Source organism: Somniosus microcephalus, unplaced genomic scaffold (assembly GCF_052327205.1).
Source record: "Somniosus microcephalus isolate GS21.2 unplaced genomic scaffold, FLI_Smic_1.0 unresolved_chr3, whole genome shotgun sequence".
NCBI lineage: Eukaryota > Metazoa > Chordata > Chondrichthyes > Squaliformes > Somniosidae > Somniosus > Somniosus microcephalus.
In genome coordinates this window covers 14,737,274-14,881,452 of record NW_028225181.1, presented here as the reverse complement: position 1 = coordinate 14,881,452, position 144,179 = coordinate 14,737,274, and the positions used below count along the sequence as shown (strand labels likewise).

The window sequence follows — 144,179 nt, the reverse complement described above, 5'->3', positions numbered from 1 at the left end:
ATCAGAGTGTTTCAGTGAGGGGTGTGGTGTTCATCAGAGTGTTTCAGTGAGGGGTGTGCTGTTCATCAGAGTATTACAGTGAGGGGTGTGGGGTTCAGAAAAGTGTTCCAGTGAGGGGTGTGGGGTTCATCAGAGTGTTACAGTGAGGAGTGTGGGGTTCATCAGAGTGTTACAGTGAGGGATGTGGGGTTCATCAGAGTGTTACAGTGAGGGGTATGGGGTTCATCTGAGTGTTACTGTGAGGGGTGTGGTGTTCATTAGAGTGTTGCAGTGAGGGATATGGGGTTCATCAGAGTATTACAGTGTGGGGTGTGGTGTTCATCAGTGTATTACAGTGAGGGGTGTGGGGTACATCAGAGTGTTACAGTGAGGGGTGTGGGGTTCATCAGAGTATTACAGTGAGGGGTGTGGGGTTCATCAGAGTGTTACAATGAGGGGTGTGGGTTCATCAGAGTGTTACCGTAAGGGGTGTGGGGTTCATCAGAGTGTTACAGTGAGGGGTGTGGGGTTCATCAGAATGTTACAGTGAGGGGTGTGGGGTTCATCAGAGTGTTACTGTGAGGGGTGTGCGGCTCATCAGAGTGTTACAGTGAGGGGTGTGGGGTTCATCAGAGTGATTCAGTGAGGGGTGTGGGGTTCATCAGAGTGTTACAGTGAGGGGTGTGGGGTTCATCTGAGTGTTACAGTGAGGGGTGTGGGGTTCATCAGACTGTTACAGTGAGGGGTGTGGGGTTCATCAGACTGTTACAGTGAGGGGTGTGGGGTTCATCAGAGTGTTACAGTGAGGGGTGTCGGGTATAACACAGTGTTACAGTGAGGTGTGTGGGATTCATCAGAGCGTTACTGTGAGGGGTGTGGGGTACATCAGAGTGTTACAGTGAGGGGTGTGGGGTTCATCAGAGTGTTACAGTGAGGGGCGAGGGGTCCATCAGGGTATTACAGTGGGGGGTGTGGGGTTCATCTGAGTGTTACAGTGAGGGATGTGGGGTTCATTAGACTGTTACAGTGAGGGGTGTGGGGTTCATCAGAGTGTTACAGTGAGGGATGTGGGGTATATCAGAGTGTTACAGTGAGGGTTGTGGTGTTCATCAGAGTGTTACAGTGAGGGGTGTGGGGTGTATCAGAGTTTTGCAGTAAGGGGTGTGGGGTTCATCAGAGTGTTACAGTGAGGGGTGTGGATTTCATCAGAGTGTTACAGTGAGGGGTGTGGGGTTCATCAGAGTGTTACAGTGAGGAGTGAGGGGTTCATCAGAGTATTACAGTGAGGGGTGTGGGGTTCATCAGAGTGTGACTGTGAGGGGTGTGGGGTTCATCAGAGTGTTATAGTAAGGGGTGTTGGGTTCATCAGAGTGTTACAGTGAGGGGAGTTGGGGCACATCTGAGTGTTACAGTGAGGGGTGTGAGGTCCATCAGAGTGTTACAGTGAGGGATGTGGGGTTCATCAGAGTGTTACAGTAAGTGGTGTGGGGTATATCAGAGTGTTACACAGAGGGGTGTGGTGTTCATCAGAGTATTACAGTGAGGGATGTGGGGTACATCAGAGTTTTACAGTGAGGGGTGTGGCGTATATCAGTGTGATACAGTGAGGGTTGTGGGGTACATCAGAGTGTTACAGTGAGGGGTGTGGGGTACATCAGAGTGTTACAGTGAGGGGTGTGGGGTTCATCAGATTGTTATAGTGAGGGTTGTGGGGTTCATCAGAGTGTTACAGTGAGGGGTGTGGGGTTCATCAGATTGTTACAGTGAGGGGTGTGGGGATCATCAGTGTGTTACAGTGAGGGTGTGGGGTTTATCAGTGTGTTACAGTGAGGGGTGTGGGGTTCATCAGTGTGTTACAGTGAGTGGTGTGGGGTTCATCAGAGTGTTACAGTGAGGGTGGTGGTGTTCATCAGAGTGTTACATTGAGGGGTGTGGGGTGTATCAGTGTGTTACAGTGAGGGGTGTGGGGTCTATCAGAGTGTTACAGTGAGGGGTGTGGTGTTCATCAGAGTGTTACAGTGAGGGGCGAGGGGTTCATTAGAGGATTACAGTGGGTGGTGTGGGGTTCATCTGAGTGTTACAGTGAGGGGTGTGGGGTTCATCAGACTGTTACAGTGAGGGGTGTGGGGTTCATCAGAGTATTTCCGTGATGGGTGTGGGGTTCATCAGAGTGTTACAGTGAGGGGTGTGGGGTATATTAGAGTGTTACAGTGAGAGGTGTGGGGTTCATCAGAGTGTTACAGTGAGGGGTGTGGGGTTCATCAGAGTGTTACAGTGAGGGGTGTGGGGTTCATCTGAATATTACAGTGAGTTGTGTGGGGTTCATCAGAGTGTTACAGTGAGGGGTGTGGGGTTCATCAGAGTGTTACAGTGAGGGGTGTGGGGTATATCAGAGTGTTACAGTGAGGGGTGTGGGGTTCATCAGAGTGTTACAGTGAGGGGTGTGGTGTTCATCAGAGTGTTACAGTGAGGGGTGTGGGGTTCATCAGAGTGTTACCGTGAGGGTGTGGAGTTTATCAGTGTGTTACAGTGAGGGGTGTGGGGTTCATCAGTGTGTTACAGTGAGGGGTGTGGGGTTCATCAGATTGTTACAGTGAGGGGTGTGGGGTTCATCAAAGTGTTACTGTGAGGGGTGTGGCGTATATTAGAGTGTTACAGTGAGGGGTGTGGGGTTCATCAGAGTACTGCAGTGAGGGGTGTGGGGTTCATCAGAGTATTACAGTGAGGGGTGTGGGGTTCCTCAAAGTGTGACAGTGAGGTGAGTGGGGTTCATCAGAGTGTTAAAGTGAGGGGTGTGGGGTTCATCAGAGTGTTACAGTGCGGGGTGTAAGGTTCATCAGAGTATTACAATGAGGGGTGTGGTGTTCATCAGAATATTACAGTGAGGGCTGTGGTATTACAGTGAGGGGTGTGGGGTTCATCAGAGTGTTACTGTGAGGGGTGTGCTGTTCATCAGAGTGTTTCAGTGAGGGGTGTGGTGTTCATCAGAGTGTTTCAGTGAGGGGTGTGCTGTTCATCAGAGTATTACAGTGAGGGGTGTGGGGTTCACAAAAGTGTTACAGTGAGGGGTGTGGGGTTCATCAGAGTGTTACAGTGAGGAGTGTGGGGTTCATCAGAGTGTTACAGTGAGGGATGTGGGGTTCATCAGAGTGTTACAGTGAGGGGTATGGGGTTCATCTGAGTGTTACTGTGAGGGGTGTGGTGTTCATTAGAGTGTTGCAGTGAGGGATATGGGGTTCATCAGAGTGTTACAGTGAGGGGTGTGGGGTTCATCAGAGTATTACAGTGAGGGGTGTGGGGTTCATCAGAGTGTTACAATGAGGTGTGTGGGTTCATCAGAGTGTTACCGTAAGGGGTGTGGGGTTCATCAGAGTGTTACAGTGAGGGGTGTGGGGTTCATCAGAGTGTTACAGTGAGGGGTGTGGGGTCCATCAGAGTGTTACTGTGAGGGGTGTGCGGCTCATCAGAGTGTTACAGTGAGGGGTGTGGGGTTCATCAGAGTGATTCAGTGAGGGGTGTGGGGTTCATCAGAGTGTTACAGTGAGGGGTGTGGGGTTCATCTGAGTGTTACAGTGAGGGGTGTGGGGTTCATCAGACTGTTACAGTGAGGGGTGTGGGGTTCATCAGAGTGTTACAGTGAGGGATGTGGGGTATATAAGAGTGTTACAGTGAGGGGTGTGGGGTATATCAGAGTTTTACAGTAAGGGGTGTGGGGTTCATCAGAGTGTTACAGTGAGGGGTGTGGATTTCATCAGAGTGTTACAGTGAGGGGTGTGGGGTTCATCAGAGTTTTACAGTGAGGAGTGAGGGGTTCATCAGAGTATTACAGTGAGGGGTGTGGGGTTCATCAGAGTGTTACTGTGAGGGGTGTGGGGTTCATCAGAGTGTTACAGTAAGGGGTGTTGGGTTCATCAGAGTGTTACAGTGAGGGGAGTTGGGGCACATCTGAGTGTTACAGTGAGGGGTGTGAGGTCCATCAGAGTGTTACAGTGAGGGATGTGGGGTTCATCAGAGTGTTACAGTAAGTGGTGTGGGGTATATCAGAGTGTTACACAGAGGGGTGTGGTGTTCATCAGAGTATTACAGTGAGGGATGTGGGGTACATCAGAGTTTTACAGTGAGGGGTGTGGTGTATATCAGTGTGATACAGTGAGGGTTGTGGGGTACATCAGAGTGTTACAGTGAGGGGTGTGGGGTACATCAGAGTGTTACAGTGAGGGGTGTGGGGTTCATCAGATTGTTACAGTGAGGGTTGTGGGGTTCATCAGAGTGTTACAGTGAGGGGTGTGGGGTTCATCAGATTGTTACAGTGAGGGTTGTGGGGTTCATCAGAGTGTTACAGTGAGGGGTGTGGGGTTCATCAGATTGTTACAGTGAGGGTTGTGGGGTTCATCAGAGTATTACAGTGAGGGGTGTGGGGAACATCAGTGTGTTACAGTGAGGGTGTGGGGTTTATCAGTGTGTTACAGTGAGGGGTGTGGGGTTCATCAGTGTGTTACAGTGAGGGGTGTGGGGTTCATCAGAGTGTTACAGTGAGGGTGGTGGTGTTCATCAGAGTGTTACATTGAGGGGTGTGGGATTTATCAGTGTGTTACAGTGAGGGGTGTGGGGTCTATCAGAGTGTTACAGTGAGGGGTGTGGTGTTCATCAGAGTGTTACAGTGAGGGGCGAGGGGTTCATTAGAGTATTACAGTGGGTGGTGTGGGGTTCATCTGAGTGTTACAGTGAGGGGTGTGGGGTTCATCAGACTGTTACAGTGAGGGGTGTGGGGTTCATCAGAGTGTTACAGTGAGGGGTGTGGGGTTCATCAGAGTATTTCCGTGATGGGTGTGGGGTTCATCAGAGTGTTACAGTGAGGGGTGTGGGGTATATCACAGTGTTACAGTGAGGTGTGTGGGATTCATCAGAGCGTTACTGTGAGGGGTGTGGGGTACATCAGAGTGTTACAGTGAGGCGTGTGGGGTCCATCAGAGTGTTACAGTGAGGGGTGTGGGGTTCATCTGAGTATTACAGTGAGTGGTGTGGGGTTCATCAGAGTGTTACAGTGAGGGGTGTGGGGTTCATCAGAGTGTTACAGTGAGGGGTGTGGGGTATATCAGAGTGTTACAGTGAGGGGTGTGGGGTTCATCAGAGTGTTACAGTGAGGGGTGTGGTGTTCATCAGAGTGTTACAGTGAGGGGTGTGGGGTTCATCAGAGTGTTACCGTGAGGGTGTGGAGTTTATCAGTGTGTTACAGTGAGGGGTGTGGGGTTCATCAGTGTGTTACAGTGAGGGGTGTGGGGTTCATCAGATTGTTACAGTGAGGGGTGTGGGGTTCATCAAAGTGTTACTGTGAGGGGTGTGGCGTATATTAGAGTGTTACAGTGAGGGGTGTGGGGTTCATCAGAGTACTGCAGTGAGCGGTGTGGGGTTCATCAGAGTATTACAGTGAGGGGTGTGGGGTTCCTCAAAGTGTGACAGTGAGGTGAGTGGGGTTCATCAGAGTGTTAAAGTGAGGGGTGTGGGGTTCATCAGAGTGTTACAGTGCGGGGTGTAAGGTTCATCAGAGTATTACAATGAGGGGTGTGGTGTTCATCAGAATATTACAGTGAGGGCTGTGGTATTACAGTGAGGGGTGTGGGGTTCATCAGAGTATTACAGTGAGGGGTGTGGGGTTCATCAGAGTGTTACTGTGAGGGGTGTGCTGTTCATCAGAGTGTTTCAGTGAGGGGTGTGCTGTTCATCAGAGTGTTTCAGTGAGGGGTGTGCTGTTCATCAGAGTGTTACAGTGAGGAGTGTGGGGTTCATCAGAGTGTTACAGTGAGGGATGTGGGGTTCATCAGAGTGTTACAGTGAGGGGTATGGGGTTCATCTGAGTGTTACTGTGAGGGGTGTGGTGTTCATTAGAGTGTTGCAGTGAGGGATATGGGGTTCATCAGAGTGTTACAGTGAGGGGTGTGGGGTTCATCAGAGTATTACAGTGAGGGGTGTGGGGTTCATCAGAGTGTTACAATGAGGTGTGTGGGTTCATCAGAGTGTTACCGTAAGGGGTGTGGGGTTCATCAGAGTGTTACAGTGAGGGGTGTGGGGTTCATCAGAGTGTTACAGTGAGGGGTGTGGGGTTCATCAGAGTGTTACTGTGAGGGGTGTGCGGCTCATCAGAGTGTTACAGTGAGGGGTGTGGGGTTCATCAGAGTGATTCAGTGAGGGGTGTGGGGTTCATCAGAGTGTTACAGTGAGGGGTGTGGGGTTCATCTGAGTGTTACAGTGAGGGGTGTGGGGTTCATCAGACTGTTACAGTGAGGGGTGTGGGGTTCATCAGAGTGTTACAGTGAGGGATGTGGGGTATATCAGAGTGTTACAGTGAGGGGTGTGGGGTATATCAGAGTTTTACAGTAAGGGGTGTGGGGTTCATCAGAGTGTTACAGTGAGGGGTGTGGATTTCATCAGAGTGTTACAGTGAGGGGTGTGGGGTTCATCAGAGTTTTACAGTGAGGAGTGAGGGGTTCATCAGAGTATTACAGTGAGGGGTGTGGGGTTCATCAGAGTGTTATAGTGAGGGGTGTGGGGTTCATCAGAGTGTTACAGTAAGGGGTGTTGGGTTCATCAGAGTGTTACAGTGAGGGGAGTTGGGGCACATCTGAGTGTTACAGTGAGGGGTGTGAGGTCCATCAGAGTGTTACAGTGAGGGATGTGGGGTTCATCAGAGTGTTACAGTAAGTGGTGTGGGGTATATCAGAGTGTTACACAGAGGGGTGTGGTGTTCATCAGAGTATTACAGTGAGGGATGTGGGGTACATCAGAGTTTTACAGTGAGGGGTGTGGCGTATATCAGTGTGATACAGTGAGGGTTGTGGGGTACATCAGAGTGTTACAGTGAGGGGTGTGGGGTACATCAGAGTGTTACAGTGAGGGGTGTGGGGTTCATCAGATTGTTACAGTGAGGGTTGTGGGGTTCATCAGAGTGTTACAGTGAGGGGTGTGGGGTTCATCAGATTGTTACAGTGAGGGTTGTGGGGTTCATCAGAGTGTTACAGTGAGGGGTGTGGGGTTCATCAGATTGTTACAGTGAGGGTTGTGGGGTTCATCAGAGTATTACAGTGAGCCGTGTGGGGATCATCAGTGTGTTACAGTGAGGGTGTGGGGTTTATCAGTGTGTTACAGTGAGGGGTGTGGGGTTCATCAGTGTGTTACAGTGAGGGTTGTGGGGTTCATCAGAGTGTTACAGTGAGGGTGGTGGTGTTCATCAGAGTGTTACATTGAGGGGTGTGTGGTTTATCAGTGTGTTACAGTGAGGGGTGTGGGGTCTATCAGAGTGTTACAGTGAGGGGTGTGGTGTTCATCAGAGTGTTACAGTGAGGGGCGAGGGGTTCATTAGAGTATTACAGTGGGTGGTGTGGGGTTCATCTGAGTGTTACAGGGAGGGGTGTGGGGTTCATCAGACTGTTACAGTGAGGGGTGTGGGGTTCATCAGAGTGTTACAGTGAGGGGTGTGGGGTTCATCAGAGTATTTCCGTGATGGGTGTGGGGTTCATCAGAGTGTTACAGTGAGGGGTGTGGGGTATATTAGAGTGTTACAGTGAGAGGTGTGGGGTTCATCAGAGTGTTACAGTGAGGGGTGTGGGGTTCATCAGAGTGTTACAGTGAGGGGTGTGGGGTTCATCTGAGTATTACAGTGAGTGGTGTGGGGTTCATCAGAGTGTTACAGTGAGGGGTGTGGGGTTCATCAGAGTGTTACAGTGAGGGGTGTGGGGTATATCAGAGTGTTACAGTGAGGGGTGTGGGGTTCATCAGAGTGTTACAGTGAGGGGTGTGGGGTTCATCAGAGTGTTACAGTGAGGGGTGTGGGGTTCATCAGAGTGTTACCGTGAGGGTGTGGAGTTTATCAGTGTGTTACAGTGAGGGGTGTGGGGTTCATCAGTGTGTTACAGTGAGGGGTGTGGGGTTCATCAGATTGTTACAGTGAGGGGTGTGGGGTTCATCAAAGTGTTACTGTGAGGGGTGTGGCGTATATTAGAGTGTTACAGTGAGGGGTGTGGGGTTCATCAGAGTATTACAGTGAGGGGTGTGGGGTTCCTCAAAGTGTGACAGTGAGGTGAGTGGGGTTCATCAGAGTGTTAAAGTGAGGGGTGTGGGGTTCATCAGAGTGTTACAGTGCGGGGTGTAAGGTTCATCAGAGTATTACAATGAGGGGTGTGGTGTTCATCAGAATATTACAGTGAGGGCTGTGGTATTACAGTGAGGGGTGTGGGGTTCATCAGAGTATTACAGTGAGGGGTGTGGGGTTCATCAGAGTGTTACTGTGAGGGGTGTGCTGTTCATCAGAGTGTTTCAGTGAGGGGTGTGGTGTTCATCAGAGTGTTTCAGTGAGGGGTGTGCTGTTCATCAGAGTATTACAGTGAGGGGTGTGGGGTTCATCAGAGTGTTACAGTGAGGGGTATGGGGTTCATCTGAGTGTTACTGTGAGGGGTGTGGTGTTCATTAGAGTGTTGCAGTGAGGGATATGGGGTTCATCAGAGTGTTACAGTGAGGGGTGTGGGGTTCATCAGAGTGTTACAGTGAGGGGTGTGGGGTTCATCAGAGTGTTACTGTGAGGGGTGTGCGGCTCATCAGAATGTTACAGTGAGGGGTGTGGGGTTCATCAGAGTGATTCAGTGAGGGGTGTGGGATTCATCAGAGTGTTACAGTGAGGGGTGTGGGATTCATCTGTGTGTTACAGTGAGGGGTGTGGGGTTCATCAGACTGTTACAGTGAGGGGTGTGGGGTTCATCAGACTGTTACAGTGAGGGGTGTGGGGTTCATCAGAATGTTACAGTGAGGGGTGTGGGGTATATCACAGTGTTACAGTGACGTGTGTGGGATTCATCAGAGCGTTACTTTGAGGGGTGTGGGGTACATCAGAGTGTTACAGTGATGGGTGTGGGGTTCATCAGAGTGTTACAGTGAGGGGTGTGGGGTTCATCAGAGTGTTACAGTGAGGGGCGAGGGGTCCATCAGGGTATTACAGTGGGGGGTGTGGGGTTCATCTGAGTGTTACAGTGAGGGGTGTGGGGTTCATTAGACTGTTACAGTGAGGGGTGTGGGGTTCATCAGAGTGCTACCGTAAGGGGTGTGGGGTTCATCAGAGTGTTACAGTGAGGGGTGTGGGGTTCATCAGAGTGTTACAGTGAGGGGTGTGGGGTTCATCAGAGTGTTACTGTGAGGGGTGTGCGGCTCATCAGAGTGTTACAGTGAGGGGTGTGGGGTTCATCAGAGTGATTCAGTGAGGGGTGTGGGGTTCATCAGAGTGTTACAGTGAGGGGTGTGGGGTTCATCTGAGTGTTACAGTGAGGGGTGTGGGGTTCATCAGACTGTTACAGTGAGGGGTGTGGGGTTCATCAGACTGTTACAGTGAGGGGTGTGGGGTTCATCAGAGTGTTACAGTGAGGGGTGTGGGGTATATCACAGTGTTACAGTGAGGTCTGTGGGATTCATCAGAGCGTTACTGTGAGGGGTGTGGGGTACATCAGAGTGTTACAGTGATGGGTGTGGGGTTCATCAGAGTGTTACAGTGAGGGGTGTGGGGTTCATCAGAGTGTTACAGTGAGGGGCGAGGGGTCCATCAGGGTATTACAGTGGGGGGTGTGAGGTTCATCTGAGTGTTACAGTGAGGGGTGTGGGGTTCATTCGACTGTTACAGTGGGGGGTGTGGGGTTCATCAGAGTGTTACAGTGAGGGATGTGGGGTATATCAGAGTGTTACAGTGAGGGTTGTGGGGTTCATCAGAGTGTTACAGTGAGGGGTGTGGGGTATATCAGAGTTTTACAGTAAGGGGTGTGGGGTTCATCAGAGTGTTACAGTGAGGGGTGTGGATTTCATCAGAGTGCGTATTAACTTTTGTAGACAACTGATGTGATCTTTTTTTTCCCACACTTAGACACGACAAACACGTACCACTCTTTAACCTATCATAGTAAAAGATCAAACTTAACATGAAATCCTTATATATTTCGACCTGGAATATCCAAGGTCTACGCTCTTCACTGCGAGAAGTGAAAAGTAGGACCCCAGAGTTCATAGATGAAACTAAAGACCTAGATATTATCATTTTACAGGAAACTTGGTATAAAGGAAAAGGACACACGGGCTGTCCCCAAGGGTACACTGAGCTGGTGGTCCCCTCCAATAAATTACCAAGTGTAACCCAAGGCAGAGACTCCGGAGGCATACTGATCTGGTTTAAAACAGAACTTAAGAATTACATCAAATTTATAAAAAAGGGCGAAAACCATATGTGGCTCAAACTTGAGAGGGAGATTATCTCAAACACCCAAGATGTTTACATTTGCGCACTTTATATCCCTCCAATCGATTCCCCGTACTTTAAAGAGGACACCTTCTCCAACATGGAGGGGGAAATTATCCAATACCAGGCCCAAGGGAACGTGTTGATCTGTGGGGACCTCAATTCAAGAACGGGCGAAGAACCAGACTTCACCAATAATCAGGGAAACAATTACGTTTTCGGGAATAACCACTTTGACATCCCTTCCCTTCCATACAGGCATAACTGCGACAAGCAGTCAAATACCAACGGAAAACAGATACTACAGCTCTGTCGAAACCTGGGTCTGTACATTGTCAATGGTAGGTTCATAGGAGACCTCCTAGGAAGATCGACCTATTGCTCACCTCTTGGCTGCAGCGCAGTAGACTATATGATTACAGACTTAGACCCATCCTCTTTCAGAGCATTCACAGTCAAACCACAAACAACACTGTCAGATCACAATCAAATTACTATGTTCCTCAAAAAGACAGAAACAAACAACATAGAAACACAACCCAGTAAACTGTACAACACCAAAAAATCGTACAGATGGGCCAAAAACGACACGGAAAAATACCAGAAAACAATTAGCAATGCATCAACTCAAGCTCTCTTAGACACCTTTCTGGATAACATATACACTCACAATAAAGAAGGCGTAAACCGGGCAGTTAGTAAACTAAACAATATTTTTGATAATTTGGCAACAAATGCAAACTTGAAAGCTCGCAAGAACAAACCCAAAACAAAAAACTATGAAAAATGGTTTGACCGAGATTGCCATAACATGAGGAAAAAACTTAGAAAAATATCAAACCAAAAACACAGACATCCAGAAAACGAGGAACTACGCCTTACTTATTGTCAGACACTAACACAATACAGAAACACACTCAGAACCAAAAAAGAGCAATATATTAAGAATACACTCAGCTCCATGGAGGAATCCATTGATTCCAATTGTTTCTGGGAAAACTTGAAAACACTACACAAAAAACAACACGACGATTTGGCCATTCAAAATGGGGACACATGGGTAAACCACTTTGAAAAATTATACCAGAAAAACACACTAAGACCAGAGCAACACCAAATATGCAAAAAACTGGAAAAGCTAGAAATGGCCATAAAAGATAACCAAAACCCGCTGGACGCCATAATAACAGAAAAAGAACTTCTTGAAAAACTCAAGGTCCTGCGACCAGGAAAAGCCTGCGGGACAGACGGCATACTAAATGAGATGATTAAACACACAGACAACAAAATGAAACTGGCTATCCTAAAACTCTTCAACTTGGTTCTGAGTGTCGGTTATTTCCCTGATATCTGGAACAAAGGACTCATAACGCCCATATACAAAAGTGGGGACAAAATTGACCCAAACAACTATCGAGGCATCTGTGTAAACAGTAACCTGGGGAAGGTATTCTGTAGCATCATAAACAAAAGACTTATAAACTTCCTTGAGGAGCACAATGTCTTGAGTAAAAGCCAAATTGGATTCCTGCCAAACTATAGAACATCCGATCATATCTTCACCCTACAGACCCTAATTGACAAACACGTTCACCATAACAAAAGCAAAATCTACGCATGCTTTGTAGATTTCCAGAAGGCTTTCGACTCCATCTGGCATGACGGTTTATTCCTGAAACTTATCGAAAGTGGGGTAGGAGGGAAAACATATGATGTAATTAAATCAATGTATACAAACAACAAATGTGCAGTTAAAATTGGAGACAAACAAACAAAATACTTCCCACAGGGGCGGGGGGTGACGCAGGGCTCGCCAATCTCACCGACACTCTTTAATATTTACATAAATGGATTGGCAAAACTACTTGAACAATCTACAGCACCCGGCCTCACCCTATATGAATCCAAGGTTAAATTCCTCCTCTATGCAGACGACCTGGTTCTGCTGTCACCTACTAAAGAGGGGCTACAGCAAAACCTGGAACTGCTGGAGTCGTACTGCCAGACTTGGGCCCTGACAATAAATCCCCAAAAAACCAAAGTCCTTGTGTTCCAGCAAAGATCCAAACATCAGGGACCCAAAATAAATTTCACAGTAGGAACAACCAAAATTGAACAAACCACTAACTACACATACTTGGGCTTAAAAATCAGTTCTACGGGAAACTTCAAACTGGCTGTGAATGAACTGAAAGAGAAAGCAAGAAGGGCTTTCTATGCCATCAAAAAATCAATCCAAATAGAAATCCCAATTAGCATTTGGCTCAAAATTTTCAAATCAGTAATTGAACCAATTGCACTCTATGGCAGTGAAGTATGGGGACCGCTAACTCAACAAGAATTTGCAAAATGGGACAAACACCCAATTGAGATCCTACATGCAGAATTCTGTAAAAGTATCCTCCGGACTCAAAGGAAAACAGTAAACAATGCATGCAGGGCGGAACTAGGCCAATATCCATTAATAATCACTATCCAAAAAAGAGCCACCAAATTTTGGAATCACCTACAAATGAGCAATCCCCAATGCTATCACTACGACGCCCTGAAATGCCAAGAGCTGACCATAAAGAAGAATACCCTCAGTCAACTAGTCCTGGGACTCAGTGAAGTAACTACTAACAATACTAACAATAACCAGCCCCAGGACAGTGACAGGGTAACACAAAGAATTCGACCCAACACAATCGTCGCTAAGCAAAAGGAAAAATATCTGACATTTTGGGCAGAAACAACAAAAACCCAAAGCAAACTCAATTGCTACTTGGCCCTAAACAGACAATACAACATAGCTGATTACCTGACCATGGTAAAGGATAACAAACTGAGAAGAACCTTGACAAGGTACAGACTTAGCGAACATAGCCTAGCGATCGAAAAAGGCAGACACAGGCAGACCAGGCTGCCAAGAGAGGACAGGATATGCTCTCACTGCAGTCAGGGAGTGGTGGAGACAGAGATGCACTTCCTCACAGCTTGTGGAAAATATCAGGGCATCAGGGAGAATTTCTACCAAAAATTCTCACAAATATGCCCTGATTTCAGAAATCTGAGTGACAACCAAAAACTCCCATTCCTACTGGGAGAGGAGAGAAACTGTATAACACTGGCGGCACACTATGTGACAGCTTGCCATGAACAGAGGGACAACCAGTAAACTAAGAAAAGAATATATATAAACAATGCGAATGTATATTTATACACTCAGGGATATACCTGTTTATACACTGTATGAATAGAACTGCGTTTATGTGCTAAACCATAAATGTATTTTGATGCTTTGGCAACATAAGATGTAACTTATCATGCCAATAAAGCGATTTGAATTGTGAATTGTGAATTGTGTTACAGTGAGGGGTGTGGGGTTCATCAGAGTGTTACAGTGAGGAGTGAGGGGTTAATCAGAGTATTACAGTGAGGGGTGTGGGGTTCATCAGAGTGTTACTGTGAGGGGTGTGGGGTTCATCAGAGTGTTATAGTAAGGGGTGTTGGGTTCATCAGAGTGTTACAGTGAGGGGAGTTGGGGCACATCTGAGTGTTACAGTGAGGGGTGTGAGGTCCATCAGAGTGTTACAGTGAGGGATGTGGGGTTCATCAGATTATTACAGTGAGGGATGTGGGGTACATCAGAGTTTTACAGTGAGGGGTGTGGCGTATATCAGTGTGATACAGTGAGGGTTGTGGGGTACATCAGAGTGTTACAGTGAGGGGTGTGGGGTACATCAGAGTGTTACAGTGAGGGGTGTGGGGTTCATCAGATTGTTACAGTGAGGGTTGTGGGGTTCATCAGAGTGTTACAGTGAGGGGTGTGGGGTTCATCAGATTGTACAGTGAGGGTTGTGGGGTTCATCAGAGTGTTACAGTGAGGGGTGGTGGTGTTCATCAGTGTGTTACAGTGAGGGGTGTGGGGTCTATCAGAGTGTTACAGTGAGGGGTGTGGGGTTCATCAGAGTTTTACAGTGAGGGGTGTGGGGTTCATCAGAGTGTTACAGTGAGGGGTGTGGGGTATATCAGAGTGTTACAGTGAGGGGTGTGGGGTTCATCTGAGTGTTACTGTGAGGGGTGTGGTGTTCATTAGAGTGTTGCAGTGAGGGATATGGGGTTCATCAGAGTGTTACAGTGAGGGGTGTGGGGATCATCAGAGTATTACAGTGAGGGGTGTGGGGTTCATCAGAGTGTTACAATGAGGTGTGTGGGTTCATCAGAGTGTTACCGTAAGGGGTGTGGGGTTCATCAGAGTGTTACAGTGAGGGGTGTGGGGTTCATCAGAGTGTTACAGTGAGGGGTGTGGGGTTCATCAGAGTGTTACTGTGAGGGGTGTGCGGCTCATCAGAGTGTTACAGTGAGGGGTGTGGGGTTCATCAGAGTGATTCAGTGAGGGGTGTGGGGCTCATCAGAGTGTTACAGTGAGGGGTGTGGGGTTCATCTGAGTGTTACAGTGAGGGATGTGGGGTTCATCAGACTGTTACAGTGAGGGGTGTGGGGTTCATCAGAGTGTTACAGTGAGGGATGTGGGGTATATCAGAGTGTTACAGTGAGGGTTGTGGGGTTCATCAGAGTGTTACAGTGAGGGGTGTGGGGTATATCAGAGTTTTACAGTAAGGGGTGTGGGGTTCATCAGAGTGTTACAGTGAGGGGTGTGGATTTCATCAGAGTGTTACAGTGAGGGGTGTGGGGTTAATCAGAGTTTTACAGTGAGGAGTGAGGGGTTCATCAGAGTATTACAGTGAGGGGTGTGGGGTTCATCAGAGTGTTACTGTGAGGGGTGTGGGGTTCATCAGAGTGTTACAGTAAGGGGTGTTGGGTTCATCAGAGTGTTACAGTGAGGGGAGTTGGGGCACATCTGAGTGTTACAGTGAGGGGTGTGAGGTCCATCAGAGTGTTACAGTGAGGGATGTGGGGTTCATCAGAGTGTTACAGTAAGTGGTGTGGGGTATATCAGAGTGTTACACAGAGGGGTGTGGTGTTCATCAGAGTATTACAGTGAGGGATGTGGGGTACATGAGAGTTTTACAGTGAGGGGTGTGGCGTATATCAGTGTGATACAGTGAGGGTTGTGGGGTACATCAGAGTGTTACAGTGAGGGGTGTGGGGTACATCAGAGTGTTACAGTGAGGGGTGTGGGGTTCATCAGATTGTTACAGTGAGGGTTGTGGGGTTCATCAGTGTTACAGTGAGGGGTGTGGGGTTCATCAGATTGTTACAGTGAGGGTTGTGGGGTTCATCAGAGTGTTACAGTGAGGGGTGTGGGGTTCATCAGATTGTTACAGTGAGGGTTGTGGGGTTCATCAGAGTATTACAGTGAGGGGTGTGGGGATCATCAGTGTGTTACAGTGAGGGTGTGGGGTTTATCAGTGTGTTACAGTGAGGGGTGTGGGGTTCATCAGTGTGTTACAGTGAGGGGTGTGGGGTTCATCAGAGTGTTACAGTGAGGGTGGTGGTGTTCATCAGAGTGTTACATTGAGGGGTGTGGGGTTTATCAGTGTGTTACAGTGAGGGGTGTGGGGTCTATCAGAGTGTTACAGTGAGGGGTGTGGTGTTCATCAGAGTGTTACAGTGAGGGGCGAGGGGTTCATTAGAGTATTACAGTGGGTGGTGTGGGGTTCATCTGAGTGTTACAGGGAGGGGTGTGGTGTTCATCAGACTGTTACAGTGAGGGGTGTGGGGTTCATCAGAGTGTTACAGTGAGGGGTGTGGGGTTCATCAGAGTATTTCCGTGATGGGTGTGGGGTTCATCAGAGTGTTACAGTGAGGGGTGTGGGGTATATTAGAGTGTTACAGTGAGAGGTGTGGGGTTCATCAGAGTGTTACAGTGAGGGGTGTGGGGTTCATCAGAGTGTTACAGTGAGTGGTGTGGGGTTCATCAGAGTGTTACAGTGAGGGGTGTGGGGTTCATCAGAGTGTTACAGTGAGGGGTGTGGGGTATATCAGAGTGTTACAGTGAGGGGTGTGGGGTTCATCAGAGTGTTACAGTGAGGGGTGTGGGGTTCATCAGAGTGTTACAGTGAGGGGTGTGGGGTTCATCAGAGTGTTACCGTGAGGGTGTGGAGTTTATCAGTGTGTTACAGTGAGGGGTGTGGGGTTCATCAGTGTGTTACAGTGAGGGGTGTGGGGTTCATCAGATTGTTACAGTGAGGGGTGTGGGGTTCATCAAAGTGTTACTGTGAGGGGTGTGGCGTATATTAGAGTGTTAAAGTGAGGGGTGTGGGGTTCATCAGAGTGTTACAGTGCGGGGTGTAAGGTTCATCAGAGTATTACAATGAGGGGTGTGGTGTTCATCAGAATATTACAGTGAGGGCTGTGGTATTACAGTGAGTGGTGTGGGGTTCATCAGAGTATTACAGTGAGGGGTGTGGGGTTCATCAGAGTGTTACTGTGAGGGGTGTGCTGTTCATCAGAGTGTTTCAGTGAGGGGTGTGGTGTTCATCAGAGTGTTTCAGTGAGGGGTGTGCTGTTCATCAGAGTATTACAGTGAGGGGTGTGGGGTTCATCAGAGTGTTACAGTGAGGGGTATGGGGTTCATCTGAGTGTTACTGTGAGGGGTGTGGTGTTCATTAGAGTGTTGCAGTGAGGGATATGGGGTTCATCAGAGTGTTACAGTGAGGGGTGTGGGGTTCATCAGAGTGTTACAGTGAGGGGTGTGGGGTTCATCAGAGTGTTACTGTGAGGGGTGTGCGGCTCATCAGAATGTTACAGTGAGGGGTGTGGGGTTCATCAGAGTGATTCAGTGAGGGGTGTGGGATTCATCAGAGTGTTACAGTGAGGGGTGTGGGATTCATCTGAGTGTTACAGTGAGGGGTGTGGGGTTCATCAGACTGTTACAGTGAGGGGTGTGGGGTTCATCAGACTGTTACAGTGAGGGGTGTGGGGTACATCAGAGTGTTACAGTGAGGGGTGTGGGGTATATCACAGTGTTACAGTGACGTGTGTGGGATTCATCAGAGCGTTACTGTGAGGGGTGTGGGGTACATCAGAGTGTTACAGTGATGGGTGTGGGGTTCATCAGAGTGTTACAGTGAGGGGTGTGGGGTTCATCAGAGTGTTACAGTGAGGGGCGAGGGGTCCATCAGGGTATTACAGTGGGGGGTGTGGGGTTCATCTGAGTGTTACAGTGAGGGGTGTGGGGTTCATTAGACTGTTACAGTGAGGGGTGTGGGGTTCATCAGAGTGCTACCGTAAGGGGTGTGGGGTTCATCAGAGTGTTACAGTGAGGGGTGTGGGGTTCATCAGAGTGTTACAGTGAGGGGTGTGGGGTTCATCAGAGTGTTACTGTGAGGGGTGTGCGGCTCATCAGAGTGTTACAGTGAGGGGTGTGGGGTTCATCAGAGTGATTCAGTGAGGGGTGTGGGGTTCATCAGAGTGTTACAGTGAGGGGTGTGGGGTTCATCTGAGTGTTACAGTGAGGGGTGTGGGGTTCATCAGACTGTTACAGTGAGGGGTGTGGGGTTCATCAGACTGTTACAGTGAGGGGTGTGGGGTACATCAGAGTGTTACAGTGATGGGTGTGGGGTTCATCAGAGTGTTACAGTGAGGGGTGTGGGTTTCATCAGAGTGTTACAGTGAGGGGCGAGGGGTCCATCAGGGTATTGCAGTGGGGGGTGTGAGGTTCATCTGAGTGTTACAGTGAGGGGTGTGGGGTTCATTCGACTGTTACAGTGGGGGGTGTGGGGTTCATCAGAGTGTTACAGTGAGGGATGTGGGGTATATCAGAGTGTTACAGTGAGGGTTGTGGGGTTCATCAGAGTGTTACAGTGAGGGGTGTGGGGTATATCAGAGTTTTACAGTAAGGGGTGTGGGGTTCATCAGAGTGTTACAGTGAGGGGTGTGGATTTCATCAGAGTGTTACAGTGAGGGGTGTGGGGTTCATCAGAGTGTTACAGTGAGGAGTGAGGGGTTAATCAGAGTATTACAGTGAGGGGTGTGGGGTTCATCAGAGTGTTACTGTGAGGGGTGTGGGGTTCATCAGAGTGTTATAGTAAGGGGTGTTGGGTTCATCAGAGTGTTACAGTGAGGGGAGTTGGGGCACATCTGAGTGTTACAGTGAGGGGTGTGGGATTCATCTGAGTGTTACAGTGAGGGGTGTGGGGTTCATCAGAGTGTTACAGTGAGGGATGTGGGGTTCATCAGATTATTACAGTGAGGGATGTGGGGTACATCAGAGTTTTACAGTGAGGGGTGTGGCGTATATCAGTGTGATACAGTGAGGGTTGTGGGGTACATCAGAGTGTTACAGTGAGGGGTGTGGGGTACATCAGAGTGTTACAGTGAGGGGTGTGGGGTTCATCAGATTGTTACAGTGAGGGTTGTGGGGTTCATCAGAGTGTTACAGTGAGGGGTGTGGGGTTCATCAGATTGTTACAGTGAGGGTTGTGGGGTTCATCAGAGTGTTACAGTGAGGGGTGGTGGTGTTCATCAGTGTGTTACAGTGAGGGGTGTGGGGTCTATCAGAGTGTTACAGTGAGGGGTGTGGGGTTCATCAGAGTGTTACAGTGAGGGGTGTGGGGTTCATCAGAGTGTTACAGTGAGGGGTGTGGGGTATATCAGAGTGTTACAGTGAGGGGTATGGGGTTCATCAGAGTGTTACAGTGAGGGGTGTGGGGTTCATCAGAGTGTTACAGTGAGGGGTGTGGGGTTCATCAGAGTGTTACCGTGAGGGTGTGGAGTTTATCAGTGTGTTACAGTGAGGGGTGTGGGGTTCATCAGTGTGTTACAGTGAGGGGTGTGGGCTTCATCTGAGTGTTACAGTGAGGGGTGTGGTGTTCATTAGAGTGTTACAGTGAGGGGTGTGGGGTTTATCAGTGCATTACAGTGAGGGGTGTGGGATCTATCAATGTGTTACAGTGAGGGGTGTGGGGTATATCAGTGTGTTACAGTGAGGGGTGTGGGATTCATCAGAGTATTACAGTGGGGGGTGTGGGGTTCATCAGAGTGTTACAGTGAGGGGTGTGGGGATTATCAGAGTGTTACAGTGAGGGGTGTGAGTTTCATCAGAGTGTTGCAGTCCGGGTTGTGGGGTTCATCAGAGTATTACAGTGAGGGGTGTGGGGTTCCTCAGAGTGTGACAGTGAGGGGTGTGGGGTATATCAGAGTGTTACAGTGAGGGATGTGGGGTTCATCAGATTGTTACAGTGAGGGGTGTGGGGTTCATCAGAGTGTTACTGTGAGGGGTGTGCTGTTCATCAGAGTGTTTCAGTGAGGGGTGTGGGGTTCATCAGAGTGTTTCAGTGAGGGGTGTGCTGTTCATCAGAGTATTACTGTGAGGGGTGAGGGGTTCAGCAAAGTGTTACATTGAGGGGTGTGGGGTTCATCAGAGTATTACACTGAGGGGTGTGGGGTTCATCAGAGTGTTACAGTGAGGGGTGTGGGGTTCATCAGAGTGTTACAGTGAGGGGTGTGGGGTTCATCAGACTGTTACAGTGAGGGGTGTGGGGTTCATCAGAGTGTTACAGTGAGGGATGTGGGGTATATCAGAGTGTTACAGTGAGGGTTGTGGGGTTCATCAGAGTGTTACAGTGAGGGGTGTGGGGTATATCAGAGTTTTACAGTAAGGGGTGTGGGGTTCATCAGAGTGTTACAGTGAGGGTTGTGGATTTCATCAGAGTGTTACAGTGAGGGGTGTGGGGTTCATCAGAGTTTTACAGTGAGGAGTGAGGGGTTCATCAGAGTATTACAGTGAGGGGTGTGGGGTTCATCAGAGTGTTACTGTGAGGGGTGTGGGGTTCATCAGAGTGTTACAGTAAGGGGTGTTGGGTTCATCAGAGTGTTAGAGTGAGGGGAGTTGGGGCACATCTGAGTGTTCCAGTGAGGGGAGTGAGGTCCATCAGAGTGTGACAGTGAGGGATGTGGGGTTCATCAGAGTGTTACAGTAAGTGGTGTGGGGTATATCAGAGTGTTACACAGAGGGGTGTGGTGTTCATCAGAGTATTACAGTGAGGGATGTGGGGTACATCAGAGTTTTACAGTGAGGGGTGTGGCGTATATCAGTGTGATACAGTGAGGGTTGTGGGGTACATCAGAGTGTTACAGTGAGGGGTGTGGGGTACATCAGATTGTTACAGTGAGGGTTGTGGGGTTCATCAGAGTGTTACAGTGAGGGGTGTGGGGTTCATCAGATTGTTACAGTGAGGGTTGTGGGGTTCATCAGAGTGTTACAGTGAGGGGTGTGGGGTTCATCAGATTGTTACAGTGAGGGTTGTGGGGTTCATCAGAGTATTACAGTGAGGGGTGTGGGGATCATCAGTGTGTTACAGTGAGGGTGTGGGGTTTATCAGTGTGTTACAGTGAGGGGTGTGGGGTTCATCAGTGTGTTACAGTGAGGGGTGTGGGGTTCATCAGAGTGTTACAGTGAGGGTGGTGGTGTTCATCAGAGTGTTACATTGAGGGGTGTGGGGTTTATCAGTGTGTTACAGTGAGGGGTGTGGTGTCTATCAGAGTGTTACAGTGAGGGGTGTGGTGTTCATCAGAGTGTTACAGTGAGGGGCGAGGGGTTCATTAGAGTATTACAGTGGGTGGTGTGGGGTTCATCTGAGTGTTACAGTGAGGGGTGTGGGGTTCATCAGACTGTTACAGTGAGGGGTGTGGGGTTCATCAGAGTGTTACAGTGAGGGGTGTGGGGTTCATCAGAGTATTTCCGTGATGGGTGTGGGGTTCATCAGAGTGTTACAGTGAGGGGTGTGGGGTTCATCAGAGTGTTACAGTGACCGGTGTGGGGTTCATCTGAGTATTACAGTGAGTGGTGTGGGGTTCATCAGAGTGTTACAATGAGGGGTGTGGGGTTCATCAGAGTGTTACAGTGAGGGGTGTGGGGTATATCAGAGTGTTACAGTGAGGGGTGTGGGGTTCATCAGAGTGTTACAGTGAGGGGTGTGGGGTTCATCAGAGTGTTACCGTGAGGGTGTGGAGTTTATCAGTGTGTTACAGTGAGGGATGTGGGGTTCATCAGTGTGTTACAGTGAGGGGTGTGGGGTTCATCAGATTGTTACAGTGAGGGGTGTGGGGTTCATCAGAGTACTGCAGTGAGGGGTGTGGGGTTCATCAGAGTATTACAGTGAGGGGTGTGGGGTTCCTCAAAGTGTGACAGTGAGGGGTGTGGGGTATATCACAGTGTTACGGTGACGTGTGTGGGATTCATCCGAGCGTTACTGTGAGGGGTGTGGGGTTCATCAGAGTGTTACAGTGAGGGGCGAGGGGTCCATCAGGGTATTACAGTGGGGGGTGTGGGGTTCATCTGAGTGTTACAGTGAGGGGTGTGGGGTTCATTAGACTGTTACAGTGAGGGTGTGGGGCTCATCAGAGTGTTACCGTAAGGGGTGTGGGGTTCATCAGAGTGTTACAGTGAGGGGTGTGGGGTTCATCAGAGTGTTACAGTGAGGGGTGTGGGGTTCATCAGAGTGTTACTGTGAGGGGTGTGCGGCTCATCAGAGTGTTACAGTGAGGGGTGTGGGGTTCATCAGAGTGATTCAGTGAGGGGTGTGGGGTTCATCAGAGTGTTACAGTGAGGGGTGTGGGGTTCATCTGAGTGTTACAGTGAGGGGTGTGGGGTTCATCAGACTGTTACAGTGAGGGGTGTGGGGTATATCACAGTGTTACAGTGAGGTGTGTGGGATTCATCAGAGCGTTACTGTGAGTGGTGTGGGGTACATCAGAGTGTTACAGTGATGGGTGTGGGGTTCATCAGAGTGTTACAGTGAGGGGTGTGGGGTTCATCAGAGTGTTACAGTGAGGGGCGAGGGGTCCATCAGGGTATTACAGTGGGGGGTGTGAGGTTCATCTGAGTGTTACAGTGAGGGTTGTGGGGTTCATTAGACTGTTACAGTGAGGGGTGTGGGGTTCATCAGAGTGTTACAGTGAGGGATGTGGGGTATATCAGAGTGTTACAGTGAGGGTTGTGGGGTTCATCAGAGTATTACAGTGAGGGGTGTGGGGTTCATCAGAGTGTTACTGTGAGGGGTGTGGGGTTCATCAGAGTGTTATAGTAAGGGGTGTTGGGTTCATCAGAGTGTTACAGTGAGGGGAGTTGGGGCACATCTGAGTGTTACAGTGAGGGGTGTGAGGTCCATCAGAGTGTTACAGTGAGGGATGTGGGGTTCATCAGATTATTACAGTGAGGGATGTGGGGTACATCAGAGTTTTACAGTGAGGGGTGTGGCGTATATCAGTGTGATACAGTGAGGGTTGTGGGGTACATCAGAGTGTTACAGTGAGGGGTGTGGGGTACATCAGAGTGTTACAGTGAGGGGTGTGGGGTTCATCAGATTGTTACAGTGAGGGTTGTGGGGTTCATCAGAGTGTTACAGTGAGGGGTGTGGGGTTCATCAGATTGTTACAGTGAGGGTTGTGGGGTTCATCAGAGTGTTACAGTCAGGGGTGGTGGTGTTCATCAGAGTGTTACATTGAGGGGTGTGGGGTTTATCAGTGTGTTACAGTGAGGGGTGTGGGGTCTATCAGAGTGTTACAGTGAGGGGTGTGGGGTTCATCAGAGTGTTACAGTGAGGGGTGTGGGGTTCATCAGAGTGTTACAGTGAGGGGTGTGGGGTATATCAGAGTGTTACAGTGAGGGGTGTGGGGTTCATCAGAGTGTTACAGTGAGGGGTGTGGGATTCATCAGAGTGTTACCGTGAGGGTGTGGAGTTTATCAGTGTGTTACAGTGAGGGGTGTGGGGTTCATCAGTGTGTTACAGTGAGGGGTGTGGACTGCATCTGAGTGTTACAGTGAGGGGTGTGGTGTTCATCAGAGTGTTACAGTGAGGGGTGTTGGGTTTATCAGTGCATTACAGTGAGGGGTGTGGGATCTATCAATGTGTTACAGTGAGGGGTGTGGGGTATATCAGTGTGTTACAGTGAGGGGTGTGGGGTTCATCAGAGTATTACAGTGGGGGGTGTGGGGTTCATCAGAGTGTTACAGTGAGGGGTGTGGGGTTCATCAGAGTATTACAGTGAGGGGTGTGGGGATTATCAGAGTGTTACAGTGAGGGTTGTGAGTTTCATCAGAGTGTTGCAGTCCGGGTTGTGGGGTTCATCAGAGTATTACTGTGAGGGGTGTGGGGTTCCTCAGAGTGTGACAGTGAGGGGTGTGGGGTATATCAGAGTGTTACAGTGAGGGATGTGGGGTTCATCAGATTGTTACAGTGAGGGGTGTGGGGTTCATCAGATTGTTACAGTGAGGGGTGTGGGGTTCATCAGAGTGTTACTGTGAGGGGTGTGCTGTTCATCAGAGTGTTTCAGTGAGGGGTGTGGGGTTCATCAGAGTGTTTCAGTGAGGGGTGTGCTGTTCATCAGAGTATTACTGTGAGGGGTGAGGGGTTCAGCAAAGTGTTACAGTGAGGGGTGTGGGGTTCATCAGAGTATTACACTGAGGGGTGTGGGGTTCATCAGAGTGTTACAGTGAGGGGTGTGGGGTTCATCAGAGTGTTACAGTGAGGGGTGTGGGGTTCATCAGAGTGTTACAGTGAGGGGTGTGGGGTTCATCAGACTGTTACAGTGAGAGGTGTGGTGTTCATTAGAGTGTTGCAGTGAGGGATATGGGGTTCATCAGAGTATTACAGTGTGGGGTGTGGTGTTCATCAGAGTATTACAGTGAGGGGTGTGGGCTACATCAGTGTGTTACAGTGAGGGGTGTGGGGTTCATCAGAGTATTACAGTGAGGGGTGTGGGTTCATCAGAGTGTTACAGTAAGGGGTGTGGGGTTCATCAGAGTGTTACAGTGAGGGGTGTGGGGTTCTACAGAGTGTTACAGTGAGGGGTGTGGGGTTCATCAGAGTGTTACTGTGAGGGGTGTGCGGCTCATCAGAGTGTTACAGTGAGGGGTGTGGGGTTCATCAGAGTGATTCAGTGAGGGGTGTGGGGTTCATCAGAGTGTTACAGTGAGGGGTGTGGGGTTCATCAGAGTGTTACAGAAAGGGGTGTGGGGTTCATCAGATTGTTGCAGTGAGAGGTGTGGGGTTCATCAGAGTGTTACAATGTGGGGATCATCAGATTGTTACTGTGATTGGTGTGCGGTTCAACAGAGTGCTACAGTGAGGGGTGTGGGGTTCATCAAAGTGTTACAGTGAGGGGTGTGGTGTTCATCAGAGTGTTACAGTAAGTCGTGGGGGGGTTCATCAGATTGTTACAGTGAGGGGTGTGTGGATCATCGGAGTATAACAGTGAGGGGTGTGGGTTCATCACAGTATTACAGTGAGGGGTGTGGAGTTCATCGGCGTGTTACAGTGAGGGGTGTGGGGTTCATCAGAGTGTTACTGTGAGGGGTGTGCCGTTCATCAGTGTGTTACTGTGAGGGGTGTGGAGTTCATCAGAGTGTTACAGTGAGGGGTGTGGGGTTCATCAGAGTGTTACAGTGAGGGGTGTGGGGTTCATCAGAATATTACAGTGAGGGGTGTGGGGTTCATCAGAGTATTGCAGTGAGGGGTGTGGGGTTCATCAGTGTGTTACAGTGGGTGGGTGGGGTTCATCAGAGTGTTACAGTGAGGGGTGTGGGATTCATCAGAGTGTTACAGTGAGGAGTGTGAGGTTCATCAGAGTATTACAGTGAGGGGTGTGGGGTTCATCAGAGTATTACAGTGAGGGGAGAGGGGTTCATCAGAGTGTTTCAGTGAGGGGTGTGGGGTTCATCAGAGTGTTACTGTGAGGGGTGTGCGGTTCATCAGAGTATTACAGTGAGGGGTGTGGTGTTCATTAGAGTGTTACAGTGAGGGGTGTGGGGTTCATCAGAATGTTACTGTGAGCGGTGTGCGGTTCATCGGAGTGTTACAGTGAGGGGTGTGGGTTTCATCAGAATGTTTCAGTGAGGGGTGTGGGGTTCATCAGAGTGTTACAGTGAGGGGTGTGGGGTTCATCAGAGTGTTACTGTGAGGGATGAGCGGTTCATCAGAGTGTTACAGTGAGGGGAGTGGGGTTCAGCAGAGTGTTTCAGTGAGGGGTGTGGGGTTCATTAGAGTGTTACAGTGAGGGGTGTGGGGTTCATCAGAGTGATACAGTAAGGGGTGTTGGGTTAATCAGATTGTCACAGTGAGGGGTGTGGGGATCATCAGACTATAACAGTGAGGGGGTGGGGTTCATCAGAGTGTTACAGTGAGTGGTGTGGGGTTCATCAGAGTGTTACTGTGAGGGGTGTGCGGTTCATCAGAGTGTTAATGTGAGCGGTGTGGGGTTCATCAGAGTGTTACAGTGAGCGGTGTAGGGTTCATCAGAGTGTTTCAGTGAGGGGTGTGGCGTTCATCAGAGTGTTACAGTGAGGGGTGTGGAGTTCATCAGAGTAGTACAGTGAGGGGTGCGGGGTTCATCAGAGTATTACAGTGAGGGGTGTGGGGTTCATCAGAGTGTTACAGTGGGGGGGTGGGGTTCATCAGAGTACTACAGTGAGGGTGTGGGGTTTATCAGACGGTTACAGTGAGGGGTGTGGGATTCATCACAGTGTTACAGTGACGGGTGTGGTATTCATCAGAGTGTTACAGTGAGGCGTGTGGAGTTCATCAGTGTATTACAGTGAGGGGTGTGGGGTTCATCAGAGTATTACAGTGAGGGGTGTGGGGTTCATCAGAGTATTACAGTGAGGGGTGTGGGCTTCATCAGAGTGTTTCAGTGAGGGGTGCAGGGTTCATCAGAGTGTTACTGTGAGGGGTGTGCGGTTCATCAGAGTGTTATAGTGAGGGGTGTGGTGTTCATCAGAGTGTTTCAGTGAGGGGTGAGGGCTATATCAGAGTGTTACAGTGAGCGGTGTGGGGTTCATCAGAGTATTACAGTGAGGGGTGTGGGTTTCATCAGAGTGTTACAGTGAGGGGTGTGGGGTTCATCAGAGTATTACAGTGAGGGGTGTGGGGTTCATCAGAGTGTTTCAGTGAGGGTTGTGCGGTTAATCAGTGTGTTACTGTGAGTGGTGTGGGGTTCATCAGAGTATTTCAGTGAAGGGTGTGAGGTTCATCAGAGTATTACAGTGAGGGGTGTGAGGTTCATCAGAGTGTTATAGTGAGGGGTGTGGGTTTCATCAGAGTGTTACAGTGAGGGGTGTGGTGTTCATCAGAGTGTTACAGTGAGGGGTGTGGGGCTCATCAGAGTGTTCCAGTGAGGGGTGTGGTGTTCATCAGAGTGTTCCAGTGAGGGGTGTGGTGTTCATCAGAGTATTACAGTGAGGGTTGTGGGGTTCATCAGAGTATTGCAGTGCGGGGTGTGGGGTTCATCAGAGTGTTACAGTGGGGGGGGTGGGGTTCATCAGAGTGTTACAGTGAGGGGTGTGCGGTTCATCAGACTGTTACAGTGAGGGGTGTGGGGTTCATCACAGTATTACAGTGACGGGTGTGGGATTCATCAGAGTGTTACAGTGAGGCGTGTGGGGTTCATCAGAGTGTTACAGTGAGGGGTGTGGGGTTCATCAGAGTGTTTCAGTGAGGGATGTGGGGGTCATCAGAGTGTTACTGTGATGGGTGTGGGGTTCAACAGAATATTACAGTGAGGATTGTGATGTTAATCAGAGTATTACAGTGAGGGGTTTGGGTTTCATCAGAGTGTTACAGTGAGGGGTATGGGGGTTAATCAGAGTGTTACAGGAAGTGGTGTGGGGTTCATCAGATTGTTACAGTGAGGGGTGTGGGGATCATCAGAGTATAACAGTGAGGGGTGTGGGGTTCATCAGAGTATTACAGTGAGGGGTGTGGGGTTCATCAGTGTGTTACTGAGATGGGTGTGGGGTTCATCAGAGTGTTACAGTGAGGGGTGTGGGGTTCATCAGAGTATTACAGTGAGGGGTGTGGGGTTCATCAGAGTGTTACTGTGAGTGGTGTGGGGTTCATCAGAGTATTACAGTGAGGGGTGTGGGGTTCATCAGAGTGTTACTGTGAGTGGTGTGGGGTTCATCAGAGTGTTACTGTGAGGGGTGTGGGGTTCATCAGAGTATAACATTGTGGGGTGTGAGGTTCATCACAGAGTTACAGTGATGGGTGTGCGGTTCATAAGAGTGATACTGTGAGGGCTGTGGTGTTCATCAGAGTGTTACAGTGAGGGGTGTGGGGTTCATCAGAGTGTTCCAGTGAGGGGTGTGGGGTTCATCAGATTATTACAGTGAGGGTTGTGGGGTTCATCAGAGTGTTACAGTTGGGGGGGGGGGTTCATCAGAGTGTTACAGTGAGGGGGTGTGGGGATCATCAGAGTGTTACAGTGAGGGGTGTGGCGTTCATCAGGCTATTACAGTGAGGGGTGTGGAGTTCAGCAGAGTGTTATAGTGAGGCGTGTGGAGTTCATCAGAGTATTACAGTGAGGGGTGTGGAGTTCATCAGAGTATTACATTGAGGGGTGTGGGGTTCATCAGAGTGTTACAGTGAGGGGTGTGGCCTATATCAGAGTGTTACAGTGAGGGGTGTGGGGTTCATCAGAGTATTACATTGAGGGGTGTGGGGTTCATCAGAGTGTTACAGTGAGGGGTGTGGGGTTCATCAGAGTATTACAGTGAGGGGTGTGGGGTTCATCAGAGTGTTTCAGTGAGGGGTGTGGGGTTCATCAGCGTGTTACTGTGAGTGGTGTGGGGTTCATCAGAGTATTACAGTGAGGGGTGTGAGGTTCATCAGAGTATTACAGTGAGGGGTGTGGGGTTCATCAGAGTGTTACAGTGAGGGGTGTGGGGTTTAATCAGAGTGTTACAGTGAGGGGTGTGGTGTTCATCAGACTATTACAGTGAGGGGTGTGGGTTCATCAGAGTGTTACAGTGAGGGGTGTGGGTTCATCAGAGTATTACAGTGAGGGGTGTGGGTTCATCAGAGTGTTACAGTGAGGGGTGTGGTGTTCATCAGAGTGTTACAGTGAGGGGTGTGGGTTCATCAGAGTGTTACAGTGAGGGGTGTGGTGTTCATCAGAGTGTTACAGTGAGGGGTGTGGGGTTCATCAGAGTGTTACAGTGAGGTGTGCGGGGTTCATCATAGTGTTACAGTGAGGGGTGTGGGGTTCATCAGAGTGTTCCATTGAGGGCTGTGGGGTTCAGCAGAGTGTTACAGTGAGGGGTGTGGGGTTCATCAGAGTATTACAGTGAGGGTTGTTGGGTTCATCAGAGTGTTACAGTGGGGGGGTGGGGTTCATCAGAGTGTTACAGTGAGGGGTGTGGGGTTCATCAGACTGTTACAGTGAGGGGTGTGGGTTCATCAGAGTGTTACAGTGAGGGGTGTGGGGTTCATCAGAGTGTTACAGTGAGGGGTGTGGGGTCCATCACAGTATTACAGTGACGGGTGTGGGATTCATCAGAGTGCTACAGTGAGGCGTGTGGGGTTCATCAGATTGTTACAGTGAGGGGTGTGGGGTTCATCAGAGTGTTTCAGTGAGGGGTGTGGTGCTCATCAGAGTGTTATTGTGAGGGGTTTGGGGTTCAACAGAGTATTCCAGTGAGGGGTGTGAGGTTAATCAGAGTATTACAGTGAGTGGTGTGGGGTATATCAGAGTGTTACAGTGAGGGGTGTGGGGTTCATCAGAGTGTTACAGTGAGGGATGTGGGGTATGTCAGTGTGTTAAAGTGAGGGGTGTGGGGTATATCAGAGTGTTACAGTGAGGGGTGTGGGGTTCATCAGGGTGTTACAGTGAGGGGTGTTGGGTTCATCAGAGTGTTACTGTGAGGGGTGTGGCGTATATCAGAGTGTTACAGTGAGGGTTGTGGGGTTCATCAGAGTATTACAGTGAGGGGTGTGAGGTTCATCAGATTGTGACAGTGAGGTGTGTGGGGTTCATCAGAGTGTTTCAGTGAGGGGTGTGGGGTTCATCAGAGTGTTTCAGTGAGGGGTGTGGGGTTCATCAGTGTAATACAGTGAGGGGTGTGGGGTTCATCAGAGTGTTACAGTGAGGGGTGTGGGGTTCATCAGAGTGTTACAGTGAGGGGTGGGGGTTCATCAGAGTGTTACAGTGAGGGGTGTGGTGTTCATCAGAGTGTTACAGTGAGGGGTGTGGATTCATCAGAGTGTTACAGTGAGGGGTGCGGGGTTCATCATAGTGTTACAGTGAGGTATGTGGGGTTCATCAGAGTGTTACTGTGAGGGGTGTGCGGTTCATCAGAGTGTTACAGTGGGGGGTGTGGGGTTCATCAGAGTGTTTCAGTGAGGGGTGTGGGGTTCATCAGAGTTTTACAGTGAGGGGTGTGGGGTTCATCAGAGTGTTACAGTAAGGGGTGTGGGGTTCATCAGATTGTTACAGTGAGGGGTGTGGGGTTCAACAGAGTGTTACAGTAAGTGATGTGGGGTTCATCAGATTGTTACAGTGAGGTGTCTTGGGATCATCAGAGTATAACAGTGAGGGGTGTGGGGTTCATCAGAGTATTGCAGTGAGGGGTGTGGTGTTCATCAGAGTGTTACAGTGAGGGGTGTGGGGTTCATCAGAGTGTTACTGTGAGGGGTGTGCGGTTCATCACTGTGTTACTGTGAGGGGTGTGGGGTTCATCAGAGTGTTACAGTGAGGGGTGTGGGGTTCATCAGAGTATTACAGTGAGGGGTGTGGGGTTCATCAGAGTATTACAGTGAGGGGTGTGGGGTTCATCAGAGTGTTACAGTGGGAGGGTGGGGTTCATCAGAGTGTTAAAGTGAGGGGTGTGGGATTCATCAGAGTGTTACAATGAGGGGTGTGAGGTTCATCAGAGTATTACAGTGAGGGGTGTGGGGTTCATCAGAGTATTCCAGTGAGGGCTGTGGGGTTCATCAGAGTGTTACTGTGAGGGGTGTGCGGTTCAACAGTGTGTTACAGTGAGGGGTGTCGGGTTCATCAGAATGATACTGTGAGGGGTGTGCGGTTCATCATTGTGTTACTGTGAGGGCTGTGGGGTTCATCAGACTGTTACAGTGAGGGGTGTGGGGTTCATCAGAGTGTTTCAGTGAGGGGTGTGGGGTTCATCAGAGTGTTACAGTGAGGGGTTCATCAGAGTATTACAGCGAGGGGTGTGGGGTTCATCAGAGTATTACAGTGAGTGGTGTGGGGTTCATCAGAGTGTTACAGTGGAGGGGTAGGGTTCATCAGAGTATTACAGTGAGGGGTGCGGCGTTCATCAGGCTATTACAGTGAGAGGTGTGGAGTTCAGCACAGTATTACAGTGGCGGGTGTGGGATTCATCAGAGTGTTATAGTGAGGCGTGTGGAGTTCATCAGAGTATTACAGTGAGGGGTGTGGAGTTCATCAGAGTATTACAGTGAGGGGTGTGAGGTTCATCAGAGTGTTACAGTGAGGGGTGTGGGGTTCATCAGAGTATTACATTGAGGGGTGTGGGGTTCATCAGAGTGTTACAGTGAGGGGTGTGGGGTTCATCAGAGTATTACAGTGAGGGGTGTGGTGTTCATCAGAGTGTTACTGTGAGGGGTGTGCGGTTCATCACTGTGTTACTGTGAGGGGTGTGGGGTTCATCAGAGTGTTACAGTGAGGGGTGTGGGGTTCATCAGAGTGTTACAGTGAGGGGTGTGGGGTTCATCAGAGTGTTACTGTGAGGGGTGTGCGTTTCATCACTGTGTTACTGTGAGGGGTGTGGGGTTCATCAGAGTGTTACAGTGAGGGGTGTGGGGTTCATCAGAGTATTACAGTGAGGGGTGTGGGGTTCATCAGAGTATTACAGTGAGGGGTGTGGGGTTCATCAGTGTGTTACAGTGGGGGGGTGGGGTTCATCAGAGTATTAAAGTGAGGGGTGTGGGGTTCATCAGAGTATTACAGTGAGGGGTGTTGGGTTCATCAGAGTATTACAGTGATGGGTGTGGGGTCCATCAGAGTGTTTCAGTGAGGGGTGTGGGGTTCATCAGAGTGTTACTGTGAGGGGTGTGCGGTTCATCAGAGTACTACAGTGAGGGGTGTGGATTTCATCAGAGTGTTCCAGTGAGGGGTGTGGGGTTCATCAGAATTTTACTGTGAGGGGTGTGCGGTTCATCAGAGTGTTACAGTGAGGGGTGTGGGGTTCATCAGAGTGTTTCAGTGAGGGGTGTGGCGTTCATCAGGCTGTTACTGTGAGTGGTGTGGGGTTCATCAGAGTATTACAATGAGGGGAGTGATGTTCATCAGTGTATTACAGTGAGGGGTGTGGGGTTCATCAGAGTGTTACAGTGAGGGGTGTGGGTTTCATCAGAGTGTTAAAGTGAGGGGTGTGGGGTTCATCAGAATGTTACATTGAGGGGTGTGAGGTTCATTACAGAGTTACAGTGATGGGTGAGCGGTTCACCAGAGTGTTACTGTGAGGGGTGTGGTGTTCATCAGAGTGTTACAGTGAGGGGTGTGGGGTTCATCAGAGTGTTCCAGTGAGGGCTGTGGGGTTCATCAGAGTATTACAGTGAGGGTTGTGGGGTTCATCAGAGTGTTACAGTGGGGGGGTGGGGTGGGGTTCATCAGAGTGTTACAGTGAGGGGTGTGGGGTTCATCAGCCTGTTACAGTGAGGGGTGTGGGGATCATCACAGTATTACAGTGACGGGTGTGGGATTCATCAGAGTGTTACAGTGAGTTGTGTGGGGTTCATCAGAGTGTTTCAGTGAGGGGTGTGGGGCTCATCAGAGTGTTACTGTGAGGGGTGTGGGGTTCAACAGAGTATTACAGTGAGGGGTGTGAAGTTAATCAGAGTATTACAGTGAGGGGTGTGGGGTTCATCAGAGTATTACAGTGAGGGGTGTGGGGTTCATCAGAGTATTACAGTGAGTGGTGTGGGGTATATCAGAGTGTTACAGTGAGGGTTGTCGGGTTCATCAGAGTATTACAGTGAGGGGTGTGGGGTTCATCAGAGTGTTTCAGTGAGGGGTGTGGGGTTCATCAGAGTGTTTCAGTGAGGGGTGTGGGGTTCATCAGAGTATTACAGTGAGGGGTGTGGGGTTCATCAGAGTGTTACAATGAGGGGTGTGGGGTTCATCAGAGTGTTACAGTGAGGGTTGTGGGGTTCATCAGAGTGTTACAGTGAGGGGTGTGGGTTCATCAGAGTGTTACAGTGAGGGGTGTGGTGTTCATCAGAGTGTTACAGTGAGGGGTGTGGGTTCATCAGAGTGTTACAGTAAGGGGTGTGGGGTTCATCAGAGTGTTACAGTGAGGGGTGTGGGGTTCATCAGAGTGTTACAGTGAGGGGTGTGGGGTTCATCAGAGTATTACAGTGAGGGGTGTGCGGTTCATCAGAGTATTACAGTGAGGGGTGTGGGGTTCATCAGTGTGTTACAGTGGGGGGGTGGGGTTCATCAGAGTGTTAAAGTGAGGGGTGTGGGATTCATCAGAGTGTTACAGTGAGGGGTGTGAGGATCATCAGAGTATTACAGTGAGGGGTGTGGGGTTCATCAGAGTATTACAGTGAGGGGTGTGGGGTCCAGCAGAGTGTTTCAGTGAGGGGTGTGGGGTTCATCAGAGTGTTACTGTGAGGGGTGTGCGGTTCATCAGAGTACTACAGCGATTGGTGTGGATTTCATCAGAGTGTTCCAGTGAGGGGTGTGGGGTTCATCAGAATGTCACTGTGAGGGGTGTGCGGTTCATCAGAGTGTTACAGTGAGGGGTGTGGGGTTCATCAGAGTGTTTCCGTGAGGGGTGTGGGGTTCATCAGAGTGTTACAGTGAGGGGTGTGGGGTTCATCAGAGTGTTACGGTGAGGGGAGTGGGGTTCATCAGGGTGTTTCAGTGAGGTGTGTGGGGTTCATCAGAGTGTTACAGTGAGGGGTGTGGGGTTCATCAGAGTGATACAGTAAGGGCTGTGGGGTTCATCAGATTGTTACATTGAGGGGTGTGGGGTTCATCAGAGTATTACAGTGAGGGGTGTGTGGTTCATCAGAATGTTACAGTGAGGGGTGTGGGGTTCATCAGAGTGTTACTGTGAGGGGTGTGCGGTTCAACAGAGTGTTACTGTGAGGGGTGTGGGGTTCATCAGAGTGTTACAGTGAGGGGTGTGGGGTTCATCAGAGTGTTTCAGTGAGGGGTGTGGGGTTCATCAGAGTATTACAGTGAGGGGTGTGGGGTTCATCAAAGTGTTACATTGGGGGGGGTAGGGTTCATCAGAGTGTTACAGTGAGGGGTGTGGCGTTCATCAGGCTGTTACAGTGAGGGGTGTAGGGTTCATCAGAGTATTACAGTGAGGGGTGTAGGGTTCATCAGAGTATTACAGTGAGGGGTGTGGGGTTCATCAAAGTGTTACATTGGGGGGGGTAGGGTTCATCAGAGTGTTACAGTGAGGGGTGTGGCGTTCATCAGGCTGTTACAGTGAGGTCTGTGGAGTTCAGCACAGTATTACAGTGACGGGTGTGGGATTCATCAGAGTGTTACAGTGAGGCGTGTGGAGTTCATCAGAGTATTACAGTGAGCGGTGTGGGGTTCATCAGAGTGTTACAGTTAGTGTTGTGGGGTTCATCAGAGTGTTACAGTGAGGGCTGTGGGGTTCATCAGAGTATTACAGTGAGGGGTGTGAGGTTCATCAGAGTATTACAGTGAGGGGTGTGGGGTTCATCAGAGTGTTACAGTGAGGGGTGTGGGTTTCATCAGAGTATTACAGTGAGGGGTGTTGGGTTCATCAGAGTGTTACAGTGAGGGGTGTGGGTTTCATCAGAGTATTACAGTGAGGGGTGTTGGGTTCATCAGACTGTTACAGTGAGGGTTGTGGGGTTCATCAGAATATTACAGTGAGGGGAGTGGGGTTCATCAGAGTGTTACAGTGAGGGGTGTGTGGTTCATCAGCGTGTTACAGTGAGGGATGTGGGGTATATCAGAGTGTTACAGTGAGGGGTGTGGGGTTCATCAGTGTGTTACAGTGAGGGGTGTGGGGTTCATCAGAGTGTTACAGTGAGGGGTGTGGGGTTCATCTGGGTGTTACAGTGAGGGGTGTTGTGGTGTATGTAACCATTCCACCTTTAAGAGAACTATTTTAAGAGATGCACTACTTTATCTTGGCTGCTGTATACGGTAATACCGGTGGTGACCACACCGGTATATAAGTGCTGTGTAATGATTTATTGGGCAGTTCAGCCCTGACCTTCGACTAGTAAAGACCTGTTAAAGTTATTCTTGTAGTCTGTGTCCAGTGATTCATATTAACCATAACTGGAACACACAGACTTAACAGTGGCGACGAGTACGATCTTACCCTGCGGCAGAGACATATCCACGCCAGTTTAACGGGCGTCGAGAAGAGGCATCCGCCCTCATCATCCTGCTGAGAAAAGACTCGGGCCTGAAGAGCAAGGAAGAACCCTGACACGAAGCCTTCCATCAGCAACAGGCAGTGATCATCCCTTCTAACACGGTGGTGGGTAAGCAGATCAGTGACGAGCAGCAAGTCGGCCACCTTGGCTGTGAAGTAGGGGAGGGAATAACGGAGGATATAAGGGCGGAGAACTCGACCACGGCCGGGGGAAAAGAGCCGGACAGAAGTCGGGGCCAGAGGTGCTGAGACTGGGGCAGCGTAAGGCACGGAGCCGCGGTGAATGCAAACGCAGCCGGTGTAAAAGACGGGGCTGCAAGCGGGCTGGGAGACGCAACAGCGTCGAGAGAGAGCTCGACCGCGACCGGTGAAAAAGGCCGGTAAGCTACTGAGGCCGCGAGGCGCAGCGACCGGGACAGTGTAAGGCGCGGGAGAAAGTAAAATTTAAAAAAAAATGCGGAGAACTCAGCCGCAGCCGGGGGAAAGGACCGGACTGCAAGAGGGGCTGGGAGGCACGATTTGAGAACCGCTGGGGAGGGCGAATGCAGAAATACGGCAATCGCCATTACAGCCAGCGGGAGAGAAAGGCAAACGCGGGAAGCCGCCATTTTCGTAGGCGGGGGGAAGAAGACAAGCGCGGGAAACCGCCATTTTGAAAAAAAAAGAAAAGAAAAGTTTATTTTTGTTTCTCAAGAAGATTGCGAGGATGCCTAAGCGTGGTAACATCAACGATTTCGATCCCGATGTTGAAGATTGGGCCACGTATGTAGAACGCATAGAGATTCATTGTAAGGCAAATAAAATATCAGATGAAGATAAAGCACTCACCTTACTAAACTCAATGGGTGCGAAGACATACGGGCTTTTGAAGCATCTTCTATCACCAGCTAAACCGGCGGATCAGGCTTTCGCTAATATTGTTGCTGTCCTGAGAAATCATTTGAACCCCACACCGCTGATTTTAGCGCAACAATTTAAATTATATGCGAGAACGCAACTGAAAGAGGAAAGCAACGCGGAGTATTTAATTGAACTGCGTAAGCTAGCGAAATACTGTCAGTTTGGGGAAAGACTGACAGAGGCACTGAGAGACAAATTCGTGTGTGGATTGTCGAAAGAAGGAACACAAAAGCGGCTGCTTGAAGATAATGATCTTACACTTGATAAGGCTGTCACTATTGCAGCATCGCACGAAGCCGCAGCGAGAGGCACTGCGGAAATGCAGCTGAAGGCAGCGGTACTCAGTGTAGATCAAATGGCTTTGGGTACAGCGAAATGTTATCGTTGTGGAAAGACAACACACGATCAGAACCAATGCTGGTTTAAAAATCAGGAATGTTGAAAATGTGTCAAGCTTGGTCACATAGCTAAAGTATGCCGGTCAGGAAAGAAGACCAGCAACAAAAAGTCACCGCAGGAAAAGTGCAGAAAGGTACATAAGGTGGCTGAGAAGAGTTCGGATGAACAGAATTCGGATTCAGACTCCAACAGCAAGGAACTGGGTAGTCTGAGAATTCACAATGTGAGTAAGGAAGCTGACCTACAAACTATCTGGGTCACACTTCAGGTAGCAGGAGTCCAAGTGAAGATGGAATTGGACACCGGATCGGCGTTGATGGTCATGAATAAGCAAGATTACAAAAGGTTATTCACACATATTCCCCTACGGGATACGGAGATAGTATTGCAGACATACACGGGGCAAAGCGTATACCCCATCGGAAAGATAAAAGTCAAGGTGGTACACAAGGGCAAAGAACACCAAGGAATGAACTTATATGTACTACCTGAGGGAGGTCCACAACTTCTGGGACGGGAGTGGATCAGGAAAATAAATATGGACTGGCACTCCCTAAAAGCAATAACGGTAGATTCCGGAAAAAAAGATGTCAAACCTGAACGATTGTCCAGAATATTGGATGAGGCTAAAGAGGTGTTCCAGCAGGGACTGGGAACACCGAGAGGAATTACGGCAAAAATCAAGATTGCAGAACATGCAAACCCAAAATTTTTCAAAGCCAGACCGATACATTATGCGATACGACCTGCTGTGGAAGCTGAGCTGGAAGGGCTAGAACGTTCAGGAGTACTGTCTAAGGTGGACTGGAGTGAGTGGGCCACGCCCATTGTTCCCGTCATGAAGCGTTCATCGAGTAACAAGCCAGGGGAACCGGGGAAGGTCCGCATCTGTGGAGACTTCAAGATCACGGTTAATCCGGTGCTTCACACGGTGCAATATCCGCTTCCACGGATTGAGGATATCTTTTCTTCATTGTCTGGCGGGAAACACTTCACCAAGATAGACCTGGCACAAGCGTACTTACAAATGGAAGTTGAGGAAAAGTCGCGCCAGTGTCTCACAATCAACATGCACAGAGGCTTGTATCGATACAATAGACTGGTTTTTGGAGTGGCTTCGGCTCCAGCAATTTGGCAGAGGGCCATGGAGCAGGTATTACAGGGAATTCCAAGCACTCAATGTTACTTGGATGATATCCTGATTACAGGAGATGACGATGAGGAACACCTTGCAAATTTGAAACTGGTGCTCGCCAGATTGAAGGAATATGGACTTCGAGTTAATCGCCAGAAATGTGAGTTCTTTCAGAAACGGATCTCATACTGTGGTCATGTCATTGACCAGGAGGGGCTGCACAAGTCACCTGACAAGATCGAAGCTGTTGTGAAGGCTCCCGCTCCAGAAAATGTATCCCAGTTGAGGTCGTTCCTAGGGTTGATTAACTATTACCATAAGTTTCTGCCAAATCTATCCATGGTGCTGCACCCGCTGAACGCTCTTTTGCAGAATGAAGTACCATGGAAGTGGAGCGAGGACTGTAAGAAGGCCTTTCGCAAAAGCAAGGCATTGATCACCTCAGAGGAAGTGTTGGCTCACTTCAACCCAATGCTACCTATTTGTTTAGCTTGTGATGCTTCTCCTTATGGTATTGGAGCAGTACTCTCACACAAGTTGCCAAATGGCTTGGAAAGGCCAGTCGCATTTGCATCCAGATCATTGACCTCCGCTGAGCGCAACTATGCTCAGATAGATAGGGAGGCTCTCAGCCTTGTGTGGGGAGTAAAGAAGTTTAATCATTACCTGCAGGGCTAGAAGTTTACACTGCTGACAGACCACCAGCCGTTGGTATCCATTTTTAACCCTAAGAAGGGTGTTTCGGTGATGACAGCACAGAGGCTCCAGAGATGGTCCCTTTTCCTAGGGGCACATCAATATCAGATAGAATTCAAAGGTACAAAGCAGCATGGTAATGCTGATGGGCTGTCGCACCTGCCACTACCTACTGAGGAGGAGGCACCGACGGTTGACCCGGTGGAGTTATTTCACTCGACCATCAACGAATGTTTACCTGTCACCAATGCAAATATTGAAAGGGAGACTAGGAATGACCCGATACTGTCCCGGGTCAACGAATTGACAGTAAAGGGATGGCCAGCCCATGGTGATCCACTGTTACCGGCATTCTCAGCAAGACAAGAACAGCTGTCCATCTGTCAGGGAACATTGATGTATGGAACAAGGGTGATTATCCCTCCTAAGTTAAGAGAGATTTCTAAAAGAACCACATGAAGGTCATCTGTGGGGAGTCAAGATGAAAAGCCTTGCTAGGGCTTATGTGTGGTGGCCGGGTATCGATCAACAGATAGAGGATCTGACGAAAAGCTGCTCAGGGTGCCAGAAAGTCCAAAATGCACTGCCAATTGCACCGCTGCATCCATGGGAATGGCATTCAACCCCATGGCAACGTGTACATATTGACTTTGCTGGTCCATTCATGGATTCCATGTTTTTAATTGCGGTGGACGCACATTCTAAATGGCCAGAAGTGATTAAAATGACTACCACTACCTCGGAGAAGACGATCGCGGTGCTAAGAACGATATTTGCAAGAAATGGATTGCCAGAGCAAATATGTTCAGACAATGGACCACAGTTCGTGTCAGAGGAATTCCAGAAATTCCTGAAGAAGAATGGGGTGAAACATTATACCTCTGCCCCATATCATCCAGCTACGAATGGGCTTGCCAAGAGGTTTGTACAGACGTTCAAAAAGGCAATAAAGGCCATGAGCGAAGATCAGATTCCACTGCAACACAAGGTGGACAATTTCCTACTGGCATATCGAAACGCCACCCATGCAACAACAAACCAAAGTCCTGCCATGATGTTCTATAACAGGAGGTTGCGGTCCAGGTTGGACTTGTTAAAACCAAATGTGCGGAGGGAAGTCGAAAACAAACAGTTCCAGCATATCAATAACAAGCCCACTCGGAGTTTTGAAATAGGACAACCGGTGTTAGCCAGGGACTATAAAAACGAGAAATGGCAATCTGGAACAATTCGGGCCAGACAAGGACCCCTGATGTACACGGTAGATGTTGGTGAAAATGTAATGCGACGTCATGCTGACCAACTGGTGGGATCGAGAACAAGCGTCGAGCCCATGGTTACGACAGAGACAACCGTGGAGGAAGTTGGTGAACCTGAAGCATCTACCTCAGAAGTTAATATACCTGATGATGATGTCCTGTCCATAGGGGATCAACTAGATGAGTCACCCCAGCAACGAAAACCAGAGACCCCTGAAAGGCGTTATCCATCTCGGATCAGGAGGCCTCCTCAGAGACTGAATCTGTGAACTGTTTTTACATGAAGTTGTGTATATATGTTATTATGTTATGTTTAATGGGGAATATATACTGTTAAGCTAAAAAGGGAGGATTGTGGTGTATGTAACCGTACCACCATTAAGAGAACTATTTTAAGAGATGCACTACTTTATCTTGGCTGCTGTATACTGTAATACCGGTGGTGACCACACCGGTATATAAGTGCTGTGTAATGATTTATTGGGCAGTTCAGCCTGACCTCCGACTAAGTAAAGACCTTTTGAATTTACTCTTCTGGTCTGTGTGCAGTGATTCTTATTAACAATAACTAGAACACACAGACTTAACAGAGCCCATTCCAACACCAGCCCCTCACCCTCTTCAATTTAAACCCTGTCTCCTCTTTAAGGATTTTGTATTTGACAATCCATCATTACACCATTTCTGGAGTTTTATGATTCCTTTTGACAACAACCTGCATGGGACAGTGTAGAGGGAGCTTAACTCTGAATCTAACCTGTGATGTACCTGCCCTGGGAGTGTTTGATGGGACAGTGTAGAGGGAGCTTTATTCTGGATCTAACCCGTGCTGTACCTGCCCTGGGCGTATTTGATGGGACAGTGTAGAGGGAGCTTTACTCTGTATCTAAATCATGGTATACCTGCCATGGGAGTGTTTGATGGGACAGTGTCGAGGGAGCTTTACTCTGTATCTAACCCGTGCTTTACCTGCCCTGGGAGTGTTTGATGGGACAGTGTCGAGGGAGCTTTACTCTGTATCTAACACATGCTGTACCTCTCTCTGTACCTCCTTCTCTCTCTGTGCCACCCTCATTCTGTCCAGCAGTCTCTCTCTGCTTTTCTCCCTCTCTCTCTGCCTCTGTTAGGGCAGGTACAGCACGGATTAGATACAGTGTAAATCTCTCTCCATACTGTTCCATCAAGCATTCCCTGGGCAGGTGCAGCAAATGTTAGATGCAGTGACAGCTACCTCTACGTTGCTCCATCAAACACGTCCAGGGCAGGTACAACACGGGCTAGATACAGAGTAAACCTCCCTCCACATTCTCCAATCTAACACTCAATGAAAAAAAAAAAAAATTTCAATTCAAATCGCTTTATTGGCATGACAAGGTACATCTTATGTTGCCAAAGCATCGAAAAACATTCATGGTTGAACACAAAAATACAGATCTATCCATACAGTGTATAAACAGATATATCACTGAGTGTATAAATATAAATTCATATATTTTCTATATACTCTTTTCTTATATTTATTGGTTGTCCCTCTGTTTATGGCAAGCTGTAACATAGTCTGCCGCTAAGGTTACACAATTTCTCTCTTCCCCTAGTAGGTATGGGACTTTTTGGTCATCTTTCAGATTTCTGAATTCCGGGCATATTTTTGTGAGTTTTGGGTAGAAATTCTCCCTTATGCCCTGATATTTTCTACAAGCTGTGAGGAAGTGCATCTCTGTCTCCACCACTCCCTGACTGCAGTGAGAGCCATATCCTGTCCTCTCTTGGTAGCCGGGCCTGCCTGTGTCTACCTTTTTCGATCGCCAGGCTATGTTCACTAAGTCTGTACATTGTCAAGGTTTTTCTCAGTTTGCTATCCTTTACCATGGTCAGGTAATCAGCCATGTTGTATTGTCTGTTTAGGGCCAAGTAGCAATTGAGTTTGATTTCGGTTTTTGTTGTTTCTGCCCTATATGACAGATAATTTTCCTTTTGCTTAGTGACGATTGTGTTGGGTTGAATTATTTGTGTTACGCTGTCACTGTCCTGGGGCTGGTTATTGTTAGTAGTGTTAGTAGTTACTTCACTGAGTCCCAGGACTAGTTGATTGAGGGTATTCTTCTTTATGGTCCTCTCTTGGCATTTCAGGGCTTCGTAATGATAGCAGTGGGGGTTGCTCATTTTTAGGTGTTTCCAAAATTTGGTGGCTCTTTATTGAATAGTGATTATTAATGGCTTTGGCCTAGTTCTGCCCTGCATGCATTGTTTACAGTTTTCCACTGAGTCCAGAGGATACTTTTACAGAATTCTGCATGTAGGATCTCAATTGGGTGCTTGTCCCATTTTGCAAATTCTTGTTGTGTTAGCGGTCCCCACACCTCACTGCCATAGAGTGCAATTAGTTCAATTACTGATTTAAAAATTTTGAGCCAAATGCTAATTGGGATTTCTATTTGGATTGATTTTCTAATGGCATAGAAAGCCCTTCTTGCTTTCTCTTTCAGTTCATTCACAGCCAGATGAAAATTTCCTGTAGAACTGATTTTAAATCCCAAGTATGTGTAGTTAGTGGTACGGAACGGGCTAAATACAGGTAACCCGTGCTGTATCTGCCCCGGGAATGTTTGATGGGACAGTGTAGAGGGAGCTTTACAACAATAGGTTAATTGAGTGTTAATAGAAACAAGAGTTTTGTAATGATGTATAAAAATTGCAGGAAGCTACTTTAGAAGAAACCACTCTTTGTTTATTGAGAAAGACACAGAAAATACTCTGATTAAACTGATAATGTACAATTCGATTTGGTTTGAGTGTTTGAAATAGGAGATTAAAAATTGTGAGTGCCTGTACAATGAAGTTTGCTTCCTGCTATTAATTGCAAAGTACCTAAAATAATTCAACACTCCTCGTGATAAGAGCAGGGATTAATATTGTGGAGAATGTTTGAGAGAAAAACATCAGAAGCGAAATTGGTAAATTATAAATCTTTACATCAACACATGAGTGAACATTTCCAAGTCAGTCTGACTGGTTTTGCTGTCCAGGAAGAAAGACAAATGTTTATTTCTGTTAAGTCATAGATTTTCCTGCTTTTCGTTTATAATTCAGTGACACAAATTGTGTGTATATTTGTAAATTGTAAAATAACAACAAGAAATCACATTTCTGTGACTTTTTCATGTATTAAACGATTTAATTTGTGGCTCGGAATCTGGCCGGTAAATTTAGTTTCTTCACCTGAAAGATTAGAGTGTTTAAAGTTAATCTAGGATATGGGATCAAATGCTGTTTGTGACATTCCTGCATTGTTGAACTGTATGATATCTTTGCAGAGGCAGAAATGGCGTTGTTGAATGGAGGTGCAGTTTTTGCCCAGGGCAGCTCCCTGATCTGTTGCATCCTGTGTAGATCAGGAGCAGGTTAAGATGTTCATCGTAAACAGCCCAAGACAATGGAATGGGTAAACAATGTCTGGCCAACGCCAGAGACTTGAAACACACGAGATGGTGGAATATACAAAACCAGACCAGACCAGACTTTGGGCTCATATTTGTTTTCCACATTTTTTAGCTTCTTCTGAAAACATTTCCATTTATATCCTGTTATATTACATTAAGGGATAGGTGAATAGAGATGCAGTGGCAGACATTTAAGAGGATATTTCAGAATACACAGAATATATACGTTCCAACGAGAAAGAAAAATTACAAGGGGGGGGACCCACCATCCGTGGTTAAGTAAGAAAGTTAAAGATAGTATCAAACTTAAAGAAAAGGCATATAATTGCCCAAAGATGGGTGGCAGGTCAGTAGATTGGACAGAATATAAAAAACAGCAGAGAATGACTGAAAGATTAATAAGGAGAGAAAAATTAGCGTAAGAGAAAGCTAGCTAGAAATATAGAAACAGATACAGAAGTAAGAGTTTCTATAAATATTTCAAAAAGAAAAGAGTCAACAGAGTGAGCATTGGTCCTATAAAAACTGAGTCTGAGGAATTTATAATGGCAAATAAGGAGATGGCAGTTGAATTGAACAGGTAATTTGCATCGGTCTTCGGCATAGAGGATACAAGTAACATCCCAGTAACATCCCTCACTGTCGCTCAGTAACCCTCTCCCCCCAGCACACTGTGTTACTGACTGTATCTCTACTGATGTTAATCCAGCTCCCTCACACTGTCACTCAGTAACCCCTCTCCCCCAGCGTCCTGTGTTACTGACTGTATCTCTACTGATGTTAATCCAGCTCCCTCACACTGTCACTCAGTAACCCTCTCCCACAGTGCCCTGTGTTACTGACTGTATCTCTACTGATGTTAATCCAACTCCCTCACACTGCCACTCAGTAACCCTCTCCCCCCAACGCCCTGTGATACTGACTCTATCTTTACTGATGTTAATCCACCTCCCTCACACTGTCACTCAGTAACCCTCTCCCCGCAACGCCCTGTGATACTGACTGTATCTTTACTGATGTTAATCCAGCTCCCTCACACTGTCACTCTGTAACCCATCTTCCCCCACAGTGCTCTGTGTTACTGATTGTATCTTTACTGATGTTAATCCAGCTCCCCAATCTGTAACTCAGTAAACCCTCTCCCCAGCACCCTGTGTTACTGACTGTATCTCTACTGATGTTAATCCAGCTACCTCACACTGTCACTCAGTAACCCCTCTCCCCCAGCGCCCTGTGTTACTGACTGTATCTCTACTGAACTTAACCCAGCTCCCCCACACTGTAATTCAGTATCCCCACTCCCCCAGCGCCCTGTCTTACTAACTGTGCTTCTACGATAACCCAGCTCCCTCACAGTCACTCAGTAACCTCACTCCCCCAGTGCCCTGCATTACTTTATGTATCTCTATTGATGTTGTTCCCCTCTCATTCTTCTAAACTCCAATGGGTATAGTCTCCACAGGTTAATTGAATGTTAATCGAAACAAGAGTTACGTAACGATGTATAAAAATTGCAGGAAGCTACTTTAGAAGAAACCACTCTTTGTTTATAGAGAAAGACACAGAAAATACTCTGATAATACACAATTCGATTTGGGTTGAATGTTTGTAATAGAAGATTAAAAATTGTGAGTACAATGAAGTTTGCTTCCCGCTATTAATTGCAAAGTACCTAAAATAATTCAACACTCCTCGTGATAAGAGCAGGGATTAATATTGTGGGGAATGTTTGAGAGAAAAGCATCAAAAGCGAAATTGGTAAATTATAAATCATTACGTCAACATATGAGTGAACATTTCCAAGTCAGTCTGACTTGTCTTTCTTCCTGGACAGCAAAACCAATGTTTATTTCTGTTAAGTCATAGCTTTTCCTGCTTTTTGTTTATAATTCAGTGACACAAATTGTGTGTATATTTGTAAATTGTAAAATAACAACATGAAATCACATTTCTGTGACATTTTTTATGCCTTAAACAATGCAAGTTGTGGTTTGGAATCTAGCTGGTAAATTTAGTGTCTTCACCTGAAAGATTTGAGTGTTTAAAGTTAATCGAGGATATGGGATCAAATGCTGTTTGCGACATTCCTGCATTGTTGAACTGTATGATATCGTTGCACTGCCATTGTTGAATGGAGGTGCCGGTTTTGCCCAGGCCAGCACTCTGATCTGTTGCATCCTGTGTAGATCAGAAACTGGTTAAGGTGTTCATAGTAAACAGGCAAAGGCCATGGAATGGGTAAACAATGTCTGGCCAACGCCAGAGACTTGAAACACACGAGATGGTGGAATATACAAAACCAGACCAGATGAGGCAGAAGGTGTTACCACACATTCTAGTTCTGCATCTCCTGTGACTTTGGAGCAGGTTCTGTTTAACTTTAAAATGTCTCTCTCAAATAATAGGCCTGAGAGAAATTGAGAACAGGCATTCTGAGAGTTTCAAAGAGAGAAGGTGTAGAGATTTCAAGAAATACAAAATTATAAATTAATAATGGAAAGGTAGAGAGAGATACAGAACTATACGGAGAGATCAATATACAGAGAGGCACATAGAGAGAGCGGTAGAGATATAATGAAAGTATTAGAGATACAGGACATGAGTCTTTGTACAGCCTGCGTGTGTACCCCACTGGCCCCAGAATGTAACCCAGGGACCTTCACCGCCTGTCTCTCCAAATTTAAATAAAACATCTTTCATTCTCCTATTTCATCACTCCCAAATTCCTAGAGAAGCAGTGAGAGAAACTGAGGACTAATTCCCAGAGAACCATAGAGTCATAACGGCACAGAAGGAGGCCATTCGGCCCATCGAGACCATGCCGGCTCTCTGTACAGCTATCCAGTCAGTCCCATTCCCCCGCTCTATCCCCGTAGCCCAGCATGTTTATTTCCCTCAAGTGCCTATCCAGTCTCCCCTTGAAAAGATTGCGTGTCTCCGCTTCCACCACTTCCGTCAGCAGCGAGTTCCAGGTCCTCACCACTCGCTGGGTAAAAAAGGTTTCCCCTCACATCCCCAACAACAACAACTTTATTTATATAGCGCCTTTAACATAGTTAAACGTCCCAAGCTGCTGCACAGGATTATTTTACGACAACAAATTTGACACCGGTCCACATAAAGATACATTAGGGCAGGTGACCAAAAGCTTGGTCAAAGAGGTAGGCTTTAAGGAGCGTCTTAAAGGAGAGAGAGGTAGAGAGGCAGAGAGGTTTAGGGAGGGAATTCCAGAGTTTAGGGCCTAGGCAACAGAAGGCACGGCCATCAAAAGTTGAGCGATTATAATCAGGGATGCTCCAGCGGGCAGAATTAGAGGAGCGCGCATACCTTGGGGGGGTGGGGTGGTTGTGGGGGAGGCGGGAGTTGTCATAGAGTCATAGAGTTTTACAGCACAGAAAGAGGCCCTTCGGCCCATCGTGTCTTCGCCGTCCATCAAGCCCTGGCCAGTCTAATCCCATTTTCCAGCATTTGGTCCATAGCCTTGTATGCAATGGCATTTCAAGTGTTTATCCAAATGCTTCTTGAATGTTGTGAGGGTTCCTGCCTCTGCCACCCTTTCAGGCAGTGAGTTCCAGACTCCAACCACCCTCTGGGTGAAAAAGTTCCTCCTCAAATCCCCTCTAAATCTCCTGCCCCTTACCCTGAATCTATGTCCCCTTGTTATTGACCCCCCACTAAGGGGTAAAGTTCCTCTTTGTCTACCCTATCTATGCCCCTCATCATTTTGTACACCTCAATCAGGTCCCCCCTCAGCCTTCTTTGCTCCAAGGAAAACAACCCCAGCCTGTTTAGTCTTTCTTCATAGCTGAGGCGCTCCATCCCAGGTAACATCCTGGTGAATCTTCTCTGCACCCTCTCCAAAGCAATCACATCCTTCCTATAGTGAGGCGACCAGAACTGCACACAGTACTCCAGCTGTGGCCTCACCAGCGTTTTGTACAGCTCCATCATAACCTCCCTGCTCTTATATTCTATGCCTCGGCTAATGAAGGCAAGTATCCCATATGACTTTTTAACCACCTTATCTACCTGTTCCGCTGCCTTCAGGGATCTATGTACATGTACACCAAGGTCCCTCTGACCCTCTGTACTTCCTAGTGTCCTACCACTCATTGTGTATTCCCTTGCCTTAATTGTCCGTCCAAAATGCATCACCTCGCACTTTTGAGGGTTAAATTCCATTTGCCACTTTTCCGCCCATCTGACCAACCCGTTTATATCGTCCTGTAGCCTGAGGCTTTCCTCCTCGCAATTTACCACCCCACCAATTTGCGTGTCATCTGCGAACTTACTGATCATACCTTTTACAATCTCATCCAAATCATTTATGCAGATCACAAACAACAAGGGACCCAGCACCGATCCCTGAGGTACCCCACTGGACACAGGCTTCCAGTCACAAAAGCAACCTTCGACCATCACCCTCTGCCTCCTGCCACTCAGCCAGTTTAGGATCCAACGCGCCAAGGCACCCTGGATCCCATGGGCACTTACCTTCTTGACCAGTCTCCTATGCGGGACTTTGTCAAAAGCTTTACTGAAGTCCATGTAAACCACATCCACAGCATTTCCCTCATCCACCACCCTAGTCACCCCCTCGAAAAATTCAATCAGATTTGTCAGACATGATTTACCCTTGACAAAGCCATGCTGACTATCCCCGATTAATCCGTGCCTCTCCAAGTGGAGACTAATTTTGTCCCTCAGAATTTTTTCCAATAATTTCCCTACCACAGATGTTAGGCTCACTGGCCTGTCATTCCCTGCTTTATCCCTGCTACCCTTCTTGTATAATGGTACTACATTAGCTGTTCTCCAGTCCTCTGGTACATCCCCTGTGGACAGAGAGGTTCTGAAAATTTGTGTCAGAGCCCCTGCAATCTCCTCCTTTGCCTCCCACAGCAGCCTGGGATACATCTCGTCCGGGCCTGGGGATTTATCCACTTTTTGGCCTGCTAAAACCGCTAGCACCTCCTCCCTCTCGATGCTAATATGTTCAAGTATGTCACAGTCCCCTTGCCCGATTTCTATGTCTGCATTGTCTTTCTCCATAGAGAACACAGATGCAAAAAATTCATTAAAAACCCCGCCTACATCATCTGGCTCTACACACAGATTGCCACTTTGGTCCCTAATGGGCCCTACCCTTTCCCTGGTTATCCTCTTGCCCTTAATATACTTATAAAACATCTTAGGATTTTCCTTTATTTTGCTCGCCAGTGTTATTTCATTGCCCCTCCTCGCCCTCCTAATTTCTTTTTTAAGTATGCCCCTGCACTTTTTATACTCCTCTAGGGCTTCTTCCGTCTTTAGTCTTTTGTAACTGCCAAAAGCCCCCCTTTTATTTCTAATGCATTTTTGTATATCCCTTGTCATCCAAGGTTCCCTTTGCTTGTTGGTCCCACCCTTGACATTTACAGGAACATGTTGGCATTGTACTCTCTCTATTTTCCTTCTGAAAGTCTCCCACTGTTTTGATGTGGATTTTCCTATAAGTAGCTGCTCCCAGTCCACTTTGGCCAGATCCTGCCTTATCATATTAAAATCGGCCTTCCCCCAATTTAGAACCCTTATTTCTGGGCCGTCTTTGTCTTTTTCCATGACCACCTTAAATCTCACCGAATTATGGTCACTGTCGCCAAAATGCTCTCCTACTGATACTTCCACCACTTGCCCGGCTACATTCCCCAGAATTAGGTCCAGTACCGCCCCCTCTCTTGTAGGACTTTCTACATGTTGGCTCAAAAAGCTCTCCTGGATGCACTTTAAGAATTCTGCACCCTCTAAGCCTTTCACACTCTGACTATCCCAATTTATATTGGGGAAGTTGAAATCCCCCACTATTATTACCCTATTATTTTCGCACTTCTCTGAGATTTGCCTACATTTCTGTTCCTCTATCTCCCCCTGACTGTTTGGGGGCCCATAGTACACTCCCAGCAAAGTGCTTGCCCCCTTTTTGTTTTTAAGTTCTACCCATATGGCCTCATTAGAGGAACCCGCTAATATATCATCCCTCCTTACAGCAGTAATTGACTCCTTAATTAATATTGCAACACCCCCTCCCCTTTTACACCCCCCTCTGTCCAGCCTGAAGATTCTATACCCCGGAATATTGAGCTGCCAGTCCTGACCCTCCCTCTACCATGTCTCCGTGATAGCAACAATATCGTACTCCCATGTGTTCAACAACAACTTCAGTTCATCCACCTTATTTGCAAGACTCCTTGCATTAAAATAAATGCCTTCCAGCCCTGCCATATTCCCTTTTGCCTTCACATATTTGCTCTGCCTTCCCAGCTGACTTGTTTTTTCCACTGTATTTGGCTGTAAATCACCCCCTACTATAGCTCCACTCTGTACCCCATCCCCCTGCCAAGTTAGTTTAAACCCCCCCCAGCAGTGCTAGCAAACCTCCCCGCAAGGATATTGGTTCCCCTCTGGTTCAGGTGTAAACCGTTCGACTTGTACAAGTCCCACTTTCCCAGAAGCAGACACAGTGATCCAGGAAACTAAAGCCCTCCCCCCTGCACCATCCCATTAGCCACGCATTCATCTGTTCTATCTTCCTATTCCTATATTCACTAGCACGTGGCACCGGGAGTAATCCAGAGATTACAACCTTTGAGGTCCTGCTCTTTAATTCTTCACCTAGCTCCCTAAATTCATGCTGCAGGACCTCATCCCTCTTTTTACCTATGTCGTTGGTACCAATGTGGACCACGACCTCTGGCTGTTCACCCTCCCCCTCCAGAATGCCCTGCAGCCGCTCAGTGATATCCTTGACCCTGGCACCAGGGAGGCAACAAACCATCCTGGATTCACGTCTATGGCCACAGAAACGCTTATCTGTTCCCCTTACTATAGAATCCCCTACCACTATTGCTCTCCATTTCTTTTCCCCCCTTCCTGGGCAGCAGGAGCACCCCCAGTGCCAGGAAGTTGGCTGCTGCTGCCTTCCCCTGGTGAGTCATCCCCCTCAACAGTATCCAAAGCAGTATACTTGTTTGAGAGGGGAATGGTCACAGGGGTCTCCTGCACTACCTGCCTGCTTCTATTGCTCCGCCTGGTGGTCACCCATTTCCTATCTTCCTGTGCAGCCCTTCCCTGCGGTGTGACCAACTCACTAAACGTGCTATCCACGACCCTCTCAGCATCGTGAATGCTCAACAACCCATCCACCCGCAGCTCCAGCGCCTCAATGCGGTCTGCTAGTAGCTGCAGATGGATGCATCTCTGGCACACGTGGTCATCAGGGGCACCGGCAGTGTTCCTGAATTCCCACATAGAGCAAGAGGAGCATATCACGGGGCTGGGCTCTCCTGGCATGACCTTCCCTTTAATTACTTTAAATTAATTTACTATCACCAATTAAAGATATTTCTAAGGCGCTTGTATCGTCTACCAGCAGTCCCTGCTATACCAGAAAAGACCCTAGTAAATATAAACTACAGAGTTAAAGTTTAAAAAAGAGAAATACTCACCAACCAATCACTTACCTGCTCCCTGGTGACGTCACACTCTGATAACTTTTTACCTCTCTCCCCGCTGCTGAGTTGGTGTGCCTCGCTGGTCGCCGGTTTTTATACCGGGCTCCTCACCTCCCTGCTCCGTGCTCCGACTGGTCTCGGGCCTCGCTGGTCACCGGTTTTTAAGCTGGGCTCCTCCTCGCTGCTCCTCCCTGCTCCGACTGGTCTCGGGCCTCGCTGGTCGCCGGTTTTTATACCGGGCTCCTCACCTCCCTGCTCCGTGCTCCGACTGGTCTCGGGCCTCGCTGGTCACCGGTTTTTAAGCTGGGCTCCTCCTCGCTGCTCCTCCCTGCTCCGACTGGTCTCGGGCCTCGCTGGTCGCCGGTTTTTATACCGGGCTCCTCACCTCCCTGCTCCGTGCTCATGATCTTTAAGGATGTATGCGCTAGAATGCCCAAGTCTCTTTCTATCGCCACCATCTTTTAAAGACATGACCACCTTCTGATGAAGCCATGTTGGGTGTCCCTAATATGACCCTCTCTATCCAAGTATTCATATATTGCATCCCCAATGATTCCTTCAAGCATCTTCCCTATTACTGATCTTAAACTAATGGGCCTATAGTTATCCGGGTCTGTCTTGTCACCTTTTTTAAAGATGGAGACTACATTAGCCTCCTTCCAGTCTAAAGGAACCATTCCAGAGTGCAGTGAGCTATTAGAAATACAGGCTAGGGGCTGGCACAGCACATGCCCCATCTCCCTGAGGACTCTCGAGTGGATATCATCCGGCCCGGCTGCTCCATCTATTTTCAAGTTCTTAATTCTTTCTAAAACAATCTGTTCATCTATGTCACTACTGGTTTTGTTAGTAAAATTAATAAATTCTAAAAGTTGAGCATCATCTTCAATGGTGAAGACCGATGCAAAGTACTCATTTAATATTTCTGCCACACCCAAGTAGTCCTTTGTAACCTGTCATTGAACACTCTTCAATGGCCCAATACAGACTTTGATAGTTCTCCCACTCTTTACAAGTGAAAAAGCTTTTCCCATTGCCTCCACAGTTGTCTAAAATCCTTGTTTCCATGAACCAGTCAGCCACCTTGGCTTTTTCTGACCACATTTTCTTCTTTTTGACTTTGAGCTCATATTTGTTTTCCATATTTTTTTGCTTGTTCTGAAAACATTTCCATTTATATTCTGTGATATTACATTAAGCGATAGGTGAATAGAGATGCAGTGACAGACATTTAAGGGGATATTTCAGAATACACAGAATATATACATTCCAACGAGAAAGACAAATTCCCAGGGGGGGGGACCCACCATCCGTGGTTAAGTAAGAAAGTTAAAGATAGTATCAAACTTAAAGAAAAGGCATATAATTGCCCAAAGATGGGTGGCAGGTCAGTAGGTCGGACAGAATATAAAAAAACAGCAGAGAATGATTGAAAGATTAATAAGGAGAGAAAAATTAGAGTGAGAGAAAGCTAGCTAGAAATATAGAAACAGATACAGAAGTAAGAGTTTCTATAAATATTTCAAAAAGAAAAGAGTCAACAGAGTGAGCATTGGTCCTAGAAAAACTGAGTCTGAGGAATTAATAATGGCAAATAAGGAGATGGCAGTTCAATTGAACAGGTAATTTGCATCGGTCTTTATTTTGAGGATACAAGTAACATCCCAGTAACATCCCTCACACTGTCGCTCAGTAACCCTCTCCCCCCAGCACACTGTGTTACTGACTGTATCTCTACTGATGTTAATCCAGCTCCCTCACACTGCCACTCAGTAACCATCTCCCCCAGCGTCCTGTTTTACTGACTGTATCTCTACTGATGTTAATCCTGCTCCCTCACACTGTCACTCAGTAACCCTCTCCCCTCAGCGCCCTGTGTTACTGACTGTATCTCTACTGATGTTAATCCAGCTCCCTCACACTGTGACTCAGTAACCCTCTCCCCCAGCACACTGTGCTCCTGACAGTATCTCTACTGATGTTAATCCAACTCCCTCACACTGTCACTCAGTAACCCTCTCCCCCCAACGCCCTGTGATACTGCCTGTATCTCTACTGATGTTAATCCAGCTCACCCACTCTGCCACTCAGTAACCCCTCTTCCTCCCCAGCGCTCTGTGTTACTGACTGTATCTCTACTGATGTTAATCCAGCTACCTCACACTGTCACTCAGTAACCCTCTCCCCCAGCACACTGTTACTGACTGTATATCTACTGAACTTAATCCAGCTCCCCCACACTGTCACTCAGTAAACCCTTTCTCCAGTGCCCTGTGTCACTGACTGTATCTCTACTGATGTTAGTCCTGCTCCCTCACAGTCACTCAGTAACCCCACTCCCCCAGCGCCCTGTCTTACTGACTGTGCCTCTACTGATGTTAACCCAGCTCCCTCACACAGTCACTCAGTAACCTCACTCCCCCAGCGCCCTGCATTACTTTATGTATCTCTACTGATGTTGATCCCCTCTCATTCTTCTAAACTCCAATGAGTATAAGCTCCACAGGTTAATTGAGTGTTAATCGAAACAAGAGTTACGTAATGATGTATAAAAATTGCAGGAAGCTACTTTAGAAGAAACCACTCTTTGTTTATTGAGAAAGACACAGAAAATACTCTGATAATGTACAATTCGATTTTGGTTGAATGTTTGAAATAGGAGATTAAAAATTGTGAGTACAATGACGTTTGCTTCCCGCTATTAATTGCAAAGTGCCTAAAATAATTCAACACTTCTCGTGATAAGAGCAGGGATTAATATTGTGGGAAATGTTTGAGAGAAAAGCATCAGAAGCGAAATTGGTAAATTATAAATCATTACGTCAACATATGAGTGAACATTTCCAAGTCTGTCTGACTGGTCTTTCTTCCTGGACAGCAAAACCAATGTTTATTTCTGTTAAGGCATAGCTTTTCCTGCTTTTTGTTTATAATTCAGTGACACAAATTGTGTGTATATTTGTAAATTCTAAAATAACAACAATAAATCACATTTCAGTGACATTTTTTATGCCTTAAACAATTCAATTTGTGGTTTGGAATCTAGCTGGTAAATTTAGTTCCTTCCCCTGAAAGATTTGAGTGTTTAAAGTTAATCTCGGAAATGGGATCAAATGCTTTTTGCGACATTCATGCATTGTTGAACTGTATGATATCATTGCAGTGCCATTGTTGAATGGAGGTGCCGGTTTTGCCCAGGCCAGGACTCTGATCTGTTGCATCCTGTGTAGATCAGAAACAGGTTAAGGTGTTCATAGTAAACAGCCCAAGACAATGGAATGGATAAACAATGTCTGGCCAACGCCAGAGACTTGAAACACACGAGATGGTGGAATATACAAAACCAGACCAGATGAGGCAGAAGGTGTTACCACACATTCTAGTTCTGCATCTCCTGTGACTTTGGAGCACGTTCTGTTTAACTTTAAAATGTCTCTCTCAAATAATAGGCCTGAGAGAAATTGAGAACAGGCATTCTGAGAGTTTCAAAGAGAGAAGGTGGAGAGATTTCAAGAAACACAAAATTATGAATTAATAATGGAAAGGTAGAGAGAGATACAGAACTATACGGAGGGATCAATATCCAGAGAGGCACATAGAGAGAGCGGTAGAGATATAATGAAAGTATTAGCGATACAGGACACGAGTCTTTGTACAGCCTGTGTGTGTACCCCACTGGCCCCAGAATGTAACCCAGGGACCTTCACCGCCTGTCTCTCCAAATTTAAATAAAACATCTTTCATTCTCCTATTTCATCACTCCCAAATTACTAGAGAAGCAGTGAGAGAAACTGAGGACTAATTCCCAGAGAACCATAGAGTCATAACGGCACAGAAGGAGACTATTCGGCCCATCCAGTCCATGCCGGCTCTCTGTACAGCTATCCAGTCAGTCCCATTCCCCCGCTCTATCCCCGTAGCCCAGCATGTTTATTTCCCTCAAGTGCCTATCCAGTCTCCCCTTGAAAAGATTGAGTGTCTCCGCTTCCACCACTTCCGTCGGCAGCGAGTTCCAGGTCCTCACCACCCGCTGGGTAAAAAGGTTTCCCCTCACATCCCCAACAACAACAACTTTATTTATATAGCGCCTTTAACATAGTTAAACGTCCCAAGCTGCTGCACAGGAGTATTTTACGACAACAAATTTGACACCGATCCACATAAGGATAAATTAGGGCAGGTGATCAAAAGCTTGGTCAAAGAGGTAGGCTTTAAGGAGCGTCTTAAAGGAGAGAGAGAGGTAGAGAGGCAGAGAGGTTTAGGGAGGGAATTCCAGAGTTTAGGGCCTAGGCAACAGAAGGCACGGCCATCAAAAGTTGAGCGATTATAATCAGGGATGCTCAAGCGGGCAGAATTAGAGGAGCGCAGATATCTCGGGGGGGTGGGGTGGTTGTGGGGGAGGCGGGAGTTGTGGATCTAAAGGAGATTACAGAGATAGGGAAGGGGACGAGGTCATGAAGGGATTTGAAAACAAGGATGAGAATTTTGATATCGAGGCACTGCTTAAGCGGGAACCATTGTAGGTCAGCGAGCACAGGGGTGATGGGTGAATGGGACTTGGTGCTGGTTAGGACTGTGCCTCTCGCCCTCTCGCCCTCTGCCTCTCGCCCTCTGCCCCTCGCCCTCTGCCTCTCGCCCTCTGCCTCTCGCCCTCTGCCTCTCGCCCCATTCCCCTCGCCCCATGCCCCTCGACCCCTGCCTCTCGCCCTCTGCCTCTCCCTCAATGTAACCAAGTTTCCTGATGATGCAAAGCTGCGTGGGACAGTAAGCTGTGAGGAGCACACAAAGAGACTGCAAAGGGCTATAGACAGGTTAAGTGAGTGGGCAATAAGGTGGCAGATGAAGTATAATGTGGAGAAATTTGAAGTTATTCACTTTGGTAGGAAGAATAGAATAAAATATATTTTTAAATGGTGAGAAACTATTAAATGTTGGGGTTCAGAGAGATATGGGTGTCCTCGTACAGGAAACACAGCCGATCCCAAATGGAACAAAATTTGCTGAGATACGGAGCCCTGGATCCCGGCGAGCGCTGTCTCGAGATTCTTTCGGTACTTTCTGAGAGACACCAGTCAGTGTACAGATATCTCCCTGAGAGAGAGGGGCTGAGAGACCCCAGTCAGTGTACAGATATCTCCCTGAGAGAGAGGGGCTGAGAGACCCCAGTCAGTGTACAGATATCTCCCTGACGGAGAGGGACTGAGAGATACCAGTCAGGGTACAGATATCTCCCTGAGGGCGAGGGACTGAGAGACACCAGTCAGTGTACATATATCTCCCTGAGGGAGCGGGACTGAGAGACACCAGTCAGGGTACAGATATTTCCCTGAGGGAGAGGGACAGAGTGATACGAGTCAGTGTACATATATCTCCCTGAGGGAGAGGGACTGAGAGACACCAGTCAGTGTACAGATATCTCCCTGAGGGAGAGGTACTGAGTGACACCAGTCAGTGTACAGATATGTCCCTGAGGGAGTCGGACTGAGAGACACCACTCAGTGTGCAGATATTTCCCTGAGGGAGACGGATAAAGAGACACCAGTCAGTGTACAGATATCTCCCTGAAGGAGAGGTACTGAGACACAACAGTCAGTGTACAGATATCTCCCTGAGGGAGTCGGACTGAGGGACACCACTCAGTGTGCAGATATTTCCCTGAGGGAGACGGATAAAGAGATACCAGTCAGTGCACAAATATCTCCCTTGGAGAGGGGGACTGAGAGACACCAGTCAAGGTACAGATATCTCGCTGAGTGAGAGGGACTGAGAGACACGAGTCAGTGTACAGATATCTCCCTGGGGGACTGAGAGTCACCAATAAAGTGCAAAAAAGTCTCACGCACACACCAACATTACATGTGGACCAGGCCCGAATGAAATCAATAGGGTTTCACCCAGCAACAGCTGATAATAATAGACCTGAACCACATCTCACACAAGCACCAGCTTTTGCAAACTCTTTCTACCTATCTCTCTCTATCTCTCTCTGTCTCTCTATGTCTGTCCCTGTCTGTCACTCTCACACTCTCAGACCCATTTTGAAGGGGTGCAGCCAAGGAGTGTCAATTTTTGATGATGTCAATTCCTGCCGGCTGTATCCATTTTGATGAGCTCACCACAGACCACTCCCCCCACAGCGGCCATTTTGATGATGTTTTCAATTCCTGGCTGTCATTGGTGTCTGAGTGAGTTTGCAGCTGCTCTCTCTGTTTGATGGGACAGTGTAGAGGCAGCTTTACTCTGTATCTAACCCGTGCTGTACCTGCCCTGGGAGTGTTTGATGGGACAGTGTAGAGGGAGCTTTACTCTGTATCTGACCCGTGCTGTACCTGCCCTGGGAGTGTTTGATGGGGCAGTGTAGAGGGAGCTTTACTCTGTATCTAACCGGCGCTGTACCTGCACAGGATGTTTTTGATGGGACAGTGTAGAGGGAGCTTTACTCTGTATCTAACCGGTGCTACACCTGCCCTGGGAGTGTTTGATGGGACAGTGTAGAGGCAGCTTTACTCTGTATCTAACCCGTGCTGTACCTGCCCTGGGTGTGCTTGATGGGACAGTGTAGAGGGAGTTTACTCTGTATCTAACCCGTGCTGTACCTTCCCTGGGAGTTTTTGATGGGACAGTGTAGAGGGAGCTTTACTTTGCATCTAACCCGTGCTGTACCTGCCCTGGGAGTGTCTGAAGTGACATTGTAGAGGGAGCTTTACTCTGTATCTAACCCGTGCTGTACCTGCCCTGGGAGTGTTTGATGGGACAGTGTAGAGGGAGCTTTAGTCTTTATCTAACCCGTGCTGTACCTGCCCTGGGAGTGTTTGATGGGACAGTGTAGAGGGAGCTTTACTCTGTATCTAACCCGTGCAGTACCTGCCTTGGGAGTGTTTGATGGGACAGTGTAGAGGGAGCTTTACTCTGTATCTGAGCCGTGCTGTACCTGCCCTGGGAGTGTTTGATGGGGCAGTGTAGAGGGAGCTTTACTCTGTATCTAACCGGCGCTGTACCTGCACAGGATGTTTTTGATGGGACAGTGTAGAGGGAGCTTTACTCTGTATCTAACCGCTGCTGTAGCTGCACTGGGTGTATTTGATGGGACAGTGTAGAGGGACCTTTACTCTGTATCTAACCGGTGCTACACCTGCCCTGGGAGTGTTTGATGGGACAGTGTAGGGGGAGCTTTACTCTGTATCTAACCCGTGCTGTACCTGCCCTGGGAGTGTTTGATGGGACAGTGTAGAGGGAGCTTTACTCTGTATCTAACCCGTGCTGTACCTGCCCTGGGAGTGTTTGATGGGACAGTGTAGAGGGAGCTTTACTCTGTATCTAACCCGTGCTGTACCTTCCCTGGGAGTGTCTGATGGGACAGTGTAGACGGAGCTTTACTCTGTATCTAACCCGTGCTGTACCTGCCCTGGGTGTGCTTGATGGGACAGTGTAGAGGGAGTTTACTCTGTATCTAACCCGTGCTGTACCTTCCCTGGGAGTTTTTGATGGGACAGTGCAGAGGGAGCTTTACTTTGTATCTAACCCGTGCTGTACCTGCCCTGGGAGTGTCTGAAGTGACATTGTAGAGGGAGCTTTACTCTGTATCTAACCCGTGCAGTACCTGCCTTGGGAGTGTTTGATGGGACAGTGTAGAGGGAGCTTTACTCTGTATCTAACCCGTGCTGTACCTGCCCTGGGAGTTCCTGATGGGACAGTGTAGAGGGAGCTTTACTCTGTATCTAACCCGTGCTGTACCTTCCCTGGGAGTGTTTGATGGGACAGTGTAGAGGGAGCTTTACTCTTTATCTAACCCGTGCTGTACCTGCCCTGGAAGTGTTTGATGGGACAGTGTAGAGGGAGCATTACTCTGTATCTAACCCGTGCAGTACCTGCCTTGGGAGTGTTTGATGGGACAGTGTAGAGGGAGCTTTACTCTGTATCTAACCCGTGCTGTACCTGCCCTGGGAGTTCTTGATGGGACAGTGTAGCGGGAGCTTTACTCTGTATCTAACCGGTGCTGCACCTGCCCTGGGAGTGTTTGATGGGGCAGTGTAGAGGGAGCTTTACTCTGTATCTAACCCGTGCTGTACCTGCCCTGGGAGTGTTTGATGGGGCAGTGTAGAGGGAGCTTTGCTCTGTATCAAACCCGTGCTGCACCTGCCCTGGGAGTGTTTGATGGGACAGTGTAGAGGGAGCTTTAATCTGTATCTAACCGGTGCTGTACCTGCCCTGGGAGTGTTTGATGGGACAGTGTAGGGGGAGCTTTACTCTGTATCTAACCCGTGCTGTACCTGCCCTGGGAGTGTTTGATGGGACAGTGTAGGGGGAGCTTTACTCTGTATCTAACCGGTGCTGTACCTGCCCTGGGAGTATTTGATGGGACAGTGTTGAGGGAGCTTTAATCTGTATCCATCCCGTGCTGCACCTGCCCTGGGAGTGTTTGATGGGGCAGTGTAGAGGGAGCTTTACTCTGTATCTAACCCGTGCTGTACCTGCCCTGGGAGTGTTTGATGGGGCAGTGTAGAGGGAGCTTTGCTCTGTATCAAACCCGTGCTGCACCTGCCCTGGGTGTGTTTGATGGGACAGTGTAGAGGGAGCTTTGCTCTGTATCAAACCCGTGCTGCACCTGCCCTGGGTGTGTTTGATGGGACAGTGTAGAGGGAGCTTTACTCTGTATCTTACCCGTGCTGCACCTGCCCTGGGAGTGTTTGATGGGACAGTGTAGAGGGAGCTTTACTCTGTATCTAACCCGTGCTGTACCTGCCCTGGGAGTGTTTGATGGGACAGTGTAGAGGGAGCTTTACTCTGTATCTAACCCGTGCTGTACCTGCCCTGGGAGTGTTTGATGGGACAGTGTAGGGGGAGCTTTACTCTGTATCTAACCGGTGCTGTACCTGCCCTGGGAGTGTTTGATGGGACAGTGTAGGGGGAGCTTTACTCTGTATCTAACCGGTACTGTACCTGCCCTGGGAGTGTTTGATGGGACAGTGTAGGGGGAGCTTTACTCTGTATCTAACCCGTGCTGTACCTGCCCTGGGAGTGTTTGATGGGACAGTGTAGGGGGAGCTTTACTCTGTATCTAACCCGTGCTGCACCTGCCCTGGGAGTGTTTGATGGGACAGTGTAGGGGGAGCTTTACTCTGTATCCATCCCGTGCTGCACCTGCCCTGGGAGTGTTTGATGGGACAGTGTAGGGGGAGCTTTACTCTGTATCTAACCGCTGCTGTACCTGCCCTGGGAGTGTTTCATGGGACAGGTTAGAGGGAGCTTTATTCTGTAACTAACCCAGTATATAAAAAGGAGGAGAGTAGCTAATGTAAACGTTGGTCCACTAGAGGAAGAGTCTGGGGAATTAATAATGGGACACCGAGAAATGGCAGAGAATTTGAACAAATATTTTGTATCGGTTTTCATTGTAGAAGACACTAAGACCATCCCAATAATAGATAATCAAGGGGCAATTGGGATGAGGGGGGAACTTAAAACAATCACTAGAGAGAAAATACCAGGCAATCTATTGGGGCTAAAAATGGACAAGTTCCCTGGGCCTGTTGGCTTGAATCCTAGAGTCTTTAAAGTTGTGGCTGCAGAGATAGTGGTGCATTGGTTGCAATCTACCAAAATTCCCTGGATTCTGGAGAGGTACCAGCGGAGAGGGAAACTGCAAATATAAAGCCCCTATTTAAGAAAGGATGGAGACAGAAACCTGGCAACTATCGACCAGTTAGCTTAACATCTGTCATTGGGAAAATGCTGGAGTCCATCATTAAGGAAATGGTAGCAGGACATTTAGAAAAACATAATATAGTCAAGCAGAGTCAGCATGGTTTATGAAAGGGAACTCACGTTTGACAAATTTGCTGGAGTTCTTTGAGGATGTAACAAGCAGGGTGGATAAAGGGGAACCGGTAGATGTCATGTATTTGGATTTGCGGAAGGCATTCAATAAGGTGCCACATAAAAGGTTACTACACAATATAAGAGCTCACGGGATTGGGGGTAATGTATTAGCATGGATAGAGGATTGGCTAACTAACAGAAAACAGAGAGTCATTTTCAGCTTGGCAAACTTTAACTATTGGGATGCCGCAGGGATCAGTGCTGGGGCCTCAACTATTTACAACCTATATTAATGACTTGGATGAAGGGACTGAGTGTAATGTAGCCAAATTTGCTGATTATACAAAGATAGGTGGGAAAGCAAATTGTGTGGAGGCCTCAAAGAATCTCCAAAGGGCTATTGATAGGCTAAGTGACTGGGCAGGAATCTGACAGATGGAGTATAATGTGGGAAAATGCGAGGTTATCCACCTTGGTAGTAAAAATAAAAAGGCAAATTATTACTTAAATGGGGAGAGACTACAACATGCTGAGGTACAGAGGGATCTGGTGGTCCTTGTATGTGAATCACAAAAAGTTAGCATGCAGGTACAACAATTAATTATGAAGGCAAATGGAGTGTTGGCCTTTATTGCAAAGTGAATGGAGTATAAATGTAGGGAAGTCCTGTTACAACTGTACAGATGTTTGGTGAGGCCACACCTGGATTATTGCGTACATTTTTGGTCTCCTTATTTAAGGAAGGATATACTTGCATTGGAGGCAGTTCTGAGAAGGTTCAAGAGGTTGATTCCTGAGAAGAAGGGGTTGTCTTATGACGAAATGTTGAGCAGGTTGGCCCTATACTCATTGGAGTTTAGAAGAATGAGAGCGGATCTTATTGAAACAGATAAGATTCTGAAGGGGCTTGACAGGGTAGATGCAGAGAAGGTGTTTCCCCTCATGGAGAACTAGGGGACATAATATCAGAATAAGGGGGCACCCTTTTTAAAACGGAAATGAGGAATTTCTTCTGTGAGGGTCGTGAAACTTTGAAATTCTCTTCCCCAGAGAGCTGTGGAGGCTGGGTCATTGAATATATTTAAGGTGGAGATAGACAGATGTTTGAATGGTAACGGAGTCAAGGGTTATGGGGAGCGGGCAGGGAACTGGAGTTGAGGCCAAGATCAAATCAGCCATGATCTTATTGAATGGCGGAGCAGGTTCGATGGGCCAAATGACCTACTCCTGCTCCTACATCTTATGTTCTTATGTTCTATGCCTGCCCTGATGGGACAGTGTAGAGAAAGCTTTACTATGTATCTAACTCGTGCTGTACTTGCCCTGGGAGTGTTTGATGGGACAGTGTAGAGGGAGCTTTACTCTGTAGCTATGCCGTGCTGTACCTGCCCTGCAAGTGTTTGATAGAAAAGTGTAGAAGGAGATTTAGTCTATCTAATCCATGCTGTACTGCCCTGGGAGTGTTTGATTGGAAAGTATAGAGGGAGTCATAAACCTTCATAAAATCATTATAATCCTTTATATCCCTGTATAAACCTTTTGTAAATGATTATGTCTGTTTATCATAATTTGTATCACTTTGTACACCATTTAAATCCCTTTATAATTGTATCACCCTTTATAATCCTTTGCCAATCATTATAACCCTTTATATTCCTTTACAATTCATCTTAACACTTTATATTCTTAATCCTTTATTAACCTTAATAACCCTTTATAAAACTTCAGGATAATGGGTAGGTACTCAAATTGGCAGGACGTGACTTGTGGTGCCTGTGTTGGGACCTCAACAATTCACAATATTATTAATGACTTAGATGATGTTATAGAAAGTCATATATCCAAATTTGCCAATGACACAAAGGTAGGCAGCATTGTAAAATTACAAAGGGATATTGATAGATTAATTGAATGGGCAAAACTATAGCAAATGGATTTCAATGTAAGCAAATGTGAAGTCATTCACTTTGGACTCCAAAAAGATAGAACAGGGTATTTTCTAATTGTGAAAAGCTAAACACAGTGGATGCCCAAAGAGGCTTGGGGGGTCCAGGTACATAGATCATTAAAATGTCATGAACAGGTACAGAAAATAATCAAAAGGCTATTGGAATGCTGGCGGACTAGAATGCAAGGGGACGGAAGCTATGTTGCAGCTATACAAAGCCCTGGTTAGACCACACCTGGAGTACACCACACCTGGAGTACTGTGAGCAGTTCTGGGCACCACACCATTGGAAGGATATATTGGCCTTGGAGGGAGTGCAGCGTAGGTTTACCCGAATGTTACCCGGCCTTCAAGGGTTAAGTTACGAGGAGCTATTACACAAGTTAGGGTTGTATTCCCTAGAATTGGGAAGATTAAGGGGTGATCTGAAGGAAGTTTTCAGGATATTAAGGGAAACAGATAGAAAAACTATTTGCACTGGTTGGGGATTCTCGGACTAGGGATCATAGTCTAAAAATTAGAGCCAGACGTTTCAGGAGTCAAATTAGGAAACACTTCTACACACACAGGGTGGTAGAAGTTTGGAACACTCTTCCACAAACGGCAATTGAAGCCAGATCAATTGTTAATTTTAAATCAGAGATTGAGAGGTTTTTGTTAACCTAAGGTATGAAGTGATATGGGCCAAAGGCGGGTATATGGAGTTAGATCACAGATCAGTCATGATCTTATTGAATGGCGGAGCAGGCTCGAGTGGCTGTATGGCCGACTCCTCTTCCTATGTTCCAATGAGTCTGGGGTCCCTTGCCTTGCTAGCCCTCCCCAACTGCATTAACTCAAACTTCTACCGATTGCATTACATTTGCCATTTTCTGCCCACCAGACCAGTCCATTGAAATCTCTCTGCATATAGCATGCATTACACACAGAGTAAAGCTCCCATTACAATGCTCAATCAAACACTCCGAGGTCAGGTACAGCACGGGTGACACATGGCATAAAGCTCCCTCTCATACAGCATGTAATCAATGCAGCTTCCAACTCCCTTGACACTATACAATGAAGCACAACCAGCTCAGGTACAGCATGGGTGAATACAGAATAAAGATCCCTCTACCTGTAGTGTCAAACAATCCTGGGTGAGGTACGAGCAAGGTTTATCTGAGTTAAGCTCCGCTCAACTTGCCGCATCAAAGGTCGAGACTGACGGCAGATGTTGAACAGCTCCCAGTATCCGAGAAATCCTGGACTGATGGGATTCTCAGTAATGTTCCTCACCTTTCCAATCTTTGTTGAAGCTTCCCGTTATATCCCGTCTCCAACACTGGCGGTCTTGGTCCCAACAGATCTGCTCTGTGAACCCAGCGACATTTCTCCAATCCCAGTGAGTGTGGTGATGATTCGACTTCTCTCTCTCCACCTTCCTGAGATATTGCTCACTCCCAGAGACTGTCAATAGAGAAATGATTCATATTAATCCCAGAATTTTTCACTGATTGTAACTAATTTTATTATATTTGCAATTAATGAGTGTGTTTGAATTACTTACTTTTATATTAAATTGTTCCTTTCGGCCCTTTGCCATTTTTATTGGGACTAAACTCACTGCCACTGTCAGCTGTCACTCCAGCTCTTCCCACACTGACATCCCACTGATGGGCTGTAACCAGGGGCGGGGCGCTGTTTCCAGATGACATTACAAAGGAGCCAGTGGCCAATCAAACAGCAGCCTTGATCAATGTCACACAGGGTGTAAAATCAGCCCCGTCTCCGGAACCGGGATCCTGCCCTACATCTCTCCCGAGTTTTATTTCCATCGGTGTAAAATGGGTGGCTGATTCACAATCTCCCAGTTTGAACTATAGCACCTACTATAACACAAACTCTACCCTAGTGTTTCTTTTCGTCTCGACGCATCTGCTTCCTCACTGTCTCTGCCTCTCTCTCTCTCTCTCTCTGCAGTGAGGGATAGGTTTGGGGCTGGGATCATACTGTGTGGAAAATATCAGAATATCAGTTAGCCTCTCTTCCCGCTCCCACATCGTTACCTCTGGTGTCCCCCAAGGGTCTATCCTTGGCCCCCTCCTATTTCTCATCTACATGTTGCCCCTTGGTGACATCATCCGAAAACACAGTGTCAGTTTCCACATGTACGCTGACGACACCCAGCTCGACCTCACTACCTCTTCTCTCGACCCCTCCACGGTCTCTAAATGGTCATTGTTTTCGGTCCCCGCCACAAATTCTGTTCCCGAGCCACTGACTCCATCCCTCTCCCGAACATCTGTCTGAGGCTGAACCAGACTGTTCACAACACTGGTGTAATATTTGACCCTGAAATGAGCTTCTGGCCACATATCCGCAGCATAACAAAGGCCGCCTACTTCCACCTCTAACATCGCCCGTCTCCGCCCTTGCCTCACCTCATCCGCTGCTGAAACCCTCATAGAAACATCGAAGATAGGAGCAGGAGTAGGCCATTCGGACCCTCGAGCCTGCTCCGCCATTCAATGAGATCAGGGCTGAACATTCAAATTCAGTATTCTGTTCCTGCCTTGTCTCCATATCCCTTGATGCCTTTAGCCTTAAGAAATATATCTAATTTCTTCTTGAATATATTTAATGAACTGGCCTCTACGGCCTTCTGTGGTAGAGAATTCCATATGTTCACCACTCTCTGGGTGAAGAAATTCGTCCTCATCTCTGTCCTAAATGGCTTACCCCTTCTCCTTAGACTATGACCCCTGGTTCTGGACTGCCCAACCATCGGGAACACCCTTCCTGCATCTAGTCTGTCTAGTCCTGTTAGAATTTTATAAGTTTCATTGAGATCCCAGCGAGTATAACCCCAATCGACCTGATAACTCCTCATACGTCATTCCTGCCATCCCAGGTATCAGCCTGGTGAATCTTCGCTTCACTCCCTCCATGGCAAGAACATCCTTCCTCAGATAAGGCGACCAAAACTGCACACAATAATCAAGGTGTGGTCTCACCAAGGCCCTGAACAGCTGCAGCAAGACATCCTTGTTCCTGTACTCAAACCCTCTCGCTACGAAGGCCAACAAACCATTTGCCTTCTTAACCACCTGCTGCACCTGCATGCTTACCTTCAGCGACTGGTGCACAAGGACACCCAGGTCTCGTTGCACTTCCCCTTCTCCCAATCTATTGCCATTCAGATAATAATCTGCCTTCCTGTTTTTGACACCGAAGTGGATAACCTCGCATTTATCCACGTTATATTGCATCTGCCATGCTTCTGCCCAATCAGGCAAACTGTCCAAATCATACTGGAGTTTCTCGGCATCCTCCTCACAGCACACACAGGCACCCAGCTTTGGGTCGTCTGCAAACTTGTAGATATTACATTTAGTTCCCTCGTCTAGATCATTAAAATATATTGTGAATAGCTGGGGTCCAAGGACCGATCCCTGCGGTACCCCACTAGTCACTGCCTGCCACTCGGAAAAAGACCCATTTATTCCAACTCTTCGCTTCACAGTTCTCTATCCAAGTCAATACCTTGTCCCGAATCCCATGTGCCTTAACCTCACACGCTAATCTCTCATGTGGGACCTTATCGAATGCCGTTTGAAAGTCCAAATACACCACATCCACTGGTTCTCCCTTATCTATTTTACCAGTTACATCCTCAAAAAATTCCAGTAGATTAGCCAAGCACGATTTACCCTTTTAAATCCATGTTGACTTTGTCCGATCCGGTCACTGTTTTCCAAGTGCTCTGCCATTACATCTTTTATAATGGACTCTAGCATTTTCCCCACTACCGATGTCAGGCATACCGGTCTGTAATTCCCCATTTTCTCTCCACCACCTTTTTTGAATAGTGGGGTAATATTAGCTACCCTCCAATCCATGGGCACTGTTCCAGAGTCTAAAGAATTTTGGAAGATGACCAGCAATGCATCTACTATTTCTAGGGCCACTTCCTTAAGTACCCTAGGATGTAGATTATCAGGCCCTGGGGATTTATCGGCCTTCAGTCCCGTCAATTTCCCTAGCACCATTTCCCTACAAATACTGATTTCTTTCAGTTCCTCCCTTTCATTAGACCTTGTGTTCCCTGACATCTCTGGAAGGTTATTTGTGTCCTCCTTTGTGTCTGCCATTTCTTTGTTCCCAATTATAAATTCCCGATTCTGGCTTCAGGGGACCTGCGCCTGACTTCATCCAATCTTTTTCTCTTCACATATCTATAAAAGATTTCATAGCCAGTTTTATTGTTCCCTGCAAGCTTACTCTCGTACTCTATTTTCCCCCTCTTAATTAATCCCTTTGTCCTCCTTTGTTGAATCCTAAACTGCTCCCAATCCTCAGGTTTACTGCTTTTTCTGGCCAATTTATATGTCCTCTCCTTGGATCTTACGCTATCCCTAACTTCCCTTGTTAGCCACGGTTGAGTCACCTTTTTTGTTTTATTTTGATTCCAAACTGGGATGAACAAATTCTGTACTTCATCCATGCGATCTTTGAATGTTTGCCATTGCCTATCCACCGTCAACCCTTTGAGTGACATTCCCCAATCAATCCTACCCAACTCACGCCTCATACCATCGTAGTTTCCTTTATTTAAATTCAGGACCCTCGTCTCCGAGTCAACTACTTCACTCTCCATCTTAATGAAGAATTCTATCACATTTTGATCGCTCCGACCCAAGGGGCCTCGCACAACACGATTGCTAATTAATCCATTCTCATTAAATAATACCCAGTCCAAGATGGCCTGATCTCGAGTTGGTTCCTCAGCCTATTGGTACAGGAAACCAACCCGTATACACTCCACGAACTCCTCCTCCACAGTATTGTTACTAATTTGTTTATATGTAGATTAAAGTCACCCATGATAACTGCTGTGCCCTTATTGCATGCTTCTCTAATTTCCCTTTTAATGCCATCCCCAACCTCCATTATTGTTTGGAGGTCTATATACCACTCCCACTAACGTTTTCTGCCCCTTGGTATTTCTCAGTTCTACCCATACAGATTCCACATCATCAGAGCTAATATCCTTCCTTACAATTGTGTTAATCCCCTCTTTAACCAGCAATGCTCCCCACCTCCTTTTCCTTTTTTCCTGTTCTTCCTGAATATTTAATACCCCTGGATGTTGAGTTCCCAGCCTCGGCCAACCTGGAGCCCTGTTTCCGCACAACCAATCATATCATATTTTTTTACCTCTATTTGAGCAGCTAATTCATCCATCTTATTACGAATGCTCCTCCAATTAGACACAAAGCCTTCAGGCTTGTTTTTTTAACGCTCATATACCTTTTAGAATTATTATTTACTGTGGCCATGTTTGCTTTAAACCCTTGATTTCTCTGACAGCCACTTTTGTTTATCTCCTTGTTTTCCTTTCCTCCATCTCCCTGCTCAGGTTCCCAACCCCCTGCCATTTTAGTTTAAATCCTCCCCCAGAGCACTAGCAAACATTCCCCCTAGGACATCGGTCCAGGCCCTGCCCAGGTGCAAGCCGTCTGGTTTGTACTGGTCCCATCTCCCCCGGAACCGGTTCCAATGTCCTAGGAATTTGAATCTCTCCCCCTTGCACCATTCCTCTAGCCACGTATTCATCTGAAATATCCTTCTATTTCTACTCTGACTAGGACGTGGCACTGGTAGCAATCCTGAGATTACTACCTTTGAGGTCCTATGTTTTAATTTACCTCCTAACTCCCTATATTCAGCTTTTTGGACCTCATCCCGTTTGTTACCTATATCGTTGGTACCTATATGCACCACGACAACTGGCTGTTCACCCTCCCCTTCCAAAATGTTCTGCAGCCGCTCTGAGACATCCTTGAGCCTTGCACCAGGGAGGCAACACACCATCCTGGAGTCTCGATTGCGGCCGCAGAAACGCCTATCTATTCCCCTTATAATAGAATCCGCTATTACTATAGGTCTACCCCTCTTTTTCCTCCCGTCCTGTGCAGCAGAACCACCCCTGGTGCCAGGAAGTTGGCTGCTGCTGCTGCTTTCCCCTGATAAGCCATCCCCCGTCAACAATATCCAAAGCAGTATATCTGTCTGAGAGGGGGATGGTCATAGGGGACCCCTGCACTACCTGCCTGCGCCTACTACTCTGCCTGGTGGTCACCCATTTCCTTTCTGCCTGTGCAACCTTTGCCTGCGGTGTGACCAACTCCATAAACGTGCTTTCCACGACGTCCTCAGCATCGCGAATGCTCCAGTATGTATCCAATCGCAGCTCCAGCGCCGCAATGCGGTCTGCCATTAGCTGCAGCTGGATACATTTCCTGCACATATGGTTGTCAGGGACACAGGAAGTGTTACTGTTTTCCCACATAGCGCAGGAGGAGCACACTATGGGGCCGGGCTCTCCTGCCATGACTTACCCTTTAATTAATTCAAATTAAATTAATTCAAATCAACACAACCAATTACACTACAGTTAAATGACATACTTAAGGGCCCTTGTTGAACAGCAGTCCCCACTACACAACAGAGAGCTTAGAAACTATAAACCACAGAGTTTAAGTTTGGAAGCAAGAGAGAAATTCTCACCAACCAATCACTTACCTGCTTTCTGGTGACGTTACACTTCGATTACTTTTTACTTCTCTCTCTCCGAGATTGGTAAACCTAAAAATCACCACCGCCGCCTCGCTCCTCACAGGTCGGCCGCCATTGTGGGGCCTACCTGGTCTGCTGCTTTTTAAATCACCGCCACCACCTCGCTCCTCACTGGTCCGCCACCGCCGTGGGGCCTACCAATCTGCTGCTTTTTAAATCACAACGCCACCTCGCTCCTCACAGGTCCACCGCCTTTGTGGGGCCAACCTGGTCTGCCGCATTTTAATGCCTTTTTTACTTCTAGATTTGACTATTCCAACGCATTCCTGGCTGGCCTCCCACATTCCACCCTATGTAAACTTGAGGCCATCCAAAACTCGACTGCCCATGTCCTAACTTGTACCAAGCCCCGTTCTCCCACCTCCCCTGTGCACGCTGACCTACACTGGCTCCCGGTTAAGCAGCAGCCCGATTTCAAAATTCTCAAACTGGTTTTCAAATCCCTCTATGGCCTCGCCCCTTCCTATCTCTAATCTCCTTTAGCCTCACAACCCTCACATCACCCACCACACCGAGACGCTCATTAAATCCTACCACTTTGACCAAGCTTTGAGTCACCTGTCCTAATTTATCCATATGTGGCTCGGTGTCAAAATTGTTTGTCTGAAAATACTGTGAAGCGACTTGGGACGTTTTCCTCCGATAAAGGCGCTATTTAAATACAAGTTGCTGTTGTTGTACATCTCGGGCTCTATAGAATCATAGAATGGTTACAGCACAGAAGGAGGCCTTACGGCCCGTCGAGCCCTTGCCGGGTCTCTGCAAGAGCAATTCAGCAAAATCCACTCCTTCGCCCTTTACCCATAGCACTGCAATTTTGTTTCCTTCAGACATATATCCAATTCCCTTTTGATATACCCCACGCCCCTCACTAACACTGATATACCCCACACCTCTCACTGTAACACTGATATACCCCACAATCCTCTCTGTTTTTCCTTCTAGTGAGGGGACTATATGCCGCACTGTACTAGCCCTGGGAGTGTTGGATGGGACAGTGTAGAGGGAGTTGTACGCTGTATCTAACGCGTGCTGTACCTGCCCTGGGAGTGTTTGATAGGACATTGTAGAGGATGCTTTACTTTGTATTTCACCCGTGCTGTACCTGCAATGGGGGTGTTTGATGGGACAGTGTAGATGCAGATTTGCTCTGTAACTAACACTTGCTGTACCTGCCCTGGGAGAGTTTGATGGGACATTTTAGAGGGAGCTTTACTCTGTATCTAATCCTTGCTGTACCTGTCCTTGGCTCTTTTGATGGGATAGTGTAGAGGGAGCTTTACTCTGTATCTAACCCGAGCTGTTCCTGCCCTGGGAATGTTTGATGGGACAGCGTAGAGAGAGCTTTACTCTGTATCAAACATGGTCTGAGCCTGCCCTGTGATTGTTTGGTAGGACAGTGCAGAGGGAGCTTTGCACTGCATCTAACCCATGCTGCACCTGCCCTGGGAGTGTTTGATGGGACAGTGTAGAGTGAGCTTGACTCTGTATCTAACCCATGTGTAAGTACCCTGGGAGAGTTTGAATGGCATTATCGAGGGCGCTTTACTCTGTATCTAATCATTGCTGTATCTGTCCTGGGAGTTTTTGATGGGATAGTACAGAGGAAATTTTACTCTGTATCACGCATCGTGTGAATCTGCCCTGGGAGTGTTGATGGGAGAGTGTAGGTGGAGCTTTACTCTGTATCTAACCCATGCTGTACCTACCCTGGGATAGTCTGATGGGAGAGTGTAGAGGGAGCTATATTCTGTATCATACATGGTCTGGACCTGCCCTGGGATTGTTTGATGGGGCAGTGTAGAGTTTGCTTTACTCTCCCAGGTCAGGTACAGCATGGGATAGATACAGAGGAAAGCTCCCTGTACACTGTCACACCAAACACTCCCAGGGAAGCTTCAGCATGGGTTAGGTACAGGTTAAAGATCCTTCTGCACTATCCTCATCAATCACTACCAGGGCATGTACAGCATGGGGCAAGTTACAGAATAAAGCACCCTCGACATTGCCTATCAAACACTCCTAGAGCAGGTACTGCATGGGTTAGATACAGAGTAAAGCTCCCTCTACGCTGTCCCATCAAACAGGCCAAGGGCAAGTACAGCATGGGTTAGATACAGAGTAAAGCTCCCTCTACACTGTCCCATCCAACACTCCCAGGGCAGGTACAGTACGGCATAAAGTTCCCTCACTAGAAGGAAACACACCACGGTACACACTCCCCGGAAGAAGACACTGTGGGACACGCTCACTGAAAGGAGACACCGCGGGGGCGAGGACGTGGCCCGGGGGAGAGGACGGGGCCCGGGGGCGAGGACGGGGCCCGGGGGCGAGGTCGGGGCCCGGGGGCGAGGTCGGGGCCCGGGGGCGAGGTCGGGGCCCGGGGGCGAGGTCGGGGCCCGGGAGTGGCACAGCGTGGAGCAGCAGCGTTGTCAGGAGGACCACACTGCAGCCTATGAAACCCAGGCAGAGAGGACCTGCGGGAAGGAGGGAGGAGGACAGTAGGTGCATGCTTCTGTGTGTGTGTGTGTTAGACCGATGTAGCAGAGGCTGGTCTCCAATCGTTTTGGATCCTCTTGCCATTGGACCAAGTCCTTGCTCTGTCAAGCCCGTGTGGTAGCTGGTGTGCAACGGCCACCCCACATTAAAAGATTTCATGCACAGGCATCTTCCACCCTTTAAAATGAAGTTCGGGACCTGGAACGTCAGGACCCTCATGGACAACCCCAACAGCGACAGACCGGAACATCGTTGGCTATCGTTGCCCAGGAGCGCAGATGTTTTGACATAGACATCACCACCCTAAGCGAGACCAGGTGGGCACGGGAAGGCCAGCTCAAGGAGCAACGCGGTGGTTATACCTTCTTCTGGAAAGGAAAACCTGATGAAGAGCGCTGCCTCCATGGGGTAGGCGTCGCCACAAAAAATGAGCTAATAGATGTTGAAAAAGCCCTGGTTCCTGCTTTTGATCCCAGTCTAATGACACCTCAGTTAGAGGGAGAGGGTGAGTCAGCTCAGGTTCCTGCTCATGATCCCTCTCCAGTGACCCCTGGATTAGAGGGTGAGTTAGCCCAGGTTGCTGGTCCTGATCACTGTCGAGTGACCCCTGCGTTCGGAGTGGGGTGAATCAGCCAGGATTCCTGCATCTGATCCCTGTCCAGTAACCCTTGGGTTAGTGAGGGGGTGAATCAGCCTGGGATCCTTATTTAAGGAAGGATATGCTTCCATTGAAGGCAGTTCTGAGAATGTTCACTAGATTGAATCCTGAGCTGAAGGGGTTGTCTTATGAGGAAAGGTTGAGCAGGTTGGGCCTATACTCATTGCAGTTTAGTAGAATGAGAGGTGATCTTATTGAAACATAAGATTCTGAGGGGGTTTGACAGGGTAGATGCAGCGAGGATGTTTCCCTTCGAGGGGAATCTGGAACTAGGGGACATAGTTTCAGAATAATGGGTCACAAATTTAAAACTGAGATGAGGAGGAATTTCTTCTCTCAGAGGGTGGTGAATCTTTGGAATTCTCTACCCCAGAGAGCTGTGGAGGCTGGGTCAGTGAATATATTCAAGGCGGAGATAGACAGATTTTTGAAAAACAGGTGAATCAAGGTTTATGGGGACAGGGCAGGAAAGTGGAGTTGAGGCCAAGATCAGACCAGCCATGAACTTATTGAATGACGGAGCTGGCTCGAGGAGCCGAATGTCCTATTCCTGTTCTTTGTGGTAAATCACTGTTTGTATTCCACTGTGTACATGCCTGGACATGCCTCGGCTGACTCCTCCCACAAGTCCTTGTATAAAGGTGACTGCTCCCCAGCCCTTTGTATTTCTGGACCGGTCGACCACTCGAGGCAGACCTTCATTCTTTTGTTAATAAAAGCCTTTAGTTACTTTCTTAACTCTCAGTCTTTTATGAGTAATTGATAGCGCATCAATTTTATTAACAAAATTTTTATAATGGCGAAGATCCTCACACCAGCATGCCTGGACTTAGATCATCAGGAGGCGGACTCATCCACCAAGTTTACTCACTGGCTTAAGTGTTTCGAAAAATTCCTGACCGCCTCCGCAGCAATCAAATCGGACGAGGACAAACTGCATGTCCTGAACTCCAAAGTGAACCACCGAGTGTACTCGGTCATCCAAGACGTGACCTCGTACGCGGACGCTATCAAGCTCCTCAAGGACCAGTACACGCGCCCAATGAACGAAGTGTACGCCAGGCACCTTCTGGGGAGTCGTAAACAACAACCTGGGGAATCGACCGTGGAATACCTTCAGGCACTGTCTGTGCTTGGCCGGGCGTGTGGTTGTAAGGATGTAAAGGCCGCCGTGTACACAGAGGAACTTATCCGGGACGCTTTTGTAGCGGGCCACAGATCCAATTACACCCAACAGCGACTGTTGGAGCAGAGTGACCTCGACCTCAACAAGGCCTCTGAACTCGCACTATTATTGGATGCAGCCTACCGGGGCATGGATGCCTACTCCTCTGCACCATGGACGCCGCGGGGAATGACAGCCTGGGACACGGTAGGACCGCCTCATAGCGCCGTGCCACCCCAGCCACACCCCAACAACGGCCCAACTACCGCAGCAGTGTCCCAAGGCCAGACAGCAATGCCCCAAGGCCACAAATGCTACTTCTGTGGCCAGGCAAAACACCCCAGAGCACGCTGCCCGGCGAAAAACGCGATCTGCTCGGGCTGCGGGAAGAAGGGACACTACGCTAACGTCTGCAGGGCCAAAGCCACCCCGAACCCCAGCAGCGCCGCATGTGGGCCATGCGGGCTGCCATCTTGGGCCTCCCCAGCCATGTGTGAACCACCGGTACAGCAGCCATTTTGGACGCCTCCAGCCACATGGGGATCATGGACGCCGCCATCTTGGACAACAGCCGGAACGCAGCAGGCCCCCAACACCGCCTCATCTGATACCCGCAGCGACACACTGACCCCTATGCCGGCATCCGTTACACTGGACCAAGCGAGACCGCACCAGCTGGCCAGTTCCACAATGGACATTAAGGTAAATGGCCACAATACAATCTGCCTTTTTGACACTGGGAGCACGGAGAGCTTCATCCACCCCGACACGGTGCAGCGTTGCTCTCTCCCAGTCCTGCCTGTGCACCAGCGGATTTCTATGGCCTCCGAGTCCCAGTCGGCGGACATCGGCGGCTACTGTGTAGTGACACTCATAGTAGACGGGACCGTGTACGATCATTTTAAACTTCTGGTCCTGCCCGAACTCTGCGCTGCCGTCCTGCTGGGGTTAGATGTTCAGTGCCACCTTAAAAGTGTTACGGTGGTGTACGGTGGACCCCTACCCCCACTCACAGTCCGAAGCCAGCAGCTCCCAAATTGCCCACCGTGCACCAGGTGCAACCTCTCCACACTCAGAGTCACCCCCCCCCACTGTTTGCTAACCTCACCTCCGACTGTAAGCCCATCGCCACAAAGAGCAGGCGATACAGTGCCGGGGACAGGGTTTTCATTAAAACCGCAGTGGAGCGGCTCCTGAAGGAAGGGATTATTGAGGGCAGCACCAGCCCCTGGCGAGCCCAGGTTGTGGTCGTTAAGACCGGCGAGAAGCAGCGCCTGGTCATCGGCTACAGCCAGACAATAAATTGCTACACCCTGCTGGACGCCTACCCACTCCCCCGCATAGCTGATATGTTCAACCAGATCGCGCAGTACCACGTCTTCTCGACCATTGACCTGAAATCAGCGTACCACCAGCTCCCTATCCGCCCTGAGGACCGCCAGTATACTGCCTTTGAGGCAAACGGCCGCCTCTACCACTTCCTTAGGGTTCCCTTTGGCGTCTTCCAAAGGGAGATGGACCGGATGGTAGATCAAAATGCGTTGCAGGCCACTTTCCCATATCTGGACAATGTGACCATCTGCGGCCGTGACTTGCAGGACCATGACGCAAACCTCGAAAAATTCCTCCGCACCGCCCAACTCCTGAACCTGACATATAAAAAGGAGAAGTGCATATTCCGCACAAACCGCCTCGCCATCCTTGGCTGTGTTGTGGAACACGGAGTCATCGGCCCCGACCCCGACTGGATGCGTCCCCTTATGGAACTCCCACTGCCCCACTGCCTCAAGGCCCTGAAAAGGTGCCTAGGGTTTTTCTCCTATTATGCCCAGTGGGTCCCCTACGATGCGGACAAGGCCCATCCGCTGATCAATTCCACCTCTTTTCCCTTGATGGCAGAGGCCCGCTTAGCCTTCCACCTTATCAAGGAATACATTGCCAAAGCCACCATGCACGCAGTGGATGAATCCATCCCCTTCCAGGTGGAAAGCGACGCGTCCGAATTTGCCCTGGCCACTACCCTCAATCAGGCGGGGAGACCCGTGGCCTTCATTTCACGAACCCTCCAAGACCCGGAGACCAGACCCTCCACTGTTGAGAAGGAGGCCCAGGAGATTGTGGAGGCTGTGCGTCATTGGAGGCACTACCTGGCCGGAAAACGATTTACCCTGCTCACTGACCAACGTTCAGTTGCTTTCATGTTTAACAACAAACAGAGGGGCAAAATCAAAAATGACAAGATCTTGAGGTGGAGAATCGAACTTTCCACCTACAATTACGAGATCTTGTACCGGCCCGGGAAGCTCAATGAACCCCCGGATGCGCTATCGCGTGGCATCTGCGCCAGCGCGCAGATCGATAGACTGCGGGCCCTCCACAATGACCTCTGCCACCCGGTGGTCACCAGGTTCTTCCACTTCATCAAGGCCCGCAACCTGCCTCACTCTATTGAGGAGGTCAGGACCATGACAAGGAACTGCCAAGTCTGTGCTGAGTGCAAACCGCACTTTTATAGACCAGACAGGGCCCAACTGATAAAAGCCACTCGCCCCTTCGAGCATCTGAGCGTTGATTTTAAAGGGCCTCTCCCCTCCTCCGACCGCAATGTGTACTTCCTCAGTATTATTGATGAGTACTCCCGTTTCCCGTTCACCATCCCCTGCCCGGACATGACCAGTGCCACGGTCATTAAATGTCTGAACGACCTCTTCACCCTGTTCGGTTTCCCCAGCTATATCCATAGCGACCGGGGCTCATCGTTTATGAGCGACGAACTCCGTCAGTACCTGCTAACTAGGGGTATTGCCACAAGCAGGACCACCAGTTACAACCCCCGGGGGAACGGACAGCTGGAAAGAGAAAATGCGACAGTTTGGAAGGCCGCCCTGCTAGCCTTAAAGTCTAGGGGCCTTCCAACCTCCCGCTGGCAGGATGTGCTCCCCGATGCGCTCCACTCTATTCGGTCACTGCTCTGCACTGCCACTAACGCCACCCCTCATGAGAAAATGTTTGTCTTCCTAAGGGAGTCCACATCGGGGACATCGCTACCGCCATGGCTGACGTCCCCAGGGCCGGTCCTACTGAGAAGGCACGTGAGGACCCATAAAACGGACCCCCTGGTCGAGAGGGTCGACCTCCTCCACGCCAACACCCAGTATGCTTACATTGCATACCTGGACGGGCGGGAGGACACAGTCTCCATAAGAGACCTTGCACCTTCGGGGGACGCAGTAAGCCACTACTCACTACCACCCCCCACCACGATCCGATATCCAGCCCCAGCAGATGGCAGGCCTGGGCCCCGCGACCCGCTCGACATCTACGAGGACGACACGCCTGTGCCACAGCCCATGCAGGACTCGACGCCGGAAGCTCCACTACCCCTGCCATCGCCACGCCGATCACAGCGGCAGACAATACCTCCGGAGAGACTCCAATACACTAACTTTTAATACACTTCACCCCGCCGGACTCAATTTTAAACAAGGGGTGAATGTGGTAAACCACTGTTTGTATTCCACTGTGTACATGCCTGGACATGCCTCGGCTGACTCCTCCCACAAGCCCGAGTATAAAGGTGATTGCTCCCCAGCCCTTTGTATTTCTGGACCGGTCGACCACTCGAGGCAGACCTTCATTCTTTTGTTAATAAAAGCCTTTAGTTACTCTCTTAACTCTCAGCCTTTTATGAGCAATTGATAGCGCATCACTCTTATGTTCTTATGTCCAGTGACCCCTGGGTTTGAGGCAGAGGGGGAGTGAGCCCGGGTTCCTGCTCTTGATCCCTGTCCAGTGACACCTTTGTTAGAGGGGGGTGAATTAGCCCAGGTTCATGCTCTTGATCCCTGTCCAGCGACCGCTGGGTTAGGGAGGGGGTGAGTCAGGCTAGCTTCCTGCTCCTGATCCCTGCCCAGGGACACCTGGGTTAGAGGGAATGGTTGAATCAGCCCGGGTTCCTGCTCCTGATCCCTGTCACGTGATCCTTGTGTTATGGAGGCGGTGCATCAGCCCCGGCTCATGATTCTGATCCCTGTCCAGTGACTTCTATGTTAGGGTGAGTGTGAATCAGACTGTGTTCCTGCTCCTGATCCCTGTCCAGTGACTTCTATGTTGGGTGAGTATGAATCAGCCTGTGTTCCTGCTCCTAATCCCTGCCCAGTGACTTCTATGTAAGGGAGAGGGTGAATCAGCCTGTGTTCCTGCTCCTGATCCCTGTCACGTGATCCTTGTGTTATGGAGGCGGTGCATCAGCCCCGGCTCATGATTCTGATCCCTGTCCAGTGACTTCTATGTTAGGGTGAGTGTGAATCAGCCTGTGTTCCTGCTCCTGATCCCTGTCCAGTGACTTCTATGTTGGGTGAGTATGAATCAGCCTGTGTTCCTGCTCCTAATCCCTGCCCAGTGACTTCTATGTAAGGGAGAGGGTGAATCAGCCTGTGTTCCTGCTCCTGATCCCTGTCCAGTGACTTCTATGTTAGGGTGAGTGTGAATCAGCCTGTGTTCCTGCTCCTGAACCCTGTCAAGTGACTTCTGGGTTAGGGAGAGGGTGAATCAGCCCGGGTTACTGATCCTGATCATTGTACCGTGAAACTTGGGTGAGGGTGGGGGTGAACCAGCCCAGGTTCCTGCTCCTGAACCCTGTCCTGTGAACCCTGGGTTAGAGAGAGAGGTTGAATCAGCACAGGTTCATGATTCCGATACCTGTCCAGTGACTCCTGGGTTAGTGTGAGGGTGAATCAGCCCGGGTTGCTGCTCCTGAGCATTGCCCAGTGAACCCTGGGTTAGGGAGGGGATGAATCAGCCCAGGTTCCTGCTCCTGATCCCTGTCCACTGACCCCTGGGTTAGGGAGGGGGTGAATCAGCCCAGGTTCCTGCTCCTGATCCCTGCCCACTGACCCCTGGGTTAGGGAGGGGGTGAATCAGCCCAGGTTCCTGCTCCTGATCCCTGCCCACTGACCCCTGGGTTAGGGAGGGGGTGAAACAGCCCAGGTTCCTGCTCCTGATCCCTGTCTTGTGCCCCCTGTGTTAGGGAGGGGGTGAATCAGCCCAGATTCCTTATTTAAGGAAGGATACACTTGCATTGGAGGCAGTTCTGAGAATGTTCACTAGGTTGATTACTGAGTTGAAAGGATTGTCTGATGAGGAAAGGTTGAGCAGGTTGGGCCTATACTCATTGGAGTTTAGAAGAATGAGAGGTGATCTTATTTAAAGATAAGATTCTCAGGGGGTTTGACAAGGTAGATGCAGGGAGGATGTTTCCTCTCGTTGGGGGAATCTAGAACGAAGGGGCATAGTTTCAGAATAAGGGGCCGGCCATTTAAAACGGAGTTGAGGAGGAATTTCTTCTCTCAGAGGTCCGTGAATATTTGGAATTCTCTACCCCAGAGAGCTGTGGAGGCTGAGTCGTTGAGTATATTCAAGGTGGAGATAAGACAGATTTTTGAAAAACTGGGGAATCAAGGGATATGGGGAGAGGGCAGGAAAGTGGAGAGGAGGCCAAGATCAGATCAGCAATGAACTTAATGAATGATGGAGCAGGCTCGAGGGGCCGAACGTCCAACTCCTGCTCCCATTTCTGATGTTCTTATGTTCTGATGTCCAGTGGCCCCTTTGTTAGTGAGGGGATGAATTAGTCCGGTCTCCTGCTCCTGATCCCAGTCCAATGACCCCTGGGTAAGGGAGGGGGTGAATTAGCACGGTCTCCTGCTCCTGATCCCAGTCCAATGACCCCTGGGTTAGGGAGGGGGTGAATTAGCACGGTCTCCTGCTCCTGATCCCAGTCCAATGACCCCTGGGTAAGGGAGGGGGTGAATTAGCACGGTCTCCTGCTCCTGATCCCAGTCCAATGACCCATTGGTGAGGGAGGGGGTGAATTAGCACGGTCTCCTGCTCCTGATCCCAGTCCAATGACCCCTGGGTTAGGGAGGGGGGAATTAGCACGGTCACCTGCTCCTGATACCAGTCCAATGACCCCTGGGTTAGGGAGGGGGTGAATTAGCCCGGTCTCCTACTCCTGATCACAGTCCAATGACCCCTGGGTTAGGGAGGGGGTGAATTAGCATGGTCTCCTGCTCCTGATCCCAGTCCAATGACCTCTGGGTTAGGGAGGGGGTGAATTAGCACGGTCTCCTGCTCCTGATCCCAGTCCAATGACCCCTGGGTTAGGGAGGGGGTGAATTAGCATGGTCTCCTGCTCCTGAACCTAGTCCAATGACCCCTGTGTTAGGGAGGGGGTGAATTAGCACGGTCTCCTGCTCCTGATCCCAGTCCAATGACCTCTGGGTTAGGGAGGGAGTGAATTAGCACGGTCTCCTGCTCCTGATCCCAGTCCAATGACCTCTGGGTTAGGGAGGGGGTGAATTAGCCCGGTCTCCTGCTCCTGAACCTAGTCCAATGACCCCTCTGTTAGGGAGGGGGTGAATTAGACGGTCTCCTGCTCCTGATCCCAGTCCAATGACCTCTGGGTTAGGGAGGGTGTGAATTAGCACGGTCTCCTGCTCCTGATCCCAGTCCAATGACCCCTGGGTTAGGGAGGGGGTGAATTAGCACGGTCTCCTGCTCCTGATCCCAGTCCAATGACCCCTGGGTTAGGGAGGGGGTGAATTAGCACGGTCTCCTGCTCCTGATCCCAGTCCAATGACCTCTGGGTTAGGAAGGGGGTGAATTAGCACGGTCTCCTGCACCTGATCCTAGTCCAATGACCGCTGGGTTAGGGAGGGGGTGAATTAGCACGGTCTCCTGCTCCTGAACCTAGTCCAATGACCCCTGTGTTAGGGAGTGGGTGAATTAGCACGGTCTCCTGCTCCTGATCCCAGTCCAATGACCCCTGGGTTAGGGATGGGGTGAATTAGCCCGATCTCCTGTTCCTGATCCCAGTCCAATGACCCCTGGGTTAGGGAGGGGATGAATTAGCACGGTCTCCTGCTCCTGATCCCAGTCCAATGACCCCTGGGTTAGGGAGGGGGTGAATTAGCTCGGTCTCCTGTTCCTGATCCCAGTCCAATGACCCCTGGGTTAGGGAGGGGGTGAATTAGCACGGTCTCCTGCACCTGATCCTAGTCCAATGACCCCTGGGTTAGGGAGGGGATGAATTAGCACGGTCTCCTGCTCCTGATCCCAGTCCAATGACCGCTGGGTTAGGGAGGGGGTGAATTAGCACGGTCCCCTGCTCCTGATCCCAGTCCAATGAGCCCTGGGTTAGGGAGGGTGTGAATTAGCACGGTCTCCTGCTCCTGATCCCAGTCCAATGACCCCTGTGTTAGGGAGGGTGTGAATTAGCACGGTCTCCTGCTCCTGATCCCAGTCCAATGACCCCTGGGTTAGGGAGAGGGTGAATTAGCACGGTCTCCTGCTCCTGATCCCAGTCAATGAACCCTGGGTTAGGGAGGGGGTGAATTAGCACGGTCTCCTGCTCCTGATCCCAGTCCAATGACTCCTGGGTTAGGGAGGGGGTGAATTAGCACGGTCTCCTGTTCCTGATCCCAGTCCAATGACACCTGGGTTAGGGAGGGGGTGAATTAGCACGGTCTCCTGCTCCTGATCCCAGTCCAATGACACCTGGGTTAGGGAGGGGGTGAATTAGGACGGTCTCCTGCTCCTGATCCCAGTCCAATGACCCTTGGGTTAGGGAGGTGGTGAATTAGCACGGTCTCCTGCTCCTGATCCCAGTCCAATGACCCCTGGGTTAGGGAGGGGGTGAATTAGCACGGTCTCCTGCTCCTGATCCCAGTCCAATGACCCCTGGGTTAGGGAGTGGGTGAATTAGCACGGTCTCCTGCTCCTGATCCCAGTACAATGTACCCTGGGTTAGGGAGGCGTTGAATTAGCACGGTCTCCTGCTCCTGATCCCAGTCCAATGACCCCTGGGTTCGGGAGAGGGTGAATTAGCACGGTCTCCTGCTCCTGATCCCAGTCCAATGACCCCTGGGTTCGGGAGAGGGTGAATTAGCACGGTCTCCTGCTCCTGATCCCAGTCCAATGACCCCTGGGTTAGGGAGGGGATGAATTAGCACGATCTCCTGCTCCTGATCCCAGTCCAATGACCCCTGGGTTAGGGATGGGGTGAATTAGCACGGTCTCCTGCTCCTGATCCCAGTCCAATGAACCCTGGGTTAGGGAGGGGGTGAATTAGCCCGGTCTCCTGCTCCTGATCGCAGTCCAATGACCACTGGGTTAGGGAGGGGGTGTATTGGCCCGGTCTCCTGATCCTGATCCCAGTCCAATGACCCCTGAGTTAGGGAGGGGGTGAATTAGCCCGGTCTCCTGCCCCTGATCCCAGTCCAATGACCTCTGGGTTAGGGAGGGGGTGAATTAGCACCAACTCCTGCTCCTGATCCCAGTCCAATGACCCCTGGGTTAGGGAGGGCGTGAATTAGCACGGTCTCCTGCTCCTGATCCCAGTCCAATGACTCCTGGGTTAGGGAGGGGGTGAATTTGCACGGTCTCCTGCTCCTGATCCCAGTCCAATGACCACTGGGTTAGGGAGGGGCTGAATTAGACCGCTCTCCTGCTCCTGATCCCAGTCCAATGACCCCTGGGTTAGGGAGGGGGTGAATTAGCCCGGTCTCCTGCTCCTGATCCCAGTCCAATGACCCCTGGGTTAGGGAGGGGGTGAATTAGCCCGGTCTCCTGCTCCTGATCCCAGTCCAATGATTCCTGGGTTAGGGAGGGGTTGAATTAGCCCGGTCTCCTGCTCCTGATCCCAGTCCAATGATCCCTGGGTTAGGGAGTGGGTGAATTAGCCCGGTCTCCTGCTCCTGATCCCAGTCCAATGAGCTCTGGGTCAGGGAGGGGGTGAATTAGCACGGTCTGCTGCTCCTGATCCCATTCCAATGACCCCTGAGTTAGGGAGGGTGCCAATTAGCCCGGTCTCCTGCTCCAGATCCCAGTCCAATGACCCCTGGATTAGTGAGGGTGTGAATTAGCACGGTCTCCTGCTCCTGAGCCCAGTCCAATGACCCCTGGGTTAGGGAGGGGGTGAATTCGCACGTTCTCCTGCTCCTGATAACAGTCACATGACCCCTGGGTTAGGGAGGGATGAATTAGCCCGGTCTCCTGCTCCTGATCCCAGTCCAATGACCCCTGGGTTAGGGAGTGGGTGAATTAGCCCGGTCTCCTGCTCCTGATCCCAGTCCAATGAGCTCTGGGTTAGGGAGGGGGTGAATTAGCACGGTCTGCTGCTCCAGATCCTATTCCAATGACCCCTGAGTTAGGGAGGGGATGAATTAGCACGGTCTCCTGCTCCAGATCCCAGTCCAATGACCCCTGGATTAGTGAGGGTGTGAATTAGCACGGTCTCCTGCTCCTGATCCCAGTCCAATGTCCCTTGGGTTAGGGAGGAGGTGAATTCGCACGTTCTCCTGCTCCTGATAACAGTCACATGACCCCTGGGTTAGGGAGGGGGTGAATTAGCACGGTCTCCTGCTCCTGATCCCAGTCCAATGACCCCTGGCTTAGGGAGGGGGTGAATTAGCCCGGTCTCCTGCTCCCGATCCCAGTCCAATGACCCTTGTGTTAGGGAGGGGGTGCATTAGCACGGTCTCCTGCTCCTGCTCACTGTCCAATGACCCCTGGGTTAGGGAGGGGGTGAATTAGCCCGGTCTCCTGCTCCTGATGCCAGTCCAATGAGCCCTGGGTTAGGGAGGGGGTGAATTAGCACGGTCTCCTGCTCCTGATCCCAGTCCAATGAGCCCTGGGTTAGGGAGGGGGTGAATTAGCACGATCTCCTGCTCCTGATCCCAGTCCAATGACCCCTGGGTTAGGGAGGGGGTGGATTAGCACGGTCTCCTGCTCCTGATCCCGGTCCAATGACCCCTGGGTTAGGGAGGGGGTGAATTAGCACGGTCTCCTGCTCCTGACCCCAGTCCAATGACCCCTGGGTTAGGGAGGGGGTGAATTAGCACGGTCTCCTGCTCCTGATCCCAGTCCAATGACCCCTGGGTTAGGGAGGGGGTGAATTAGCACGGTCTCCTGCTCCTGATCCCAGTCCAATGACCGCTGGGTTAGGGATGGGGTGAATTAGCCTGGTCTCCTGCTCCTGATCCCAGTCCAATGACCCCTGTGTTAGGGAGGGGGTGAATTAGCCCGGTCTCCTGCTCCTGATCCCAGTCCAATGACCCCTGGGTTAGGGAGGGGGTCAATTAGGACGGTCTCCTGCTCCTGATCCCAGTCCAATGACCCTTGGGTAAGGGAGCGGGTGAATTAGCCTGGCCTCCTGCTCCTGATCACTTTCCAATGACCCCTGGGTTAGGGAGGGTGTGAGATAGCCCGGTCTCCTGCTCCTGATCCCAGTCCAATGACCCCTGGGTTAGGGAAGGGGTGAATTAGCCCGGTCTCCTGCTCCTGATCCCAGTCCAATGACCCCTGGTTTAGGGAGGGGATGAATTAGCCCGGTCTCCTGCTCCTGATCCCAGTCCAATGACCCTTGGGTTAGGGAGCGGGTGAATTAGCCTGGCCTCCTGCTCCTGATCACTTTCCAATGACCCCTGGGTTAGGGAGGGGGTGAGATAGCCCGGTCTCCTGCTCCTGATCCCAGTCCAATGATCCCTGGGTTAGGGAGGGGGTGAATTAGCCCGGTCTCCTGCTCCTGATCCCAGTCCAATGACCCCTGGTTTAGGGAGGGGGTGAATTAGCACGGTCTCCTGCTCCTGATCCCTGTCCAATGACCCCTGGGTTAGGGAGGTGGTGAATTAGCACGGTCTCCTGCTCCTGATCCCAGTCCAATGACCCCTGGGTTTGGGAGGGTGTGAATTAGCACGGTCTCCTGCTCCTGATCCCAGTCCAATGACCCCTGGGTTAGGGAGGGTGTGAATTAGCACGGTCTCCTGCTCCTGATCCCAGTCCAATGACCCCTGGGTTAGGGAGGGGGTGAATTAGCACGGTCTCCTGCTCCTGATCCCAGTCCAATGACCCCTGGGTTAGGGAGGGGATGAATTTGCACGATCTCCTGCTCCTGATCCCAGTCCAATGACCCCTGGGTTAGGGAGGGGGTGTATTGGCCCGGTCTCCTGATCCTGATCCCAGTCCAATGACCCCTGGGTTAGGGAGGGGGTGAATTAGCACGACCTCCTGCTCCTGATCCCAGTCCAATGACCCCTGGGTTAGGGAGGGCGTGAATTAGCACGGTCTCCTGCTCCTGATCCCAGTCCAATGACCCCTGGGTTAGGGAGGGGGTGAATTTGCACGGTCTCCTGCTCCTGATCCCAATCCAATGACCACTGGGTTAGGGAGGGGGTGAATTCGACCGGTCTCCTGCTCCTGATCCCAGTCCAACGACCCCTAGGTTAGGGAGGGGGTGAATTAGCCCGGTCTCCTGCTCCTGATCCCAGTCCAATGATCCCTGGGTTAGGGAGGGGGTGAATGATTCCGGTCTCCTGCTCCTGATCCCAGTCCAATGATCCCTGGGTTAGGGAGGGGGTGAATTCGCACGGTCTCCTGCTCCTGATCCCAGTCCAATGATCCCTGGGTTAGGGACGGGGTGAATTAGCACGGCCTCCTGCTCCTGATCCCAGTCCAATGACCCCTGGGTTAGGGAGGGGGTGAATGAGCCCGGTCTCCTGCTCCTGATCCCAGTCCAATGATTCCTGGGTTAGGGAGGGGTTGAATTAGCACGGCCTCCTGCTCCTGATCCCAGTCCAATGACCCCTGGGTTAGGGAGGGGGTGAATGAGAACGGTCTCCTGCTCCTGATCCCAGTCCAATGAGCCCTGGGTTAGGGAGGGGGTGAATTAGCACGGTCTGCTGCTCCTGATCCCATTCCAATGACCCCTGAGTTAGGGAGGGGGTGAATTAGTACGGTCTCCTGCTCCAGATCCCAGTCCAATGACCCCTGGATTAGTGAGGGTGTGAATTAGCACGGTCTCCTGCTCCTGATCCCAGTCCAATGACCCCTGGGTTAGGGAGGGGGTGAATTCGCACGTTCTCCTGCTCCTGATCACAGTCACATGACCCCTGGGTTAGGGAGGGGGTGAATTAGCACGGTCTCCTGCTCCTGATCCCAGTCCAATGACCCCTGGGTTAGGGAGGGAGTGAATTAGCACGGTCTCCTGCTCCTGATCCCAGTCCAGTGACCCCTGGGTTAGGGAGGGAGTGAATTAGCCCGGTCTCCTGCACCTGATCCCAGTCCAATGACACCTGGGTTAGGGAGGGGGTGAATTAGCACGGTCTCCTGCTCCTGATCACAGTCCAATGACTCCTGGGTTAGGGAGGGAGTGAATTAGCCCGGTCTCCTGCTCCTGATCCCAGTCCAATGACCCCTGTGTTAGGGAGGGGGTGAATTAGCCCGGTCTCCTGCTCCTGATTCCAGTCCAATGACCCCTGGGTTAGGGAGGGGGTGAATTAGCCCGGTCTCCTGCTCCTGATCCCAGTCCAATGAGCCCTGGGTTAGGGAGGGGGTGAATTAGCACGGTCTGCTGCTCCTGATCCCATTCCAATGACCCCTGAGTTAGGGAGGGGGTGAATTAGCACGGTCTCCTGCTCCAGATCCCAGTCCAATGACCCCTGGATTAGTGAGGGTGTGAATTAGCCCGGTCTCCTGCTCCTGATCCCAGTCCAATGACCCCTGTGTTAGGGAGGGGGTGAATTAGCACCGTCTCCTGCTCCTGATCCCAGTCCAATGACCCCTGGGTTAGGGAGGGGGTGAATTAGCATGGTCTCCTGCTCCTGATCCCAGTCCAATGACCCCTGGGTTAGGGAGGGGGTGAATTAGCCCGGTCTCCTTCTCCTGATCTCAGTCCAATGACCCCTGTGTTAGGGAGAGGGTGAATTAGCCCTGTCTCCTGCTCCTGATCTCAGTCCAATGACCCCTGTGTTAGGGAGGGGGTGAATTAGCACGGTCTCCTGCTCCTGATCCCAGTCCAATGACCCGTGGGTTAGGGAGGGGGTGAATTAGCACGGTCTCCTGCTCCTGATTCCAGTCCAATGACCTCTGGGTTAGGGAGGGTGTGAATTAGCAGAGTCTCCTGCTCCAGATACCAGTCCAATGACCCCTGGGTTAGGGAGGGGGTGAATTAGCCCGGTCTCCTGCTCCAGATCCCAGTCCAATAACCCCTGGGTTAGGGAGCGGGTGAATTAGCCCGGTCTCCTGCTCCTGATCCCAGTCCAATGACCCCTGGGTTAGGGAGGGGGTGAATTAGCGCGGTCTCCTGCTCCTGATCCCAGTCCAATGTCCCCTGGGTTAGGGAGGGGGTGAATTAGCACGGTCTCCTGCTCCTGATTCCAGTCCAATGACCCCTGGGTTAGGGAGGGGGTGAATTAGCGCGGTCTCCTGCTCCTGATCCCAGTCCAATGTCCCCTGGGTTAGGGAGGGGGTGAATTAGCATGGTCTCCTGCTCCTGATCCCAGTCCAATGACCCCTGGGTTAGGGAGGGGGTGTATTGGCCCGGTCTCCTGCTCCTGATCCCAGTCCAATGAACCCTGGGTTAGGGACGGGGTGAATTAGCCCGGTCTCCTGCTCCTGATCCCAGTCCAATGACCCCTGTGATAGGGAGGGTGTATATTAGCCCGGTCTCCTGCTCCTGATCCCAGTCCAATGAACCCTGGGTTAGGGAGGGGGTGAATTAGCACGGTCTCCTGCTCCTGATCCCAGTCCAATGACCCCTGGGGTAGGGAGGGGGTGAATTAGCCCGGTCTCCTGATCCTGATCCCAGTCCAATGACCCCTGGGGTAGGGAGGGGGTGAATTAGCCCGGTCTCCTGCTCGTGATCCCAGTCCAATGACCCCTGGGTTAGGGAGGGGGTGAATTAGCCCGGTCTCCTGCTCCTGATCCCAGTCCAATGATCCCTGGGTTAGGGAGGGGTTGAATTCGGACGGTCTCCTGCTCCTGATCACTTTCCAATGACCCCTGGGTTAGGGAGGGGGTGAATTAGCTCGGTCTCCTGCTCCTGATCCCAGTCCAATGACCCCTGGGTTAGGGAGAGGGTGAATTAGCACGGTCTCCTGCTCCTGATCCCAGTCCAATGACACCTGGGTTAGGGAGGGGATGAATTAGCACGGTCTCCTGCTCCTGATCCCAGTCAATGAACCCTGGGTTAGGGAGGGGGTGAATTAGCACGGTCTCCTGCTCCTGATCCCAGTCCAATGACCCCTGGGTTAGGGAGGCGGTGAATTAGCACGGTCTCCTGCTCCTGCTCCCAGTCCAATGACCCCTGGATTAGGGAGGGGGTGAATTAGCCCGGTCTCCTGCTCCTGATCCCAGTCCAATGACCCCTGGGTTAGGGAGGGGGTGAATTTGCCCAGTCTCCTGCTCCTGATCGCAGTCCAATGACCACTGGGTTAGGGAGGGGGTGTATTGGCCCGGTCTCCTGATCCTGATCCCAGTCCAATGACCCCTGGGTTAGGGAGGGGGTGAATAAGCCCGGTCTCCTGCTCCTGATCCCAGTCCAATGACCCCTGGGTTAGGGAGGGGGTGAATTAGCACGACCTCCTGCTCCTGATCCCAGTCCAATGACCCCTGGGTTAGGGAGGGCGTGAATTAGCACGGTCTCCTGCTCCTGATCCCAGTCCAATGACACCTGGGTGAGGGATGGGGTGAATTTGCACGGTCTCCTGCTCCTGATCCCAGTCCAATGACCCCTGGGTTAGGGATGGGGTGAATTTGCACGGTCTCCTGCTCCTGATCCCAGTCCAATGACCCCTAGGTTAGGGAGGGGGTGAATTAGTCGTGCCTCCTGCTCCTGATCCCAGTCCAATGACCCCTGGGTTAGGGAGGGGGTGAATGAGCCCGGTCTCCTGCTCCTGATCCCAGTCCAATGATTCCTGGGTGAGGGAGGGGTTGAATTAGCCCGGTCTCCTGCACCTGATGCCAGTCCAATGACCCCTGGGTTAGAGAGTGGGTGAATTAGCACGGTCTCCTGCTCCTGATCCCAGTCCAATGAGCCCTGGGTTAGGGAGGGGGTGAATTAGCACGGTCTGCTGCTCCTGATCCCATTCCAATGACCCCTGAGTTAGGGAGGGGGTGAATTAGTACGGTCTCCTGCTCCAGATCCCAGTCCAATGACCCCTGGATTAGTGAGGGTGTGAATTAGCACGGTCTCCTGCTCCTGATCCCAGTCCAATGACCCCTGGGTTAGGGAGGGGGTGAATTTGCACGTTCTGCTGCTCCTGATCACAGTCACATGACCCCTGGGTTAGGGAGGGGGTGAATTAGCACGGTCTACTGCTCCTGATCCCAGTCCAATGACCCCTGGGTTAGGGAGGGAGTGAATTAGCACGGTCTCCTGCTCCTGATCCCAGTCCAGTGACCCCTGGGTTAGGGAGGGAGTGAATTAGTCCGGTCTCCTGCACCTGATCCCAGTCCAATGACCCCTGGGTTAGGGAGGGGGTGAATTAGCCCGGTCTCCTGCTCCTGATCCCAGTCCAATGACCCCTGTGTTAGGGAGGGGGTGAATTAGCCCGGTCTCCTGCTCCTGATCCCAGTCCAATGACCCCTGGGTTAGGGAGGGGGTGAATTAGCACGGTCTCCTGCTCCTGATTCCAGTCCAATGACCCGTGGGTTAGGGAGGGTGTGAATTAGCCCGGTCTCCTGCTCCTGATCCCAGTCCAATGAGCCCTGGGTTAGGGAGGGGGTGAATTAGCACGGTCTGCTGCTCCTGATCCCATTCCAATGACCCCTGAGTTAGGGAGGGGGTGAATTAGCACGGTCTCCTGCTCCAGATCCCAGTCCAATGACCCCTGGATTAGTGAGTGTGTGAATTAGCACGGTCTCCTGCTCCTGATCCCAGTCCAATGACCCCTGGGTTAGGGAGGGGGTGAATTCGCACGTTCTCCTGCTCCTGATCACAGTCACATGACCCCTGGGTTAGGGAGGGGGTGAATTAGCACGGTCTCCTGCTCCTGATCCCAGTCCAATGACCCCTGGGTTAGGGAGGGAGTGAATTAGCACGGTCTCCTGCTCCTGATCCCAGTCCAGTGACCCCTGCGTTAGGGAGGGAGTGAATTAGCCCGGTCTCCTGCACCTGATCCCAGTCCAATGACCCCTGGGATAGGGAGGGGGTGAATTCGCCCGGTCTCCTGCTCCTGATCCCAGTCCAATGACCCCTGGGTTAGGGAGGGTGCCAATTAGCCCGGTCTCCTGCACCTGATCCCAGTCCAATGACCCCTGGGATAGGGAGGGGGTGAATTAGCCCGGTCTCCTGCTCCTGATCCCAGTCCAATGACCCCTGGGTTAGGGAGGGGTGAATTAGCACGGTCTCCTGCTCCTGATCCCAGTCCAATGACCCCTGGGTTAGGGAGGGGGTGAATTAGCCCGGTCTCCTGCTCCTGATTCCAGTCCAATGACCCCTGGGTTAGGGAGGGTGTGAATTAGCAGAGTCTCCTGCTCCTGATCCCAGTCCAATGACCCCTGGGTTAGGGAGGGGGTGAATTAGCACGGTCTCCTGCTCCAGATCCCAGTCCAATGACCCCTGGGTTAGGGAGGCTGTGAATTAGCCCGGTCTCCTGCTCCTGATCCCAGTCCAATGACCCCTGGGTTAGGGAGGGGTTGAATTCGGACGGTCTCCTGCTCCTGATCCCAGTCCAATGACCCTTGGGTTAGGGAGGGGGTGAATTAGCCTGGTCTCCTGCTCCTGATCACTTTCCAATGACCCCTGGGTTAGGGAGGGGGAGAGATAGCCCGGTCTCCTGCTCCTGAACCCAGTACAATGACACCTGGGTTAGGGAGGGGGTGAATTAGCCCGGTCTCCTGCTCCTGATCACAGTCACATGACCCCTGGGTTAGGGAGGGGGTGAATTAGCCCGGTCTCCTGCTCCTGATCCCAGTCCAATGACCCCTGGGTTAGGGAGAGGGTGAATTAGCACGGTCTCCTGCTCCTGATCCCAGTCCAATGACAACTGGGTGAGGGAGGGGATGAATTAGCACGGTCTCCTGCTCCTGATCCCAGTCCAATGACCCCTGGGTTAGGGAGGGGGTGAATTAGCCCGGTCTCCTGCTCCTGATCCCAGTCAATGAACCCTGGGTTAGGGAGGGGGTGAATTAGCATGGTCTCCTGGTCCTGATCCCAGTCCAATGACCCCTCGGTTAGGGAGGGGGTGAATTAGCACGGTCTCCTGTTCCTGATCCCAGTCCAATGACCCCTGGGTTAGGGAGGGGGTGGATTAGCACGGTCTCCTGCTCCTGCTCCCAGTCCAATGACCCCTGGGTTAGGGATGGGGTGAATTATCCCGGTCTCCTGCTCCTGATCCCAGTCCAATGACCCCTGGGTTAGGGAGGGGGTGAAATAGCCCGGTCTCCTGCTCCTGATCCCAGTCCAATGACCCCTGGGTTAGGGAGGGGGTGAATTAGCACGGTCTCCTGCTCCTGATCCCAGTCAATGAACCCTGGGTTAGGGAGGGGTTGAATTAGCATGGTCTCCTGGTCCTGATCCCAGTCCAATGACCCCTGGGTTAGGGAGGGGGTGAATTAGCACGGTCTCCTGTTCCTGATCCCAGTCCAATGACCCCTGGGTAAGGGAGGGGGTGAATTAGCACGGTCTCCTGCTCCTGCTCCCAGTCCAATGAGCCCTGGGTTAGGGATGGGGTGAATTAGCCCGGTCTCCTGCTCCTGATCCCAGTCCAATGACCCTGGGTTAGGGAGGGGGTGAAATAGCCCGGTCTCCTGCTCCTGATCCCAGTCCAATGTGCCCTGGGTTAGGGAATGGGTGAATTAGCCCGGTCTCCTGCTCCTGATCCCAGTCCAATGACCCCTGGGTTAGGGAGAGGGTAGATTAGCTCGGCCTCCTGCTCCTGATCCCAGTCCAATGACCCCTGGGTTAGGGAGGGGATGAATTAGCCCGGTCTCCTGCTCCTGCTCCCAGTCCAATGAACCCTGGGTTTGGGAGTGGGTGAATTAGCCCGGTCTCCTGCTCCTGATCCCAGTCAATGAACCTTGGGTTAGGGAGGGGGTGAATTAGCACGGTCTCCTGCTCCTGATCCCAGTCCAATGAACCCTGGGTTAGGGAGGGGGTGAATTAGCCCGGTCTCCTGATCCCAGTCCAATGACCCCTGGGTTAGGGAGGGTGTGAATTAGCCCGGTCTCCTGCTCCTGATCCCAGTCCAATGACCCCTGGGTTAGGGAGGGGGTGAATTAGCCCGGTCTCCTGCTCCTGATCCCAGTCCAATGACCCCTGGGTTAGGGAGGGGGTGAATTAGGACGGTCTCCTGCTCCTGATCCCAGTCCAATGACCCTTGGGTTAGGGAGGGGGTGAATTAGCACGGTCTCCTGCTCCTGATCCCAGTCCAATGAACCCTGGGTTAGGGAGGGGGTGAATTAGCACGGTCTCCTGCTCCTGATCCCAGGACAATGTACCCTGGGCTAGGGAGGGGGTGAATTAGCCCGGTCTCCTGCTCCTGATCCCAGTGCAATGACCCCTGGGTTAGGGAGGGGATGAATTAGCACGGTCTCCTGCTCCTGATACCAGTCCAATGACCCCTGGTTTAGGGAGGGGGTGAATTAGGACGGTCTCCTGCTCCTGCTCCCAGTCCAATGAACCCTGGGTTAGGGAGGGGGTGAATTAGCCCGGTCTCCTGCTCCTGATCCCAGTCAATGAACCCTGGGTTAGGGAGGGGGTGAATTAGCCCGGTCTCCTGCTCCTGATCCCAGTCAATGAACCCTGGGTTAGGGAGGCGGTGAATTAGCACGGTCTCCTGCTCCTGATCCCAGTCCAATGACCCCTGGGTTCGGGAGGGGATGAATTAGCACGATCTCCTGCTCCTGATCCCAGTCAATGAACCCTGGGTTAGGGAGGGTGTGAATTAGCACGGTCTCCTGCTCCTGATCCCAGTCGAATGACCCCTGAGTAAGGGAGGGGGTGAATTAGCACGGTCTCCTGCTCCTGATCCCAGTCCAATGACCCCTGGGTTAGGGAGAGGGTGAATTAGCCCGGTCTCCTGCTCCTGATCCCAGTCCAATGGCCCGTGGGTTCGGGAGGGGGTGAATTAGCACGGTCTCCTGCTCCTGCTCCCAGTCCAATGACCCCTGAGTTAGGGATGGGGTGAATTAGCCCGGTATCCTGCTCCTGATCCCAGTCCAATGACCCCTGGGTTAGGGAGGTGGTGAATTAGCCCGGTCTCCTGCTCCGGATCCCAGTCCAATGACCCCTGGGTTAGGGATGGGGTGAATTAGCCCGGTCTCCTGCTCCTGATCCCAGTCCAATGACCCCTGGGTTAGGGAGGGGGTGAAGTAGCACGGTCTCCTGCTCCTGATCCCAGTCCAATGACCCCTGGGTTAGGGAGGTGGTGAATTAGCACGGTCTCCTGCTCCTGATCCCAGTCCAATGACCCCTGGGTTAGGGAGGGGGTGAATTAGCACGGTCTCCTGATCCTGATCCCAGTCCAATGATCCCTGGGTTAGGGAGGGGGTGAATTAGCCCGGTCTCCTGCTCCTGATCCCAGTCCAATGACCCCTGGGTAAGGGAGGGTGTGAATTAGCACGACCTCCTGCTCCTGATCCCAGTCCAATGACCCCTGGGTTAGGGAGGGCGTGAATTAGCCCGGTCTCCTGTTCCTGATCCCAGTCCAATGACCCCTGGGTTAGGGAGGGGGTGAATTTGCACGGTCTCCTGCTCCTGACCCCAGTCCAATGACCACTGGGTTACGGAGGGGGTGAATTAGACCGGTCTCCTGCTCCTGATCCCAGTCCAATGACCCCTGGGTTAGGGAGGGGGTGAATTAGCCCGGTCTCCTGCTCCTGATCCCAGTCCAATGACCCCTGGGTTAGGGAGGGGGTGAATTAGCCCGGTCTCCTGCTCCTGATCCCAGTCCAATGACCCCTGGGTTAGGGAGCGGTTGAATTAGCCCGGTCTCCTGCTCCTGATCCCAGTCCGATGACCCCTGGGTTAGGGAGCGTTTGAATTAGCCCGGTTTCCTGCTCCTGATCCCAGTGCAATGACCCCTGGGTTAGGGAGAGGGTGAATTAGCACGGTCTCCTGCTCCTGATCCCAGTCCAATGACCCCTGTGTTAGGGAGGGGGTGAATTAGCACGGTCTCCTGCTCCTGATCACTGTCCAATGACCCCTGGGTTAGGGAGGTGGTGAATTAGCACGGTCTCCTGCTCCTGATCCCAGTCCAATGACCCCTGGGTTAGGGAGGGGGTGAATTAGCACGGTCTCCTGCTCCTGATCCCAGTCCAATGACCCATGGGTTAGGGAGGGGGTGAATTAGCACGGTCTCCTGCTCCTGATCCCAGTCCAATGACACCTGGGTTAGGGAGGGGGTGAATTAGCCCGGTCTCCTGCTCCTGATCCCAGTCCAATAACCCCTGGGTTAGGGAGGGGGTGAATTAGCACGGTCTCCTGCTCCTGATCACATTCCAATGACCCCTGGGTGAGGGAGGTGGTGAGATAGCCCGGTCTCCTGCTCCTGATCCCAGTCCAATGACCCCTGGGTTAGGGAGGTGGTGAATTAGCATGGTCTCCTGCTCCTGATCCCAGCCCAATGTCCCCTGGGTTAGGGAGGGAGTGAATTAGCACGGTCTCCTGCTCCTGATCCCAGTGCAATGACCCCTGGGTTAGCGGGGGGATGAATTAGCACGGTCTCCTGCTCCTGATCCCAGTCCAATGACCCCTGGGTTAGGGAGGGGATGAATTAGCACGGTCTCCTGCTCCTGATCCCAGTCAATGAACCCTGGGTTAGGGAGGGGGTGAGTTAGCACGGTCTCCTGCTCCTGATCCCAGTCCAATGACCCCTGGGTTAGGGAGGGGGTGAATTAGCACGGTCTCCTGTTCCTGATCCCAGTCCAATGACCCCTGGGTTAGGGAGGGGGTGAATTAGCACGCTCTCCTGCTCCTGCTCCCAGTCCAATGACCCCTGGGTTAGGGCTGGGGTGAATTAGCCCGGTCTCCTGCTCCTGTTCCCAGTCCAATGATCCCTGGTTTAGGGAGGGGCTGAATTAGCCCGGTCTCCTGCTCCTGATCACAGTCCAATGACCCCTGGGTTAGGGAGGGGGTGAAATAGCCCGGTCTCCTGCTCCTGATCCCAGTCCAATGTACCCTGGGTTAGGGAAGGGGTGAATTAGCCCGGTCTCCTGCTCCTGATCCCAGTCCAATGACTCCTGGGTTAGGGAGAGGGTGAATTAGCACGGCCTCCTGCTCCTGATCCCAATCAAATGACCCCTGGGTTAGGGAGGGGATGAATTAGCACGGTCTCCTGCTCCTGATCCCAGTCAATGAACCCTGGGTTAGGGAGGGGGTGAATTAGCACGGTCTCCTGCTCCTGATCCCAGTCCAATGACCCCTGGGTTAGGGAGGGGGTGAATTAGCCCGGTCTCCTGTTCCTGATCCCAGTCCAATGACCCCTGGGTTAGGGAGGGGGTGAATTAGCGCGGTCTCCTGCTCCTGATCCCAGTCCAATGACCCCTGGGTTAGGGAGGGGGTGAATTAGTACGGCCTCCTGCTACTAATCCCAGTCCAATGACCACTGGGTAAGGGAGGGCGTGAATAAGCACGGTCTCCTGCTCCTGATCCCAGTCCAATGACCCCTGGGTTAGGGAGGGGGTGAATTAGCACGGTCTCCTGCTCCTGATCCCAGTCCAATGACCCCTGGGTTAGGGAGGGGGTGAATTAGCCCGGTCTCCTGCTCCTGATCCCAGTCCAATGACCCCTGGGTTAGGGAGGGGGTGAATTAGCACGGTCTCCTGCTCCTGATCCCAGTCCAATGACCCTTGGGTTAGGGAGGGGGTGAATTAGTCCGCTCTCCTGCTCCTGATCCCAGTCCAATGACCCCTGGGTTAGGGAGGGGGTGAATTAGTCCGCTCTCCTGCTCCTGATCCCAGTCCAATGACCCCTGGGTTAGGGAGGGGGTGAATTAGCCCGGTCTCCTGCCCCTGATCCCAGTCCAATGATTCCTGGGTTAGGGAGTGTTTGAATTAGCCCGGTCTCCTGCTCCTGATCCCAGTCCAATGACTCCTGGGTTTGGGAGGGGGTGAATTAGCACGGTCTCCTGCTCCTGATCCCATTCCAATGACCCCTGAGTTAGGGAGGGGGTGAATTAGCACGGTCTCCTGCTCCAGATCCCAGTCCAATGACCCCTGGGTTAGTGAGGGTGTGAATTAGCACGGTCTCCTGCTCCTGATCCCAGTCCAATGAACCCTGGGTTAGGGAGGGGGTGAATTAGCACGGTCTCCTGCTCCTGATGCCAGTCCAATGACCCCTGGGTTAGGGAGGGGGTGAATTAGCCTGGTCTCCTGCTCCTGATCACGTTCCAATGACCCCTGGGTTAGGGAGGGGGTGAATTAGCACGTTCTCCTGCTCCTGATCCCAGTCCAATGAACCCTGGGTTAGGGAGGGGGTGAGATAGCCCGGTCTCCTGCTCCTGATCCCAGTCCAATGACCCCTGGGTTAGGGAGGTGGTGAATTAGCACGGTCTCCTGCTCCTGATCCCAGTCCAATGACCCCTGGGTTAGGGAGGGGGTGAATTAGCACGGTCTCCTGCTCCTGATCCCAGTCCAATGACCCCTGGGTTAGGGAGGGGATGAATTAGCACGGTCTCCTGCTCCTGATCCCAGTCCAATGACCCCTGGGTTAGGGAGGGGGTGAATTAGCACGGTCTCCTGCTCCTGATCCCAGTCCAATGACCCCTGGGTTAGGGAGGGGGTGAATTAACCCGGTCTCCTGCTCCTGATCCCAGTCCAATGACCCCTGGGTTAGGGAGGGGGTGAATTAGCCCGGTCTCCTGCTCCTGATCCCAGTCCAATGACCCCTGGGTTAGGGAGAGGGTGAATTAGCCCGGTCTCCTGCTCCTGATCCCAGTCCAATGACCCCTGGGTTAGGGAGGGGGTGAATTAGCACGTTCTCCTGCTCCTGATCCCAGTCCAATGAGCCCTGGGTTAGGGAGGGGGTGAATTAGCCCGGTCTCCTGCTCCTGATCCCAGTCCAATGACCGCTGGGTTAGGGAGGGGGTGAATTAGCCCGGTCTCCTGCTCCTGATCCCAGTCCAATGACCCTTGGGTTAGGGAGGGGGTGAATTAGCACGGTCTCCTGCTCCTGATCCCAGTCCAATGACCCTTGGGTTAGGGAGGGGGTGAATTAGCACGGTCTCCTGCTCCTGATCCCAGTCCAATGACCCCTGGGTTAGGGAGGGTGTGAATTAGCCCGGTCTCCTGCTCCTGATCCCAGTCCAATGTACCCTGGGTTAGGGAGGGGGTGAATTAGCCCGGTCTCCTGCTCCTGATCCCAGTCCAATGACCCCTGGGTTAGGGAGAGGGTGAATTAGCACGGTCTCCTGCTCCTGATCCCGGTCCAATGACCCCTGGGTTAGGGAGGTGGTGAATTAGCACGGTCTCCCGCTCCTGATCCCAGTCCAATGACCCCTGGGTTAGGGAGGGGGTGAATTAGCACGGTCTCCTGCTCCTGATCCCAGTCCAATGACCCCTGGGTTAGGGAGGGGGTGAATTAGCACGGTCTCCTGCACCTGATCCCAGTCCAATGACCCCTGGGTTAGGGAGGGGGAGAATTAGCCCGGTCTCCTGCTCCTGATCCCATTCCAATGACCCATGGGTTAGGGAGAGGGTGAATTAGCCCGGTCTACTGCTCCTGATCCCAGTCCAATGAACCCTGGGTTTGGGAGGGGGTGAATTATCCCGGTCTCCTGCTCCAGATCCCAGTCCAATGACCCCTGGCTTAGGGAGGGGGTGTATTAGCCCGGTCTCCTGCTCCTGATCCCAGTCCAATGAACCCTGGGTTAGGGAGGGGGTGAATTAGCAGAGTCTCCTGCTCCAGATCCCAGTCCAATAACCCCTGGGTTAGGGAGGGGATGAATTAGCCCGGTCTCCTGCTCCTGATCCCAGTCCAATGACCCCTGGGTTAGGGAGGGGGTCAATTAGCCCGGTCTCCTGCTCCTGATCCCAGTCCATCGACCCCTGGGTAATGGAGAGTTTGAATTAGCACGGTCTCCCGCTCCTGATCCCAGTCCAATGACCCCTGGGTTAGGGAGGGGTTGAATTAGCACGGTCTCCCGCTCCTGATCCCAGTCCAATGAACCCTGGGTTAGGGAGCGGGTGAATTAGCATGGTCTCCCGCTCCTGATCCCAGTCCAATGACCCCTGGGTTAGGGAGTGGGTGAAGTAGCACGGTCTCCCGCTCCTGATCCCAGTCCAATGACCCCTGGGTTAGGGAGGGGCTGAATTATACAGGTCTCCAGCTCCTGATCCCAGTCCAATGACCCCTGGGTTAGGGAGGGGGTGAATTAGCCCGGTCTCCTGCTCCTGATCGCAGTCCAATGACCCCTGGGTGAGGGAGGGGGTGAATTAGCACGATCTCCTGCTCCTGATCCCAGTCCAATGATCCCTGGGTTAGGGAGGGGGTGAATTAGCACGGTCTCCTGCTCCTGATCCCAGTCCAATGATCCCTGGGTTAGGGAGGGGGTGAATTAGCACGGTCTCCTGCTCCTGATCCCAGTCCAATGACCCCTGGGTTAGGGAGGGGGTGAATTAGCCCGGTCTCCTGCTCCTGATCCCAGTCCAATGTCCCCTGTGTTAGGGAGTGGGTGAATTAGCCCGGTCTCCTGCTCCTGATCACAGTCCAATGACCCCTGGGTTAGGGAGGGTTTGAATTAGCACGGTCTCCTGCTCCTGATCCCATTCCAATGATCCCTGGCTTAGGGAGGGGGTGAATTAGCCCGGTCTCCTGCTCCTGATCACAGTCCAATGACCCCTGGGTTAGGGAGGGTGTGAATTAGCACGGTCTTCAGCTCCTGATCCCAGTCCAATGACCCTTGGGTTAGGGAGGGGGTGAATTAGCACGGTCTCCTGCTGCTGATCCCAGTCCAATGACCCCAGGGTTAGGTAGGGGGTGAATTAGCACGGTCTCCTGCTCCTGATCCCAGTCCAATGACCCCTGGGTTAGGGAGGGGGTGAATTAGCCCGGTCTCCTGCTCCTGATCCCTGTCCAATGACCCCTGGTTTAGGGAGGAGGTGAATTAGCCCGGTCTCCTCCTGATCCCAATCCAATGAGCCCTCGGTTCGGGAGGGGGTGAATTAGCACAGCCTCCTGCTCCCGATCCCAGTCCAATGACCCCCGGGTTAGGGAGGGGGTGAATTAGCACGGTCTCCTGCTCCTGCTCACAGTCCAATGACCCCTGGGTTAGGGTGGGGGTGAATTAGCCCGGTCACCTGCTCCTGATTCCAATCCAATGACCCCTGAGTTAGGGAGGGGGTGAATTAGCCCGGTCTCCTGATCCCAGTCCAATGACCCCTGGGTTAGGGAGGGGTTGAATTAGCACGGTCTCCTGCTCCTGATACCATTCCAATGACCCCTGGTTAGGGAGGGGGTGAATTAGCACGGTCTCCTGCTCCTGATCACAGCCCAATGACCCCAGGATTTGGGAGGGGGTGAATTAGCACGGTCTCCTGCTCCTGATCCCAGTCCAATGACCCCTGGGTTAGGGAGGGAGTGAATTAGCACGGTCTCCTGCTCCTGATCCCAGTCCAATGAACCCTGGGTTAGGGAGGTGGTGAATTAGCACGGTCTCCTGCTCCTGATCCCAGTCCAATGACCCCTGGGTTAGGGAGGGAGTGAATTAGCCCGGTCTCCTGCTCCTGATCCCAGTCCAATGACCCCTGGGTTAGGGAGGGGGTGAATTAGCAGAGTCTCCTGCTCCAGATCCCAGTCCAATAACCCCTGGGTTAGGGAGGGGGTGAATTAGCCCGATCTCCTGCTCCTGATCCCAGTCCAATGACCCGTGGGTTAGGGAGCGGGTGAATTAGCACGGTCTCCTGCTCCTGATCCCAGTCCAATGAACCCTGGGTTAGGGAGGGGGTGAATTCGCCCGGTCTCCTGCTCCTGATCCCAACCCAATGACCCCTGGGTTAGGGAGGGGGTATATTAGCCCGGTCTCCATCTCCTGATCCCAGTCCAATGAACCCTGGGTTAGGGAGGGGGTGAATTAGCCCGGTCTCCTGCTCCTGATCCCAGTCCAATGACTCCTGGGGTAGGGAGAGGGTGAATTAGCCCGGTCTCCTGCTCCTGATCCAAGTCCAATGACCCCTGGGGTAGGGAGAGGGTGAATTAGCCCGGTCTCCTGCTCCTGATCCCAGTCTAATGACCCCTGGGTTAGGGAGGGGGTGAATTAGGACGGTCTCCTGCTCCTGATCCCAATCCAATGACCCTTGGGTTAGGGAGGGGGTGAATTAGCCTGGTCTCCTGCTCCTGATCACTTTCCAATGACCCCTGGGTTAGGGAGGGGGTGAATTAGCACGGTCTCCTGCTCCTGATCCCAGTCCAATGACCCCTGGGTTAGGGAGGTGGTGAATTAGCACGGTCTCCTGCTCCTGATCCCAGTCCAATGACCCTTGGGTTAGGGAGGGGGAGAGATAGCCCGGTCTCCTGCTCCTGATCCCAGTCCAATGACCCCTGGGTTAGGGAGGGGGTGAATTAGCCCGGTCTCCTGCTCCTGATCCCAGTCCAATGACCCCTGGGTTAGGGAGGGGGTGAATTAGCACGGTCTCCTGCTCCTGATCCCAGTCCAATGACCCCTGGGTTAGGGAGGGGTGAATTAGCCTGGTCTCCTGCTCCTGATCCCAGTCCAATGACCCCTGGGTTAGGGAGGGTGTGAATTAGCCCGGGCTCCTGCTCCCGATCCCAGTCCAATGACCCCTGGGTTAGGGAGGGGGTGAATTAGCACGGTCTCCTGCTCATGATCCCAGTCCAATGAGCCCTGGGTTAGGGAGGGGGTGAATTAGCACGGTCTCCTGCTCCTGATCCCAGTCCAATGACCCCTGGGTTAGGGATGGGGTGAAATAGCACGGTCTCCTGCTCCTGCTCCCATTCCAATGACCCCTGGGTTAGGGAGGGGGTGAATTAGCCCGGTCTCCTGCTCCTGATCCCAGTCCAATGACCCCTGGGTTAGGGAGGGGGTGAATTTGCACGGTCTCCTGCTCCTGATCCCAGTCCAATGACCACTGTGTTAGGGAGGGGGTGAATTAGACCGGTCTCCTGCTCCTGATCCCAGTCCAATGACCACTGGGTTAGGGAGGGGGTGAATTAGCCCGGTCTCCTGCTCCTGATCCCAGTCCAATGACCCCTGGGTTAGGGAGGGGGTGAATTAGCCCGGTCTCCTGCTCCTGATCCCAGTCCAATGATTCCTGGGTTAGGGAGGGGTGGAATTAGCCCGGTCTCCTGCTCCTGATCCCAGTCCAATGACCCCTTGGTTAGGGAGGCGGTGAATTAGCCCGGTCTCCTGCTCCTGATCCCAGTCCAATGACCCCTGGGTTAGGGAGGGGGTGAATTAGCACGGTCTTCTGCTCCTGATCCCATTCCAATGACCCCTGAGTTAAGGAGGGGCTGAATTAGCACGGTCTCCTGCTCCAGACCCCAGTCCAATATCCCCTGGGTTAGTGAGGGTGTGAATTGGCACGGTCTCCTGCTCCTGATCCCAGTCCTTTGACCCCTGGGTTAGGGAGGTGGTGAATTTGCACGTTCTCCTGCTCCTGATCACAGTCAAATGACCCCTGGGTTAGGGAGGGGGTGAATTAGCACGGTCTCCTGCTCCTGATCCCAGTCCAATGACCCCTGGCTTCGGGAGGGTGTGAATTAGCCCGGTCTCCTGCTCCTGATCCCAGTCCACTGAACCCTGGGTTAGGGAGCGGGTGAATTAGCACGGTCTCCTGCTCCTGATCCCAGTCCAATGACCCCTGGGTTAGGGAGGGGGTGAATTAGCCCGGTCTCCTGCTCCTGATGCCAGTCCAATGACCCCTGGGGTAGGGAGGGGGTGAATTAGCCCGGTTCCCTGCTCCTGATCCCAATCCAATGACCACTGGGTTAGGGAGGGGTTGAATTAGCCCGGTCTCCAGCTCCTGATCCCAGTCCAATGACCCCTGGGTTAGGGAGGAGTTGAATTAACCCAGTCTCCTGCTCCTGATCCCAGTCCAATGACCCCTGGGTTAGGGAGGGGGTGAATTAGCCCGGTCTCCTGCTCCTGATCCCAGTCCAATGACCCCTGGGTTAGGGAGGGGGTGAATTAGCACGGTCTCCTGCTCCTGATCCCAGTCCAATGACCCCTGGGTTAGGGAGGGGGTGAATTAGCCCGGTCTCCTGCTCCTGATCCCAGTCCACTGAACCCTGGGTTAGGGAGGGGGTGAATTAGCACGGTCTCCTGCTCCTGATCCCAGTCCAATGACCCCTGGGTTAGGGAGGGGGTGAATTAGCCCGGTCTCCTGCTCCTGATGCCAGTCCAATGACCCCTGGGGTAGGGAGGGGGTGAATTAGCCCGGTTCCCTGCTCCTGATCCCAATCCAATGACCACTGGGTTAGGGAGGGGTTGAATTAGCCCGGTCTCCAGCTCCTGATCCCAGTCCAATGACCCCTGGGTTAGGGAGGAGTTGAATTAACCCAGTCTCCTGCTCCTGATCCCAGTCCAATGACCCCTGGGTTAGGGAGGGGGTGAATTAGCCCGGTCTCCTGCTCCTGATCCCAGTCCAATGACCCCTGGGTTAGGGAGGGGGTGAATTAGCCCGGTCTCCTGCTCCTGATCCCAGTCCAATGACCCCTGGGTTAGGGAGGGGGTGAATTAGCCCGGTCTCCTGCTCCTGATCCCAGTCCAATGACCCCTGTGTTAGTGAGCGGGTGAATTAGCACGGCCTCCTTCTACCGATCCCAGTCCAATGACCCCTGGGTTAGGGAGGGGGTGAATTAGCACGGTCTCCTGCTCCTGATCCCAGTCCAATGACCCCTGGGTTAGGGAGGGGGTGAATTAGCACGGTCTCCTGCTCCTGATCCCAGTCCAATGACCCCTGGGTTAGGGAGGGGTGAATTAGCACGGTCTCCTGCTCCTGATCCCAGTCCAATGACCCCTGGGTTAGGGAGGGGGTGAATTAGCCCGGTCTCCTGCTCCTGATCCCAGTCCAATGACCCCTGGGTTAGGGAGGGGGTGAATTAGCACGGTCTCCTGCTCCTGATCCCAGTCCAATGACCCCTGGGTTAGGGAGGGGGTGAATTAGCCCGGTCTCCTGCTCCTGATCCCAGTCCACTGAACCCTGGGTTAGGGAGGGGGTGAATTAGCACGGTCTCCTGCTCCTGATCCCAGTCCAATGACCCCTGGGTTAGGGAGGGGGTGAATTAGCCCGGTCTCCTGCTCCTGATGCCAGTCCAATGACCCCTGGGGTAGGGAGGGGGTGAATTAGCCCGGTTCCCTGCTCCTGATCCCAATCCAATGACCACTGGGTTAGGGAGGGGTTGAATTAGCCCGGTCTCCAGCTCCTGATCCCAGTCCAATGACCCCTGGGTTAGGGAGGAGTTGAATTAACCCAGTCTCCTGCTCCTGATCCCAGTCCAATGACCCCTGGGTTAGGGAGGGGGTGAATTAGCCCGGTCTCCTGCTCCTGATCCCAGTCCAATGACCCCTGGGTTAGGGAGGGGGTGAATTAGCCCGGTCTCCTGCTCCTGATCCCAGTCCAATGACCCCTGGGTTAGGGAGGGGGTGAATTAGCCCGGTCTCCTGCTCCTGATCCCAGTCCAATGACCCCTGTGTTAGTGAGCGGGTGAATTAGCACGGCCTCCTTCTACCGATCCCAGTCCAATGACCCCTGGGTTAGGGAGGGGGTGAATTAGCACGGTCTCCTGCTCCTGATCCCAGTCCAATGACCCCTGGGTTAGGGAGGGGGTGAATTAGCACGGTCTCCTGCTCCTGATCCCAGTCCAATGACCCCTGGGTTAGGGAGGGGTGAATTAGCACGGTCTCCTGCTCCTGATCCCAGTCCAATGACCGCTGGGTTAGGAAGGGGATGAATTAGCCCGGTCTCCTGCTCCTGATCTCAGTCCAATGACCCCTGGGTTAGGGAGGGGGTGAATTAGCACGGTCTCCTGCTCCTGATCACGTTCCAATGACCCCTGGGTTAGGGAAGGGGTGAGATAGCCCGGTCTCCTGCTCCTGATCCCAGTCCAATGACCCCTGGGTTAGGGAGGTGGTGAATTAGCCCGGTCTCCAGCTCCTGATCCCAGTCCAATGACCCCTGGGTTAGGGAGTGGGTGAATTAGCACGGTCTCCTGCTCCTGATCCCAGTCCAATGAGCCCTGGGTTAGGGAGGGGGTGAATTAGCCCGGCCTCCTGCTCCTGATCCCAGTCCAATGACCGCTGGGTTAGGGAGGGGGTGAATTAACACGGTCTCCTGCTCCTGATCCCAGTCCAATGACCCCTGGGTTAGGGAGGGGGTGAATTAGCCCGGTCTCCTGCTCCTGATCCCAGTCCAATGACCGCTGGGTTAGGGAGGGGGTGAATTAGCCCGGTCTCCTGCTCCTGATCCCAGTCCAATGACCCTTGGGTTAGGGAGGGGGTGAATTAGCACGGTCTCCTGCTCCTGATCCCAGTCCAATGACCCTTGGGTTGGGAGGGGGTGAATTAGCACGGTCTCCTGCTCCTGATCCCAGTCCAATGACCCCTGGGTTAGGGAGGTTGAGAATTAGCCCGGTCTCCTGCTCCTGATCCCAGTCCAATGTACCCTGGGTTAGGGAGGGGGTGAATTAGCCCGGTCTCCTGCTCCTGATCCCAGTCCAATGACCCCTGGGTTAGGGAGAGGGTGAATTAGCACGGTCTCCTGCTCCTGATCCCAGTCCAATGACCCCTGGGTTAGGGAGGGGGTGAATTAGCCCGGTCTCCTGCTCCTGATCCCAGTCCAATGACCCCTGGGTTAGGGAGGTGGTGAATTATCACGGTCTCCCGCTCCTGATCCCAGTCCAATGACCCCTGGGTTAGGGAGGGGGTGAATTAGCACGGTCTCCCGCTCCTGATCCCAGTCCAATGACCCCTGGGTTAGGGAGGCGGTGAATTAGCACGGTCTCCTGCTCCTGATCCCAGTCCAATGACCCCTGGGTTAGGGAGGGGGTGAATTAGCACGGTCTCCCGCTCCTGATCCCAGTCCAATGACCCCGGGGTTAGGGAGGGGGTGAATTAGCACGGTCTCCCGCTCCTGATCCCAGTTCAATGACCCCTGGGTTTGGGAGGTGGTGAATTAGCACGGTCTCCCGCTCCTGATCCCAGTCCAATGACCCCTGGGTTAGGGAGGGGGTGAATTAGCACGGTCTCCCGCTCCTGATCCCAGTCCAATGACCCCTGGGTTAGGGAGGGGGTGAATTAGCACGGTCTCCTGCTCCTGATCACAGTCAAATTACCCCTGGGTTGGGGAGGGGGTGAATTCGCACGGACTCCTGCTCCTGATCCCAGTCCAATGACCCCTGGGTTAGGGAGGGGGTGAATTAGCACGGTCTCCTGCTCCTGATCCCAGTCCAATGACCCCTGGGTTAGGGAGGGGGTGAATTAGCCCGATCTCCTGCACCTGATCCCAGTCCAATGACCCCTGGGTTAGGGAGGGGGTGAATTAGCACGGTCTCCTGCTCCTGATCCCATTCCAATGACCCATGGGTTAGGGAGGGGGTGAATTAGCCCGGTCTCCTGCTCCTGATCCCAGTCCAATGAACCCTGGGTTAGGGAGGGGGTGAATTAGCAGAGTCTCCTGCTCCAGATCCCAGTCCAATAACCCCTGGGTTAGGGAGGGGGTGAATTAGCCCGGTCTCCTGCTCCTGATCCCAGTCCAATGACCCCTGGGTTAGGGAGGGGGTCAATTAGCCCGGTCTCCTGCTCCTGATCCCAGTCCATCGACCCCTGGGTTATGGAGAGGTTGAATTAGCACGGTCTCCCGCTCCTGATCCCAGTCCAATGACCCCTGGGTTAGGGAGGTGGTGAATTAGCCCGGTCTCCTGCTCCTGATCGCAGTCCAATGACCCCTGGGTGAGGGAGGGGGTGAATTAGCACGATCTCCTGCTCCTGATCCCAGTCCAATGATCCCTGGGTTAGGGAGGGGGTGAATTAGCACGGTCTCCTGCTCCTGATCCCAATCCAATGATCCCTGGGTTAGGGAGGGGGTGAATTAGCACGGTCTCCTGCTCCTGATCCCAGTCCAATGACCCCTGGGTTAGGGAGGGGGTGAATTAGCCCGGTCTCCTGCTCCTGATCCCAGTCCAATGTCCCCTGTGTTAGGGAGTGGGTGAATTAGCCCGGTCTCCTGCTCCTGATCACAGTCCAATGACCCCTGGGTTAGGGAGGGGTTGAATTAGCACGGTCTCCTGCTCCTGATCCCATTCCAATGATCCCTGGCTTAGGGAGGGGGTGAATTAGCCCGGTCTCCTGCTCCTGATCACAGTCCAATGACCCCTGGGTTAGGGAGGGTGTGAATTAGCACGGTCTCCTGCTCCTGATCACAGTCCAATGACCCCTGGGTTAGGGAGGGGGTGAATTAGCACGGTCTCCTGCTCCTGATCCCAGTCCAATGACCCCTGGGTTAGGGAGGGGGTGAATTAGCACGGTCTCCTGCTCCTGATCACAGTCCAATGACCCCTGGGTTAGGGAGGGGGTGAATTAGCACGGTCTCCTGCTCCTGATCCCAGTCCAATGACCCCTGGGTTAGGGAGGGGGTGAATTAGCACGGTCTCCTGCTCCTGATCCCAGTCCAATGACCCCTGGGTTAGGGAGGGGGTGAATTAGCCCGGTCTCCTGCTCCTGATCCCTGTCCAATGACCCCTGGGTTAGGGAGGAGGTGAATTAGCCCGGTCTCCTCCTGATCCCAATCCAATGAGCCCTCGGTTAGGGAGGGGGTGAATTAGCACGGTCTCCTGCTCCTGATCCCAGTCCAATGACCCCTGGGTTAGGGAGGGGGTGAATTAGCATGGTCTCCTGCTCCTGATCCCTGTCCAATGACCCCTGGGTTAGGGAGGGAGTGAATTAGCACGGTCTTCTGCTCCTGATCCCAGTCCAATGACCCCTGGGTTAGGGAGGGAGTGAATTAGCACGGTCTCCTGCTCCTGATCCCAGTCCAATGTCCCCTGGGTTAGGGAGGGGGTGGATTAGCCCGGTCTCCTGCTCCTGATCCCAATCCAATGACCCCTGGGTTAGCGAGGGGGTGATTTAGCACGGTCTCCTGCTCCTGATCCCAGTCCAATGGCCCCTGTGTTAGGGAGGGGGTGAATTAGCACGGTCTCCTGCTCCTGATCCCAGTCCAATGACCCCTTTGTTAGGGAGAGGACACATTCTCCAACTTGAAGGGGGAAATTATCCAATACCAGGGTCAGGGGAACATGTTGATCTGTGGGGACCTCAATTCAAGAACGGGCGAAGAACCAGACTTCACCAATAATCAGGGAAACAATTACGTATTCGGGAATAACCACTTTGATATCCCTTCCCTTCCATACAGGCATAACTGCGACAAGCAGACAAATACCAACGGAAAACAGCTCCGACAGCTCTGTCGAAGCATGTGTCTGTACATTGTCAATGGTAGGTTCATAGGAGACCTCCTAGGAAGATCGACCTATTGCTCACCTCTTGGCTGCAGCACAGTAGACTATATGATTACAGATTTGGACCCATCCGCTTTCAGAGCATTCACAGTCAAACCACAAACAACACTGTCAGACCACAGTCAAATTACTATGTATCTCAAAAAGACAGAAACAAACAACATAGAAACACAACCCAGTAAACTGTACAACACCAAAAAATCGTACAGATGGGCCAAAAACGACACGGAAAAATACCAGAAAACAATTAGCAATGCATCAACTCAAGCTCTCTTGGACACCTTTCTGGATAACATATACACTCACAATAAAGAAGGCGTAAACCGGGCAGTAAGTAACCTAAACAATATTTTTGATAATTTGGCAAAAAGTGCAAAGTTGAAAGCTCGCAAGAACAAGCCCAAAACAAAAAACTATGAAAAATGGTTTGACACAGATTGCCATAACATGAGGAAAAAACTTAGAAAGATATCAAACCAAAAACACAGACACCCAGAAAACGAGGAACTACGCCTCACTTATTGTCAGACACTAACACAATACAGAAACACACTCAGAACCAAAAAAGAGCAATATATTAAGAATACACTCAGCTCCATGGAGGAATCCATTGATTCCAATTGTTTCTGGGACAACTTGAATACACTACACAAAAAACAACACGACGACTTGGCCATTCAAAACGGGGACACATGGGAAAACCACTTTGAAAAATTATACCAGAAAAACACACTAAGACCAGAGCAACACCAAATATGCAAAAAACTGGAAAAGCTAGAAATGGCCATAAAAGAGAACCAAAACCCGCTAGACTCCATAATACAAGAAAAAGAACTTTTTGAAAAACTCAAGGACCTGCGACCAGGAAAAGCTTGCGGGCCAGACGGCATACTAAACGAGATGATTAAACAGACAGACGACAAAATGAAACTGGCTATCCTAAAACTCTTCAACTTGGTTCTGAGTGTCGGTTACTTCCCTGATATCTGGAACAAAGGACTCATAACGCCCATATACAAAAGTGGGGACAAAGTCGACCCAAATAACTATCGAGGCATCTGTGTAAACAGTAACCTGGGGAAGGTATTCTGTAGCATCATAAACAAAAGACTTATAAACTTCCTTCAGGAGCACAATGTCTTGAGTAAAAGTCAAATTGGATTCCTGCCAAACTATAGAACATCAGATCATATCTTCACCCTACAGACCCTAATTGACAAACACGTTCACCATAACAAAAGCAAAATCTACGCATGCTTTATAGATTTCCAGAAGGCTTTCGACTCCATCTGGCATGACGGTTTATTCCTGAAACTTATCGAAAGCGGGGTAGAGGGAAAAACATATGATGTAATTAAATCAATGTATACAAACAACAAATGTGCAGTTAAAATTGGAGACAAACAAACAAAATACTTCCCACAGGGGCGGGGGGTGACGCAGGGCTCGCCAATCTCACCGACGCTCTTTAATATTTACATAAATGAATTGGCAAAACTACTTGAACAATCTACAGCACCCGGCCTCACCCTATATGAATCCAAGGTTAAATTCCTCCTCTATGCAGACGACCTGGTTCTGCTGTCACCAACTAAGGAGGGTCTACAGCAGAACCTGGATCTGCTGGAGTCGTACTGCCAGACTTGGGCCCTGACAATAAATCCCCAAAAACCAAAGTCCTTGTGTTCCAGCAAAGATCCAGACATCAGGGACCCAAAATAAATTTCACACGAGGAACAACCAAAATTGAACAAACCACTAACTAGACATACTTGGGCTTAAAAATCAGTTCTATGGGAAACTTCAAACTGGCTGTGAATGAACTGAAAGAGAAAGCAAGAAGGGCTTTCTATGCCATTAAAAAATCAATCCAAATAGAAATCCCAATTCGCATTTGGCTAAAAATTTTCAAATCAGTAATTGAACCAATTGCACTCTATGGCAGTGAGGTATGGGGACCGCTAACACAACAAGAATTTGCAAAATGGGACAAACACCCAATTGAGATCCTACATGCAGAATTCTGTAAAAGTATCATCCGGACTCAAAGGAAAACAGTAAACAATGCATGCAGGGCGGAACTAGGCCAGTATCCATTAATAATCACTATCCAAAAAAGAGCCACCAAATTTTGGAATCACCTACAAATGAGCAACCCCCAATGCTATCACTACGACGCCCTGAAATGCCAAGAGCTGACCATAAAGAAGAATACCCTCAGTCAACTAGTCCTGGGACTCAGTGAAGTAACTAACACTACTAACAATAACCAGCCACAGGACAGTGACAGCGTAACACAAAGAATTCGACCCAACACAATCGTCGCTAAGCAAAAGGAAAAGTATCTGACATATTGGGCAGAAACAACAAAAACCCAAAGCAAACTCAATTGCTACTTGGCCCTAAACAGACAATAGAACATAGCTGATTACCTGACCATGGTAAAGGACAGCAAACTGAGAAAAATCCTGACAATGTACAGACTTAGTGAACATAGCCTGGAGATCGAAAAAGGTAGACACAGGCAGACCCGGCTACCAAGAGAGGACAGGATATGCCCTCACTGCAGTCAGGGAATGGTGGAGACAGAGATGCACTTCCCCACAGCTTGTAGAAAATATCAGGGCATAAGGGCGAATTTCTACCCAAAATTTACAAAAATATGCCCGGAATTCAGAAAATTGAATGACAACCAAAAACTCCCATACCTACTAGGGGGAAGAGAGAAGTTGCATAACACTAGCGGCAAACTATGTTACAGCTTGCCATAAACAGAGGGACAACCACTAAAGATAAGATAAGAGTATATATGAATTATATGAAAGTACATTTATACACTCAGGGATATATCTGTTTATACACTGTATGGATAGATCTGTATTTTTGTGAACAAACATGAATGTTTTCCGATGCTTTGGCAACATAAGATGTAACTTGTCATGCCAATAAAGCGATTTGAATTAAATTGAATTGAATTGAATTAACCCGGCCTCCTGCTCCTGATCCCAGTCCAATGACCCCTGGGTTAGGGAGGGGGTGAATTATACAGGTCTCCTGCTCCTGATCCAAGTCCAATGACCCCTGGGTTAGGGAGGGGGTGAATTAGCCCGGTCTCCTGCTCCTGATCCAAGTCCAATGACCCCTGGGTTAGGGAGGGGGTGAATTAGCCCGGTCTCCTGCTCCTGATCCCAGTCCAATGACCCCTGGGTTAGGGAGGGGGTGAATTATACAGGTCTCCTGCTCCAGATCACTTTCCAATGACCCCTTTTTTAGGGAGGGGGTGAATTATACAGGTCTCCTGCTCCCAGTCCAATGACCCCTGGGTTAGGGAGGGGATGAATTAGCCCGGTTTCCTGCTCCTGATCCCAGTCCAATGACCCCTGGTTTAGGGAGGGGGTGAATTAGCACGGTCTCCTGCTCCTGATCCCAGTCCAATGGCCCCTGGGTTAGGGAGGGGGTGTATTAGCACGGTCTCCTGCTCCTGATCACTGTCTAATGATCGCTTTGTTAGGGAGGGGGTGAATTATACAGGTCTCCTGCTCCTGATCCCAGTCCAATGACCCTTGGGTTAGGGAGGGGGTGAATTAGCCCGGTCTCCTGCTCCTGATCCCAGTCCAATGACCCTTGGGTTAGGGAGGGGGTGAATTAGCACGGTCTCCTGCTCCGGATCACTTTCCAATGACCACTTTGTTAGGGAGGGTGTGACTCAGCCCAGGTTCCTGCTCCCTGAGCTGATTCACCCCCTCCCTAATCCAGGGCTAACTGGACAGGGATCAGGAGCATGAACCAGGGCTGATTCACCCCCTCCCTAATCCAGGGCTAACTGGACAGGGATCAGGAGCATGAACCAGGGCTGATTCACACCCTCCCTAACAAAGGGGTCATTGGACAGTTGTCTGGAGCAGGAAACTGGGCTAATTGGGTGAATCATCCCTGAACCATGCTGGGACTAGAATTTTAGCGAATTCAGTAACTAGGGAGGTAGATGGGGCTTTAAACTAAATAAGGGGGGGTGGTGGAGGGTCCTGGGGGAGAGAAAAAAATAATGCTACAGATAAATGCCAAGGAAGCAATGCAGGAAAGTGATTGGGCTAAGGATAACTAGATTGTCTCAGGAAGGGACAGAGCGTACAAAGGAGTGCACTAACAAATAGGGTCCAGGTAAGAAAAAACGGTATTACAACAAAAAGGGCCATAGTACAATAAAATGTTAAGATGTCCAAAAATGTTAAAAAGATAAATCTAAATGCACGCTATCTGAATGTACGAAGCATTCGTAAGAAGGTAGACGAATTAACAGCGCAAATAGATGTAAACGGATGCGATATAATTGCAATAATGGAGACATGGCTGCAGGGTGACCAAGGCTGGGAGCTGAATATCCAAGGATATTCGCTATTTAGGAAGAGCAGGCGAACAGGAAAAGGAGGTGGGGTGGCCTTGTTAGTAAAGGATGAAATCAGAGCAATAGTGAAAAAGGATATTGGCTCAGAAAATCAAGATGTAGAATCAGTCTGGGTGGAGCTAAACACCACCAGGGGGCAGAAAACATTGTTGGGAGTTGTCTACAGGCCTCCAAACAGTAGTGGTAATGTAGGGGATGGCATCAAAGAGGAAATTACAGATGCATGTAACAAGGGTACGTTAATCTACAGATAGACTGGCCAAAGCAAATTAGCAATAATACTGTGGAGGATGAATTCCTGGAATGTGTACGAGATGGAATTTTAGACCAGAACGTTGAGGAGCCAACTAGGGAACAGGCTGTCCTAGATTGGTTATTGTGCAATGAGAAGGGGTCAATTAATACTCTTGTTGTTCGGGGCCCTTTAGGAAAGAGTGACCATAACATGATAGAACTCTTCATTAAAATGGAAAGTGAAGAAGTCCAATCCGAAACTAGGGCCCTAAATCTAAACAAAGTAAACTACGATGGTATGAGGAGTGAGTTGGCAATGATAGATTGGGGAGCTCCATTAAAAGGCATAACGGTGGATAGGCAATGGCTAACATTTAAGGAACGAATGCAAGAATTGCAACCGTTATACATTCCTTTCTGGCGCAAAAACACAAAGGAAAAGCGGCCCAACCATGGCTAACAAAAGAATCTAAGGATAGTATTAGATCCAAAGAGGAGTCATATAAAATTGCCAGAAAAAGTAGCAAGCCTGAGGATTGGGAGCAGTTTAGAGTTCAGCAAAAAAAGAACAAGAGATTGGTTAAGAGGGGATAAAGAGAGTATGAGAATAAATTTGCAAGGAACATAAAAGCGGATTGTAAAATTTTCTACAAGTAAGTAAAAAGAAAAAGATTATACAGGTCCCTTACAGTCAGAAACTGGAGAATTTATAACGGAGAACAAGGAAATGGTCGAGCAAAAATACTTTGGTTCTGTCTTCACGGCAGAGGACACAAATAACTTCCAGGAAATGCTAGGGAAGCAAGGGTCTAGTGAGAGGGAGGAATTAAAGGAAATTAGTATTAGCAAAAAAGTGCTGGAGAAATAAATGGGACTGAAAGCTGATAAATCCCCAGGGCCTGATAATCTGCATCCCAGAGTACTTAAAGAGGTAGACATGGAAATAGTGGATACATTGGTTGTCATCTTCCAAAATTCTATAGATTATGGAACAGTTCCTGCAAATGTAACCCCACTATTTAAAAATGGAGTGAGAGAGAAAACAGGGAACTGCAGGCCAGTTTGCCTAACATCAGTAGTAGGGAAAATGCTAGAGTCTATTATAAAGGCTGTGATAACAGGACACTTAGAAAATATCAACGGGATTAGATAAAGTCAACGTGGATTTATGAAAAGGAAATCGTGTTTGACAAAACTACTGGAGATTTCTGAGGATATAACTGGTAGAATAGATAAGGGACAACCAGTGGATGTGGTGTATTTGGATTTGGATCAATATAAGATAGTCACTGATAAATCCTGTAGAGAATTCAGGAGTAATTCTTCACCTAAAGAGAGGTGAGAATGTGGAACTCACTACCACAGGGAGTAGTTGAGGTGGATATTATACATGCATTTAAGATAACAGATAATGCTGGAAATACTCAGCAGGCCAGGCAGCATCCGTGGAGAGAGAAACAGAGTTAACGTTTCAGGTCTGGGACCCTTCATCAGAACTGGAAAAAGCTGGAGATGTAACAGATATTAAGCAGGTGCAGAGACAAGGGGGGGGGTGGCAGGGTGTTAGGAGGGGAGGAAGGAGTAGAAAGAACATCCTGTACTTTTGTAAGAGGCAGGAAAGATAAAATGTTGCAAATGGGAATGGCAAAAATCATACTGCATGAAAAATGGGGGCAGGGATAATTATCTGAAATTGTTGAACTCAATGTTGAGTCTGGCAGGCTGCAAACTGCCCAATCGAAAGATGAGGTGCTGTTCCTCGAGCTTACGTTGAGCTTCATTGGAACAATGCAATAGCCCGAGGACAGAGAGATCTGTGTGGGAGTGAAGCGGTGAATTAAAGTGACAGGCGACCGGACGCTCGGGGTCACCCTTACGGACTGAACGGAGGTGTTCCGCAAAGCGGTCGCCCAATCTGCGTTTGGTCTCCCCAATGTAGAGGAGACCGCATCATGAGCAGCGAATACAGTATATTAAATTGCAAGAAGTACAAGTAAATCGCTGTTTCACCTGGAAGGGGTGTTTGGGGCCCTGGACAGTGGGAAGGGAGGAGGTAAAAGGGCATGTGTTGCATCTCCTGCGCTTGCACGGGAAGGTGCCAGGTGAAGGAGCAGGGCTGTTGTGGGTGAGTGAGGAGTGGACCAGGGTGTCGCGGAGGGAGCGGTCCCTTCGGAATGCTGAAAGGGGAGGTGAGGGGAAGATGTGTTTAGTGGTGGGATCACGTTGGAGGTGGCAGAAATGGCGGAGGATGATCCATTGAATGTGGCGGCTGGTGGGGTGAAAGGTGAGGACAAGGGGAACCCGATCGTGGTTCTGGGGGGGAGGGGGAAGGGGTGAGAGCAGAAGTGCGGGAAATAGAACGGACACGGTCAAGGGCCGCCTCAACCATGGTAGAGGGGAATCCTCGGTTGAGAATAAAGGAAGACAAGTCAGATGCACTAGTATGGAAGGTGGCATCGTCAGAACAGATGCGGCGGAGACGGAGAAACTGGGAGAATGGAATAGAGTCCTTACAGGAAGTGGGGTGGGAGGAAGTGTAATCCAGGTAGCTGTGGGAGTCGGTGGGCTTGTAGTGGATGTTTGTTGAAAGCCGATCGCCAGAAATGGAGATGGAGAAGTCAAGGAAGGGAAGGGACGAGTCGGAGATGGACCATGTGAAGGTGAGGGCAGGGTGGAAATTGGAAGTAAAGTGAATGAACTTATCCAGTTCAGGGCGAGAGCAGGAAACGGCACCAATACAGTCATCGATGTACCGGAAAGAGACGTGAGGGAGGGGACCTCAGTAGGACTGGAACAAAGAATGTTCCACATATCCCATGAACAGACAGGCATAGCTAGGGCCCATGCGGGTTCCCATAGCAACACCTTTAATTTGGAGGAAGTGAGTGGAGTCAAAGGAGAAGTTCTTCAATGTGAGAACAAGTTCAGCCAGGCGGAGGATGGTGGTGGTGGATGGGGACAGGTTGGGCCTCTGTTAAAGGAAGAAACGGAGCGCCCGAAGGCCGTCCTGGTGGGGGATGGAGGTGTAGAGGGATTGGACGTCCATGGTGAAAAGGAGACAGTTGGGGCCAGGAAACTGGAAACTGTTAAAGTGACGGAGGGCGTCGGAAGAGTCGTGAATGTAGGTGGGAAGAGACTGGACAAGGGGAGAAAAAATAGAGTCGAGACAGGAAGAGATATGTTCTGTGGGGCAAGAACATGCTGAAACGATGGGTCTACCAGGCCAGTCCTGTTTGTGGATCTTGGGAAGGAGGTAGAAGCGGGCTGTGCGGGGTTGGGGGACTGTGAGGTTGGCGGCCATGGAGGGAAGATCTCCGGAGGAGATGAGGTCAGTGACACACTTGGAAACAATGGCTTGATGTTTGCTAGTGGGGTCATGGTCCAGGCACACGAGGGAGAAACAAATATAAGGTTCTGCTAATAGAATTAAAAGAAGAGGGGTGAGAGGAGGCTTGTGTGGGGGATAAACACCGGCAGAAACCAATAGGGCCGAATAGGTTAGATGTAGAGTAAATCTGCCCCAACACTGCCCCATAAAACTCTCCCAGGATAGGTACAACACGAGTTAGACACAGTAAAGCTCCCTCATCACTGTCCCATAAAGCACTCCCAGGGCAGGTACAGCACGGGTTAGATAAAGCATAAAGCCCCATCTAGAGAGCCCAATCAAACGCTCCCAGGGCAGGTACAGCACGTGTTAGATACAGAGTAAAGCGCACTCGATATTGCCAATCAAACGCTCAGAGGGTGCTTACACATGGGTTAGATACAGAGTAAAGCACCCTCTATACTGTCCCAGCAAACACTCCCAGGGCAGGTACAGCACGGGTTAGATACAGAGTAAAGCACACTCTACACTGTCCCAGCAAACACTCCCAGGGCAGGTACAGCACGGGTTAGATACAGAGTAAAGCACCCTCTACACTGTCCCAGCAAACACTCCCAGGGCAGGTACAGCACATGTTAGATACAGAGTAAAGCGCACTCGATATTGCCAATCAAACGCTCCGAGGGTGCTTACACATGGGTTAGACACAGAGTAAAGCTCCCTCTACACTGTCCCAGCAAACACTCCCAGGGCAGGTACAGCATGGGTTAGATACAGATTAAAGCTCCCTCTACACTGCACCATCAAACTCTCCCAGCGAAGGTTCAGACCATGTTTGATACAAAGTAAAGCTCCCTCAACACTGTCCCATCAAACCCTCCCAGGGCTGGTACAGTACAGGTTAGATAAAGCGTAAAGCCCCATCTACAGAGTCCCATGAAACAGTCCCAGGGCCGGTTCAGACCATGTTTGAAAGATAGAAAAGTAGGAGCAGGAGTCGGCCATTCAGCCCTTCGAGCCTGCTCCGCCATTCAACATGATCATGGCTGAGCTTCTATCTCAGTTTCAAATTCCCGCTCTCTCCTCATACCCCTTGATGCCTTTTGTATCTAGAACTCCATCCTTCTTAAATATATTCAGTGACTTGCCATCCACAGCCTCTGTGGTAGAGAATTCCACAGATTCACCACCCTGTGAGTGCAGATATTTCTCCTCATCTCAGTCCAAATGTCAGACCCCATATCCTGAGTCTGTGACCCCACGATCTCGACCCCCCCCCCCCCCCAGCCAGGGGAAACAACCTCCCTGCATCCAGTCTGTATAGCCCTGTCAGAGTTTTAAAAGTTCCAAGGAGATCCCCTCTCCTTCTAAACTCTAGTGAATACAGGGCTAGTCGAACCAAACTCTCTATACGACCGTCCTGCCATCCCAGGAATCAGTCTGGTGAACATTCGCTGCATTCCCTCTAAGACATGTATATCCTTTCTTAGGTAAGGAGAACAAAGCGGCACACAGTATACACCAAGTGTGGTCTCATCAAGGCCCTGTATAACTGTAGTAAGAAATCCTTGTTCCTGTATTCAAATCCACTTGCAATGAAGGCCAACATACCGTTGATACAGAGTAAAGCTCCCTCTACACTGTCACAAATGAGTCCAGGACAGGCACAACACGGGTTAGAAACAGAGTAAAGCTCCATCCACACTGTAAAATCAAACACTCTCAGGCCAGGTACAGCTCTGGTTAGATAAAGAGTAAAGCTGCATCAACACCGTCCCATCAAACACTCCCAGGGCAGGTACAGCACGGGGTAGATACAGAGTAAAGCTCTCGCTACACTGTCCCGTCTAAACTGCGCTGTACCTGCCCTGGGAGTGTTTGATGGGACAATGTAGAGGGAGCTTTATTCTATATCTAAACCATGTTGTACACAGAAGGCAGATATTTGGGATAAATAGGTAATTTTCCCATTGGCAAACGGTAACTAGTGGGGTGCCACAGGGATCGGGGCTGGGGCCTCAACTATTTACAATCTACATTAATGTCTTGGAGGAAAGGAACGAGTGCAATTGAGACAATTTTGCGGATGATACAAAGATGGGTGGGAAAGCAAGTTGTGCAGAGGACTCAAAGCACCTGCAACGGAATATAGGAAGGCTAATTGAGTGGGCAAACATTTGGCAGATGGAGTCTAATGTGGGAAAGTGCGAGCTTATACACTTGGCAGGAAAAATAAAAAAAGCAAATTATTATTTAAATGGAGAGAGATTACAAAATGCTACAGTTCAGAGGGACCTGGGGGTCCTTGTGCAAGTAACACAAAAAGTTAAGCATGCAGGTACAGCAAGTAATCAAAAAGGCAAATGCAATGTTGGCCTTGATTTCACGGGGGTTGGAGTATAAAAGCAGCGAAGTCCTGCTACAACTGTACAGGGTATTGGTGTGACCAAACCTGGAGTACTGCGTACAATTTTAGTCTCCTTATTTAAGGAAGGATATACTTGCATTGGAGGCAGTTCAGAGACGATTCACTAGGTTAATTCCAGAGATGAGTGGGTTGAATTATGAAGAAATGTTGAGCAGGCTGGGCCTATACTCATTGGAATTTAGAAGAATGAGAGGTGATCTTATTGAAACATATAAGATACTGAGGGGGCTCGACAAGGTAGATGCAGAGAGGATGTTTCCCCTCGTGGGGAAATCTAGAACGCGGGGGCACAGTTTTAGAATAAAGGGTCATCCTTTTAGAATTGAGATGAGGAGGAATTTCTTCTTAGAATGTCGTAAATCTGTGGAATTCTCTGCCCCAAATAGTTGTGGAGGCTGGGTCATTAAATACATTTAAGGTGGAGATAGACAGATTTTTGCAAGATAAGGGAGTGAAGGTTATGAGGAGCGGGAGCAGAATTGGCTTTGAGCCCAAGATCAGCCATGATCTTACTGAATGGCGGAGAAGGCTCGAGGGGCCAAGTGGTCTATTCCTGCTCCTATTTATGTTCTTATGAGCCCGGGGATTGTTTGATGGGACAGTGTAGAGGGAGCATTCCTCTGTATCTAACCCCGTGGTGTACCTGACATGGGAGTGTTTGATGGGACAGTGTAAAGGGAGTTTTACTCTGTAACTAACCCATGCTGTCCCTGCCCTGGGAGTGATTGATGGAATAGTATACAGGGAGCATTACTCTGTATCTAACCCGTGCTGTACCTGCCCTGGGAGTGTTTGATGGAGGATGTAGAGGGAGCTTTACTCTGTATCCATCTTGTGCTGTACCTTCCCTGGGAGTGTTTGAAGGGGCAGTGTAGAGGGTGCTTTACTCTGTATCTAAACCGTGCTGTACCTGCCCTGGGAGTGTTTGATGGGACAGTGTAGAGAGAGCTTTACTCTGTATCTAACCCGTGGTGTACCTGCCCTGGGAGTGTTTGATGGAACAGTGTAGATGGAGCTTTACTCTGTATCTATCCCTCTGCTGTATCTTCCCTGGCAGTTTATGATGGGATTGCGAAGAGGCTGCTTTACTCTTTATCTAACACGTGCTGTACTTGTCCTGGGAGTGCTGAATGGGAATTTTTAGAAGGACCTTTACTCTGCGTCAAACCCATGGTGTACTTGTCCTGTGAGTGTTTGATGGGATAGTATAGAGGGAGTTTTACTCGGTATTTAACCCGGGCTGTCCCTGCCTGGTAACGTTTGCTGGGACATTGTAGAGAGAGCAGTACTCTGTATGTTTGTGACCAGAAGACTGTCTCCAGTGGGGTTCCGCAGGGCTCAGTTCTAGGTCCCTTGATTTTTGTGGTATACATCAATGATATAGACTTGAATATATGGGGTATGATTAAGAAGTTTGCAGATGATACTAAAATCGGCTGTGTGGTTGATACTGAAGAAGGAAGCTGCAGACTGCAGGAAGATATCAGTAAATTGGTCAGTTGGGCAGAACAGTGGCAAATGGAATTCAATCCGGAGAAGTGTGAGGTCATGCATTTGGGGAGGGCCAAAAAAGAAAGGGAATTCACAATAAATGGTACGTCACTGAGTAGTGTAGAGGAACAAAGTGACCACATGTCCACAGATCCCTGAAGGTAGCAGGTGAGGTAGATAAGGTGGTTAAGAAGGCATACGGAATGCTTGCCTTCATTAGCCGTGGCATAGAATACAAGAGCAGGGGGGATTATGCTTCAACTAGTTAGGCCTCAGCTAGCGTACTGCGGGCAGTTCTAGTCACCACATTACAGGAAAGATGTGATTGCACTAGAGAGGGTACACAAGAGATTTACAAGGATGTTGCCGGGAGTAGAGAATTTTGCTATGAGGAAAGACTGGATAGGCTGGGTCTGTTTTCCTGGGAACAGAGGAGGCTGAGAGGAGACCTTATTTTGGTGAATAAAATTATGAAGGCCATGGATAAAGTGGATAGAATGGACCTATTTCCCTTAGCAGAGGGGTCAAAAGCCAGGGGTAGAGATTTAAAGTAATTGGTGGAAGGTTTAGAGGGGATACGACAGGAAATTTCTTCACCCAGAGGGTTGTGTGTGTCTGAAACCCACTGCCTGAAAGGGTGGTAGAGGCAGGAACCCTAACGACATTTAAAAAGAATTTGGATGTGCACTGGGGATGCTCTAACCTGCAGGGCTACGGACCAAGAGCTGGGAAGTGCGATTAGGCTTGACAGCTCTTTGTTGGCTGGCGCGGACACGATGGGCCAAAATTGCTTCCTTCCATGCTGTAGCATTCTGTGATTCTATGTATCTAACCCGTGCTGTACCTGCCTTGGAATGTTTGATGGGACAGTGTAGAGGGAGATTTACTCTGTATCTAACCCGTGCTGTACCTGCCCTGGGAGTGTTTGTTGGGGCAGTGTAGAGGGAGCTTTATACTGTATCTAACCCGTGCTGTACCTGCCCTGGGAGTGTGTGTTGGGGCAGTGTAGAGGGAGCTTTACTCTGTATCTAACCCATGCTGTACCTGCCTTGGAATGTTTGATGGGACAGTGTAGACGGAGATTTACTCTGTATCTAACCCATGCTGTACCTGCCCTGGGAGTGTGTGTTGGGGCAGTGTAGAGGGAGCTTTATACTGTATCTAACCCGTGCTGTACCTGTCCTGGGAGTGTTTGATGGGACAGTGTAGAGGGAGCTTTACTCTGTATCTAACCTGTGCTGTACCTGCCTTGGAATGTTTGATGGGACAGTGTAGACGGAGATTTACTCTGTATCTAACCCGTGCTGTACCTGCCCTGGGAGTGTGTGTTGGGGCAGTGTAGAGGGAGCTTTATACTGTATCTAACCCGTGCTGTACCTGTCCTGGGAGTGTTTGATGGGACAGTGTAGAGGGAGCTTTACTCTGTATCTAACCTGTGCTGTACCTGCCTTGGAATGTTTGATGGGACAGTGTAGACGGAGATTTACTCTGTATCTAACCCGTGCTGTACCTGCCCTGGGAGTGTGTGTTGGGGCAGTGTAGAGGGAGCTTTACTCTGTATCTAACCCGTGCTGTACCTGCCCTGGGAGTGTTTGATGGGGCAGTGTAGAGGGAGCTTTACTCTGTATCTAACCCGTGCTGTACCTGCCCTGGGAGTGTTTGATGGGACAATGTAGAGGGAGCTTTACTCTGTATCTAACCCGTGCTGTACCTGCCCTGGGAGTGTTTGATGGGGCAGTGCAGAGGAAGCTTTACTCTGTATCTAACCCGTGCTGTGCCTGCCCTGGGAGTGTGTGATGGGGCAGTGTAGAGGGAGCTTTACTCTGTATCTAACCCGTGCTGTACCTGCCCTGGGAGTGTTTGATGGGACAATGTAGAGGGAGCTTTACTCTGTACCTAACCCGTGCTGTACCTGCCCTGGGAGTGTTTGATGGGGCAGTGTAGAGGGAGCTTTACTCTGTATCTAACCCTGTGCTGTACCTGCCCTGGGAGCGTTTGATGGGACAGTGTAGAGGGAGCTTTACTCTGTATCTAACCCGTGCTGTACCTGCCCTGGGAGTGTTTGATGGGACAATGTAGAGTGAGCTTTACTCTGTATCTAACCCGTGCTGTACCTGCCCTGGGAGTGTTGGATGGGGCAGTGTAGAGGAAGCTTTACTCTGTATCTAACCCGTGCTGTACCTGCCTTGGAATGTTTGGTGGGACAGTGTAGAGGGAGCTTTACTCTGTACCTAACCCTGTGCTGTACCTGCCCTGGGAGTGTTTAATGCGGTAGTGCAGAGGGAGCCTTATAACCTTTTTTAAATCATTATAATCCTTAATAACACTTTATAAAGCTTTGGCAAATGATTATGTCCGTTTATCATCATACATTGTATCACTTTGTACCCCATTTATATCCCTTTATAATTTGTATAACCATTTATCTCCCTTTACAATTCATCATAACACTTTACAGGAAACGTTGTGATATCCGGCACCGACGGGACCGAGCTGTTGCCGTCCCATCAAAACTGCCGGACAAACCGGTGTTAATGTTGAAACATACGGAGCTGAAAATCTCCGTGTGAATCAACAAAACCTGTTGCTTAGCAACAGCTTCTAAACAGTCGGACGTACCTTGCAAGCGTCTCTGTAGCTTAGCAACAGCTTGTGTGAGACCTTGCAGAGCTTGACTGGTGAAAAAAAAGCCACGAGAAGAAAAAAAAACGAACGAAACGGCTCCTGATTTTTGCCGGTGGATCGAGCATTCCGGAGAGTTAACCTCCAGATAAACCAAAGCTTCCTGTATATTCTATTATCAAACTTTATATATCATTATAATACATTATATTCTTTTATAATAATTTATATAACCGAGCATAAACCTTTATAACTCCTTATAAAACTTCAGGATACAGCGTAGGTACTCAAATTGGCAGGACGAGACTTGTGGTCTTTGCAGTGATCTGTTTTGGGGCCACAACTATTCACAATATTGGTAATGACTTAGATGATGTTATAGAAAGTGATATATCCAAATTTGCAGACAGCACAAAGATAGGCAGCATTGTAGGCAGTGTAGATGAAAACATAAAATTACAAAGGGATATTGATAGATTAATTGAATGGACAAAACTGTGGCAAATGGATTTCAATGTAAGCAAATGTGAGGTCATTCACTTTGGACCCCAAAAGGATAGAACAGGGTATTTTCTAAATGTGAAAAGCTAAAAACAGTGTAGGTCCATCGAAACTTGGGGGGTTCAGGTACACAGATCATTAAAATGTCATGGACAGGTACAGAAAATAATCAAAAAGCCTAATGGAATGCTGGCCTTTATATCGAGAGGACTAGAGTACAAGTGGGTAGAAGTTATGCAGCAGCTGTACAAAACCCTGGTTAGACCACACCTGGAGCACTGTGAGCAGTTCTGGGCACCACACCATTGGAAGGAAATATTGGCCTTGGAGGGAGTGCAGCGTAGGTTTACCAGAATGATACCTGGACTTCAAGGGTTAAGTTACGAGGAGAGATTACACAAATAAGCGTTGTATTCCCTAGAATTTAGACGGTTCAGGAATGATCTGATGGAAGTTTTCAGGATATTAAGGTGAACAGATAGACAAACTATTTCCACTGGTTTAGGATTCTAGGACTGGGGGCACAGTCTAAAAATTAGAAGCAGACGTTTCAGGAGTGAAATTAGGAAACACTTCTACACACACAGGGTGGTAGAAGTTTGGAACTCTCTTCCACAAACGGCAATTGATGCGAGGTCAATTGTTAATTTTAAATCAGAGATTGAGAGCTTTTTGTTAACCTCAGGTATGAAGGGATATGGGCCAAAGGCGGGTATATGGAGTTAGATCACAGATCAGTCGTGACCTTACTGAATGGCGGAACAGGCTCGAGGGGCTGTATGGCCTACTCCTGTTCCTAGGAGTCTGGGGTACCTTGCCTTGTTAGCCCTCCCCAAATGCATTACCTCAAACTTCTCCAGATTGAATTTCATTTGCCACTTTTCTGCCCGCCAGACCAGTCCATTGAAATCTTCCAGCATATGGAATGACTTATACACAGAGTAAAGCTCCCATTAAACTGCCCAAACAGTCCAAGGGCAAGTACAGCATGGGTGACATATAGAGTAAAGCTCCCTCTCATACAACATGTATTCAATGCAGCATCCAGCTCCCTTGACACTACACAATGAAGCACAACCGGCTCAGGTACAGCATGGAGTGAATACAGAATAAAGATCCCTCTACATGTAAGTGTCAAACAATCCTGGGTGCGGTACGAGCAAGGTTTATCTGAGTTAAGCTCCACTCAACTTGCCACATCAAAGGCGGAGCCTGACGGCAGATGTTGAACAACTCCTGCAATCTGGTTAGATTCCCACCTCGGAAAAATCCTGGACTGATGGGAATCTCAGTAAAGAACCTCACCTTTCCAATCATTGCTGAAGCTTTCTGTTTTATCCTGTCTCCGACACTGGGGGTCTTGGTCCCACCAGATCTGCTCTGTGAACCCCGCGACATTTCTCCAGTCCCAGTGAGTGTGGCGATGATTCGACTTCTCTCTCTCCACCTTCCTGAGATATTGCTCACTCCCAGAGACTGTCACTAGAAAAATGATTTATTTTAATTCCAGAATACAGGGGGAGCATTTTTGTGACAATAATTACATTTAATTTGATTATTTTTGCAAATAGTGAGTGTGCTTGAATTACTTACTTTAATATTAAATTGTTCTGTATTCTCTGTTGCCCTGTTTATTGGGACTAAACTCACTCCCAGTGTCAGCTGTCACTCCAGTTCCTCCCACACTGACATCCCACTGATGGGCTGTAACCAGGGGCGGGGTCCTGTCTCTAGGTGACATCACACAGGAGCAAGGAGCCAATCACACAGCAGCCAGGAACGATGTCACAAAGCGGCCGGAGACACTCCCATTCTAGGTGCCACAGGGTCACATTGACCAGGCTCTGCTCCTGGTGTGCAGTCTCACTGGGCATGAACACAGGGTGTACAATCAGCCCCGTCTCCGGGAATGAATTAGGATCCTGCCCTAAATCTCTCCCGAGTTTTATTTCAATCAGTGTAAAATGGGTGGCTGATACACAATCACCCAGTTTGTACAATAGCACCTATTATAAGTCAATATCTACCCCAGTGTTTCTTTCACTCACTACGTATCTGCTCCCTCACTGTCTCTGCCTCTCTCGCTCTATCACTCTCCGCAGTGAGGGATATGTCTGGGGCTGGGATCATGCTGTGCGGAAAGGATCAGGATATCAGTTAGCCTCTCTTCCCGCTCCCACATCGTTACCTCTGGTGCCCCCCAAGGATCTATCCTTGGCCCCCTCCTATTTCTCATCTACATGTTGCCCCTTGGCGACATCATCAGAAAACACAGCGTCAGTTTCCACATGTACGCTGACGACACCCAGCTCTACCTCACTACCTCTTCTCTCGCCCCCTCCATGGTCTCTAAATTGTCAGACTGCTTGACAGACATCCAGTTCTGGATGAGCAAAAAGTTTCTCCAATTATAAATTGGGAAGACTGAAGCTATTGTTTTTGGACCCCGCCACCAACTCCGTTCCATAGCCACTGACTCCATCCCTCTCTCCCTAACATCTGTCTGAGGCTGAACCAGATTGTTTGCAACATTGGTGTCATATTTGACCCTGACTTGAGTTTCCGACCACATATCCGTTGCATAACATATGCCGCCTGCGTCCACCTCCGTAACATCGCCCGTCTCCGCCCCTGCCTCATCTCATCCGCTGCTGAAACCCTCATCCATGCCTTTGTTACTTCGAGTCTTGACTATTCCAATGCACTCCAGGCTGGCCTCTCACATTCCACCCTATGTGAACTTGAGGTCATCCAAAACTTGGCTGCCCGTGTCCTAACTCGTACCAAGTCCCGTTCTCCCACCTCCCCTGTGCTCGCTGTTACACTGGCTCCCGGTTAAGCAGCACCTCGATTTCAAAATGCTCATGCTTGTTTTCAAATCCCTCCATGGCCTCACCCTTTCTTACCACTAACCTCCTTCAGCCCCACAACCACCCCACACCCTCCGAGATATCTGCGCTCCTCTAATTCTGCCCTCTTGAACATCCCTGATAATAATCGCTCAACATTTAGTGGCCGTGCCTTCTTTTGCCGAGGATCTAAGCTCCGGAATTCCCTGCCTAAACCTTTCCACCTCACTACATCTTCCTCCTTGAAGACGCTAATTAAAACCTCCCAAATTGACCAAGCATTGAGTCACCTGTCCTAATTTATCCTTATGTGGCTCGGTGTCGAAATTGTTTGTCTTAAAAAAAAAACTCCTATGAAGCGCCTTCGGACGTTTTACTACATTAAAGGCGCTATTTAAATACAAGTTATTGTTGTACATCTCGGGCTAGATAGAGTCTGTTGTGTATGTACCTTTAAGAGAATAACTGGTCTCAGACTGCTGTACCCACCCCTGTATAAAAGGCGCTAGAGAGCCTCTGTTTAGTTTCGTTATTGCCTTTCACCAGTAAAGATCTGTTGTTTTCACTCCTGCTAGTCCGTGTCTAAATCATTCACGGACTTAACACTGGCGACGAGTAAGAAACGTACTTACCTGCAACTCGGCAGCAGCTCCGACGACGTTATTGAAGGACGGAGCCAGAAGAAAAAAAAAAGAGGCCATTGAAACTCGAGAAACGGGCGTCGACCGTCAATCATCGGGTTCAAGGCTTTGCAGGAGCGACTTTCCAGAGCCAGGCTGGGTTCCTCGGTCCGTGGTTTCCCAGCTAATCGGGCTGGTGGCAGGTAGTGCTCTGATCCTTCCTGGGCTGCGGCGGGCTGAAGCTCGATCGGGTGGCCTTTCAACGGGGCCGGGCAGCAAGTCGGGAAGCAAAGAGAGAGAGAGAGGGTGGAGCATACAGGGCGCGGCTGGTGCTTCGATGCCGGGCAGCGTTCGGACCAAGAAGAGGGAGGGAAGTGTCCCAGAGGGTCTGCTCCACGACGGGAAAATAATAAAAGAAAAAGAATACGCACAAGAAACTGTGGAAAGCAGCGCTAACAACAGCGGGGAAGAAGACAAAGCGCGGGAGGCGCCATTTAGTTAAATCGGGGAAGAAGGCAAAGCACGGGAGATGCCATTTTAGATTTGCAAGATGCCGAAGACTGGCTGTATCACTGCTTTTGATAATACATTAGAGGACTGGACCATGTATGCGGAAAGAGTCGAGGTATATTTCGAGGCAAATGAAATAGCGGAGGGGAAAAAGGCATCAATATTGCTAAACTTAATGGGCGCTAGAACGTACAGCCTATTGCGGGATCTGATTACTCCAGCCAAACCGAAGGCGAAGAGTTTTAACGAAATTGCTGCTGTTCAACAGGAGCACTTAAACCCTGCACCGCTGTTGATAGCAGAAAGATTTAAATTTGCACAGGAGAACTCAGCACAAAGATGAGAGCAATGCTGAGTATCTTACGGAACTAGGCAACCTATCAAAGCACTGCCAGTTCGGAGCAGGACTGGCAGTTACCCTACGGGACAAATTTGTCTGTGGACTCCTGAGTGAAGGAACACAGAAGAAGTTACTCTCAGAAAAAGAGCTGACGCTAGATAAGGCTTTCAGCGTGGCAGTATCATATGAAGCAGCAGCCAGGGGAGCTGCAGAAATTCAACAAAAACCACAGGAATACGGCACCCACGAAATGACACGGCGATTTGCAAAATGTTATCGCTACGGCAGAACTAACCATGACCAGAAGGGCTGCTGGTCCAAAGACAAAATATGCAGACAATGCGGGAAGATTGGACACATTGCACGAGTTTGTAGGTCTGGGAAGAAGACCAGCGACAACAAAAAGGCTACTAAGGAACCGTACAAGAAAGTACAAAACATGACGGACAGTAGTTCCGAAGACCAGATGAGCGATAGTGAATCCGAGAACAGGAGATTAAGCTGTCTCAAACTTCACAATGTAATCGCAAAAGAGGATCACTGAACCATTTGGGTCACCCTCACGATAGCAGGGTCCCAAGTTGAAATGGAATTGGATACAGGATCATCGCTAACCGTCATGAATCGACGAGACTACGAGCGGCTATTTTCACACATACCCTTGAGAGAGACATCCATCGTCTTGACGATGTATACGTGGCATAAAGTATACCCCAGAGGAAAAGTAAGGGTGCCTGTCGAATACAGTGGCAAGAAAATACGGAAATTGTATCTCTGCATACTGCCAAATGGTGGACAACCGTTATTGGGACGGGAATGGATCAGGAAGATAAACTTAGATTGGCATTCCATTCATGCAATGACGGTGGTTGGTAAAAAAGATGAAGACGTCACTCCTGGATGATTGTCAACAATCTTAGCGAACGCCAAAGAGGTATTTCAACAATAACTGGGCACTCTTAAAGGTGTAAACGCCTCGTTAAAAATAGAAGAGAATGCAGTTCCCAAGTTTTTCAAAGCGAGACCGGTACCATATGCAATTCGTCCAGCCGTCGAGGCAGAGCTGGAGAATCTGGAGAAGGTGGGCGTGTTGTCTAAGGTCGACTGGAGCGAGTGGGCGACACCCATCGTTCCTGTAATGAAGAAAACGTTAAGCAATGAGTCCGGAGAGCCAAGGAAGATTCGCATCTGTGGGGATTTCAAGGTGACGGTGAACCCTGTCCTTCACACAGTACAATATCCTCTTCCAAGGATAAAAGACATCTTCGTCTCACTGTCTGGAGGGAAGCGTTTTACAAAAATTGACCTAGCACAAGCATATTTGCAGATGGAGGTTGAAGAGTCCTCTAGGAAGTATCTCACGATAAACACTCACAAAGGTCTTTACCAGTATCATCGATTGGTATTCAGAGTAGCATCGGCTCCGGCGATATGGCAAAGAGCGATGGAACAAGTCCTGCAAGGGATTCCAGGGACTCAGTGTTACTTGGACGACATCCTTGTAACAGGTGAAGATGACAGTGAACACCTTAACAACCTAGAACAGGTGCTCACTGGACTACGGGAACATTGGCTGCGAGCCAACCACCCCACGTGCGAATTTTTTAAGAAACAGATATCGTATTGTGGTCACGTGATTGATGAAGAGGGGTTACATAAGTCTCCTGACAAAATTGAAGCGGTTGTTAAGGCCCCAGCGCCTGAAAATGTGTCGCAACTGAGGTCATTCCTCGGATTGGTGAATTACTATCATAAGTTTTTGCCGAATTTTTCGACAATTATGCACCCACTGAACGCCCTGCTACGAACGGGGGTAGCATGGAAAGGGAGCGATGATTGTAAACGTGCTTTTCAGAAGAGCAAGGACTTAATCACTTCGAAGGAAGTATTGGCTCACTACAACCCAGCACTGCCAATCAGGCTGGCGTGTGATGCGTCTCCCGATGGCATTGGGGCGGTACTGTCACATAAATTCCTTGATGGTTTGGAGAGGCCGATAGCTTTTGCGTCACGCTCGTTAACTTCTGCCGAGCGTAACTACACCCAGATTGACAGAGCGGCCCTCAGCCTAGTGTGGGGGGTGAAGAAGTTCAATCACTATCTGCACGGTCAAAAATTTACTCTACTAACCGATCATCAACCTCTTGTCTCCATTTTCAACCCTCAGAAGGGCGTACGGCTGCAGACATGGACCCTTTTCCTAGGGGCACACAAATATGACATCGAGTACAAAGGAACTAAACAGCATGGAAATGCTGAAGGATTGTCACGTCTACCGTTGCCGACGGTGGAAGAAGAAGACCTTGCAGTTAATCCAATGGAGTTATTCCACTCGACCATAGTCGAATGTCTCCCTGTGACGAATGCAAACATAGAAAAGGAAACACGGAATGACCCGACACTATCACGGGTCTATGATTTAACGGTGAAGGGATGGCCAGCACATGGCGAACCACTGCTGCCAGCATTCTCGCCGAGAAGAGAACAGCTGTCAGTGTGCAGAGGAACCTTGATGTGTGGATCCAGAGTAGTAATTCCACCTAAGTTGATGGATAGAGTGCTCAATGAGCTTCATGAGGGTCATCTGGGTGGGGTAAAAATGAAGAGCTTAGCCAGAGCGTTTGTGTGGTGGCCGGGAATCGATAGAGAAATCGAAGAGATGACCAAGAGCTGTGCAGGATGCCAGAAGGTCCAAAACGCCCCACCACAAGCTCCTCTGCATCCATGGGAGTGGCCCTCATCTCCATGGAAAAGGGTGCACATTGATTTTGCTGGTCTCTTCATGGACTCGATGTTTTTAATTGCGGTGGATGCACATTCAAAGTGGCCAGAGGTAATAAAAATGTCCTCAACCACCACGGAAAAAACTATCACAGTTTTACGAACCATATTCGCCAGGAATGGGCTGGCTGAACAGATTTGCTCTGACAATGGACCACAGTTTGTGTCTGAAGAGTTCCAGAGGTTCTTAAAGAACAATGGTGTTAAGCATTACACATCGGCCCATATTATCCAACCACTAATGGATTGGCCGAGAGGTTTGTCCAAACATTCAAGAAGGCTATGAAGGCAATGTGTAATGAAGATATACCCCTACAACACAAGGTGGACAATTTCTTGTTTGCCTACCGGAATACGACACATGCCGTTACCAACCAAACTCCAGCCATCATGTTCTTCAATCGAAGACTACGATGCCGCTTGGATTTGGTTAAGCCAAACGTCCGTAGAGATGTGGAGAACAGGCAGTTTCAGAATATGAATGAAAGGCCGACCAGGAGTTTTAAGATAGGTCAACCAGTTTTGGCCCGGGACTACCGCACTGAGAAATGGCAGCCAGGAACGATTTGTATACGACAAGGACCTCTCATGTATGCCGTGGACGTTGGAGAGAGCATTGTAAGACGCCAGGCTGACCAGATTCTAGAGTCACTGTAAAACGTCAACTCCACACCACGATCTGATACACCTGGTAATGAAATCGACGTTCCAATTGCAGCTACCGCAGAACCGGTAATATTGGAAGCAGATGAACCAAACAACAACATTGATTCCGACTCAACATTGCCAGAAGAAGCTGTTACCCCAAAGAGGCGTTATCCAGACAGAATCAGGAAGCCTCCGCAAAGACTGAACTTATAGTTGCTTAAACTTAACCACTGTATCTATTAACTGTAATTGTGATTGTAATTCGTTATCATTTAGTTGTTAAATGAATGTTATGTACTGTTTATCTAAAAGGGGAGGAATTGTTGTGTATGTACCTTTAAGAGAATAACTGGTCTCAGACTGCAGTACCGACAGTGACCACCCCTGTATAAAAGGCGCTAGAGAGCCTCTGTTCAGTTTCGTTATTGCCTTTCACCAGTAAAGATCTGTTGTTTTCACTCCTGCTAGTCCGTGTCTAAATCATTCACGGACTTAACAGAGTCATAGAATATTTACAGCACAGAAGGAGGCATTACAGCCCGTTGAGCCCGTGCCGGCTCTCTGCAAGAGCACTTCAGCGAGTCCCACTCCCCCGCCCTTTCCGCAGAACCCTGCAATTTTATTTCCTTCAGGAACTTATCCAATTCCCTTTAGATATACCCCACACACCTCACTGTAACACTGATATACCCCACACCCCTCACTCAAACACACTGATATACCCCACACCCCTCACTGTAATACCGATATACCCCACACCCCTCACTGTAACACTGATATGCCCCACACCCCTCACTGTAACACTGATATACCCCACAACCCTCACTGTAACACCGATATACCCCACACCCCTCACTGTAAAACTCTGATATACCCCACACCCCTCACTGTAACACTCTGATATACCCCACACCCCTCACTGAAACACACTGATATACCCCACACCCCTCACTGTAACACACAGATATACCCCACACCCTTCACTGTAACACTGATATACCCCACACCCCTCATTGTAAAACTGATATACCCCACACCCCTCACTGTAACACTGATATACCGCACACACCTCACTGAAACACCGATATACCCCACACCCCTCACTGTAGCACACTGATATACCACACACCCCTCACTGTAACACTGATATACCCCACACCCCTCACTGTAACACCGATATACCCCACACTCCTCACTGTAATACTCTGATATACCCCACACCCCTCACTGAAACACTGATATACCGCACACCCCTCACTGAAACACACTGATATACCCCACACCCCTCACTGAAACACACTGATATACCCCACACCCCTCACTGTAACACTCATATACCGCACACCCCTCACTGTAACACTGATATACCCCACACCCTCACTGGAACACTGATATACCCCACACCCCTCACTGTAGCACTGATATACCCCACACCACTCACTGTAACACTGATATTGTAGGAATGTCTAGTTCCTATCAAGAGACTGAGGTCGACTCAGGCGATCAAAGAAACGATGTTTAATGTAAAACTAACTGAGTTTAACAAACAAAATGTAAGAGAACTACGAATACAGGTCTAGTCAGTCCGGAGGCTCCACGAGGACTGCTTGGGCGGTCCCGTGGCTGGCGTCATGACGTCATCACTTTTTACCCACCGGTGGGGGATCACCTGATGAACGGCGTGACGTCATTGCATTTGCCTGCGCTCTTAAAGGGACCGCACTCTGTACATGCAAACATTATATACAAAGATACAGACTCAGGCTGCAGCTAACATATTGTTAAAGGGAATTATATACAGTTGATCTGAGTCCCTTAGTGGCTCCGCCACAATATAACCACAACCCTCACTGTAACACTGATATACCCCAGACCCCTCACTGCAACGTTGATATACCCCACACCCCTCACTAACACTGATATGCACCACACCCCTCACTGTAAAACTGATATACCCCACAACCCTCACTGTAACATTGATATACCCCACACCGCTCACTAACATTGATATACCCCACAGCCCTCACAGTAACACTATGATTCAGTGGGGCGGTGAGCTGCTGGTTTAGTGGGGAGGTGAGCTGTTATCATTCCCTGTGCTTGCCCATTAATCTCTATTAGTTTGTTCTTTACACTCCCACACAGGAGTGTTCATTACCTGCTTCTGTAACCTCCAAACCCTCACAACTTCCAATGTCCTTTACAAAAGTGACTGATTCTCTGGCCACACTCACCAGCAGTCGTCCAGACACCCTGCTGGTATTAAATTCAATCTTCACTCTCACCCCTGCTTGGCAGCAGATGTGTCTCTATCTGGTGTGTGTTTTAACCTAACTTAATCCCTAGCTATTCTAGCTTAATGTTGATATAATTCTATATGTCAACCAGTGTATTCTATTTAAAAATCTATACATACCAATACTTACAGGAACTTTTAAAAGGTCTGCTTTCAGAGTGAATTCGCTGGTGTTTCAGCAGACTGGAGGACCTTGTGAATCCCTTCGCACAGACGGAGCAGGTGAACGGATTCTCTCCAGTGTGAACATGCTGGTGTTCAATGAGGTATGATGACTGAATCTCTTCCCACAGTGAAAGCAACTGAACGTCTCTTGTCATTGTGAACTCGCTGGTGTTTCAGCAGGATGGATGACCGACTGAATCTCTTCCCACATACGGAGCGGGTGAACAGTCTCTCCCCAGTGTGACTAGTCTCTCCCCAGTGTGACTGCATCAATGAATTTGCATCTCAGACGGACAATTGAATCCCTTCTCAGTCTCCACATTCCCATGGTTTCTCCATGGTCCTTCTGTCTCTCCAGGTTGGACGATCAGTTGAAGACTCGTCCACACACAGAACACGTGCATGGTTTCTCCCCGCTGTGAATGGTGTGATGTTTTTGAAGGCTGTGTAACTGGTTAAAGCTCTCTCCACAGTCAGTGCACTGGAACACTCTTGCTCAAGTGTGAATGGGTCTCGGTGCTTTTCCAGTCACAATAATGTTTAAAATCCTTCACCACACACAAGAACTGAGAAAGATTTCTCCTTCCGCATTCAAAGGCCGATGGTATTCAGGTCCTGATGAATCGAGTGACTCAGTCAGATCTTGGCGTGATGTTTGGTTTATGTTTTTTGTCTGCAAATCCTTCCCTTCTAATACCCTGTAATGGGAGATTACAAAAGTCATCACTGTAAGTACAGGCCAGAAATTCAGAACAGACAATTCTAGTTTCTATGGAACAATCTTTCCTCCCGTGTTTCCCCCAAAAGCTGTAAATTCCTGTCCCACACACTCTCCCTTTCCCTGTGCTGAAATACTTACCCACTGCACCATGCCATTGCCCCTCACCCCCTCCCTCTGCTCTGCTCGGCTCCAGTTCTACAGTCCCTGTGAGCGAGGAGTGTGATGGAATATTCTCCACTTGCCTTGATGAGTACAGCTCCAACAACACTCAAGAAGCTCGACACAATCCAGGGCAAAGCAGCCCGCTTGATTGATACCCCATCCATCACCTTAAACATTCAGTACCTCCACCACCAGCGTACCGGGGCTGCAGTGTGTACCATCGACAAGATGCACTGCAGCAACTCGCCAAGGCTTCTTTGGCAGCACCTCCCAAACCCGCGACCTCATCCACCTAGAAGGACAAGGGCAGTAGGCGCATGGGAACACCACCATCTCCAAGTTCCTCTCCAAGTCACACACCATCCTGACTTGGAAGTATATCTCCGTTCTTTCATCGTCGCGGAGTCAAAATCCTGGAAATCCTTACCCAACAGCAATGTGGGAGTACCATCACCACACGGACTGCAGCCGTTCAAGAAGGCAGCTCACCACCACCTTCTCAAGCGCAGTTAGGGATGGGCAATAAATGTCGGCCCTGCCAGCGACCCTCACATCCCATAAACGAATATAAGCAAGTGCCTTTGCTGCAGCTGCTCTGGGGAAGGGCCGCGCTAGCGCCCCGACACCGCCCTGTCCATGATGGCGGCGCGGGGACAAGACCTGCATTCCATCACCAAGATGGCGGCCGCTTGCTGGGGTAACCCAGGGCTGTCGCCGGGGAGTAGGCCTTCAGCAACATGGCGGACAGTCGCCCCGTTCACCCGTGCCTGGCGCCGCGGCGCAAACACGAGGTCCCGCGGGTCTTATTCAGGGCCTGAGGCCTACGCCGGGTGCTTGTGAAGCTTCCCAGATCCTGCGGCGCCAATGCCTCCCCGGCCTCTACATTCTCCACCCTCCTATTGAGTCGTTTGTTCGGCCATTACGACACCAGGAAATGCTCTGACGGAGGTCTCGACCTGAAACTTTGGCTCTGTTTCTCTCCCACGATATTCCTGCTGTCCGCCATTGCTCCGTCTGCACCACTTGCACTGCGCATGCTCGGAACACTCCCGGTCCTGCGCACTGGGCTCCTGTAGTCATTGATTGGGCACTTCCTGCCACGCAGAGGATTGTGGGGAAACACATCGCCATTGAATGCCACAAAACAGAGAGCAGCTGCTCAGACTGGCAAAAGGTGGAAAGTGGTGTTCCACTATGCTGTTCACAATTTAGACTCGGGAATTTGAAGTACAATTTCAACATTTGTCAATGATATCAAATTGGGAGGCATAGTTACTATTGATGAAGACTGACAAAATGCAAGAAGACATTAATAGACTTGCAGACTTGCAGAATGGAAGTGTAATTGGCGAATGACTATCAATATAGTTTAGTGTGAGGTGGCGACTTTTGGTAGGAAGAATAAGGAGGCCAAATACTGCTTGGAAAATAAGAGTATAAATGGGGTAGAGGAGCAATGGGATCTCTGGGTACAGACACGCAAATATTTAAAAGTAGCAATGGAGGTTAATAGGGCCATAAAAAAATAAACAAACGCTGGGGTTCATTTCCAGAGGGATAGAATTACAAAGCAGGAAAGTTATGTTAAACTGGTACTGCGCCTGGGTTACATCATACTTGGAGTGCTGTGGAAAGCTCTGGTCTCCATATTGTTATGAGGGGCCGTATCGCTGACTCCTGCTCTTATTTCTTATGTTCTTAATATAGAGGCATTGGAGAAGGAGATTTGTAAGGATGATCCTAGAACTGAGGGGATTTACTTATCAGGAAAGGCTGAACAGGCTGGGCCTCTTTTCTCTTGAAGAAAGAGAAAGCTGATGGATGCCTGGATAGATGTCTTTAAGATTATGAGAAGGTTATAAAGGGTGGTCGTGGAGAAAATGTTTCCACTTGTGGGAGTCCAAAACTGGAGAGCATTATTATAAGATAGTCACGAATAAATCCAATAGAGAATTCAGCAGAAATTCTACCCAAAGAGAGGTGAGAATGTGGAACTCACTACTACAGGGAGTAGTTGAGGCGGAAAGTATACATGCATTTAAAATAAACTAGATAAACACACGAGGGAGAAATGAGTATAAGATTATGCTAATAGAATTAAATGAAGAGGGGTGAGAGGAGGGTTGTGTGGGGGATAAACACCGGCACAACCAATAGGGCCGAACAGGTTAGATACAGAGTAAATCTGCCCCAACACTGCCCCATCAAACTCTCCCACGACAGGTACAACACGAGTTAGACACAGTAAAGCTCCCTCAGCACTGTCCCATCAAACCCTCACAGGGCAGGTACAGCACGGGTTAGATACAGAGTATAGCTCACTCTACACTGTCCCATCAAACACTCCCAGGGCAGGTACAGCACGGGTTAGATACAGAGTAAAGCTCCCTCTACACTGTCCCATCAAACACTTCCAGGGCAGGTACAGCACGAGTTAGATACAGAGTAAAGCTCACTCTACACTGTCCCATCAAGCACTCCCAGGGCAGGTGCAGCACAGGTTAGATACAGAGTAAAGCTCCCTCTACACTGTCCCATCAAACCCTCCCAGGGCAGGTACAGCACGGGTCAGATATAGAGTAAAGCTCAATCTACACTGTCCCATCAAGCACTCCCAGGGCAGGTGCAGCACGAGTTAGATACAGAGTAAAGCCCACTCTAAGCTGTCCCATCATACACTCCCAGGGCAGGTACAGCATGGGTTAGATAAAGCATAAAGCCCCATCTAGACAGCCCCATCAAACACTCCCAGGGCAGGTACAGCACGTGTTAGATACAGAGTAAAGCGCACTCGATATTGCCAATCAAACGCTCCGAGGGTGCTTACACATGGGTTAGATACAAAGTAAAGCTCCCTCTACACTGTCCCAGCAAACACTCCCTGGGCAGGTACAGCATGGGTTAGATACAGAGTAAAGCACCCTCTACACTGTCCCAGCAAACACTCCCAGGGCAGGTACAGCATGGGTTAGATACAGATTAAAGCTCCCTCTACACTGCCCCATCAAACATTCCCAGCGAAGGTTCAGACCATGTTTGATAAAGAGTAAAGCTCCCTCAACACTGTCCCATCAAACCCTCCCAGGGCAGGTACAGCACAGGATAGATAAAGCGTAAAGCCCCATCTACAGAGTCCCATGAAACACTCCCAGGGCCGGTTCAGACCATGTTTGAAAGAAAGAAAAGTAGGAGCAGGAGTCGGCCATTCAGCCCTTCGAGCCTGCTCCGCCATTCAACATGATCGTGGCTGAGCTTCTATCTCACTTTCAAATTCCCGCTTTCTCCTCATACCCCTTGATGCCTTTTGTATCTAGAAATCCATCCTTCTTAAATATATTCAGTGATTGCCATCCACAGCCTCTGTGGTAGAGAATTCCACAGATTCACCACAATGTGAGTGCAGATATTTCTCCTCATCTCAGTCCTAAATGTCAGACCCCATATCCTGAGTTTGTGACCCCACGATCTCGACCCCCCCAGCCAGGGGAAACAACCTCCCTGCATCCAGTCTGTCTAGCCCTGTCAGAATTTTATACGTTCCAATGAGATCCCCTCTCCATCTTCTAAACTCTAGTGAATACAGGGCTAGTCGACCCAATCTCTCTATACGACAGTCCTGCCATCCCAAGAATCAGTCTGGTAAACCTTCGCTGCACTCCCTCTATGGCAAGTATAACCTTTCTTAGGTAAGGAGACCAAAACTGCACATGGTATACACCAAGTGTGGTCTCATCAAGGCCCTGTATAACTGTAGTAAGACATCCTTGCTCCTGTATTCAAATCCTCTTGCAATGAAGGCCAACATAACGTTGACACAGAGTAAAGCTCCCTCTACACTGTCCCATCAAACGAGTCCGGGACAGGCACAACACGGGTGAGATACAGAATAAAGCTCCATTAACGACTGTCGAATCAAACACTCTCAGGGCAGGTACAGCACTGGTTAGATAAAGAATAAAGCTCCCACTACACTGTCCCATCAAACACTCCCAGGGCAGGTGACTTATAGTAGGTGCTACAGTACAAACTGTGTGATTGTGAATCAGCCACTCACTTTCCACCGATGGAAATAAAACTCGGCAGGGATGTAGGGCAGGATCCCGGTTCACTCCCGGAAACGGGACTGATTGTACACCCTGTGTTCGTGCCCAGTGAGACTGCACACCAGGAGCAGAGCCTGATCAATGTGACCGAGTGGGAGGGGCTCCGGCCGCTTTGTGACATCGTTCCTGGCTGCTGTGTGATTGGCTCCTGGCTCCTGTGTGATGTCACCTGGAGACAGGGCCCCGCCCCTAGGTATGGCCCATCAGTGGGATGTCAGTGTGGGAGGAGCTGGAGTGACAGCTGACACTGGGAGAGGGTTTAGTCCCAATAAACAGGGCAAAGGAGAGAATAGAACAATTTAATATTAAAGTAAGTCATTCAAGCACATTCATTAATTGCAAAAATAATCAAATTAAATGTAATTATTGTCACAAAAATGCTCCCCCTGTATTCTGGGAATAATATGAATCATTTTTCTATTGACAGTCTCTGGGAGTGAGCAATATCTCAGTAGGAGGAGAGATCGAAGTCGAATCATCGCCACACTCACTGGGACTGGAGAAATGTCGCTGGGTTCACAGAGCAGATCTGGTGGGACCAAGACCCCCAGTGTCGGAGACGGGATAAAACAGAAAGCTTCAGCAATGGTTGGAAAGGTGAGGAGCTTTATTCAGAATTCCATCAGTGCAGGATTTAGCCGAGGTGAGAGTCTAACCAGATACTGGGAGCTGTTCAACATCTGGCTTCAGGCTCGGCCTTTGATGCGACAAGTTGAGCGGAGCTTAGTCACAGATATACCTTGCCTGTACCTCAGCCGGGAGTGTTTGACACTTGCATGTAGAGGGATCTTTATTCTGTATTCACCCCATGCTGTACCTGAGCTTGTTGTGCTTCATTGGGTAGTGTCAAGGGAGGTGGACGCTGCACATGCTGTATTAGAGGGAGCTTTGCATGTCACCCGGGTTGTATCTGTCCCTGAGTGGACAGTGTAGTGGAAGCTTTACTCTGTATCTCTATCTAACCCGTGCTGTACCTTCCCTTGGACTGTTTGATTGGGCAGTGTAAAGGGACCTTTTCTCTTTATCTAACCCGTGCTGTGCCTGCCCTGGGAGTGTTTGATGGGACAGTGTAGAGGGAGCTTTGCTCTGTATCTAACCTGTGCTACACCTTCCCTGGACTGTTTGATGGGACACTGTAGAGGTAGGTTTACTCTGTATCTACCCCGTGCTGTACCTGCCCTGGGAGTGTATAATTGGGCAGTGTAGAGGGAGCTTTACTCTGTATCTAACCCGTGCTGTGCCTGCCCTGGGAGTGTTTGATGGGACAGTGTAGAGGGAGCTTTACTCTGTATATAACCCGTGCTGTACCTGCCCTGGGAGTGTTTGATGGGAAAGTGTTGAGGGAGCTTTACTCTGTATCTAACCCGTGCTGTACTTGCCCTGGGAGTGTTTGAGGGGACAGTGTAGAGGGAGCTTTGCTCTGTATCTAACCCGTGCTGTACCTGCCCTGGGAGTGTTTGATGGGACAGTGTAGAGGGACCTTTACTCTGTATCTAACCCGTGCTGTACCTGCCCCGAGAGTGTTTGATGGGACAGTGTAGAGGGACCTCTACTCTGTATCTAACCCGTGCTGTACCTGCCCTGGGAGTGTTTGATGGGACAGTGTAGAGGGAGCTTTACTCTGTACCTAACTCGTGTTGTACCTGCCCTGGAAGTGTTTGATGGGACAGTGTAGAGGGAGCTTTACTCTGTATCTAACCCGTGCTGTACCTGCACTGGGAGTGTTTGATTGGGACAGTGTAGAGGGAGCTTTGCTCTGTATCTAACCCGTGCTGTACCTGCCCTGGGAGTGTTTGATGGGACAGTGTAGAGGGAGCTTTACTCTGTATCTCTATCTAACCCGTGCTGTACCTGCCCTTGGACTGTTTGATTGGGCAGTGTAAAGGGAGCTTTTCTCTTTATCTAACCCGTGCTGTGCCTGCCCTGGGAGTGTTTGATGGGACAGTTTGGAGGGAGCATTACCCTATATCTAACCTGTGCTTTACCTGCCCTGGACTGTTTGATTGGGCAGTGTAAAGTGAGCTTTATTCTGTGTATAACTCATGCTACATGCAGGCAGATTGTGGCAAATGGAATTCAATCCGGAGAACTGTGATGTATTGCATTTGGGGAGGGCTAACATGTCAACGGATCCCACACTCATAGGAATATAGGTAGAGGAGTCGGCCATTCAGCCCCTCGAGTCTGTTCTCCCATTCAATGCGATCATTGACTGATCTGCGACCTAACTCCATATACCTGCCTTTGGCCCATATCCATTAATACCGTTGTTTAACAAAAAGGAACAAGTATCTGATTAAAAATTATCATTTGATCTAGCATCAATTGCTGTTTGTGGACGAGAGTTCCAAACTTCTACCACCCTTTGTGTGTAGAAGTGTTTCCTAATTTCACTCCTGAAAGGACTGCCTCTAATTTTTAGACTGTGCCCCCAGTCCGAGAATCCCCAATCAGCGGAAATAGTTTCTCGCTATCGACTCTATCTGTTCCCCTTAATATCCTGAAAACTTCGATCAGATCACCCCTGAACCTTCTCAATTCTGGGGAATACAACCCTATTTTGTGTAATAGCTCCTTGTAACTTAACCCTTGAAGTCCGGGTATCATTCTGGAAAACCTACGCTGCACTCACTCCAAGGCCAGTATATCCTTCCTAAGGTGTGCTGCCCAGAACTGCTCACAGTCCTCCAGGTGTGGTCTAACCAGGGCTTTGTATAGCTGAAGCATAACTTCTACACGCTTGTATTCTAGTCCTCTAGATATAAAGGCCAGCATTCCAGTCGCCATTTTGATTATTTTCTGTACCTGTTCATGACATTTTAATGATCTATGTACCTGGACCCCCAAGTCTCTTTGGAAATCCACTCTTTTTAGCTTTTCACATTTAGAAAGTAACCTGTTCTATCCTTTTGCGGTCCAAAGTGGATGAACTCACATTTGCTTACATTGAAATCCATTTGCCACAGTTTTGCACATTCAATTAATCTATCAATATCCCTTTGTAATTTTATGCTTTCATCTGCACTGCCTACAATGCTGCCTATCTTTGTGTCGTTGGCAAATTTGGATATATCACTTTCTATAACACAATGTAAGTCACTAATAATATTGTGAATAGTTGAGGCCCCAAAACAGACCCCTGCAAACACCACAAGTCACGTCCTGCCAATTTGAGTACCTACCCATTGGCCTAGAAATTCAGTTGGGCACCAAGCTCGCCTGGGCACCGGAATTACCTCTGCGAGCGGAGCCACTTGCGCCATCCCGATATTCAGTTTCTGCACCCCAAACGGAAGCGGGCCACTACTCGAGGCTCCCCGCGCCCAGCTTGGGGCGCTCAACCTGAATAACGCAGCGCTAAGGGCCACAGCGCCACAGGCTGCGGCACGGCACGCTGCGGTACTGCAGGCCTTCCTCCCACTGTTAAGGGGGAGGTGCCTGCAACAGCACGATCCCCGCTCGCGAGTGCCGGCAAATGAGCCCGGCACCAAGGAGAAGTGCCGGGCTCTCGGGAAACAGCCGGCAATGCCGCGGGGGGTTGGGGGGCGTTTAGGAGGCCGGGGACGGAGGTGCTGGCAGGCGGCCGCCGAAAAAGCGGCTGCCCCGCACCTCCACCTTAACTTGCGCCACTACCGCCACAGGTAGGCCCTGTGAACCGGTCGCGATTTGCGACCGGCGTTAAAGAGGCGGGCGCGACCAAATATGGTCATCGGGGCGCTGCGCACACCGATGACGTCATCGGTGGTGGCGCAGCGCTACAGGCAAATGCCACCATTAGCGCCCCGCTAAATATCGCGGGAGGTGTGGCCAGTGGCGCTAAAGCCACTGAGTGCCCTCTTCAGGCGCTAACTGGTGGCGCAGCCCACTGAATTTCTAGGCCATTATCTCTACGCTGCATCCTGAAGTTTTATAAAGGGTTATAAAGGTTGATGCTCACTTATAAATTATTATAAAAGAATATAAATATTATAATATATAAAGGTTGATAATAGAACATAAAGTGTTATGATGAATTGTAAAGGAATATAAAGGGTTAGAATGATTGACAAAGGACGATAAAGGGTTATACAAATTATAAAGGGATTTAAATGGGGTACAAAGTGATACAACTTATGATAAACGGACATAATCATTTACAAAAGTTTTATAGAGTGTTATTAAGGATTATAATGATTTATGAAGGGTTATAAGGCTCCATCTACACTGTCCCATCAAACACTCCCAGGGCAGGTACAGCATGGGGTTAGATACAGAGTAAAGCTCCCTCTACACTGCCGCATCAAACACTCCCAGGGCAGGTGCAGCACGGGTTAGATACAGGGTAAAGCTCCCTCTACACTGTCCCATCAAACACTCCCAGGGCAGGTACAGCATGGGGTTAGATACAGAGTACAGCTCCCTCTGCACTGCCGCATCAACCAATCCCAGGGCAGGTACAGCACAGGTTTGATACAGAGTAAAGCTCCCTCTACACTGTCCCATCAAACACTCCCAGGGCAGGTACAGCACGGGTTAGATACAGAGTAAAGCTCCCTCTACACTGTCCCATCAAACACTCCCAGGGCAGGTACAGCACAGGTTAGATACAGAGTAAAGCTCCCTCTACACTGTCCCATCAAACACACCCAGGGCAGGTACAGCACGGGTTAGATACAGAGTAAAGCTCCCTCTACACTGTCCCATCAAACACTCCCAGGGCAGGTACAGCACCGGGTTAGATACAGAGAAAAGCTTCCTCTACACTGTCCCATCAATCATTCCCAGGCAGGTACAACACGAGTTAGATACAGAGTAAAGCTCCCTCTACACTGCCCCATCAAATACTCCCAGGGCAGGTATAGCACAGGTTAGATACAGAGTAAAGCTCGCTCTACACTGCCCCATCAAACACTCCCAGGGCAGGTACAGCACGGGTTAGATACAGAGTAAAGCTCCCTCTACACTGTCCCATCAAACACTCCCAGGGCAGGTACAGCACGAGTTAGATACAGAGTAAAGATCCCTCTGCACTGTCCCATGAAACATTCCCAGGCAGGTACAGCACGAGTTAGATACAGAGTAAAGCTCCCTCTACACTGTCCCATCAAACACTCCCAGGGCAGGTACAGCACGGGTTAGATACAGAGTAAAGCTCCCTCTACACTGTCCCATCAAACATTCACAGGCAGGTACAGCACGGGTTAGATATAGAATAAAGCTCCCTCTACACCGACTCATTAATCACTCCCAGGGCAGGTACAGCACGGGTTAGATTCATAGAATCATAGAAAGTTACAGCATGGAAGGAGGCCATTTCGGCCCATCGTGTCCGCGCCGGCCCACAAAGACCTATCTAGCCTAATCCCACGTCTCAGCTCTTGGCCCGTAGCACTTCAGGTTACAGCATCCCAAGTGCACATCCAAATACTTTTTAAATGTTGTTAGGATTCCCGCCTCTACCACCCTTTCAGGCAGTGAGTTTCAGACACACATAACCGTCTGGGTGAAGAAATTCCCCTTTAATCCCCTCTAAACCTCCCACCAATTACTTTAAATCTGTGCCCCCTGGTATTTGACCCCTCTGCTAAGGGAAATAGGTCCTTTCTATCCACTTTATCCATGGCCTTCATAATTTTATACACCAGAATAAGGTCTCCTCTCAGCCTCCTCTGTTTCCAGGAAAACAGACCCAGCCTATCCCGTCTTTCCTCATAGCTAAGATTCTCTACTCCCGGCAACATCCTTGTAAATCTCCTCTGTACCCTCTCTAGTGCAATCACATATTTCCTGTAATGTGGTGACCAGAACTGCACGCAGTACTCTAGCTGAGGCCTAACTAGTGTTTTATACAGTTGAAGCATAATCCCCCCGCACTTGTATTCGATGCCACGGCTAATAAAGGCAAGTATTCCGTATGCCTTCTTAACCACCTTATCTACCTGGCCTACCTTCAGGGATCTGTGGACATGCACTGCAAGGTCCCTGTGTTCCTCTTCACTACTCAGTGACGTACCATTTAATGTGTATTCCCTTTCCTTGTTAGCCCTTCCCAAATGCATGACCTCAAACTTCAATTCCATTTGCCACTGTTCTGTCCACCTGACCAACTTATTGATATCTTCCTGCAGTCTACAGCTTCCTTCTTCAGTATCAACCACACAGCCGATTTTAGCATCATCTGCAAACTTAATAATAATACCCCCTATATTCAAGTCTAGATCATTGATATATACCATAAAAAACAAGGGACCTAGTACTGAGCCCTGCGGAACCCCACTGGAAACAGCCTTCCAGTCACAAACATACAGAGTAATGCTCCCTCTACACTGCCCCATCAAAGACGGACAGGGCAGGCACAGCACGGGTTAGATACAGAATAACGCTGTCCCATCAAACACTCCCAGGGCAGGGTCAGCATGCGTTAGAAACAGAGTAAAGCTCCCCCTACACTGCCCCATGAAACACTCCCAGGGATGTTACAGCACAGGTTAGATACAGAGTAAAGCTCCCTCTACACTGTCCCATCAAACACTCCCAGTGCAGCTACAGCACGGGTGAGATACAGAGTAAAGCTCCCTTTACATTTTCCCATGAAACACTCCCAGGGAAGTTACAGCACGGGTTCGATCCAGAGTAAAGCTCCCTCTACACTGTCCCATCAAACGCTCCCAGTGCAGCTACACCACGGGTTAGATACAGAGTAAAGCTCCCTCTACATTTTCCCATGAAACACTCCCAGGGCAGGTACAGCACGGGTTAGATAGAGAGTAAAGCTCCCTCTACACTGTCCCACCAAACAGTCCTAGGGCAAGTACAGCACGGGTTAGATACAGAGTAATGCTCCCTCTGCACTGTCCCAGCAATCACTCCCAGGGCAGGTACAGCACAGGTTAGATATAGAATAAAGCTCCCTCTACACTGCCCCAGCAATCACTCCCAGGGCAGGTACAGCACGGGTTAGATACAGAGTAAAGCTCCCTCTACACTGACCCATCAAACACTCCCAGGGCAGGTACAGCACGGGTTATATACAGAGTAATGCTCCCTCTACACTGTCCCATCAAACACTCCCCGGGCTCATAAGAACATAAATAGGAGCAGGAATAGGCCACTTGGCCCCTCGAGCCTTCTCCGCCATTCAGTAAGATCATGGCTGATCATGAGCTCAAAGCCAATTCCCCACCCGCTCCCCATAACCCTTCACTCCCTTATCTTTCAAAAATTTGTCTATCTCCACCTTAAATGTATTTAATGACCCAGCCTACACAACTATTTGGGGCAGAGAATTCCACAGATTTTATGCTTTTATACTCCAACCCCTTTGAAATAAAGGCCAACATTCCTTTTGCCTTTTTGATTACTTGCTGTACCGGCATGCTTAACTTTTTGTATTTCTTGCACAAGGACCCCCAGGTCCCTCTGAACTGTAGCATTTTGTAATCTCTCTCCATTTAAATAATAATTTGCTTTTTTATTTTTCCTGCAAAGTTTATAACCTCGCACTTCCCCACATTAGACTCCATCTGCCAAATGTTTGCCCACTCACTTAGCCTTCCTATATCCCGTTGCAGGTCCTTTGAGTCCTCTGCACAACTTGTTTTCCCACCCATCTTTGTATCATCCGCAAACTTGGCTACATTGCACTGGGTCCCTTCATCCAAGTCCTTAATTTAGATTGTCAATAGTTGAGGCCCAAGCACCGATCCCTGTGGCATCCACGGGAAAATTACCTATTTATCCCAAATATCTACCTTCTGCGTACAGCATGGTTTAGATATAGAATAAAGCTCCCTCTACACTGTCCCATCAAACACTCCCAGGGCAGGTACAGCACAGCTTAGATGGGACAGTGTAGAGAGAGCTTTACTCTGTATCTAACCAGTGCTGTACCTGCCCTGAGAGTGTTTGATTCGACAGTCGTTAATGGAGCTTTATCCTGCATCTAACCCGTGTTGTGCCTGTCCTGGACTCGTTTGCTGGGACAGTGTAGAGGGAGCTTTACTCTGTGTCAACGGTATGTTGGCCTTCATTGCAAGTGGATTTGAATACAGGAGCAAGGATGTCTTACTACAGTTATACAGGGCCTTGATGAGACCACACTTGGTGTATACTATGTGCAGTTTTGGTCCCCTTACCTAAGGAAGGTTATACTTGCCAAAGAGGGAGTGCAGCGAAGATTTACCAGACTGATTCCTGGGATGGCAGGACTGTCGTATAGAGAGTTTGGTTCGACTAGCCCCGTATTCACTAGAGTTTAGAAGAAGGAGAGAGGATCTCATTGGAACGTATAAAATTCTGACAGGGCTAGACAGACTGGATGCAGGGAGGATGTTTCCCCTGGCTGGGGGGTCGAGATCGTGGGGTCACAGACTCAGGATACGGGGTAGGA

General features: G+C 49.9%; 1 protein-coding gene across 1 annotated transcript; it reads right to left on the bottom strand.

Annotated features, from left to right (window-relative positions):
- Window positions 1-50,919: 50,919 nt before the first annotated feature.
- On the bottom strand, window positions 50,920-131,125 carry LOC147091217 (uncharacterized). The gene is made up of 4 exons (XM_085976681.1): window positions 130,791-131,125; window positions 121,922-122,098; window positions 62,690-62,860; window positions 50,920-52,866 (listed from the first exon to the last, which is right to left on the bottom strand). Exons 1-4 carry the CDS (start codon window positions 130,978-130,980, stop codon window positions 52,799-52,801), a joined length of 606 nt encoding a protein of 201 aa, XP_085832807.1. The 5' UTR covers window positions 130,981-131,125; the 3' UTR covers window positions 50,920-52,798.
- Between the last annotated feature and the right edge of the window lie 13,054 nt (window positions 131,126-144,179).

Bases quoted from the DNA above. Each gene is read 5' to 3' on its own strand.
- LOC147091217 (XM_085976681.1), bottom strand. From the start codon at position 130,980: ATGACAAGAGACGTTCAGTTGCTTTCACTGTGGGAAGAGATTCAGTCA. The intron at 122,099-130,790 runs GTAAGTATTGGT...TCATTTTTCTAG, and splicing joins CAGACCTTTTAAAAGTTCCT to TGACAGTCTCTGGGAGTGAG. The intron at 52,867-62,689 runs GTGAGGAACATT...TGATCTACACAG, and splicing joins CTTCAACAAAGATTGGAAAG to GATGCAACAGATCAGAGTCC.